General features: G+C 35.9%; 3 protein-coding genes across 4 annotated transcripts in view; 1 reads left to right on the forward strand and 2 right to left on the reverse strand.

The window, feature by feature from the left end:
• The window catches only part of LOC121409676 (ankyrin-3-like), a 6,224-nt gene extending 4,318 nt beyond the window's left edge, over nt 1-1,906 (reverse strand). Inside the window, exon 1 of the mRNA XM_041601585.1 lies at nt 1-1,906. This exon is cut by the window's left edge and continues 710 nt beyond it. Within this exon, the coding sequence (XP_041457519.1) occupies nt 1-1,906 (1,906 nt within the window).
• A 22,791-nt stretch (nt 1,907-24,697) lies between these two features.
• On the reverse strand, nt 24,698-59,104 carry LOC121407492 (phosphatidylinositol-3-phosphatase SAC1-B-like). Its single transcript, XM_041598601.1, has 19 exons — nt 59,006-59,104; nt 53,145-53,242; nt 52,036-52,113; nt 48,362-48,489; nt 44,593-44,742; nt 43,721-43,780; nt 42,757-42,790; nt 41,531-41,718; nt 38,288-38,374; nt 33,118-33,186; nt 32,538-32,617; nt 31,894-31,992; nt 30,907-31,045; nt 30,536-30,611; nt 29,182-29,254; nt 28,295-28,388; nt 27,926-28,027; nt 27,252-27,312; nt 24,698-25,850 (listed from the first exon to the last, which is right to left on the reverse strand). Exons 1-19 carry the CDS (start codon nt 59,029-59,031, stop codon nt 25,714-25,716), a joined length of 1,779 nt encoding a protein of 592 aa, XP_041454535.1. The 5' UTR covers nt 59,032-59,104; the 3' UTR covers nt 24,698-25,713.
• Nucleotides 59,105-66,180: 7,076 nt separating this feature from the next.
• On the forward strand, nt 66,181-112,340 carry LOC121407494 (ras-responsive element-binding protein 1-like). Of its 2 annotated transcripts, none has more exons than XM_041598602.1 (3): nt 66,181-66,310; nt 92,031-93,031; nt 104,040-112,340. In XM_041598602.1, the coding sequence occupies exons 1-3, from the start codon at nt 66,253-66,255 to the stop codon at nt 109,158-109,160; spliced, it is 6,180 nt and encodes a 2,059-aa protein (XP_041454536.1). In that variant the 5' UTR covers nt 66,181-66,252; the 3' UTR covers nt 109,161-112,340. The 2 variants fall into 2 exon arrangements, with proteins under 2 accessions (XP_041454536.1, XP_041454537.1); XM_041598603.1 differs by lacking the exon at nt 66,181-66,310 and adding an exon at nt 70,255-70,477.
• The last annotated feature ends 526 nt before the right edge of the window (nt 112,341-112,866 follow it).

A 112,866-nucleotide genomic window follows, 5' to 3' on the forward strand; every position in this document is an offset into this window, starting at 1 on the left:
CTTTATTCACCTCACTTCCTTGACTAATCAAGTATTTGACGACATCAGGATGTCCGTTCTGAACAGCAATGCGTAATGCAGTCCGACCGTCGTTACCTCCTTTATTCACCTCACCTCCTTGACTGATCAGATATTTGACGACATCAAGATGACCATTCTGAGCAGCAATGTGTAATGCAGTCCAACCATCGTTACCTCCTTTATCCACAGCAGCTCCTTGAGTAATCAGATATTTGACGATATCAAGATGACCATTCTGAGTAGCAGTGTGTAATGCAGTCCAACCGTCGTTATCTCCTTTATTCACCTCACCTCCTTGACTAATCAGATATTTGACGACATCAAGATGACCATTCTGAGCAGCAATGTGTAATGCAGTCCGACCATCGTTACCTCCTTTATTCACCTCATCTCCTTGAGTGATCAAATATTTGACGACATCAAGATGACCATTCTGAGCAGCAATGTGTAATGCAGTCCAACCGTCATTATCTCCTGTATCCACCGCAGCTCCTTGACTAATCAGATATTTGACGACATCAAGATGACCATTCTGAGCAGCAATGTGTAATGCAGTCCAATCGTCGTTATCTCCTGTATCCACCGCAGCTCCTTGACTAATGAGATATTTGGTGACATCAAGATGACTATTTTGAGCAGCAAGGTGCAATGCAGTCGCACCAATGTTATCCCCTTTATTCACCTCGCCTCCTTGACTAATAAGATATTTGACGACATCAATTTGATCATTCTTGGCAGCACTGTGTAATGCAGTCCAACCGTCGTCATCTCCTTTATTCACCTCACCTCCTTGAGTGATCAAATATGTGACGACATCAAGATGACCATTCTGAGCAGCAATGTGTAATGCAGTCCAACCATCGTTACCTCCTTTATTCACCTCACCTCCTTGAGTGATCAAATATTTGACGACATCAAGATGACCATTCTGAGCAGCAATGTGTAATGCAGTCCAACCATCGGTAACTCCTTTATCCACAGCAGCTCCTTGACTAATCAGATATTTGACGACATCAAGATGACCATTCTGAGCAGCAATGTGTAATGCAGTCCGACCATCGTTACCTCCTTTATTCACCTCATCTCCTTGAGTGATCAAATATTTGACGACATCAAGATGACCATTCTGAGCAGCAATGTGTAATGCAGTCCAACCGTCGTTATCTCCTTTATCCACAGCAGCTCCTTGACTAATCAGATATTTGACGACATCAAGATGACCATTCTGAGCAGCAATGTGTAATGCAGTCCAATCGTCGTTATCTCCTTTATTCACCTCACCTCCTTGACTAATCAGATATTTGACGACATCAAGATGACCATTCTGAGCAGCAATGTGTAATGCAGTCCAACCATCGTTATCTCCTCTATTCACCTCACCTCCTTGACTAATCAAATATTTGACGACATCAAGATGACCATTCTTAACAGCAATGTGTAATGCAGTCTCACCATCGTTGACTTCTTTCTTCACCTCAGCCCCTTGACCGATTAGATATACCAATATCTCAACTCTACCGCTCATTGCTGCAATCACCAACGGCGTCTTGCCTTCAGCATTACCCTGATTCACATTGGCCCCTTGACTGACCAATCTTTGTACTTCTTCAATTTGACCATTTCTTACTGCTATCAATAATGGAGAGTAGTCCTCCGTATCTTCTTCAACCAAAGTCGATCTAAGATTGTCAATAGATTTGACCGATTTACAAATACCTCGTGGGGCAGCTAGAAAATATTGTTTGACCTCAAAGTCATCTGTACCTCCTTCAGTAAGATTCACTTTAAGACTTTCAGTGGATTTTCGTGGTTTGGAATTTTTTCGCGAAGCAGCTAGATAGTGTGGTTTGACCACAAGGGCCTTCCGTTTCCTCATCAACACCATGGTGTGGAAATTTCCTTATTTGTGATGTCTCGTTAAAGTTAACACCCTGCGGGGGCTTTTATTTTACTCGTTTGAGATTACTTCTTCCTGTTTGATTCTGAATGATCTGTCATATTCACAACATGCCGTAATTCAAGAATCTTTAAACATTGTGTGAGCTGTTTCTCACGTGCAGCAATATTTAAACCAGTGCCGTTCCTGGGCCTGTGTTGCAGAGATAATTCAAGTGTACGGTTTTACCCAACACACTGAATATCAACAGTCTATTCGACATTGTGGAGCACTCCGTCTTCCAATGAAAATCATGTCCACTCCGTGTACACTTTAGCTTTGTTTTAGACAAATTAGTTATATATCTACACCTTCTTCCCAAAGAAATCTCGGGGATAATCCCCAAACATCAAAATGTATTTTCGTGAAACTGAAATGACAGCGACCTAGCGACTTTATGTCTAGGTAGTCCAGTAACAATGTTCTAGTGATCATAAATGAATCTTGACGCACAGTACAAAAGGTGAACTAAGAATAGTCATGATAGCGGTTTTCAATGAATGGAATGACATTTAGAACAGCAGTCAGCAGCCCGCGCCAATCCAGGATTTTTTAAGGGGTGCATTTTCTCCCCCCCAAAAAAAAAAAAAAAATAATAATAATAAATTAATGAATATTAAATAAATAAAATGAAATTTAATAAATCAATTAATTAAAAAAAAAATCGTCAATTAAAATGGAAGGTAAATTTGACTCCAAAAAGGTGGTAAGTCAAACAAGTCACCACCACCCTCGCCCCCTGGATCAATACTTGGTAGTGAGGGCATAGCACTGGCATCAAGGCATTGTGATGAGGGGAAATTCCTATCACATGGGTAATATAGTTACCCTTATGACCAAATAACTATTTTGGTTTAAATAAACGTTCCCTTCGTTATTAGATGGTGTGTTTTACACGTAAGCCCCATTTAGTATGATGCGGTACAATCGTACATAAAAATAGGGTTCATGTTTGGGTGCATGTGTACGCAGTGGCGTAACGTGGGTCACGGCATTTGGGGGGGACACCACCAAAAATTTTGAGTCACTTAAATTAGTGGGCGCGCAAAGCAGGATCACAAAACATTGCCCAGAATGTTTAAATTTTCAGGACAAAATGCATGAAAGTTTTTTTAAATAGCTCTCGCTTCGCGCTCGCACTTTTTGTATAGGGCTTATATGAGATTATTTCATAATTTTGTTGTTTTATAAGAATAAAGATAAGAAGCGACTGTGAGGACTACCCCTTCAAACAAAGAAAAATCAACTTTGAGCGGCCGAATGGCCCCACCCCCTATTAGCGAAAGTTGGTTCCGCCACATTGACACAAAGTAAACGCAAACAGACAAAAAAATGTTGCCCGCCACATTAAAAGGCAAGGACGCCGAGTGCCCCCCTGCCCCCAGGAAAAAATCCTAGCTATATACGCCACTGCAAAGGATGTAATTTTTCCCCCAACACTATGTGATTAGAGTCCGATTTGAGCGAGTGATGGGAGGTTGGGCGGTACTAAACCCAATGTCGTGAAACCGACATTTGGACTCCAAATTGAATGTCCTATTCAAAATAATCTTTTCATACTATTGTTTGAATCATGGCGGTAGGAAGAACTACCTCAGTGTTTGAACAGTTAACAGTTGAGAGGCAATCGTACACACGCTACAGGATTTTAGTGTAAAAAATGAAATTGCCTTCTGGTTTCAGCTATAACTTTCCCTTCTGACTTGAAGGGAGAGGAGTAATACATACATCGTACTATTTTCATTCTGGAAATATTAACACTTGATATGAAACATGGACATAAGACATCATGTGATCACCTCTGTGTGATTATTGTTCTACCTGCCAATGATTTTGATCATCTTTGGTGATTTACAGTTTGTTTATGGTCTGTTTTATATTTTACCCTGATCTGATGTTTCTCTGTGTGCTTGTTAAAAGTAGAGTCATATCATTTTATCAATGTTGGTAGAAGCAGTGTAGGTCCTATCGTCAAAGTTGTTTCGTCGAACCTATAGTTACCAAGTTTGGCACAGCGCTAAAAGTGAGCTATAGACTGCAGTCAGCGTTGTTAAATTACTTTCCTGAAGGATTTGTTTGTTTGGTTCCAAACGGAAACTGGGTTTTTATTTATCAATATTTTCAATATATCAAATTACAAAGGACATTAAATCGGCTTTTGCATAATAACATTTATCCAGTGCCTCTCTATAAGTTTTGTATTTACTGATTTTGAACTTACAATGGAATTTCACTCTATTCTTAGGCAAATCCAGTGTTGTTTTTAAGAAAAAAGCTTTTCATTATTTAGCAGGACCTTAGATTTGGCTACTTGTATTTTTCTTCATCTCACAATGATCTTACTCTAATAATGTGATAATAATCATAGAATAAATACGAGTTTTATCTCGATCGCAAATTTATAATTTTTTTTTTTCCAATTTCTTTTTCACCCACAGTAGGGTGTTTTATTCAATACATAATCAGTTTACATGTAGATCTGCTTGCACAATCAATATGACTTCAGTTTACATTTGTTTTCAGTCAATGTACAAAAATAATCAGAAAGTGAGTGTTTAACAGTATAAAAAGCTGATAATACAGTCTTATTACAAAATGAATCATTTACGGTACCAAAAGCAAAAACATAGCTTTAATTTATGTAGAGAACGAAAGAAAAAGATGCAAATTTGTATCTCGCAAACCGTTGAAAATCTTTTCGACATTAGTTGACAATCTTTTCGACATTAGTCGAAAAGATTAATAAAATTTGACCAACACTTTTCAAAAGATGCTTGCTGCATATTTTCACATGAAATAGCTTTTTCGTACAAAAAATGATTCTTTAACTCGTTGAGGATTTTCTGTGGCATAAGACGAATTCCAGCTAATTTGATTTTATATATCATCCATTTTATCCAAATAATCAGTGTATTTAAGGCTCTATTATATTTAATGGGAGTAATTCCAAAAAGAACATTTTCCATGGTTAATTTTAATACTAATTTGCATCTTTCAAACAGTCTCCTTTCAAAGTATGCCCATACTTTTTTAACTAAGTGGCATTCAAAGAACAGATGTTCAATAGTTTCAACTTGGGAGGTACAGAAAGTACAAGTACTACTTGCTTTAGCTTGGATTTTGCACAAATACAAATTCGTTGGAATAATACAGTTAATTAAGCAATATTGAAACCACCTGATTGAAACATCTGTCATTACTTGAAACGGTATAGAATTAAAACAACGCCATTTCTCCAGTGAGAATTGTTTTCCGATTCTCTCTTCCCATTTTTTTTTTCTTTGAAAGTTATTACATACCTTTTTTTTCACCAATGGAACATAAATATTTTTACAACCTTTATTTTGCTTCATCAATACAGTAATGACATTTGGTCTCAATGGAGTGGTTAACTTCACAAAATCGTTATCAGGTTGCGAAAAACTCTCTAACTTTTCACTGATCTCTTGTTTTATAATGAAATATGTAAGGTAATCAATTGAAACATTGTACACTTCAATAATTCTTTGTCTACTTAAAACCCGACCATCTGTTCCTATTAAGTCGTTGACAAATCTTAAACCCTTTTGACTCCAGTGTCTAAAGTTAACTAGATTTCTGTTAATAACTATGTCTTCATTATGACATAGGAGTTCAGAAAAGAATTCTCTTCTACTGGAACATCTATTTGCTTTCCGAAAAATACACCATGAGGAAAGTACATCTTTCCAAAAAGGGTTTGTTATTGTATTAACAAACTTTTCTAAATAGCCATGACTATAAAGTAAAAAATTGGAGTCTGAAAAAGGGATGGCATGCAAAAAAGAATTGAAACATATATTATCCATGAATCCATTATGCATTCTTCGTATCCAGGTTAATTTCAACGACATAAAGAAACATTCAATATTTACCATTTTCACACCACCTTCCATATAGGAATTACAAATCTGAATTCTTTTGATACGATCAGGTTTTTTATTCCACAAAAAACTGAACAGAACCCTTTCCAGCTCTTTTATAAACACAGGTGATGGATTTGGTAAAGACAAAATTAAATAATTAAATTGTGACAGAAAAAGAGTTTTAACAAGAGTTACTTTACCTAGTGGGGTTATGTTTCTATTTGACCAGACTTGAATTAGGCGCTTCACCCTGTTTAGGGCAGGTATGTAATTAAAAGATACAATGTTATCTAAATTTAAAGAAAAGTTTATACCTAAACAAGTGAAACAGCCATCATCGACCCACGAGAGTTTCATTTTTGTTTTAATTCTGTATGGGCTATATTTTTTCGATCCAATCCAAACAATTTTAGTTTTACCTTCATTAATTTTCAATCCTGAAAGTGAATAAAAAATCGCAATAACAGAAAGGGCACTGTTCAGAGATTCATTCGAACCATCTAAAAAGAGGGTTGTATCATCTGCATACTGAGTAATTTTCCGAATATTTCCTTTAATATCAATTCCTTTAATACAATCATTTTGACGAAGCATAACTGCTAAAATTTCAGCACATAACAGAAATAAATAAGAGGAAAGGGGATCACCCTGCCTACAGCCTCTATTTATAAAGAAACGTTCTGACAAATGACCATTTATGTATACTGAAGACATATTTTCATTATAAAACGTTTGAATCCACTGATGAATGGAAGGCCCCAAATTAAATGTTTCTAAGACTTTGTATAAAAAATTATGTGAAACTGAATCAAAAGCTTTCTCGAAATCGAGTAATAACAACATCCCAGGAGTATTCAATTCTTCAGTTTCATGGAGAGTATCATAAATAATACGAATATTTTCTCCAATATATCTATTCTTCATGAACCCTTTTTGATCTTCATGGATAATTTCATGCAATATATTTTTAATTCTATTGGCTATAGCAGAAGATGCAATTTTATATGACGTGTTCAAAAGAGTTATAGGTCTCCAGTTTTGTAAATATTGTCTAGGTTTCTCTCCTTTGGGTATTAAAGAAATAATTCCCAATCTTTGTGAATTTGAGAGCTTCTTTGTCTTATAAGAATAGTTAATTGCTCTGACATAAAAATGTCCCAATTCTTTCCAAAAACACTTGAAGAATTCTACTGTAAATCCGTCCGAACCAGGGGCCTTCCCATTCTTCATTTTTTTAAGACTTTCAGTCACTTCTTCATAGGTTAAAGGACCACCTAGTCTTTTCATGTTATGGTCTTTTAATTTGTTTATCTCCAAATTCTTTAACCTGTCATAAAAACTTTCTGTGTCTAAAGTATGATCTTTGTTACAATATAATTTTGAATAAAATTTTTTACATTCATCTGTTATTTCTTGTGTGTTGTCAACAACTGATCCATTGCTCAAAGTTATAGACGACATAGTTTTCTCAACATTTCTTTTCTTCTCCAAATTTAAAAAGAATTTGGAAGGTTTTTCTCCATATGCAATGGCGTTTATACGTGCTCTTATCATTTGACCTTTCAATTTCACATTTCTTATTTCTTGAAGTAGAATACGTTTTTCTAATACTTGTCTTTCTAGATCACTGTTGGGATTAAAGCTCAGTTCACTTTCTAATCTTTGTATATTCTTTTCTAACAAATCCTCTTCTTCAATCATGTCTTTTTTCTTCTTCACAGAATAAGATATTGTTGAACCTCTTATTTCCATTAGTAAGACTTCAAATTTATAATTAAGCGAAATAATAGTGTTTATACAAACAATCAGAGTGCTTGCAGTGTATGAGTTATTATCAGTAATATTATTACGCCGCACGTAGCACTACACATTTTCTGCGATTTATTCACATAGGCCTACAATTTGAATTGAATTGAATTTAATTTATTTTCATACTTCACAAGATAACAAAATAATAACATAATACAAGAAATACATTTTGTTTCATAGAAAATACAAAGAAAATGGCAGTAAATAAAGTGAAATATGAAGGAACCTGAATGAAAAGCAGAGCTTGCAGTGTCTGCAGGTTCCTTAAAGTAATTATGAAGTTCGTAAGGAGATTGGACACCAAAGAAGAATTAGACTACAAGGAAAAGCCAAACATTAGCGCAAAATAAAGGGGTAAAGAATTAGAGGAAAAGTGGACAATGTGAAATATAGGAGGGGGGTGAGCGAAGAATGAAAAAAATAAATAAATTAAAAACTATACCACATAATACCTTTAAAGGTACAGATCAAATATATTATATATATATTCAGCCAGTGCGTCTTAACGGTGTCCATAACTGGACAAAAGAAATGATTTCAGTTTGCATTTAAACATAGTACTTAGAGATAAACAGCTAGTTATTTCGCTTGGAAGATTATTCCAAAGCCTTGGTCCTTCGAATACAATTGTTCTTTGAGCAAATAACGTACGAGTACGTGAAAGGTGAAAAGAGTCCCTTTGGCGGGTAGGGTAAGAATGGATGAGGTTGTTTCTTTGAAACAAGGAAGAAAAAAATTCCGGTAGATCATCTTTTGAGAGTTGAAACATGAATGTACACAAATGAAATTCGTAAAGATCATGAATTTTCAGGATTTTATTTTTCATAAATAATGGATTTGTGTGTGCATAAAAGTCAGATTGGTTAATTACCCTAATTGCCCGCTTTTGTAATTTGAATAACATTTCTAATAGTGTCTTGTTTGTATTAGCCCAAACCAATATACCATAATTTAATCGTGATGAAATGAGAGTCATCAAGGGCGCCGGAAGCGGGGGGCAGGGGGGCACTTGCCCCCCCAAATAAAATTTTTGGGGGGCAAAACGAGATTTTGCCCCCCCCCAAATGTGCCCCCCTGAAAGTAGAAAAAGGATAAATTATTTAAGGACAAAAGTAAACGATGAAGGCACTTTTCTGCCTAAAAATTGTCATTTCCATTGTCAAAAATGAAAAAAATTTGCCCCTGACGGGGCAATTACATTATCATAGTAAGCCTCGCGTCTTTTGACGAACAGTTCCTCTGTGAAACATACCTTTGATAAGCCCCTTTTCCATCTTATTACAGTGTGATAACGTTTAACCTTTTAATGAATACATTTCAGACTAAAACCGAATGGCAAGCTATTTTTTTAATATCTAAACCTACAAATAATGAAAAAGATGGGTATCTTCTTAGATAAATGATTTGATTTTATATATTTCGATCTAAAAAGTGAAAAAAAAATCAAGCACGTTTTGAAATAAAGAGATGGTTGTGTATTTATGCAAAAGCGCGAGCGATTTTTTTAAATTTTTATACTACGACCTGAAAGTTTTTTTTTTCCAATTATTCCCCTCCTTCCATCATTCAACTTTCTTCCCGGTCCTATCTTTCTTCTTATCTTTCTCCTCACCTTCCGCCGCTTCGCCCCCTTGATCTACCTATATGATGACCCCTCCCACGGCAGGAATTTGGTGTAAAAATGGAATATAAAAGTCTCGTTAATAGAGTGTTTAAAAACAATTTTGGGGGGATTAAACATAGTTAAAGTTCACTGTGAAGGATTAATCATAACTCATGAAAACTATTCTTTATACTGAGTACGCGAACAATGAAAATATTCTTATATTCCAAGTAAATTTGGAATAAAGGGAAAGTGAATTGGCTTAACAAAGGTATGATTTTACTGGGTATGGAACATTCTCGTCTACCATCTATGCACTAAATTTACTTATAAGTATCCAGAGGCGATTTTTTCTTCGTCATTTTTATTAGATATGAATTTGACAGTGGCCATCGATGTCATCAATGTCATCACTCTTTGGCTGGCATATAGGGCCAGATGCGAGGTCGAGAATAGTTGGGCCGGTATGTCTTTTCTGTTCCTAGCCAAGTTCTTAACAAAAACTATCTGTTAATATATTCGAAATTCTATGATACATGTGTATAATTTCGATTTTGAATTTTGTATTTTTCCATAATAAAAGAGCACAAATAGTAGGGGGACATTTGATATTATGTCCCCCCCTTTCCAAAATGGTAGGGGGACGCGTCCCCCCTGTCCCCTGGGATTTCCGCCCATTGCGATGGGGGAGCTTCTGCATTTTTTAGAATAAAATTGAAGGATTTCGTGCACACTTTTGGTGAATTTTGTGAATTCTGCCCTCTCGATCGGCGGCCCCGGCTGCATACGGTCATGTTTGTCATCTTAGAGTCTTTAAAAGGCCTATATATTACATTGGTTTGAAACAATTTCGTTTGCAATAAGGCTCGTAATTTGCTGGAACTGCGACCCTGATCATGAAGAAACACCAGTCTGGGTCAGAAGGGGAAACAGAAAGAGCAAAAAGAACTCCAAGACTGTTTAATTCTCAAGAAATTTATTTTGAATGCTCTTAGAAACGCAACTTTTATACTCCATTTTTACACAAAGTCCTTACCGTGGGGGTCCCACACCCTCTCCCGCTCGATCGCTTCGGTATCTCACGCAGGGGCGGATCCAGCTTTCGCCAATAGGGGGGGCCGAAAAATATTTTGATCAACATTTTTCTCGATTGGCCGCTACAATCTGGCTTTTTTGTGGGGGGGGGGGGGATTTCAGGGGGTAGTCCTAACTAAAGACTGAAGTTTAAAGTATTTTTATTGCTATAAACAATATAAGGTATCTCATGTGGTCTTGATATATAATGCGAGCGCGAAGCGCGAGCTAAAAATCTTTGATATTTTATGTCCTTAAAACTGAAGATTCAGAGCAGTTTTTATAATCATGCATGAACAAAGATAAGTATCCGACTAAATAATGAGAGCGCGAAGCGCGAGCCGAAAATTTGTCATATAGTAACGTGAAAAGTGACTCAATTAGGACTGTTTTTACTGATTAATGAAGAGAATACAAGTATCACCAATTAAATGATATTCCGACCTGAAAAAAAATGAACAGTCTAAGCGCGTTTTTATTTAAATAAACAAGCTGTGTGTCTCAAACAATTAAATGCGAGCTTAAGTTTTTGATATACTGACATGATAAAGGAGCATTTTGACAAATTTTGGTAAGAATTTCCAAAGAGCATAGGTTTCTCACAAATCAAACAATGTGAGCGCGCAGCGCGAGCTGAACATTTTGATACACATTAACAATTTGTGTAAATCAAACAAAATAATGAAAGCTTGATGTGCGAGCTAAAAAATTGTGTGCAAATTGATATCAGAACTGGATATATTGTATATATATTGGATATATATTATATCTTCAATGGGATTCATTACACAGGCAATGCGAGCGCGAAGCACGAGCGAAAAATTTTACATAAAGTCTATTTTCCAATTCTTCCCCTCACCTTTTTTTTATCCTTTCGGGGTCGGGCCGGTCGTTACGAGGCTGTAAATTACACATCATGGGTAAAATACCTCTTTCTTACTTTTCTTTCTGTTTTTTGTAGTTTCTATCAAGGTAAAGAGTACACTTTTTTCTGCAGGTTGTCAAAAAATAGGGGGGCCGGGGCCGGCTCGGCCCCCTCCTGGATCCGCGCCTGTCACGCTTTCAAAAATATTGTGCCCCCTTCAGGATTTTGCCCCCCCAAAACTGAAAGTGTTCCGGCGCGCCTGAGAGTCATATATCAGTTTAATAGTATATAATCAGGGAAAAATAATTTTAGCTTGCTTAAAATACCAGTACTCCTAGAAGTCAATTTACTCAAGTAATTAATGTGACACTTCCAAGACAAATCATGACCATATAGAGCCCAAGAAATTGGGTGGAATCAACCTGTAATAAATTTACATTATCCATGACTACTTGACCAGGTAAACTTTTGAGAGAATTACTGAAAATCATAAAATTAGTTTTCTTAACATTAAGTGACAACTTGTTAGCTCTAATCCAAGACTGAACTGATAGAAGTTCTGTATTCAAAGTATTAAGTAGCGTATGTGGGTCACGATGAGACAGAAAAAGATTAGAATCATCAACAAACAAAATAAATGACAAAATATTGGAAGAATTCTTAAAATCATTAATGTAAAGAATAAAAAATAAAAAGAATTTGTCAAAACAAATATCCGGGTCTTGAATGTTATAGATGACATTCCAGTCGATCTCATTCAATCTCTCCCTAAATCTATTTAAATTTTCTTCTGAAATGTCTCGATCACTAATTGATGCAGATTTATTGTTATCTCTGCCGAAAAACACCTCAACAAAAATAGGGAAATGGTCTAACAAATCAGACACCAAAATGCCAGATGACGTACTATTTACAAAAATATTGTCTATCAAAGTTGACGACGAGTCTGTAATTCTAAATTTGATTGATTGGTTGTACACTGTGAAAAAATTGGGCAATATTTTACCCAATATTTTGCCCAACGTTGGGCCGATAGTCAACCCTACCAACTACTGGGCAATATTTTACCCAACGTTGTTGGGGCATTAATGTGCCCAACTGTTGGGTAATATTTTGAACTACATTTTGGGGGACATTAATTTGCCCAACTTTTTAATAAAGTTATTAACCCAACATCTGGGCAAGGCCTACACTCACTTCGTGTACCTGGTCCGTGTCGATCCGGAGACCTTATCCGAAAGTGCTTTGCATGCACAATAACGCTGCATACAAGTGCAAGTGCATATCTCAAGTGAGTGAAGCAAAAACAAAACAGCGTCAGATATATGTCATGTATGTAGGCCTATTCTGACAAATTCCTTACAAATTATGCTTAACGTAAAGTCCAAAATAAAAAAATTAAAAAACCGTTTAAGCAACTCATCTATGAAAGATTCAGCGAGGCTCCCCAGCCCCCAGTCATCTAGAAGCTCCTCCATATCTTATCGACCGTGTGTAGCATGCTGCAAGCGCAACTCGTGATCGTAAAGTTTCGCAACATTTACCACTCAGCAGGGCAATTACTAGCCCAACAATTGGACATCTGTATTTTGGCAGCGGCAGAGTAAAAATTTGCCTAAGTATTGGGCACATAATGCCCAACAAAACAATAACCAACGTATATATTACCCAACAAAAAAATGACCAACGTAAATTTACTCTTTTTTTCACAGTGTAGTAAATGTTGACAGAATACATTTAAATTAAATTTCAAGGGACAAATGATTAAAGCGAAATTAGAACGGCATCAAGCATGTTGTGGCTTTTTAGTCTTCAAGTTTTTGGTATATTCATGTCAACTACATGCAGTCATTATATCTTTTTAATAGAGATCGGGGCGATGATGTTCGGTTTTCACAAAGGTTGTCGTTTAACAATTTGAAGCTTATCCTGTAATGTCTTATCGGGCAAAAATGTTACTCTTATATTTCTACGTTTTAACGAGGCCCTTATTTGATCCCCAATCGGGTCACATGAAAAAGACATTTGAGTCGAAGATATATATATTGATGTGTATATTTGTTATTTATTTATGATATCTACCTTATGTCCATCACTTCTTCTAGTTTTGTAAGGAAAAACTTTGTCATCTCATTGACAATTCATGGATTCGTGCCTGACTTTGTGTGGTCATGTATGACTGTCTATAGATAATTTCGATAAATCTTTTCTGAAAGTTCCGTGATTTGGATATGCTAACACTCTAGACTTGTAATAAACTGTTTTCCTAAATTATGCACTAACATGAATTTCAATTAGAATTCTCTTCTTAACAATTAACGTTTAATTAATCTACGTTTTGTTTGGATATGAATTAATCACGAAACGTGTCAGACTATTCGCATGAATAAAAAGATTTTAACCCCAATCAGATGACAAAATCATGTAAGGTAGATTTTTAATATGATGATAATTGGACATTCTTATTAATGATGATAATAATGATGGCGATTAATAGATTTAAGAAAAAAAAATACAAGTTGCTATGTGTTTGTCATAATGTTGTTTATAAGACAACATACATGTGTAGCTCTTAAAGGGGTGGTCCAGACTGGAAATATTTATATCTTAATAGAGTAAAATTCACAAAGCAAAATGCTGAAAATTTTTATTAAAATCAAATAACAAATAACGAAGTTATTGAAGTTTAAAGATTTGCATTATTCCGATTAAACAGTTCTAAGCATGTCTTTATGGATATTCATTAGATGGGCTGATGATGTCATATCCCCACAGGTTCTTTTGTATTTTATTACATGAAATTAGGTTTACTCAAAAATTTTCTACCAAGAACTAAAATAATTGGATTAACAACTGATTAACAGCATTGCCGCAACTTATTTCATCATAATGGAGACACATCATTTACACATGTATAAAGAATGAAACATTTATGATTTCATGTAATAACATAAGAAAAAGGAAACTGGGGGTGTGACATCATCAGCCCACCTAATGAATATTAATGACGATGTGCATAGAATTTTCTTCACAAAATATTGATAAATTTTAAAATTCAATAACATGTACGTAACTTTCAGTCATAAAGACCCTCCCCCACCATAAACGTTTCACGACTTCGAAAGGAGAAAAGAAGGTAAAGGAAAATAAAAAAAGGGTGAAACATGATTTTATTTTTAATATGTCAAAATCTATCACAAAATTTGACTTGTATTAAAATGGCATTTTTCCCTACCCCTGAACGAAAAACCGTAGGCTCGCATCAGTTGAAAAAAAAATAATGATCGGTATGACTTTGCTTTTTATGCGGCATACATACTGGGTACCTCAATAGCTATTCAATATCGGGATCTTTACAGTATGCGATTCAAAGTTCAAAACAGCTCTGTTTCAATAGAGACATATTTGAAGGCAGATCCAGCTTGTTTGCATTCAAAATTTTGTATGGAAATCTAATCCATATTTTTCGTTAACATTATCATACTAGACCAGCAACACGTTTCTGGATAATTTTTTTTTGCAAGAGTGTCTGCATTTATTGTTAAGTCAAAATAAATTTACAATACATAAACATAATCGTTGTATGACATTAAAGTACATTGTGATGTGACAAATTTATAGCAGTGCCATAACAAAATTTAGACATGAATACAATTCAAGGATAAGACAAAGTAGTGAAAAACAAATGCAGTGGCAAACTATAATTATAAGCAAAATAAATCTGAGTGGCAGCAGCCAAAGCGTGCTCAAGATCCGGGAATAATTTATTTCGCTTTTGAAAAGAACTCTCTCGTTTTTTGTCCCCCCCCCCTCTCTCTCTCTCTCTTCGTCTTCCTCCCCCTACTGCCCCCCTTCCTCTGTCATTCTCTCCCCCTCATTCCCCCTCTATTCATAATAACAATAATAGTAATAATAATAATGATACTAATCAATAATAATAATTCATAGCCAATCTGAAACGGGTTATCAATACCATATGAGTTCTTTGCATCAATTTTTATGTTTAAGTATTGTTACTTTATGATTATTTTATCATATCGTTTCTAAAACCTAAACCAAAGTATACCATCCCTACGTGGGAAACCTTCATGCCTACGATAAGAGTTAAATTCCGCTGGGAAACCCCAATGAATAGGGTCTCTGCTTCTGACGTCACGCGAAATAAATAAGCATTGTGTCTGTTCATATTCCATGAAGCCATGTCTTTTGTCATTGCAATATATACCCAAAAGCATTTCATATACAAGTAATAGATTGCTTTCCTTGGTTTATCAATTACCAAATTTGGTATACTAACCGTATTATGTGATTTAAAGGGGGTGAACTGTTTGTGGTCTCTCAATGACTGTGTGTTATGAATACATTGGCCCATATTCTGAACTCAGGTTTAAATTAAACCCTGGTTTAAAGTTGTGGTTTAACTATGGAAAGCCAATTGGGGCACGAATCCCTAAGAGTGCACATCAAATTTATTAACTCATATGACACCCAAATTGTCTGGGAATGGTAACTGAAGTATTTTCTTCATTATGAAAGCAAAAGGAAACTAAATAGTATACATAAGAAATATACAATATAAACATAATTTTTGAAATTTTGGCTCCTCATAATTTTAGCACAGAGTTAGACCGTGGTCTAGGTTAAACCTGACTTCAGAATACGGGCCATTGTTTTAAAATATACGTTTTCAGGTATCTAATACTATGAGAATAAATTGACCTATAAATGTATTTGTATAGAGACACAAATAGTTTTGAGAGGAAAAGTAATTGTTTTGCTACTTGGTACATAAATTATTGCGGTATAAATGTATTGGGTAGTCAATTAGTCATCATTCAAGTGGGTCTATATTACAAGACTACACTAGCATTATGGGTCAGGAACAGATCAGTGGTCAGGAAACTGGCCAGGAACGAGTAGTTGAGGACTCGAGATGGCGCTATGCGTATCTGCTTTCAAATGTGGAGGTACCGTGGTCGAATGGTCTAAGGCGCCTGGCTATAAATTTGAAAGTCCGGGGTTCGATCCCCGGCCGCAGCACCTATGCCCGTGAGCAAGGCATGTAATCTACAATGCTCTTTTATCCTGCTTTCAAATAAATGGAAATGCTACATGCATTATTCGTAACTAGGTAATTTCAATCCAAGAACAAGAGGCAGGACTTGGGACATAAAAAGAATGTCAGAGGCCCCTGTAGATAGTTAATTGCAAGTGCTTAGTTCATGACAATCAGGTGTACATTAACATAAGGACGAAATATCACGAAATATGTTTACCCATTCACAACATAATAGTTACCAGAGGAAATTCATTCAACACAATAATGAGGCCCTAAGGGTTAGGGTTGCAGCAAATTGCAATAAGGTTTTATCTTAGGTTTATGGTTAGGTTTAGGATAGGGTATAGTGTTAAATTTAGGGTTAAAGTTGGCGATTTGTGTGTTGAATTCACAGCGGAGCAATTTTCGCAGGAGCAAATGTTATGGAACCGTTTCCTCACCAAGCAGGTCACAGCGCCCTCTGTAATAAACCGGATATCCAACAATAGCGAGCGATAATGATATAGCCAGAATAGAGTAACAAAGATCAATGCGGCCATAAGTGGCAAACACAGTACCACTACATTAATGACTTATGCCAGCCTGACACTTGCACGATTTTGTGTCACGCATTGGCACGACTCAAGTCGTGCCAGTGCGCAAACTAGTCGTGAACTGTCGTGAAGTGTGCGTAAACACGTCGTGACACGTCGTCACTGCGTGCCATGTCGGGACGAGAATTTTGAAATGTTCAGATTCAGATTCAGATTTTGGTCACGACAAAATTTAGCGACCGGGTCGTGAACTATGCGCAAACTGTTCGTGAACTCGTCGTGAACTCGTCGGGAGGATGCGTGCCAGTGCGTGGCAGTGCGTGCCATGCCACGACTGTCACGAATAGTTCACGAACAGCTCACGTCGTGTTCACGAATAGTTCAGCACGACACCGTCCGAATTGCGCAAACTCGTCGTGCCAATGCGGGAAGTGCGTAAACTATGCGCAAACTATGCGTGAACTCGTCGTGCCAGTTCGTGTCAATGTGGACACTGACGGGCACGCATTCGTGAACTATTCGTGGACTCGTCGTGAACTTGTCGCGAACTATGCGTGAAGAAGTCGTAAACATTGCGGGAGCCTCCCAGTTCGTGCCCCCAAAATGGCACGACTTTCCACGACAAATCGTGGCCAAAAGTCGTGCAAGTGTCAGCCTGGCTTTAGTTACGACTTGTACTTTCGTAATTTCAAAAGAAATATATATTTATGATTTCAATCCCGGGGGCCACTTACATTGACGAGTGGATACCATGCGCGACCAAAAAACACGTAAATGTCTCTTTTTAACGATAGGGCACGTTACGTACGTAACGTGATAAGGGTGTCAAAAACACAAAAATAATGAAAAAAGGGTATCTATTTCGCTAGGAAAATTACGTGTTTAGGGTCGAATTTGCGGGGATGATAAAACAAAATTCAAATGTTTTATAAAGGATGTCCTTTTTGCCCCAACACTTCGTGTTTAGAGTCCGATTTGCGCGAGGTGTAGAAGCTAGGTGGGGTCGTACTAAACCAAATAAGGTACAGCCGACGACCGAAGGACCCGTAACAATAAACATTCCTGTACTTGTTTAGGGGTTCATTTCAGGGAATATTTGCCAAGAGTATCGTTTTGTTTCCAATACTTGTTAAGGGTAGGGTTTCACACGCCAAGGGGTGCATTTTCAGAATATGGAAATTACGTGTTTAGGGTGCTTTTCGAGACCCAATGGTCGCGCATGGTATCCACTCGTGAATGGAAGTGCCCCCCCCCCCCCGGGATTTCAATCTATTTATATCACTGATTAGTCTGGTATGATAAGGGGCGACGACAGGGAGCGGTGCAAAGACGACCAAATATTTTTCTCAATTGAGTTAAGTTACGCGACATACTGTATGTACTATATACACATGTATTCATATTATGTTATAATATATCAATCATGGTAGATACGTTATATTCTTATACTCTCATACCCCGAGATGGGGTTTATAGAATGAATATATCGTACATAATTATAGTGTGATGGGAACTGACTGAATCTGTTACGTGATACCACAAATATTCCATAATCCATATTAAGTTTCAAATGTATAATTTAGATGAATATATTGTGTTATAGGTTTCTTTATTACATTTCAATTGTTATAACTGTATTAATGATGGATTTTGTCTACTGTTTTGTTGAGAAAAAATAAAACTGAAACTGAACTGAAACTGAATACCAGTCAGGACATTCCCATTAATGAGTCCATGTGTTAACCCTCTGACCACTGGTGGATCCAGGGGAGGGGCACAGCCGTCCGTCCCCCCCCCCCCCTTGAGAAGCAAAATTTATTATGTAAAAATGCCGTTTGAAACAGAAGCGTGTCCCCCCCCCCCCTTGAAAGTGAAGTCCTTTTTCTTTTCTTTCTTTTTTTTTTCCTTTTTTGCTTGTTCGATTTTATCTGAAAGAAAATTTGCTAATTTTTTTGTAAAAACCCTTCATTTTTTATTTTATATCCATAATTTTTTATTGATTTTTATTTTTTTTTTAACTTTTTTATGCCCCGCCTGATAGAAAATCCTGGATCCGCCCCTGCCGCTGACTACCAAAGTACTTAATTCTCAAAGGCTCTCGAAGGGTGATTAAAAGAAAGGATAATGTCCAATTCTTAAACACTTATCAAATTACCATTAATGACAAGGCAAAATGCTAGGCTAGGCTAACTATGGCTAGCGTAGGCTTGGGCGTTAACTTTGTTTCATTGGTTAAACGCAAAGTTCGGATAAATAGGGCCTAACTATGGAAGCTTAAAAGTGCCACCGAGATGTTGAGATAATTATCTCGGGAAGTCGACATCTTGATAGCAAAAGATAAGATGACGAGATCCCAGATCTCATCATGTTGACATCTTGTAGAAGAGATGATGAGATGACAAGATCCCAGATCTCATCATGTCAACATCTTTTGGAAGAGATGATGAGATGACAAGATCCCGGATCTCATCATGTTGACATCTTTTAGAAGAGATGTTGAGATGACAAGATCCCGGATCTCATCATGTCAACATCTTTTAGAAGAGATGATGAGATGACAAGATCCCGGATCTCATCATGTCAACATCTTTTAGAAGAGATGATGAGATGACAAGATCCCGGATATCATCATGTTGACATCTTTTAGAAGAGATGATGAGATGACAAGATTCCGGATCTCGTCATGTCGACATCTTTTAGAAGAAATGGTCAGATGACAAGATCTTCGATCCATGATCATGTCATCTAATCATCTCTTCTACAAGATGTCAACATGATGAGATCCGGGATCTTGTCATCTCATCATCTCTTCTTAAAGATGTTGACATGATGAGATCCAGGATCTTGTCATCTCATCATCTCTTCTACAAGATGTCAACATGATGAGATCCGGGATCTTGTCATCTCATCATCTCTTCTTAAAGATGTTGACATGATGAGATCCAGGATCTTGTCATCTCATCATCTCTTCTAAAAGATGTTGACATGATGAGATTCGGGATCTTGTCATCTCATCATCTCTTCTAAAAGATGTCGACATGATGAGATCTGGGATCTCGTCATCTTATCTTTTGCTATCAAGATGTCGACTTCCCGAGATAATTATCTCAACATCTCGGTGGCGCTTTTAAGCTTCCATACCTACCAGTAATTTTTGGTAATTATCTCAAAATGAATTCGAACATAATCCAAAGGTATTACCACCAGTTTTTGTATGTAATATATGCCAAATAGAAAGAAAATTCGTAAAAGTGCTGAAAAATTAACAAAATAAGGAAATCCATCAAATGTCAAATATTTTTCGAAGCAATAACACTGTCCCTCATATGCTTTTTGTCTCGCCTGCAGCAGAGTGAGACAATAGGCGCCGCTTTTCCTACGGCGGGGGCGTCGTCAACATTGAAATCTTATGTCATCATATCTCATTTAGATAGTATATGGACCTATATATATATACACAGTTCATGAAACTTGGACATAAGGTTAATCAAGAATTACTGAACATCCTGCTTGAGTTTCAGGTCATTTAGGGTCAATGAGCTTAGACCATATTGGGGAAATCAATATCAAAATCTTAATCCCCAAAGTTTTTGAAATGTTATAATAACTTAGACAGTATTTGGACCTAGTTCGTGAAACTTGGACATAAGGGCGATTGATCACAAAATGTCCCTCTTCAGGTCTGAATTTCAAGAACTTTGAGCTCGCACTTCGCGCTCGCATTATTTGATCAATGAGATACAAATCTGTTTAATGGCACAGTCCTTAAAATGTTTGTTAGGTCAGTTTATCTGTCGATTGAACGTGCTTCGCGCGCCCACTAAGTGACCCAAAAATTTTGCTGGTGCCCCCATGCCATACCCAACGGTTCGCCACTCATTATCATCATCATCGATATCTCCATTATCATTCCCATTACCACAAAAGTTTATTTAAAAAATAAGTCCACATCTACGGTAGATAATGTTTAATCATCTCCCTAAAAAGTTGTACAAATTTGTTGATTTATATAGCTAAATTGCTACTTCTCCAGTTTGCAACTCTTTTAACTTCTCGATCTAATTATTATATTGTGAAGGTGGCATGTTAACAGGCGGGATAACGGTTACTTACTCGACACAATCTTTTTTTCACATATGGAAATGCTCCTTATTATTATTTCAATGATTCCTATTAATCATGAAAAAGATGAAACACACAATCACAAAACAGTCCACACAATTCATTTGTTGTTGATGGATCAGAACAATAAGTGCTTTTAATGAATTGATAATCATAATTAATTCAATGTTTTCAATTAAATAGCTAGACTAATTACATCACATGGCAATAAAAAATGAACAAGTGGTCAAATTGTCAAATTTTGGTTACTTGTTTGTTATACAAGACATATTTGACATGTGGAAGAGCAGTGACAAAAAGTGCATGGCATACAATTAAGATTAATCAATAGTTAACATAACATTTCTGATTATTAACACAAAGTTGTTGAAATGAATGAATGCCCATATCAGCAATAAGACAATTATCAATCAAAGATCAACAAAATATACAGACAAATGGTTAATGACCACACCATAGGAATAAATTATAAAATTCTACATCTTGACACAAACGAAAAATATAGATCTATCATTTAATCATTCATAATCAATCTAGGACAATTGTAAAGTCATACTCTACAATACTTTTTAGTTCTAGCAGAACAATACCACATTCTTATGAATGGAGGAGTAGTGATTTCTTTACAAGAAAATTTAATACAAATATACCCTAACTAAAGACCATACTAAAAGCTTTTTGCCATGCACTCACTGGTGCACTCACTGGAGTAAGATCCCATCCCAAAAAGCTTAAGCATTTCAATTTATCAGGCTATTTTATAATTTCGCAGTACCAAACACTTATTTAACTACAAATATCTGAAATATATAATATACAAACATTACTTGATGGAATAACAGGGGTACAAGAAAATTGACACAAACTTCTATAACATAATAAACTTGTTAAAATCTATTATGCAATTCAAGTTTTAGTAAAAGAATATCCATGCACAAAAAGGGATGTCACTCTATCCAAGTAGGGAGATGACAAAAATAGACCCCCCCCCCCCCCCCGTGGTAACGAGTCGATATATGGGACACTTCAAGATCAGAATAATTGTGGCATTAGCAAAAAACTTTTTCAGAGGGCTCAACATGCCATAGAGGGTAAAATTATCTTTAAAAAAAAAAAACAACAAAAAAGATACATGGTACCGTGAAACCTTTTACACTATTCTTCTTCGCCATGGAAACCTTCAGAACTTATAACCCCCCCCAAAAAAAAAAGACTTCCAATTTTTTTGGGATAGATTTTGACATACCATTCAAATATACAATATCATATTCCCTCTTTTCCCACTTTGATAATGTGCATATTAAGAAAAAATGGCATGCTTGAATAATCTCACACAAATATGTTCGAAATTGTGAAATACAGGACAAAACGGCGTCCTGGGATGGGTCATACACGATGCGGGACAAATTGCTGAAATACGGTACTGTCCCTTGAAATCCAAGATGTCTGGTCATCCCCCCCCCCCCCCCAAACAATAGCTTTACTGCTGAAATGTACACCAGTGAGTATTCATCTTATTCCTCAATAGAAAGTATGGGAATGAGAAACACACAAATTTACAACTGCGACATTATGCTAAAACTCGAAATGTATAATTATTTTTAGCAGTATATCTACAATACAATAGGCAAGAAGCTATTTTACAGATAATCAAGAGTCATTGCAAAAATAAGGCAATATGAAACAAAATCTATGTCCAAATCCAAATAAAGAAATTTAAAACAAATTGTGCATTAATGTCAAAGTATTCTAGTAACTTAGTAATCTCCTACAAACAGATCTTGTAATAAATTACAAATCAGAAATGATAAAATATGATGAGTGTGGAGGACCAAATTACTTGAAATGCTATTCTTTAATGTCTAAAGTATACTGATTTGAAATTATAATTTAACAATGTGAGAATTGTAAGTTGTAGGTAGACATTATAACATTCCAAGAATAAATTTTCATTCTCTTCAGAACAAAATCCATTCAAATATGCAAAACTCAGATGCAGGAGATGATTTTTCATCATCACAACACTAAAGCACACATATCAAATGCTTCTTAATCATAATTTTGCAACATGATTCTCAAAAGAAACTTTAAGATATGTAGTTTTTGTTACAAACAGATTCTTGTTACATTGTTTATATGTATTGTTTACTGTTTTATATTCTTGATGCCCATAAACAAGTTTACACACATCCAATAATATAATGTCCCCAAAACAGGGTAAATAATTACACTTCATGAAGAAATGGAGCAAGAAAATCATTTCTCAGCACATGGTATGTGTACTGAATAAAGTATATGGAGAATAGGGAAACATGACTTAATATATTGAACAAATGGTGATAGTTTATCAAATCCCAAATTGGAGGAAGGCAAGGAAATTATATCATGAATCTTTAATTGATAATGTAACGATGACAATAATGAAAAGTTTATAGCTCAATCAAATTTCATTTAAAATATAAGCAATTTAAAAAAAAGAAAACATACTCAAATAATAAGCAAAGTGTCAAAGTTTTAATATTCTGGGCTAAAAATATGAAGATATCATATCTAAAGATGATAGGAATGATCTATACAGCTATATATTGATAGTTCTTTCATCATGACAGGAGGAATGCTGTAATACGAAATAATGTAGGAATTCCCTGATTGTTGAATATAGTCATTCAAGTTTGAATATAACAAACTACACATGAAAATGAGATAATAAAATCTCTTTTGATGACTTTTTACTAAATAAAGTATAGGAATGAATCCATCTTTGGTAATGCAAGCACATCAGACTTAAATGAACATAAGAACATTCATCTAATAATAAACAAATATGAGATATCAATTCAATTATATTTCCTACTTAGTTTCAAAATAACCTTGTTTTTGAAAAAAAAAATCAAAATTAAACATTAATTACCCCCCATAATCTTAATGAAAAAAAAATCCTTGCAATATGTATTTATCTTCCAAGTCTGCTGTGATCATATTCAATTTTTTAATTTTTCCTTCAAGCCAAGCCTGTAGCCAGGGGGGTGGGGTGTTCAGGGTTTAATCAAACCCTCTAAAATTTTCAAAAGCAAAAAAAAAAAACGGGAGGGAAATAAGAGAACTGAAGAGAAGGGATCGAACCCCTTGACTGAAAAGCCCATGATTATTTGCAAAATGAATAAATTAAATTTATTCCATTTTATATGCCTGAATATCACCCTGAAATTACAATCGGACACATATACCAAGACTAGGAGGCTGTTCCTAAAACTAGTTTACTGGAAACTAGTTTAGTGGAAACTAGTTTAACGCTAAGTGAGAACGGTCGAAGTGCTCTTCAAAACCAGTTTGGAAAACCATCTCGCGATGTAGTTTTCAAGATCGCTTCGCATCGGAAAAGTGGTTTTAGCGTAAGTGAGGACACAACCGTTCTTCGGGAAGCGATCTTCGCACATTTTGAGCGCGCTACTCCACACGACAGGTGTAGAATGCCTATGCTGCGGTTTCGAATTTCGCGCGAAACGTGTCACCCCACTGAGAGCGTTTCCATAGCAACAAGAGCGATTTACGTGAAGTGATTTTGAAAACCACTTTCGTGTGATCAAGTGAGAATGCTAGCAAAGCGATCTTCCAAAGTGGTTTCCTAAATCGGTTTCCAGTAAACTAGTTTTAGAAAACGTAATGAGAACAGCCTCTATCACACAGTGACCCTGTACTGATTTACAGACCAGGGTCCCGTAACACAAAGCTTAGCAATGGTCGTAGATCATTTTTCTATGATTGATTCCATTGACTACAATGTACAATCAATCATAAAAATCAAGCGTACGATCAACCTTTGTGTTACAGGACCCTGAAGAACATTAACCATTCATTTTCTGCTTGCTGCAGTTCAAATCGATGCATTTTCCTAATGCATTTGCATACATTATGCAATGGTAAGCACTGGTATTGCTGCTCAAAGACAAATGACTTACTATGCGTACTAATTACTGTAGAAATGATCCTCATTTGAAGTTTCATGATTCAGGGATAAAAAAAAATTTAAATCTTCTATCCAAACATCTAATATATATCCAAATTATGTTATAACTTTTGTGTTATGACAAATTTTCAACCTCTATTTAGCCTCTAAAAGTATTCAATTGCCAAAACAGCATCCACCTAGAAATGCAATGATAAATTTTATAGTTTTTTTATGCTGCCTTGCCTGAAATAATGATTGAATAACATGTTTTCAACATTGTGCGATACATCTTCCAGGATGAAATGCAAGTAATTACAGTTTAAGTCAACATTGCACACTCTGCTATCTTGACTGAACCAAGGTTATTTCATAGATAATGGACTAATGAGAAAGCTTTTTTTTCACTTTTCATGAAAGTGAATGATTTTGATGAATTAAAGGCAGTAACTATTTGGTCATAAATGTTAAACCTGAAATTGTTGGAAGGACAAGGAATAGAAGGCAAGAAGGGAGAAATGAGAGACAGGAAAACAGAGAGGGACAAAAAAAAAGAAACAAATGAATTGGAGAATGAGAGAAAATATTAGCAAAACTCCTCTTTGCTTCTGAACAAACCTAAAAAGGGCATCAATTATTTTCAACACAACAAATTCCAGTTGTTCTAGTTTTCTGTGGCATGTTAAGAGCCAAAGAAATAGGAACAAGAGGTTGACAAGAAAAAAAAGGTTAAAAAACATGAAGATTAGTGAGAGAGAGAAAGGGCGAAAGAAAGAAAAAGGAAAGAGAGTAAAAAAGAAGGGTATGGAGAGATATTGGGAGTGGAGAGAAACAGAGAGAGCAGACACGGGAAGTGAGAGTTTAATCACTCTTGACTTTTGCTTGAGATAACTTAGGTTGATCTACAAACTCCATACCAAATACTCCCATCAAACCAACGCAGATGATAGTAGCAGCTAACCAGAAAAGGATGTAGGCAATCTGTAAATGAAGTTCAGCTGTAAGAGATGAAAGACAGAATGAATAGAGAGATGTATCACATTTACTTATTTTAATATATTTTGAAGAATTATTTTAAAGGGGAATGAAACCTTTGGAACAAATAGGCTTGTGTAGAAACAGAAAAATAAAAAAATAAGAATAAAGAAAGTTTGAGAAAAATCGGACAAATAATGAGAAAGTTATGAGCATTTGAATATTGCAATCACTAATGCTATGGTGATCCTCCCATTGGCAATGCGACAAGGATGTGTGATGTCACTGATGAACAACTTTCCCTATGGTGGACTATAAAATACCCTCAAAATGTCTCTTTTTGCTTTTTCTTATGATGATACAAACTCTTTATCCATGATGTATTCTTAAAAAGTATGTATTACATGCCCTCATGGAGAAAGAACACATGATCTATGGATAGATGTGATAAAAGAGGCAATTCAAGTGAAATATATACTAAAGTAATGGGGAGAGTTGTTCACGAGTGACATCACACATCTTTGTCGCATTGCCAATTTGCTATCTCCATAGCATTAGTGATCGCAATATTCAAATGCTCATAACTTTCTCAATATTTGTCCGATTTTTCTCAAACTTTTGTTGATCTGTTTCTTTGATTTTTCTGTTTTCACACAAGCTATCTTGTTCCAATGGTTTCATTCTCCTTTAATTATGAATACTAAATATGTTCACTTTTATTAATATTTTTATAATTCTCCTCCTCCTAATGTAATTGACAAGTTTCATGACTTGGTAACATTAAAAATAAACACTGAGAATGAGCATAAGTGTCAGAATTTCATGCATCACAAACTCGATTAAGTTTTTTTTCTTGACAAATTCTCAGATTTGTTTGATTGTATCATCATAGCCATATATTCTCAAAATCAAGTACTCCTTCTGCAGTAGTGCTTCATCAAGTATTCTTCATAACACTTCACTACAAATATACACCACAAACTTAAATTTCTTCTTATTATACATGGAGCTTTGTGTGCAGCACTCTGAATTTGCAAGGTAAACGTGTTATGTCACCATCCTCTGGATGGCATACTGGATATGGAAATTGAAACTTGTTCATCCCAACCTCAAGAATTCTACACCTCTAAAATTCAGGGGTGTGAGTGGTCACAAATAAAAAGATCTGAAAAAAACTGAAGAGTGTTGAAAAAGTCTGAAATTCCGGAGATCCCATACTTTTTGTACAGAAGAAAGCCAAAAATAAGCTGAAATCAAACTGAAAATCAAAACAAAAAAATCTGAAATCAGTTAAAAATCTGAACTCTCACACCTCTGAGAATAAAGTACAGGAAACACTCAAAGTGAAAGGAAATTAAGATATTAATGAATAAATTTCTCCTCACTTGACAATGATAAATAAAAAAAGACAGTCGTTGACTTACCAGCTGGAATGAGCATGCTTATGAGCAGCATGGAGAATGCTACCATGGCGATAGCAGGTAACTGTAAATAGAATGATATTGCATGTAGTGCTATTACATAATGCATTTTACACATTGACAGGCAATATTCTGGTATTCCTATACATGCATATTAAATCATTATTATCAAAAGTATCAATAACAATAATGTGTGTGTATTGCCTTGTGCTTATTCAAATATGAGCACGAATTTATATTCAACTTATATCAACCTTAAATTTAACTTACATCTAATTGACTAATATCTAACTTTTGGTTCAAAAAATGCAATGCAAAAATATTAAGGTTAATCAATGATCTGTGGAGCTGTGTGTGCAGCACCCTGTTTATAACACATGTGTGTTATAAACAAACATTATGGGTGCGGAATGTTTTAGATTCAGAGGATGTATTGTTCAGATTCTGATGATTATATGATATATATCAGTCTCTTTCACATTAGAAGTCCAAATATTTGTGGATTAAAAGCTTCAGTAGTAAACAATATGATCCTCAGAATCTAAAAAAAATTATTGTCATGAAACTTGGCAAAATAAGCCAGAGAGAAAATTGTGTTATAAGTGGTTTCAGTAAAAATCATTTAAACTGTCAGGTAGCATTTACTCGGGTTCAAAGAATTTGTACGAAGCACTCACCAACATGAACTTAGCATCCTTGCTCTTTCTTATTGGAGATGGACGTGACACACCCTCATTCTCCTCCACAACGTAGTTGCCTAGCAACAGGTCTGTGGAATCCTGGGAAGGAAGAAAACAATACTCTGAATAATATATTAAATTCAGATCTTTATGGAAAATCAAAACACAGAATTAAAAAAATGTGTGATATACATGTGTGATACAACTAAACTTATGAAAGTCACTGTAATAGTTTTGAGAGAAAGTCTTGGAAATGAAGAATTATCACCCCTTTTAGTTCTGACATAATATTCAGAAAAATATTGTTATCAAATAATGAAATCTTACGAAAATCAAGTACAAACAAGCATAAAAATAATCTCTTACCTGTCTGAAACCATCTACAAAGTTGTTCATGTAGTAACGAATCATTGAGTTCAGACCATCTTTCATCAATCCTAGTTTTGTCCTCTTTCCAGTTCTAAAAAAAAAAAGAAAGAAATTACATTTGAAATTCATTTTAATTCTCATATATAATGGTAAATTAATAAGAAACAACTCAGAAATAACATGCTTGATCACCAATCAGAGACATACATTTTTGCCTCTAACAACATTGGAAGTTATAATTATTTCAAAAGTCATATAACAGTACACTTATTTTTTTCTAATGAGTTCCATTAGGGTGATGGCCATTCCAACACAGATACTGTAGAGTTGATTTGACTTGAGGAAATACATCAATTAACATATCAATCATGATGAAAGTATATTGTCTCTTGTATAAAACAACTAACCAAATCTCCACATAACAAGTTTGATACATCTGAGAAGGATTTGTCTTCAAAAATGTTTTTGTTCCTAGGAGAATATGATTTCAGGAGGGTTTTATGAAAAAAAAATTCATTCATGTTCACTGACAAATGTTATAAGCTACAAGATATCCTTGCATCTGATTGGCCCGTTGCAACCATTGTCAGTCAAATCACTGATAGGATTGCTTCAAGAAACCCTCCTGTGATGTTTACCACACACCTACAAGAAAGGGATGGCCTCTGTATCAAAGCAAAGAGAATTGACTGAATCAGAGGGGGGGGGGGTGATAAAATTCACACTTAAATGGCGATGTTTATATGACATGCAACATACAATCTTACCGATTAAGATGCAGTAGTGCGTGTCCTCTTGGCACGATCTGACTAATGCGGTCATGCCCACATCCAGGCGTTTTAAGTTATAATTAAATCTTTGTGAAACACCCCCTGATAGCTTACCTTGTGAAGTCTGTTTTGAGTGCTCCTGTACCGGCATACTGTTTGGAACACGCATCTGCATTGTCTGCCCACGCTGGATGGTATAATATACATTGAAAACTTATATTGCACAATTTCTATTAATGGATAGGCCTATACTCAACTGCACATTACAACACAAGCAAGTAAACTCGAAACAATTATCATATCAAGAAATAAATGTGTAGTTAAGCCACAACTTAAGAAAAATAAGGTAAGCCTATTGTCTCTGCAAAATGCATTAAATCAAAAGTGACGTATTATGAATTGAAAACTCTTGAAAAGAGTCAGTTTTCAGTTTGGTTAGGACATACTGAAAGATGGTACATTTCTAATTAATAATGTTTTATTTACTCACGGTAGCCCCTTCATTTAGGAAACTGCTCTACCAGTGGGCCCTGCATGACATAATGTTATTATTACCCTTCTCTAATATAAATGCTGAATACCTAGCAAGAAGGCAGAAGAAGGTCCCTTTTTTATAAGTCTTTGGTATGACTCTGCCATGGATCAAACCCATGAACTCTCATTCCTGAGGTGGAAGCTCTACCACTGAGCCACCATGCCCAGTGGGTGATTCATAAAGCTGTTCGTAAGTTAAGAGTGACTTCAAGAACAACTAATGATCATTTCATGTGGTAAATGGTATATTCATTGGCGATGCTTTAGAGCGTAAGAAAGGTTCACCTGTCATTCTTAAAGTTGCTCTTAACTTAAGAAAAGCTTTATAAAACGGCCCCCACGTCATCTAATCTCCCTTCCTCTTGAGGGAGGGTATTCCAGAGTTTGGGTGCAGCTCTCACAAAGGAACGGCCACCTGGTGTGGTCTTACACTCAGGAGAAACGGTGTTTAAGTGAACTACAAAGCCTATAGGACTGAGTGGACAATTTTAATGTTTGGAGCTCACCGAGATAAGTGAAAGGAAAATAACAGATATGATTTTTGCATCTAGTCTAGGTCTGGCTAGTGGCCAGTCCAGTAAATTAATCCACCCTTTGCTACTCTCGACCCAGGTGCTAAATGGGTACCCAGTAGGATGTGAAGTCATTGTAGCTTGTCAAGTACTGTGTGCACCTCACTGGCGACTGACTGGAATACTCCCCGGGGAGTGGAGGATGTGCATAATTTGTGTGCAGGAATGACTGATTGAATCCGATGACCGGGGTAATTAAGCGCAATATATAAGTGGATTATTACTAAATTATGACATCTACTTCTTCAAAAAATGGGTAATTCCTTAAAGTAAACACATCACTTTTCCAAAAAAAAAATAGATACCCTACTTAAAATTTAATGCAATATCCTCTGGTAGTTGAATGATGTACCGGTACTTACTGTTTTTAAATGTTGACTCGAATGCAGAATTATAGTGATTCTCCAAACTTTCGCCCTGTTTCAAGATTCCCATTTGCTGAAAGAAAGAATGATAACAGTAAAATAAAACAATGAAAAGTTTGAACGTCCGAATTACACAGAAATCCCGGACTAAAATATCTTTACATTAAAAAGCATTTATCAAGGCTTGAGGTTAAATTCCCCATGTATTTTTTCTACTATTTCAAAAGACTTAGAGTTACAAATGCACATTTTCTCTAAAAAGTTTACAATCAGCCGATCTAATAGACTAAAATCAGTAGTTTTATTACACTGTTATTGCAAATTTGTTAAGATAAACAATTTTTTATTAATAAGGTTCTTGATCTTACCTGCATTTGATCTTGAAGTGCTCTCCTAGCCAGCATACTTTGTACAACATTAGTCCTATCTAAACAATCCATACAGTTTGTTCTGAATACCCCAACCTGGTGTTTCAGCAGCTCATTGTTTGCATCCATCCAGAAATACCTAAAAACACAAGCAAAAATCAAATCAACACCCATGCAGTGTTCATCAGACAACCTAAAGGACCTGTCAAATATTGGAACAACAACGTCTCTAAGTGCTCTAGAGATACAGTCGAGGCCAGAAGTTTACATACATCCAGGAAATTCAAAGACATCCTTAAGGACCCGTCACACCTCAAATAATAATATTCTGATTTTATGTATAAAGCTTAATACATTGGAACAACATCTTTAAGTGCATTAGACATAGATTATTACCCTGGTCAACAGATCATGGCTTTCCTGCACATAATCATAAGCATGCATTTTCTACACTCCCTGGGGAGCATTCCAATAAGAGTTCTAAAACTCGATCAATGACATTATCTTATGGATTCAAATTGCTTTTCTTTCCTTAGTGAAGTATTCAGTTTATTTTTTTGATGAATTTATTTCTTAGTATTTTCATATAGAATTTGAATACAATATGATAATATGTTCAAAAGAATTCAACATAATTTATACATTAAACATGAAGGTTAACATTTTAATATTGTGAGGAAGAAAAATATGGTACCAGTTAGAACTATGCTTATAGACTTCCACATCAAATAAGATCAAACATAGAGAAATGGTATGTTTAACACATGCAGAATGGGAAAGCCAAGAAAAAAAAATGGACATGAATTGTCGATTTAAAGGGAAAATGTTGAGATGCCAACAAAAAAGAAAAGAAGAGGGTGATAAATTACATGACAAAGGAGGGAGAGAGGTTTGAAAATATATGGAAACTATTTAAACGATGTGGTACACTCTTGAATGATCTCCATGAACTTCCAATTCACTTTCATTCCATTAAAAAAAACTCACCCAAATTGCTGTTGATCTTTTGCTAATTTATCCATGAGAATTGATAGTCTGTCCCATCTCATCTTCCGACACTCGTGGTGGAAATCAAATGACTCATACCTGATATCAAAGAAATGTGTTCAACTTATTATGGATTCAGTCTGTAAGAACCTGTCCTATATATACAAATGTACCAACTGGTAGTGATTCGAACAAACCTATTGTTATAATCAGAAATTATCTATTTTGTCATCCCCCCATTGAATGCAATGACTAGGGACAATGACATTTTTACTCATTATTATCTTGTTATAAGACAAAAAATTTTCACTCCTCTGGGAATAATAAAAATAATAGTGGTAAAGAAAGAAAAGGTAAAAAATTACACTTTCCTAAATATATGAAGCCATGGTAAACTTACACAAGATTCTAACCAAATTATTTTACAATAATAACTATTATTGTTATTATCATCATCATCATCACACGTTTGGCGTCACCTGTGCCAGGAAGGCGAAAAGCGAACTGAATTATTGTGACCTGCAGGTCTCTCATCCTGATATATACTGTTTGGACTAGCTTGGAGCTTTCATTTTTTTTTACCTATGGAAAAAGTCAAACCACAATCAAGAGGAATGATATCGATGATCATAATAGTTAAATACCTCATCATTTGATTGCCTGAGTCATAGACGGTCTTGGCGAACATTTTCTCTAATCTGTCTTCTACTCCTTTGTGATCAATCTAAACATGGACAGAAGAAAATAAAACAAATGATTGAATTTCATTAAAAGAAAGGATATAACAATACATACAATATATATACATATATTTGGTTTTTAAGTCATTCCAAGTGGAGTTCTATTTTGATATAATTCCATTTTCAACTGTGAATGAAACAAAGAGTCTTCAGTGGTGATTCAAAGAGTGAACAAACACAGAAACAGATGCAACCTTCAAATTTTCTGACTGCATCAATGGTCCTACCCATTTTGACTCTCATAAATACAGTTTATTGAGTGAAATACCCCCAAACACCCAAATTACATCAATCAGACGCATCAGTTCTAATCTTCGAAAAAGTATTTTTCTACCACCCTTAGCTCCTCAGTAGTATAAGACAAAATGCTGCCATATGTTGCACATGTTAAATGATAATTAACCAATTAACTACTGAATTGTGTGATTCCCATAGGCTTTATACAGGAAACATTCGGTTCCAGTAGGCAATGGGTTGAACTTACCAAATTTATGAGGACCTGATTGCCATAATTCACCACCTGATCATCAAAATGCCTCTTAAATGCATCAAGCTAAATTAAAAAAAAAAAAGAAGGGTAGGTAAATAATGGTTCCTTTATAATTTGTTTTGTAGTTATCATGGATATTATTATAATATACATGTATTTCAGTCTTAAAATATGGTGATATGCCTTCTTCCTTCTGTTTTTATCTATTTTCTTTCTTAACCTACCACATACTCCTGCCTTTTCTCTTATAGCTCTCCACATATCCTTATACCAATGTATACATTTATGGGGTACACTACTGTTCTTTCTATATACAATTTTCCGTTATTAGACATTATAAATCTAAAAATTCCAACTGTTTATGTTTATGATTATGTATTTCCCATTTGTATTGCATATCAGCTTTTATTTTGCCTTGTTTTATATTTCACAGGGCCCCCAAGTATAACAGAATATGACTACTGATGTGGCTACCCTGCCTAAAGAATACCAAATAAATGAATAAATAAATAAATAAATAAATGAATAAATAAATAAGTAAATAATTATTAATAAAAAACAAATAAATAAAAAAAAATGGTTCTATTACTTTGTTTTATTGTGTTGGGGTTTTATTGTTTCATGGTTTTATTGTCTTATTAAGATATCCATATATCACATCCAATTATGCTGAGTTTTACATGTACAAATATATTCAGTTCTGACAATACATTACTAAAGAAATACTTTTCTCTCGCTCTTTCTCTTTCTATCTATCTATCTCTCTCTCTCTCAAACACACACTTTCACACAAAAATGTGGCCAGTATCCTTAAAGTATACACACAAAGAAAATTCACGAAAGTGATGATTATAGACAAATTATATATGAATGGAAAGGTCTTGTCTTTTTATACACAAATATGTCACTAAAAAGTCTTACAGATGTCGTGGAAATGCAAGAAATGAAATTAATAGAGACCCTTCTCAGCCCCCCAGCCGCCCCCAGGCAGACATTCACGCGATCGAAAACAGTCGAGAATAATGACGTCACATGATCGACTTCACACTATCTCTCTGTGCATAATACATTGATGCACCTTCCTGGTCTCTATTTTTCTTCGAATTTACCGTTTTCTTCATGTGTTGTGATATCCGATTTCGACATCTTCAGACTATAAGAGAACCAGAGCCCAGAACTGTGTTACTTTGTCCATTTTTTATTGAATTGTGAACTGGAAAGACCGATTTTGTCCACTCGACAGTCTTCGTTGTGTTGCTCTGAATATTGAAAAACTCCAAGCTGTACGGTCCCATTCACTTGCTGCCGATGCAGGTTACGCTGTTTGATCCAGTCAAAAGTCAAGGTAAGCATGTTTGGAAACTGTAGTCTGTACTTGTTCTGACGATGCATTCAGGTCAGATGACAGATACAGATCTGATATAATTTTAGAATCATGCATTTTGGCATGACTACTATTAAAATTAAAAAGTCTTTATTTTAGAAATAATGTTTTTGCACAATTCCAGCAGATTTTTCTTCACAAAGACTTCAGTCAGATTTCTAAATAAACTGGTCAGGACTCAGGCGATTAAATTATTTAGGAGCACTGGCATGGACCATGGCTGAAAATATGCTGTTTCAGAGGAATGTTTGGCATTATCGTAGTTTTTGTCACCAGTCCATTCACTGCCGTTTATTTCGTCAACGGCGGTGATCCACTCCCATTGACTTTGTACACAACGAGCGCACAAACACCAAATTTCACGATAAGGCCGAATGTTTTCACGATAAGGCCAAATGTTTAAGTTTTTATTATACACAGGTCTAGTACCCAATGCGTTTATGCTCAGGAGGGCCCTGTATCGTATACATCCAGATACACAGAATTATATCACCATAATGCCGATGTCATGAAGCAAGACAAATTTTCAGCAGTGGTTACCCTGATCATGCTGATTCCTGGCCAAAACTAGAGTCTGGTGTTTCTTTCTGATTAGAGTGCTTCTACATAATGAATGCGTAGTGCCTTCAACATAAAACAATGAAGATAAATGCACTCTTTGTAATGACACAGAGTACCGTACCTCAAGTGATTCACTACCGCTAAGCGGTAAGTAGAGTGGGGCCTACACAAACATCACTTGAGCGTTGAGGTAGAGCACCAGTGTTCTGAGTGGAATTTTTCAGGTGTCTAAACCTACTATTATTTGTTGTTGACCGGGAATTACATGCCACCGCACGTCATCAATCATCAAGATAATGAAATTCATACTTTGATTTGATTATTTAAATTATTTCTTTATTTTTTTCTCTCTTCTACACACAGATCTGCACACTTGCTGACTTTGGTGACTTCTGGTCTCTGCTCGCTACTTCAATCTGGGAGATTCCATCATGTCCTCTTACTGATTTGGATATAGCCATTTTTTTCTTCACTCTTTCCAGGAGCTACGGTGCAAGTTTTGGACTGATAATGATGCAACAGAAAATTGATCTTTATCGATCTTGGAAACAATTTTGAGCACAGTTTTGGAGAGAACTAAAAAAATTGACTTGGACAGGAATACAGCTTGTCGAAAATAAGAACACACAACTTAAAACGAAAAAACAATTTTAATGTTATTAGGGCATTTTGCAAGAAATTTTCTAATCAATCACACGTCCCAAATCAAGGGTAAGTCCTTTGATTAAAGACAAACATGTGTAGTTGAACTGCTATTGCAACTCCCGGGGGGGGGGGCACTCAGTATATAATGCATAGTGGGTATGTGCCGCGGAGGGGACCCCCATTTTTACACTCAAATTTCCGTTCCAAGGCATAGCATTTTTGAATTGTTGAGAAAAAGAAGAATGCCGCTCCAAGGCATAGCATTTTCTTCTTATCGAGAAAAAAGAAGAGAGAAATCCGCTCCAAAGCTTCGCATATTTTTCGTTACGCGGCTCCGATCGCGTTGAATGAGCTGCAATTTTGGTGAAAAGCGGCCGCAGAGCTCCCCGGCGGAGGCCGCGCTAGCTGCATCATGCACGCATGACTGTTCCGTAGGGATGCATACGCGCTCTCACGCTGGCGATCCGTTCCAAGGACCCCCGTTTTCACAAACATTTGTCGTTCCGAAGCCCGTTCCGATGACCCTCCTTTTTACAATAAGCCCGCTCCAAGGCCCCCGTTTTTGTCTCGCCCGCGGCACACCCCCACCGCTTTTTTGGTCGAGTGCCCCCCCCCCCCGGGTTGCAACTCGACCTTATTACGCTTGAATTTGAATTTAAGACTTACGCTTGATTTGCAATGGAACATAAGTTTCTTGCAGTGCCCCATAATTGTGTTTTGTTATCAGATATCTAACGTGCTGATTTTTCTCGAAAGGTATAATATATTTGTCCTTTTAAACGGTATTTGAATATGGGTACGCCTTTTATTTGTTTTCCACAATATTTATTGCATGTACATGTATGAACAGAAGTGAAATATTTATTGTGAAGCACTGAATGTTGTGTGCTGTTGTGTGATGGTTCATCATTTTTTTGTTCTAAGACTGTAAGCCTGGTGGGTGTGAGGAAGTGGCCTGGATGAAAGAAAAGTGAACATGTGCCCAATTACAGATTTGCATATTCTAAGACAATTTTGTTTCTGGATAAATATTGCTATGCATTCCCTACATTAAGAGTAAAGGAGAAGTCCACACAATCAAAAATTCATTTGAATTTAAAGAAAAATAAGATATTGCAGGAAATTTCATAAAAACTTTGATTCAAATTTATATAATTACTATTCTAACATTGAGAAATTTTGCCTAATTTATAAAACAATGATATGCTCATCTGTGTCGATGTGCAAATTACACTAACCGATTATGTCACATGCACTAAGTTCTTTTGTATTTTGTTGTTTGATATATTTACATGACATGTACATTAGATATTTAATTTTCTAATTATTTTCTGAAAAATTTTCGGAGGGATTTTAATTCCTCCAAATAACATTTAGAGTTACAGTTCCGTAAATGTAACCTATTGTGTTCGGATGAAGAAATTCCTATACTCAAATCTGCAAAGAATTAAAAAACAAAATGCCACAAAAAAATTAGAAACGAATGTGATGTGAGTGACAACACTAATTTGCATATCATTGTTTTGTGACTGTTTTGAGTAAAAACAGCAAGGGAAATTACTCTATTCAAATAATTTTTAGTTGATGTGGACTTGACTTTTAACTCATCCTGTACCCCTCCCATCCCAAATAAGAGTAGAATCGAATCAAGAACTTGAAAATCAAAAGCAGCAATTAAGTAAGATTTGATAAATACAGGTCTGAATAGGATTTCACAAGAAAAAAAAGAGAGAAAAAGCTGGGTAGGGACGAGAAGGAATAAAAAAAAAAACCTCAATTTAATCCGAGTTTTGAACCAGGGTCCTCGCACACGACAAAACGATGGCCAACACGTTTGGCCACAGACAATTCCCTTCTTTACGGTGGGCTTTTAAGATATATGAAACAAAGTCCGCTCGCCGCTGTGGGCTAATCATGTTTCGGCAATTCAACTGCAATTTCAATCATTTCGCGATGGATATTGCCGTGTTATTTTGTGGTTCCTGACTTTATTACGTAATGAAATTTCATATTTTTTTTCAGTCGTGACGAAGAATGTCTATGCTTTATATTGATTATAATATTAATTTGTCGCAAGTGTGATTTCTAAGTGAAAATATGCTTTGTTTATTCAAATATATTTCTTGAAAAAAAATCATTTTTTCTAATCTAAATATCGGTTACCAAAATACGTTAAATGTGCACTTTATTTCACTGTTCAGTAAATTCAAACTTTTATCTATATAACAAGACCAATCTTGTGAGGAATAAACAATTCTAAGAGCAAAAAACGCTGATTGGAAAGATCTTCTTCAATGGGCTGCTGTCAGCTCAGCTGCTCATGCTCATTGTGTGACGTCACTCAGCTGGAGCTCGCAAGAGGACCGATGGAAGGCAGAAATATGGCATGAAAATAAATCATTTTTGAGAGCTGATTTCTGCAAACTCTAATCACTATTTTGAAAAGTGAAGTTATATATCTGATTAGTAATACTTCCCCTTTACAATGATGACCACAAAAAGGCATTATAAAATACTTTGGATTCTTCGGGTGTCTCCTTTAATAAATAATACATCATACTGGATGATACTTACATGACTCTGTGATTCGCTAATCTGTGGAGTAGGTTTGTATTTCAGGTTGGGTCTCTGTGACCAAAATAATGGAATAGAGCCTCGTGTCTAAAGGATATTAAAAAAACAGATATAAGTACAAGCAATGAAAATGTGTTATCTGCAAATTGTCTAGTATTGTATGTAACCACTGAAAGGGAAATTTCTACAGTTCACTCTCTTACACTTCTCATATACAATTTACATGCATGGAGCACATAGTACAATGTATTCCAATGGAGTATCCTTAGTTATTTTATTAATTGAAATACATAGAATTTGCACAAAATATCTATAGATCTTTGTAAGTGATCAAAATCACAAACTTGTAACATCAAAGAGTGAAGAAATAGGAACACTTCTGACGGAGTTGCGACTGATCCAATCAATCACAACTATGGAAAGCCAGGAATGTCAACACCTGAAATGCATGTTTGTTCAAAATATTTTTTAACTATGATGTATTCACACATCCATGCGTTTCTTGAAAATTCAGTGTGCTTCTTTTGTTTACAAGGACATGTTTTAAATTTCTTGTAGAAAATATTATGACAATTAAATACTGGATTTCCATAGAATTGCGATGGATCGGATCAATCGTAATTCTTTGTAAGACGGGGCACAGGTCATTTGCTCATGAATGCAAAAGCTATTGAAAGGGTATGTGAGCCTCCATAGAAAGGTATACTGATACTCTCTTTGTGCGTTCACCTGGAACTTGGAAGTATGATATCCTGCAGCAATTGTATCACACAATATGCTACATCATCACAAAGTTACACTGCATACCCTGAATTTTCAACACTTCTTACCTTGATTCATCTTGAATTGATTTCATTCCTTTGTAAAACAGTATGCCCAAGATGTATGTATTTTTGTATTGCGATATTATAGATCAAATCAAATCATTTCATCCACTTGTCACTTTGTATCACCTTTGTCTACAAGCAGATGGTCTAATTCTCAGGGGGGTTTTCCCCCTCTTAAGCAAGGTAATTATTCACAATAACATGTACATATATACAAACAATTAAAAACAAATAAATTCAATTCAATAATGCAATCATTTTTTGAACATCAAATTTTTTCAGAATTCCAAACTTGCTTTTTTGTTTAAATAAACTTTCTAAATAATTATTAAAGTAAGCTTGAACTAAATCCATAAAGAATTCGCATTACATTTTTTCCTTTGAATATGCTTTTTATATAATTTCCATAAATAACAAATTGAGCAATAACACAACTTTTGATGACACATAACATTGATCAAATTTTGCAGATCATAACCTATAATTAATGTTTTTTCATCTATAGAAATAGGTATACTGATACTCTCTTTGTGCGTTCACCTGGAACTTGGAAGTATGATATCCTGCAGCAATTGTATCACACAATATGCTACATCATCACAAAGTTACGCTGCATACCCTGAATTTTGAACACTACGTACCTTGATTCATCTTGAATTGATTTCATTCCTTTGTAAAACAGTATGCCCAAGATGTATGTATTTTTGGATTGCGATATTATAGATCAAATCATTTCATCCACTTGTCAGTTTGTATCACCTTTGTCTACAAGCAGATGGTCTAATTCTCATGGGGTTTTCCCCCTCTTAATCAAGGTAATTATTCACAATAACATGTACATATATACAAACAATTAAAAACAAAAAATTCAATTCAATTCAATAATGCAATAATTTTTTGAATATCACACTTTTTGCAGACTTCCAAACTTGCTTTTTTGTTTATATAAACTTTCTAAATAAATAATCATAGTAAGCTTGAACTAAATCCCTAAAGAATTCGCATCACATTTTTTCCTTTGAATATGCTTTTTTATATAATTTCCATAAATAACAAATTGAGCAATAACACAAAGTCGATTACACATAACATTGATCGAATTTTGCAGATCATAACCTATAATTAATGTTTTTTCATCTATAGAAATAGTAATCTTGAAAATATGAAATACCAACCTTTCTATAATTTTCCAATAAAATGAAACAATTCTCAGGTTATCTATCACCAAATTAGCCTAATTCCATTGGTCTGGTATCAGTTTGGTCCAATTGCAATTTGGTCCAACCATCAATTGGTCTAATACTCAATTGGGCTCACTGATATTTAGTCTAATGCCCAGATGGTCTCATTTCCACTTCGTCTAATTGATTTTGGCACTTTGTCAAATGTTAAGTTGGATCATAAAGAGTTCATCTTATTATATAGACTAGAGGCTCATAACGCAAAGCTTAGCAATGATCGTAGAACTTTTTTCAACGATTGATTGCAATGACAACAATTTACAATCAATCGTGAAATCATGCGTACGATTAAATGCTAACCTTTATGTTACAGGCCCCTGATGGTGTGTTAGACCAAATGGAAAATGGACCAAATGCATAATGCCTATCTGAAAATTAGACAAAATGGGCAATAAACTGGTTGTAAAAAGGACCAGAGTTATTGTATTTCAGGTGTTCCTATTCACTTCACATTTCTTCATCCTTTGATGTAACCATAAGACCATAAAACAATGAAACCATAAAATGTATGAGGAATTAACCCTTGACCCTCTACCAACATGCCTGTTGAGGAAACAGTCTTTAATGTAGACAAACTGGTTGTAAAATTAACTTGAGTAGGACCAAGTGGGATGAGACCAAGCATAAGTAGACATAGTGGCCCAAATTCATAAAGGTGGTTTTGAAAACCCACGGAGGAGTCCATGGTGTATGCAGATTTCCTGTATAAATTACTCCTGTATAAATTTACCGCGTACTTTACAAAATGTCCAATGCTCATGCACGCTTTTGTCACAGTGCACCAAACTGACGCCTGTTGCTGTGGCTATCCACGCTTTTTTATTCATGAGTCCACTGTTTGGAATTAATGAGTCCACTCTTCAAACAGTGGACTCATGGATACAATAGCGTAGCTAGCCATGTTAACAGGCGTCAATTTGGCGCAATGTGACAAGAGCGCGCATGAGCATTGGACATTTCTCATACACATGCCCGATACACTCTAAATAAAGCATAATTTGTACAGGAAATCTGCATAAACCATGGATTTAACCATGGGTTTTCAAAACCATCTTTGTGAATTCGGGCCAGTGGATGGATCAGACCTAGTGTTAATTGGTCTAATATAAATGCTATGGATCATCAATTTACCCTCTCTTATAACAATACGTGCGTTACTGCAGCTCTGCGCTTACCTGGACGAAGGAGGCTCTGCTACCGTTGAATTGCACAATTTGTTCCGTCTCTACAAAGTTAGCTGCCTGTCCCTGTTCATCTAATCCTCTCATATAAAACCTCGTTCCCGCTCTTAGACAGCTTCTTCTTGAGATCAGGATGTAATCAAACCTCTTTGTGTTGATGATCCCTATTCGTATTGATATGACTGCATCCATCAAGTTAAGGAATTCAGCTACTTTACATGTATGAGCTTAACACTGGTGTAAAAATGTCTACAATGAACATCAACTTATGTATGTACTGCATATACAGCATAAATGAAGTATGCAAGAATTTCAGTTCAAATATATTGATTAAGACAGGGTCCATATACACTCCGCTGCTGCATTCTTATTCATTTACTTTATGTGCTAAAATGTATGCAGTGTTCTATCTCCAATAATTTTTTCAATATTTGTACAAGTCAACTGTTGTAAACATTTATAGGATGGCAATTAATACTACTTCTGAAAATAATGGGATATAACTAAGAAAAGAATTTAGAGAATATAAGTTCAAGGAAATATTTGGCTAATTAAAGGATCCATGACTACCCAGTTATCTTGAGATTGTATGTCCATAAAAGACTGAGAACTTGGCAAACAATATTCTAGTAATATTTTGAATGTGATGTCTAATAATATTATAAAGCACAAACATTAACAATTATTTTTTACTCTTTGAAGTTGATGTGCTATCTAAAACTTTTGAGGAAGAAATGATGTCTTTACCTAGGCGACCAGACAAACTTTGGTGAAATCTATATAATTTAAGAAATTAAAGAAATATTTACAAGTACACTCTAGCTCATGGGAGGGACATACATTTCACAACAAAGGGACATATTGGCCCATATTCTGAAGTCAGGTTTAACTTAAACTCAGATTTAAAGTTGTGGTTAAAGTATGGATAGCCAATTGTCACATAAATCACTAACAGTAGATATATCATATTTCAGATCATTTGGCTCTCAAATCATTCATAATTATCTAGGAAGTATGAATCGATGATTGTCTTCACCATCAATGAATCAGGAAAGGGCACAGTAAACATAAGAAACTTACAACTTAATACAAATTTTGACACTTTTGGCTTCCCATAATTTTAGCAGAGAGTTAGACCATTGTCTACGTTAAACCTGACTTTATTGTGATTGTTTGTAGACTTTGTTTTGCTCAGCTAATGTAACAAATCAAAAGGATACATCCTACCATGACTGGAAGAATGAACTTGCCAAGCTAGAAGAAAAAAATAGGGGAAAAATTATGACACAACATATTTACATGAATATAAAGGCCACCGAACACCTTACGACCTGACTGGTCTACGACTGGCTTGCGACTGAGTGAGTAGAGATGAATCGCAAGGTAGTCATAAGCCTTGACACCGCACACCTTGCGATCCGGCTACCATGCTGTATGGGACTCGCTTGTGCGCTTACTTTTTGCCATAGCAACTGAGAAAATGGCGCTTACTACTGCGTACCATGTTGTATATCATATACATGTCGAGCAACTCTGCTGTCTGATTGGTTGGAAGTTGGATTGAGCTTGCAATCCAGTCATAAGGATTTGACATGTCAAATCCTTACGATTTTCCTTGCGGCTTGTCTCTGACCGGTCTGCGACTCTCAAGCTGACAAGAGCTGTGACGTCATATCTCTTCTCACTCAGTCGCAAGCCAGTCGTAGACCAGTCGGGTCATAAGGTGTGCGGTGGACTTAAGCAATTCAGAATAGGACAGGTAAAAGCTTTGTTTTTTCCTGAGAAGTTAAATTTTAACTCTCATGATTGATAAACATAACCTTCATACTTCACCTTAGAAACTGAAGTGGAATGTCTGAAGATTATAATTATAAGTCATATCTTGATGAAAATACACTCACCAAGTTTACATACAAATGGTCTGACATAAAATTTAAAATCAATAAAACCAATAAAACCAGATAAACATATATCTATTGATACAAATGTAGCTCTAAAAACGTATTAACAAACACAAAATACATAAGGTACTCTTGAAATGAAGAAACACAAGAGACCATCTCTTCCATTATACCTTTAAGAAAAAATATATGAATTACCATCTACATTATCTCAGGTAATTATAAATATTATTTAAGAATGAATTATGTCATAAAAAGAGGTTGGATTGGCAAGAAAACATACCTCTGGTTGTGCTGTGAACTCCCTTAGCATATGACCATTCCATACAAACCTCTGATCAGCCTAATAATAAGAAGACATACAAATAATTACATGTATATTGAATCAAACAACACAATCGAAGTCATACAAAATGTTTTGCATTGATCATATAAACATGAATTAATATACTGTTTGAATGCATCTCAATTTTTTTTATTGCCATTTTTAAATGATTTGAATGTTTCAGATGGCAAATTTTACAGTGTGTGTTTGCAGAATACATGCAGAGAAGTTATTTGTACAAAGTCTTTTATCAAGATACAATATGAAAACGCTTCTTCAGCAATAAACTCCCTATAACTTATTAAAAGAACAGTCAAAATTTCAGCCTCTTTGTTAGAAATTAAATTTAATGTTATCAAAGGACTCACTAAGCCATGTATTGTCTTTAAGTTAAGCATTTAATTTTAAGTAAGAATGTAATAATCTTGCCATAAATACTCTCTATAATAACATTATCATTAGTACTTATTCATTCACTTGTTTGATTGTTCATTCATTCATTCATCCATTCATCCGTCTATCCATTCATCCATCCATTCACTCACTCATTCGTTCGTTCGTCCATCCATCCATCCCTTCATTTATTATTTCACTCATTCTTTTTTTCATTTGTTTGTTTGTTCATTCATTCATTCAATCATTCATTCATTCAATCAATCAATCATTCATCCATTCATTCATTAATCTACTAATTTTTTTATATATCAATTACCAATTTTTATGATATTTTTTCAGGGAAGGGGGGGTCATTTCTATAACTTTTAAATACACACTGACATATATACAGTATCATTGTCACTGACTTGATGTGAAAGATGAAATGCACTCACCCTCTCAAAAAGAGGCATCTGTAAGAATTCTGGACTAGTATTATATAACCTCTGTAGCGAATGAGTGAGGTCAAAGGTCGTGGAGAAATAGTACGTGTTGTTCTCCAGAGCATACTGAACCATGCTTTCATATACTTTGTTGTCCTGTTTCTGTTGAAAAAAGGGAGACATAAAATATGAAATTTGTAATTGTATCATATTTCTTCAAAAATTTCCACATGTCAATTTCAGTACTATTACTGTATAAGCTGTTATTTTCGTAGGGGTTTTATTTTGGCAGATTTCGCGAATTGCCGATCAGCTGCGAATTTAACAACATGCCAAAATATTGTCACATTTAATAGTTAGTGCCAATATTCCCAACAGCAGAGCTTTGCTATTGAAAACATCCTGTGTAGTGAAAAATTTGAGACATGCACCTCTATATGTACAAAAATAAGGTTTAGAAATTACAGTTAGTGATTCAAAAAGTTAGCTAGAATTTTTTTTTTTATTTCTCAAACAAAATCAGAGCCTAAACTATTTTTGTAACATAATTCTATTGATATTTATTTAATTTAACAACCCACGAAAATGTCTGGACCCCCCGCAATTCGCGAAAAATTCTGTACGCAAAAATAACAGCTTGTACAGTAGTTTAAGGTTTTCTTGAAAGGTACAGGGCCTGGCATTTTTTACAGCCTTCACTTATTAAGGATAACTGCATTTACCAGCAATGTCTCTTGGCCAATTATCCTCCATACTGTACATGTATCCATAGAATATCATTAAATTTTGTTTCATTTCATTTTGATCTTGTATAAGCAAAATAACTTAATCTAAAATCAACCACAACCCAAAAGAAATAGATATTCTACAACAATAGACCCTTTTATCCTTTTAATTTCTATTATAACTATAATAATCAAGTACATTACATTCATATGCATCTATTTATTTCACTTAAAATAATGGCCACTGGTACTAAACACTGGTCCTGAGGTGGCTGGAAAAAAATCAGATTAGACTGTTACTTATCTTTCATTGTTTGTTCCAAATATATAGATTTTAAACAATTACTGTATGCTCAATCATGCAAATAATGTCATAGCAGTTCATACAGTAAAATTAATAGACCATGCAGGACATTAAAATATCATCTAAATTACACCAAATGCACATTCTAATCATTAAAGGGGAAGTTCAACCCCAAGAAAAGTGTGTTGTAAAAATACAAAAAAAATATTAAAATATACTGGCAAAGGTTTTACGAAAATCTATCAAGGATTAAGAAATTTATGTGAATTTTAAGTTTTTGATTTGTGATGACATAAATGAGCAGCTGCCCCATATATTATGTAATATAAAATGCATAAATTCCATTTTCTTAATGCTTCATGACTGATTTTTTGTCTCTTGCAGGAGAGGGTGAGAAATAATTTGACATTAAATATCCTGTACAATTTCAAAAAATTTCATTTTTTTTTTAGAAAATGACATTTCATTGACTTTTTTTCACAACGATATGAGAAAGCTGCTTTTAAAAAAAAAAAAAAGGAATAAAAAAAAATTAGTCTTTGATTATTTTTAAACCTTCACCATTATCTCCTCTTTAAAGGACAAGTCCACATCAGAAATGTTGATTTAATCACTAGAGAAAAACCAACACTGAAAATTTCATCGAAATCAAATGTAGAATAAGAAAATTATGGCATTTCGAATTGTCTCTTATTTTGCACAAAATAATTACACAACTCAGTGACATGCATATGAGTCGATGATATCCCTCACTCACTATTTCTTTTGTCTGTTATTGTATGAATAATAATTTAGATTTGACCATAAGGACCAACTTGACTGAACCATAAAATGTTAAAACAATGGTAATTCCAAAATTTCAGGGAGGGATATAACTTTGTTTCACAGGACAATGAGGAGAAATTAGAATATTTCATATTTTATATAATAAAATACAATTTAACAATAAAGGCCCGGGAGAAGGAAAAATTCTGCCCCTTTACATTTTTCATGATAATAAAATCCGCTGTGCGAATTTTTCAACCACGCCGCTCACTGACTTTTTTACTTTCAAATTTTGCACGACTTTTGAGACCAAATTTGCAATGCCCAGATATGCGGTTACGCAACATTATGTAAGTACATGTCAGACCTAAAAATTCCCCAAAACGTGAATTCATGTACAAATCCAATGCAAATTGTGTATTTAGCCAAAATTCAGAAATGTATCATTAGTTAATATATTAAAGTTGAATGACTCAAAAACAGAATTCTTCATAGCGGCCTCTCCACACAGTCTACGCAATCTGCCAGATCTGAAGTTAACAGTCGGCGATATATCCATAAGCCCTTCAGTTACTGTTAAAAATCTTGGTGTAATTTTTGATAGAGAAATGTCAATGGTTGACCGTGTTTCTCAAATATGCACTACTGTAACTTTTCATTTAAGGAATATTTCTCGAATTAGAAGATATATTACTCAATCTGCCTGTAACAATGCAATTCGTTCTCTAGTTCTGTCCCGTTTAGATTACTGCAATGGTCTTCTCTCTAACATTCCTGTTACTCAAGTAGATCGCATTCAAAGGCTTCAAAATTGGGCAGCTCGAATAATTTATCAAGTAACAAGATTTCACTTCTCTAAACCACTCCTTGAATCGTTACACTGGCTTCCCATACGACATCGTATAGTTTTTAAGTTACTTTTGTTAGTTTTTAAGTCTCTCAATAAGCAGGCACCTTTATATCTGCGTGATTGTTTGACCCTATACACCCCTCGCAGGAATGTACGAGCCTCCAGTGACCCATTCCGTCTCACATATAAAATCACTAAGAAACTGGCTGGAGATAGGACTTTTACCATAACCGCTTCAAAATAATGGAATCGCTTACCTTTTACTCTTAGACAATCACCATCTGTTCCTTCATTTAAAAAGGGACTTAAAACCTTCCTTTTTTCTAATCCAGATTTTTAGGATTGTACGTTTTCATTTGTATAGTTGTAATAATCTCCTTTTCTTCTTGTAAGCGCTTTGGGCCATTCTGGGAAAAGCGCAGTATATAAATAATAATAATAATAATAATTATTTCTACTTTTACTGATTAAACTGAAATAATTTTGTTTTGCTTGTGATCAGAATTAGGTCTGCAACAATTTCCATTGAAAAAACAAGAAGTCGAAAAACCAAGAAATAAATAAGAAATTAAAAAACAATAAAATACATAAGAAAAAATTGCGATACCAAATTTTTTTAAAGTACATTGGATCCAGATCTTACAAAGAGTCTGTGAATAAAAAATGAGCAGTATTGGGGCTGTATAAAAGTTGATTGGAGAAAATGCTTTATTTCATGCATATATTAGTATATAATTCATTAAAATAAAAAATCCAATTATTATAAAAAAATTAACCATACAGCCTTTTAAATTTCATCGCACACTACCACTTAGCAAATTTTTGCAGCGCTCGCAATCGAAGGCCGAGATTTCAGAGGGGGGGGCGGAATCCATACCCCCCTGCTGTGAGAGGGGTCCAAATAACTGTTTAGGGTTAAGAAATAGTGAGTGAATGATGTCATCAGTCTCCTCATTTGGATGTGCAGATAACTGTTGTGTGAAATTAAACAAAATTTTGAAATGTCATAACTTTCATATTTTACATCAGATTCTGATTAAACTTTTGGTCTTGTGCTTGTTGGACTTTTCTCTTTTTATTCAAATCAACTCTTTTTTTTCTGGGGTGAACTTGTCCTTTAGTAGGGTTTGACTTTACCTGTTCTTCAGTTAGATGGAGATCAGTCTTCTTGTAGGGTATACTCTCAGTCCCGGATATCTTCCAGATAGCTTGACCGTTTATCTCACCAACTTTCTCCTTTTTGGTTATTATCACCAGATATGATCCTGATGGGGAAAAGGGATTTTAAATACCACTGGTGATATTGAGATCTGTTTGATGAAATGCAATTCTTAGGCCCAAATTTACAAAGGTGGTTTTTAAAACCATCAGTTGAACCCATGGTTTATGCAGATTTCATGTATAAATTATGTAAATTTACCGCATATGGGCAATTCCATGGAAAATGTTCACTTTAGAGAAAAAATGAAGTTTCAGATTTCACTCAAGCAGTAAAATTTTCTTAAAAAGTAATCTATAAAGTCTCAATTTCCAATAGAAAAATCGCAATATTGATATAATTTGGTAGTTTTTTCCATCATCAAAAAAATAGAATAGTATATTGCAAAATGTAAAAAATGTGGCTATTTTTGAACAATTCATCTTTTCTGTCTCTACTAAAAGCAAACAAGGTCCCAGAGGTCTCTTTTAACTTTTGAATAGTTGATTAATGTTTAAATCAACAGAAAATAATTGTTAAATTTTATGCCATTCATCAATTTTACAGAAATCTGTCTTCAGATTTGTGTGATTTCTTTACCATTATCAGTGTCATGTCCGTTACGTTTTTCACTTAAAGTTTTCACAGCTTACAGGAAATTTGTCTAAAGGTACTGCAGATTCAGATTCTATGTTAGAATTAAACCCCCTACCATGTGTAGCAATCATTTTCCCTTACCATTTCTCATTTTCATAAAAATGGCGTAACGGACATGACAATTCGCGTAACGGACATGACGCCTTATATATGGCAAATGGCAGCATTTACAAAAACAAAATATTAGGCTCAGTGTCACAGACTGAGGTTAGTCTCAATTGTTTGAGGATAGCTGAATGTAATATTTCATAGAATCTGCATGTCATTCAAGCTATTTTTAGAAGTTGGTGAATGATGAAAGTTCAGCTCTTGTTCTGGTAGATTTTTCTGAGAATTAACGGTATGTTACATAGTATTAGGATAAGATGCAGCTAGATCTGGCAACATACTCAGATCACAATCTGTATCATTCGTGTTTGAACAAACATTTGATTAACTTAGGTTCTTGCACTGACAGTTTGGAGCATGATAAAACTCCAACTTGTGAATTAATGATCATTGATGATATTACTTCAAAGTATCTGACTTACACCAACCTCAACATGTACTTCTTCAGTGATGGCATGGGATCACATTTAAAAGCAAGTTTGTATTCGGATATCTGTGTTTCATGATGTACATGTAGCTCTATGAATCCATGAATCTACAGTGGCACTTCTTTGCAGTATCACAAAGCAAAGGGGCCGTGGAAAGAATGTGGCGCGATCAATAAATTATGTCATAGTATTTTGGTCAGCCATAATAACGATTTGAATGATGTATCTTCAACTGTACACAAGCAGCGTGGACAATACAACAAAATTACATGTAGATACAGCCACGTTTGTCAGCAAGCAAGATTGTAAGATTTAGAACATCCAAGATTTGATGAAAGGATGATTATACTCAGGATGATAGTTATTTTGAATGAAAAAAAAAATCTCAGAAGCTATTTACAAGCATTCCGATTACCTTTCAACTCGTACATAATCGATAATGAAAGACCGCTTTCCAGGTACTGCTATTAAATTTTAATACCATTTTTTGTAATCTTAAAACTGACATTAATACTAGTACATATTCTTTATCATACAATACATTCCATAATATGTTCTTCTTGGATTTATACAGGTCTGGTAAATTTTGTTTTCTTCTCACAAAAAAAGAGATTTGGTCTTCTCAGTGTGTCGTAGTGGTACGATAAATGTTGTATTCAATATAAAATTATCACTTAGGCTATAGCTATTAATTTAATGATACCTGCTAATAATATCTACATATTCTTCATTAGATTGTCAGTAAAGGTACTTTGCTGTTACATAATTACATTCATTATTGATATTTCTTCCATTTTCAAACTAAGAAGTGCTGATGAAGTTCACTTCGTAAGGGTGTCATGTCCGTTACGCTAGTATATTATCAAATATTAGGTCATGAATAAAAAATAATCTTTTCTATCAACTTTTTTTCCTTTAATTAGGTGTGGCGGATGGTAGTAACTGGAAAATACTTATTAACTGTTGTTAACCGGTGTAAAATAAATTTTTCTAAATATTTTTTTGTGTTATTAATATTGTACAAAAAGACCCCCTCTCAAATTGCAAAATAATAGGAGATATTACAGATTACCAGTTATAATATGTGTCTCTAACCTCTAGCCTTAACATGTAAACAATTAGACTTGTACCATATCTTGTAATAAAATAATTATATTCGCTTACAAAAAGTGGACAAAACTGTCATGTCCGTTACGCTTCGTGTGTCATGTCCGTTACGCTACATTTTGAGCTCGGAATACAGAATGCACTGCAAAACTGTTGTTAAACACTATTTTATGGATAGAGCATGGTCTTAAGGTTAAATTAACACCAATGTCAGGTGCATGCAATCTAAGAATTCACAGGAATTTTGATAAGCAATAGGAGGTAAAAATGCTTCGTCCATTTCGTGTCATGTCCGTTACGCTCACAAAGAGTGCAATTTCACCGCAACTGTTCAATGAAACGATTTGAAATTTTATGTGTATGTAACTGATACTTAAATGTGTCTGATAAGCTTAGTAACAATTATCAAAAGACTGCTAATTCTACTGTATAAACATTTGAATTACAAAAATTTGTCTGAACGTCATGTCCGTTACGCTGGAATTGACCATATATAAAAAAATGTTCAATGCTGATGCCCGCTTTTGCCACAGAGCGGCGAATTGCTAAGGTTAAGTATGCTATTTTATTCATGAGTTCACTGTTTGAAGAATGGACTCATTAATTTATAACAGTGAATGAATGAATGTAACAGCGTAGATAACCACGGCAACAGGCGTCAATTTGGTGCACTGTGACCAAAGTGTGCATCAGCATTGGAATTTTTTAATATACACGGTAAATAAGCGTAATTTATACTTGAAATCTGCAGAAACTATGAGTTCAACCGATGGTTTTAAAAACCATCTTTGTGAATTTGGGCCTTAAGTGTTCACATCCATTTAATTGGATGGATAATTTACAAAGTCTGAATAATTCAAATCAATGAGAATGTTACAAGTAATGGTACTTTGTTTAATGAACTATTTGGATGAATTGATATGAAAACGCAAGACAAGACTCATTGCTCATTCCAAAGAGCAACAGAAATGTCATCAGAATAAGATGGATGTATATTTTGGAAACACCAAATGTGAAATAATAGTAATAAAGTAGGCAGAAAAATACTGAAATGTGCATTGCTTTTAAAAGATCTTATGAAAAAATAATTTGATCATAATTTGACTATCACTAAACAATAACAAATTTATCATTTTCCACAACTGGAGCACACTTTGATACCTAGATTTGAATGAGGTATAATGACACACATTTACATGTATACATAATCCAAAACACTCTTAACAATTCCTGATGATTATAAATATATGTAGAAATGAAGAAAAATTGGGAAAGAATGATGGTTAAAGACTGAAGTTTGTCTGAACGCTTACCTCTCAGGAGTTTAATAATGCCCATAATACCACATATGGGCTTACTACTAGCACCTGGTGGGATATTGATTCCATTTTCTACAAGAATAGAAAAGACAAAAAACATAAAATGATCAGTTTAAGTTCATTGCAAAGTTACTTGTAGGCATACTTTTTTATGTCACTGAAATAAGTATGTTTGTTTTTTTTTTTTAACGTTACCACATTAAACCACCATGAACATGTTCATTTTAGAGGACAAGTCCACCCCAACAAAAAGTTGGTTTGAATAAAAAGAGAAAAACAAACTAGTATAACACTAAAAGTATAATCACAATCGGATGTACAATAAAAAAGTTATGACATTTTAAAATTTTCTTAATTTCACATAATAGCTATATTCACATCCTCATTGGTACGTAAGTGAGGGGACTAATGACATCATTCACTCACTATTTCTTTTGTATTTCATTACATGGAATATGAAATATTCTAGTTTTCTCCATGTTATCATTCAAAACAAAGTTTTATTCCTCCCTGAACATGTGTAATTATCATTGTTTTAACATTTTGTTGTTCTAACAAGAGGGTCCTTATAGTCAAATCTGTAAAAATTGAAATATTGTATAATTCAAACAATAAAAATAATTCAAACAACAAAAAACAGAAGAAATAGTAAGTGAAGGACATCAGTGACTCTCTCATTTGCATATCACTGATTATGCATATAACTGTTTTGTGAAAAATAACAAAAACTTTAAAATGTCATAACTTCCTTAATTTACATCCAATAATTTTGATGAAATGTTAAGTGTTAAGCTTTTTTCATTTTTCTTATTTTCTTCAAATCAGCTTTTTTCTAGGGTGGACTTGACCTTTAAATAACAAGGTAAAAAACAGATATGAAAAAAGCATGGACATGAAAAATCATCACATTCGTGGAAAATCATTTAAGAACAGAAAGGTAAAATTTGAATACAATAATGAAAATAAAATTCTCGAATTGAAATTAGAGGAAGAATAAAACAAACATTAATTATTCCAGGTTGATTGATTCTGATATGAAGGGTGGGGGATTACTAGATTAGATAAGTGATCTTTTGGGGGAGAGGCAAGGGAAAGTGGGTTACCTTCAAGAATGATCTCCTGGCTGAGTCTATCAATGACAAGAACCTCCTTTGTTCCAGGATCTCTTGCTTCAATGAAGAACTTATCATCTTGGGTATGGCTGTATAAAGATCAAAAGAGAGAATACAGCTGAAACAGTAATTAAAACCGAGATAAAATACACCTAGGCTCGAGGCCAGACATTTGGTACTTGGTAGATCATAATTCGAGGTTGGGATGGTCGAGTGTGGATTTAGGATTTTTCATGATTGTTCCTAGCCAGGCCTGGCCTAGCTACATCGGTTTGGGTAGCCGTAGGGTGAAGGTCGTTCTATGGTAATGGTGTGGTATGGTATTTATCAAATCATGCATTGCAGTTACAAAGACTGAATTGCAATTTAAAAGGTGTAGAGTTTTGTTACAGTGGTATAATCTACATAATTAAATTACATAGTTACATTATGTCACAGACTGAATGCAATAAATTGCATACTACTGCATATTAAACCATATTTACAATAAAAAGGTAATTAATATAGGACATATGCATGATTAAAACAAAAAAGAATAGAGGAAGGAGAAGGAAAAGGAGTAGGAGCAAAAAAGGGAGAAGATGAATAAGGAGAAGAGGAAGAAAAGAAAGAGAAATAGACAAAAGAGAAAGTTTGAGTTGAAGAAGAATAGTTCAATATTGCACATTGTTAATACAGAGTACTGGTATGTAAAAGGTAAAATTTTGAATTGTGATTTTGTGGTTAGGCAATTGTGACAACTCAAGGCTAAAATTTGTTTTAAAAGTTTAAAAACTTAATTTGCAAGTCACATTTTTTATCAGTAAAATTGGTAGTACAGAATTTCCAATATCAGCGATTAGATGAATGATTGTTTTAAAACTTTTTATCCTTTTGTCCGTTTCAGTAATTAATTATAGTATATTCCATTAAAATAGACTGAATAAAAGACTGGACATTGAACCAGATTAAAAATTATATGGGTCTAGGGTCGATTTAGCCCCCAAAATGCTCAAAACAAGCATTGAAACTAATGTTGTAACCCGCACCCGTTGCGGTACGGGTTAACCTGCCGGTATGCCTCCGATCGCGGGTTGCGGGCTGGGCCGAGTTCATTCTCAAACCCGCAGACCGTCATGCAAAAAAAAAGGGAGAATAAACGACGCATAATAAAAACATTCACAGTGAAAATTGAGTTAAGATCATGTGCTTCTTACGTGGCAGATTCTTTTAGAGACGTAGATATTTCCTTTTAAAAATGCCGGCGTATTTTTGTCTTGTGAATAGTGAACAGGACTGAGTCTGAGACAGTTCAACATGATAAATACATCGAGTTGCTCTCTTTCAAAGGCCAGCGCCAGTGCGTGCATGCAGCGCAGTCAAAAGCAACCGCATGGGCCAATGAAACTCGATGTTGAGTTTCCCGTCCCATTTTTTCCAGCTCATAATGAGGAACCGATTTCATTATTTTTCAGAAGATGAAAGTTTGACCTTTTGTAACCTTTTAACGCACTTTATTCTGTGGAACTTGAAGCCAGGGAAAAATTAATCTTTTTTTTTTGGGGGGGGGGCTCCATTTTCATTTTTTTTTGCAATATTTCAGGGGCTCTTTTCAAATGCTACGTTTTTGTATTTTGAGGAATACCTGTTCACTTATTAAATTAATTATTACTTGTTTAATATTGTATGATTTTTAAAGTTTTTTTCATGCCTAGAATCTTGGATGTGGGTGTGTTTGTGTGGGTGAGACTGTGAGTTGAACTTGATATAAATGAATTTAATATCTAATTTTTACTCCATCTAATTCCAGTACTTGGCCATGTAATAAAGGCCCACATACCCTTACTTTTCCTGAAGTTCTTTGAAAACGCAGATCTCCACGAAAATTGTATTTCTCTATGGGGGAGTCTAAATTTGGTGAGAATGAACTCATTAATAACTTAAATATACATGACAATGAAGAAATCATCAAACTTCATTGGCAGTTTTGAAAAATATACCCGAAATATAAACTCTGTCTGAAGCAGAAAATCACCATCATTGAGGCCTTTACAGAGTGAATTGTCCCCCAGAGCTCTGGCAGAGAGACAGAGCTCAGACTAGCTAGCACAAGCGCCAATGCGTACGTGGGTGAGTCTCCCGTCGGCCTTGTAACAGATTGAGCTTTGATGATTTTTTTTGTCTGATATTTAACTTATCCCCTGGAAAAATAAAACAAATGATTTTTAAGTTATAATTACTTTAGCAAATAAGTTATTTTGGATGAGTACTAGGCCGTATGATAACTCACCAACGCGAGGTTACTAGACTTTGGGATTTATTGAGGTAGCTCAACCATACCTCGAGCGATGTTCGTGCAGGCTCCACCACTTCTACGGTTGTTGAGTGGAGCCTGCACGAACATCCCTCGAGGTATGGTCGAGCATGCAGCGTCATTCCATTCACAAAAAAAGAAAGAAAAGATTTGCAGGTATTTACAAGATATACAAGTAATTGTCTTACTGAAAAGCTTATATTAATGTTTTAAATCAGTTTTGAATCTAGATATCCAAATAGTTTATTTTCAGAATTTGATTTTCAAACGCGGGCCAAATTTCATAACGCGGGCGACGGGAAACTGAACATCGAGTTTTAGCGGCCATATTATCGAATGAAATACAAAAACAGAAGGAAATAATATAGAGATAAACGAGAAGAAAAAATTGACTGTATCATTATCCAGGTATTTATTGCAATTTTGATTACTTTATAGACGAGGTCCCATAGAATTGAATATTGTAATTATGATTGTTGTGAGTCGCAGTGTCGACCGACCTGGACTGAAAAACAACATTGCCGTCTGCCGATCCTTGCTGGGCAGCCTGGGCTGAGCGCTAGCTAGCGCGCTGAGCTGCGGCTCGCTAGCTCCGATCCGAGGCGTTAATTGCGTAATGCTTTCAATTTCGAGATCAGAGCGGACCCATTTCGTGGTACAAACTACAAAGTCACCCAAAAAACATTTTCTCTCCGGAATAAAAGGCGAATTTGCAAATTGTAAGTAAATTCAATCTAGGCTAGGTAGTAGTAGACATATATTTTCCTGATTTGAGCCTGTAGAGTGTGGGGATTGCAGAAATAATTTTTCAAAGATAAATTGACTTGCGGGTTAAAACCCGACGGGTCAGCGGGTCCCGCTTGCAAATTATTGGATTATACGGGACGGTACGGTTCGGGTTTTCACTTGCGGGTTACAACATTAATTGAAACTATAAAAAGATGAACCCTTGAAATCCCATTCATTGCGATGTTAAAGCTTATCCAATATTGCAGCTTTAGGCAGAAAGTAATTGTGAAGAGTAGCCTCCAAAATGAAAAATAATTTTTTGCCTGCATTGAAGACAAAACCAAGTAATCTTTGCTTTGTAAGTTGTAAACTGATAAAATTCAGAAAAAATGTGGCCAAAGCTGTCATTATTATGTCCAGCAGTAGTTAGAATATCGACTAACTATGAAGGAGACATAGACAGTTTGTTGGTTTTTAATATCAAAACACTGTATCGTCTATTACTTCAGGTCCAATTTTTGAAAATCTGACTAGATCTACTCTGCTCTGGCAGCTTAAGTGTTAATTGAGGTCCTGGATAGCCAGGAGGCTCCTAGAGAGTAAAAATCATTTACTAACATATGCTTACCCTCCAAGGAGCCAGGGATTGCGTCCCATTCACGTGCATGTACCGCAAAAAAAAAAAGAAACTTTTGCCCCCAAGATTTCTACTTTCCTTCAAGTAAAAGATCTAGCCCTAGGCCTAAATCATGTAAGTGGGCAATTCCACAGGTTGGTGATAGTTTCAGGAACAAGAAATAAAAAGTTTATTTTCATATGTATACTTTGGAAAAAAATGGTCAAAAGTTGTGTCTTCCATTGTGTACCAAAATACAAGAAAAATAGTGAAAAATGAAATATGCCTTATTACCATTTTGTTGTTGCAACAACATACCACTTTATATATTTCTGAAGTTTAGAAGAGTCAAATTACTTAAAATACACAACCGCTTTTCAAGTAAATTTGTAGTACTCATTCAAAAATAAATATTGCAACCTGTTCAGGTGATGTAACGTGAGTAACCGAAAAAACTGACTTTGTTTTCTGAGAGAAAAATTCTTCACAGTTAATTGGTGGGATTTTAAATTCTCTTCCTTCAAACAATCTTTGACACAGTGATGACTATCAAAATCATTAAAAAGTACAATTTTTTTATAAAATTGATGAAGAAAAACTGTAACGTGAGTAACTTTGTAACGTGAGTAACCATCATGTAATGTGAGTAACCAGTAAAAATTATTCAGTTCGGTAACATTTTCTGTGGGATGTCAAGTTTTAAGTCTCATGGTTAGTTGTGAAGTTATTTTTGATTAATTAAAAGCAAAATGAGGGTACATCTCTTTGATGCGACTCTTTGTTCATCAAAATATCAGTGGTCATACAATCACACAAAAAAATTGAATATTAGTAGAAGTATTCACAATGCGAGAGTGCATTAGTCAGACTTGGTTTTGATTAACCAAACTTTAAAGAGTGTTTGAACAACACATTGAATGCCCTTACCTGTAACCCTATCTAGGCCGGGGTATTTTGGGAGTTGATATGGCCTGGAGGGTGGGGGAAGGGGGGGGGCTCCCAGGCCCCCCTTGAGATCTCGGCCATTGGCCGCACGATCACGCCGAAAATTTGCATGCAGGTTGTCTTGGACATAATCTACAATACTAGTAATTTATTTCATGCAAATTGGTATTAAGCGATTATGCTAATTTATGCATAATTAGTAAGCGAAATCATACTTTTCCCTCCTACTCCTTAATAAAGCTCCAATTGTTCCAATTTTTGGTATAAAATCTCTTTTAGATGTTCCTAGCAATGAATTTTACACACATTATTGAATTTTTAATGACATGTGTGTTGTTAACCATACATGGACAAAATGTAACGTGAGTAACCGTAACGTGAGTAACCATATTATCTGCACCCCAAGTAAAAACCATGTGTTCTATTTTTTTTTAATTATATACAAAGTTTGTCTCCCTAATATACTTCTTTGAAATGGATATAATCAACTTTCATAAAAGCCTTGTATGAGGAGACTTTTCACTTATGTTGACTTTTCATTTTATGCATGTCCAAATCATGTAACGTGAGTAACCGACACATTCCAAAGATTTGCCAGGAGCATAATAGAATTTCCCAAGTTTTGTTTTTATACGAAGGATAGTCAGACTGTGTACTTTGTTGTGATAAGGAGATGTTTAGTTCCTATCAATAATAATGGAGTTACAGCTCCAAGTACGAGTCAAGGTGTCTCCAAATGTAACGTGAGTAACCGTGGAATAGCCCAAATGGGATACGACTTAATTTCCAACATTTCTATGATATTGATATTATATTTAAACAAGAATTCATTAAAAACGTGAAATACATTATGAAAAGATGGGGAAAACTTGCCCCCATGTTTATGTCGCCATCTTGATTACTGACTGTCTTTCGCCAAGGCTAGCAATACATAGCACGCAGTCCTCCTGTGCAGTTTGAATTCATGAAAACCTGATAACACTAAATCGCATATGCCTTTAATGGAAACTGCCTCCTGCGTAATATAATCTGAAGCCAGGCTGAAGAAGCACTTCATTAATTCATGCTCTTAAGCCTAATGTACGCGTTAAGCGAGAACAGAATAGAAGTTAGATTTAACTTTACACCGTTTACATAACGCGGGACTACAATGACAAAAACTACACATATTCGTTTTCAAACATTAAAAAATTCGTTGGTTTATCACTACATCATGAACACACTATTACATTTATACCAACTTGACAGAAATACGTAAGGATTACTTACATCAACAGAGTTTCGTGAACCGACATTCTGAATAAAACACAGTTTATACTTTTATGAGCGATCCCTGTTCCGAACAAACTCAGAGGACACGGCAGCAATTTTACCTTTGAACCCGCCGGCTATAGGATTGATGATGAATCATGCATGTGACGTGATGTAATTCGCTGCATATTTCATATCATCCGAGATCGAGAGGGAGAGAGAGAGGGGGGGGGGGGGGCAATATCTCAAAATGATAAAAGAGAAAGGAACAGGGTCAGGGGTAAAAGGTCAAGAAACACGTTTCACACGTATTAAAAATACTAATGGTGATCAGATGATGAAGACACCGATGGTGGTGGTGCAGCAGGTGGTGATATGAAGCTGCATGATGATCGATGATGATGATAATGATGATGATGAGGAGGAGGAGGAGAATGAGGAGGAGGAGAAGGAGGAGGATGATGATGGTGATGATGATGATGAATGATGATGATGATGAATGATGATGATGATGATGATGATGATGATGATGATGATGATGATGATGATGATGATGATGATGATGATGATGATGATGATGATGATGATGATGATAATGATGATAATGATGATGATGAATGATGAATGATGAGAGTCTGATCGATGTTAGACGTGTTTCCGCTATTTTTTTTCAGTTTAGGATAAGGTTGCATGTGATTGAAAATACCTTTATATTTTTATTGACGATTTAGGCCTACAGAATAGTCAAATCGTTAATCTTTATTCATCCATCATTGTTTGTAGGCCTACATCAACCTCCACTTGGTATCTGACACGCTGTGTTACAATTAATATTGGTATAGGCCTACGTCAAAATGTTGATTTTCTTGAAACGCCACTCATATGTTTTTAACACACATGATAAAGGAAAAGTCCCACAAAATAAAGTTAATAAAACATGCAGTTTGTAAACTTGATAAATATACGATTCGGCAGCAGATTTGGGAATGTTCCAGCCTGAAGCAATATAATTAATGCAGATTATTGTTATCGTCTGCATGTTCAGATAACTGAAAGTTTTCCAAAAATGTCATGTAGAAAAGTAGGCCTATTGTATTGGGAAAACAGCTATAGAAAATATGAATTTTAACAGTAAGCATAATAAACGTTGCTTTTCTTTTTCAATCCGAGTTTTCTCTCTTTTATTGTGATTGAATTTGTTCCCTAGTGCGGCACATTTAGAAGTAAATTACAAAATAAAGATTGTGGTAACATCGATAAAAATAGTTCGAAACTTTGCAGATCAAAATTGTAAAAATAAAAAAAATAAATAAATAAAACGGGGTGTACCCGGTCAGCAATCGTGATGATACGATCGTAATGAAATACTATACGGGCGCCCTCTTTCTTCTCTCTGCACAAGAACTCGTCTGTGATAGGCTAAAAGTAGGCATACATGGTGTAGGGACTAGGGAGAACACACTTTCAATATAATAATGGTATTTTATTAGGCATCATAACATTCCTGGCAGCCAATGGCTGAATTGTAAATAATTGTACATAGTAAAAAGATTTACATACAAATTTAACAGAACAGTATACAAAATATACAAAATAAAGATATATATCTGAAAGGACCAGTATTCAAGAACCAGTATCTTCTCAGCTCTATCAAACAACCTTCCACCTTTTTGAGATCCTAAACCTCTCGGTTAAAAATCCACCGGTCTTGTTATTTGCAACCGCCGAGCAATATATTGTGAAACTAAAATAATTCAATTCAATGACCGAGTGCAAGGACAAACATTGTATATGTATATAATTGCCATCGTAGTAATACAATAATGATTATTAGGGTTATGATGATGATCGTGATGATGATGATGACGACGCTGATGATGATGATGATGATGATGATGATGATGATGATGATGATGATGATGATGATGATGACGATGATGATCATGATGATTTTGGCGACGAAGACGACGATGACCATGCTAAATTTGGAGACTGTCATCACCATCATTGTATTAATTAACAACACGAGGCCATCCCAGACCGGTGTATAACAGTTGATTATTAGAGCATTACGATCCATTTCGGCCAGCCATTTTTAGCCTACATAGGTAAGGATTTAATAGGCCAAGGATGGATAAGGTCGAATAAATAGAAATATTGAAGCCATTCTTAATTTGCGGTACCGTATTTTGGTTATCTTCGCCATTGATAATTTTGCAGAATTTTCACTACGAAATTAAAACCTTCACATGAAGGATAATAAAAAAAAATGAAGTTTTTGTCCAAGTTATGATTAAAACATTTCATTTTTCACCATTCTGCAAGCATGCCACGGGAGTTGTAGGCCTATGTAAGTTTGAGTTATTTTCTCAAAAGATGACCAAGACACATCGTTTCCATGTTCTTTCTCAACCCTCCCCCACCTTAATATTTTTTTTTCAGATTGTGGGCAGTCAACCCGCCCCTCAGAATAATTAGTAGACATTAGTGTTTTACCCCCTTGTAGCGCCAGTACCAAAAAAAAAATACCTCTGACGCATGATCGATATTGTGTATTTCTGCGGCAGTTTACGTGAAGTCTGCTAGGCAAACCTTTCACTCGAGTTAAGGGTCTGAATATGCAGCCTATATGCCTCAGTACTGAAGGCCCTCTCGCTCAGCAAGTTTTGTACGTACTAGTCTTTGCGCGGAGGCACACTTGTTGATCAAAGTTCCAATCAGGGTCTATGCCTGCAGACTAGTTTACATGCCTGTTTACACGTTGTTAAAAAAATATTCATCTATAATTCGAGCAATGATCATGCATAAGTACCGTGCATATTTACGTAAAAGTCGATAAAGAACGTGGTATAGAAACGGAGATGACAAAACATGATGAGGTCAATATAACGGATGTTATCACAGGGAAGAGATGCAAGAGCTAAACATTCTCACGTCGTTTGATAGTTTCATCAACCAATAAAAAATGTTGTATCCAAATATCGTAAAATAGTTTAGATAATTTGAAACATGCTGATTTTCAGGGGTATTATGAAACTGGTAAACGGTTGTAGCTTTGGTTACAGCTATATACATACCGATCGATTGTACCGATTTTTAACTGCAAGAAATTGAATGATAAAACCTTTTATTCTACAATGGAAATTATGGCAAACGTTTACAAATTTTCACGTTTATGACGTCTTTTTTTTCTCCAAAATAATTCCTCATCTCATGAGAACAGTTCTTCCGGACGCGTATAGCACCTCTATGCGTGAAGAAAAGCGGAAAATATATGGGTAGAATCGTAGTATACATAAATAGGGGCGGATCCAGGATTTTTCGAAAGGGGGCACATTTTTCCCGAGGAAAAATTTGACAAGCCCCCCCCCCATGACCACGTCTATGCCCAAAAAAAAAAAAAGTTACAAAAATTAACGAGATTTCTTTCACGAAAAAAATTGACAAGCAAAAAAAAAAGTTCTTCACTTTCAAAAGGGGGCCACATTTCTGTTTTAACGTCATTTTACATTACAAATTTTAAATTGTGTCTCTCAAAGGGGGGGGGGGCACGGGCCGGCTATGCCCTCCCCCTGGATCCGCCAGTGATTATAAACATCAAAGAATATCAAACATACTTCGAACATATAACTTACTTTATTTCTGAAGTGAAATAGGTGGGTTTTTAATTGTACTTTGAATTGCTCAAGTTGGGTAATATTTCTAAAAAGTTGGCGGGAGAGAATTCCACTGTGCTGGTGCAGCTTTCTGGAAAGCCCGATCACCAGACTTGGTCTTCCGTTTATAATAATTTCAGATTTCAACCAATAAAATGTTAGTTGTAAAGATGACTTTACTTGTTGTATGTCGTAATGTGTTACATCATGGCCATAAAAAAAGGGGGGGGGGTCTACAGCATGGAACTTTTAGTAGGATCCATGGAAGAACTCTCTTGAATGATACTGAGTCAATATACGGGAGAGTTTATTTCCTTCTATAAAATCTCGAATTCTGAACTCGTACGTACAATCATTCTGTGATGCATAGAAATGATGCAGGAAGTTTGTGATATCCATAAACAAGAGAGGTAGGTGCGTGACTTCCGGTTGCTCTTTTACCTCGGTGATCCTCCTCTTTCTCAACTTCCTTTGTTTCGGGTTATAACATGTGGAGGAGAGGTGATTGCTATCGCATCCTAACAGACCCATCTACCAATTATCTGGTCGTTTACTCGATGCCCTCTCCGATGGTTTCTAAACTCTCTCACCTTTTGTTTTCTAGCCTGTTTGAGGTCATTGCATCTCGAAGATAATCCGGCACAGTCACAACAACGAAACCGACTCCAGAACGATCAGAGCTACGAGCCTATTACGTTATTCAATGTACAGGTATCGGTTGGTCTGGTAATAGTGTTGATAATAAATGTGACTGTCACCAAATGATAATGGTATTGCGATCATGGATTGCATTATCCCGCCTAAATTATCCAATCATTTCTTTATTTATACTTGACTCAAAATAAAGAGAAAATGTGAATTGTTTTATGGAGAGTCAGCACGGTGCTGTATGATCTTGGATGAGATGTTATGATTAACAATGGTCTCGATTTTTAAATATATTTTGTTATTAATGACCTTGTGAAACATACCAAATATAACAATATCAGTTAACGGTCGAGTGAGTCCTGTCTTGAATGCGGTTCGATCCTCGAAACGATTCCCAGTGGCGGATCTACGGAAAGATGGGGGTAGGGTAGGGTAGGGTGGGGGGTATGGTTGCCAGGTTTGAAAAAAAACGTGAAGGACCTATAGCAACCCAAAATTACCTCCATTTTATAGTGAACTTTTTTTTTGCTTGTCACTGAATTTATCGGTACCAAAATGTTTTATTTAATAATCTAAAAAATTCATTTAAATTATTTTTTTAATGAAAAACATCCAAATGTACTTTCAACGATTTTTTAGAAAAAGTTATATAAAGAAAAATTTCATTTTATTTTTTCCCTTCATTTTTTAAAAATGGAATCAGAGTGAGAATGACAAGTGAATTGTGCGATTTATTTATTTATGAAAACCGGAAAAATCTGTAAATTACAATCCGCGGGAGGCGAAGATACAGAAAAGCATGAACCCTTTAAGTGTCATTCGATAAATACAAATGGCTGTATACAAGGGGCATTATGAATTTTGAAAAAGTATGTCATGTAAAACAGTGAACCTAGGAAATTATGAAACAAATCATATCGTTGTCATATTATGCTGAAGTTCAAGTCAACCACCACCATGAACACAACAAGTTGACAAAAATTTAATAAAAAGCGGCTGTAGATATACCATTTTCAAGTTTGCCTTATTTTCTCAAAGCAGTTACATTAAAGAAGACAACACGGTCGAATATGCATCAATTATTATTGAAAGAACATCACACACCGTTTTTTGTAATAGCTTTTATTTTGTTGATATGAAATAAGGATAAAATTGATAAAATATCATATTACGTCATTATGGGTAAAAACGCAATTCCGCATGTTTATAGACAACAAAATCAAACCAAATTGTTATATAACGAAGAAAAATTGAAATTTATTTATCGTGTTTATTTAACCAAAATTAGTTTTAATTTTTATGAGATCAAAATAAGCAATAAGCTTAATAAACTTGTTTAAATTGGTCAACAATTAACAACCCACACAATTACTTGATTGAATGGAGAAGAAACAAGGCGAGAGCTTCAAAAATATCTTCGAAGTTCAGGGCCCACTGCAATCTCAGTGAATTTTCCAAGCATTCCCCCAAAAACGTGTGCCACAGAAACTCTTATACCTTGTTTTATATTCAATTCTATACAACTTGACATTTGCCATTATACAGAAGAAGAATTACTCTTTGAGATAAGCTGGGTTTTTTTTTTTTTTTTTTTTGGAAGACCAAATTACTATTCTGGCTATAGTACTGAGAACCTTCCCTATAACTGGTAGCTGGTCAGATATTAAAATACAAAAAATAATGTGTGGTGCACTCATGCATAGGTTTTGAGCTATGTTACATTATGCTGGTTTCATCAGCGACAGATGATGGACTGATCAATGGTGTACATGGACCCTTTTTTATTCTGCTACAAGCCCCCCCCCAAAAAAAAAAATGAAATAATAATAATACAAATAAAAAATAACCGGGGGAGTTATCAACTTTATCAAGAAGCATTTTCCCGTATAGGCTATAATTTTCTTTTGGCAAGCTACATGAAATATATACATGCATGTGTTTCACCCCCGTCATACTCCTTTAAAAACCACAGAAAGGGCCCCCATTTGTATGCGCATTTTGGGGACTGTTTTTCAAATATGCAAACTTCCCCGCAGGGATGAGGCAAGGGTCTTTCGGATCACTGGATCTGCCACGAGGTCTTAAAAGTTTTTTTTTCCCTCGTTTGCTTTTCACGTTTACCCCCCCCCCCCCGATGATTTGGCAACTTTTTACTAACATTAATTTTGCATAGGTTTTTTAATCATTTTTGTTGGAACCCCTATAGATCAATACGAACGTGTTTTGGTATTATGGATTTATAGGCATGTATCTATATATATAACACTGTCTTATTCCTTTAAAATAACTAAAGGCAATGAAAACCACACGATAATTTCTTCAGCTAAATAGAATTTGATCGTTGACTATATTTTGGTGTCAGGAGTGGGATACAGACTATGATTTCTCAGCTCACGTGTTTTGTCCAATTTGGATAATACTGAAACTAATTTCAAATGCTGGGAGCGGGTAGTTTTGCAATTGACATAGAAGTTTAGATAACCTTTCCATTAATCTTGCTCATTTAATGTCTTTTCTCACGTTATGTCTTCAACCACAACACACATCAAAGGCTGTCGTCTTCAGCTGTGTGTTAAGAGAACTCATGCTCTATACACACCAGCGTTCTTTAATTAACTTCTCCATTACAATAGCCTCCGATCCGAAGATAACTAGCCCTTCCACCGCCCCTCCTCCTCGTCTATCCGAGGAGAATACTATTGTACATCCCTTCAGCATCTTTGAAAGACAGCACTGCTCATTTCTTTGATTGGTGGTTAGTCAGGTGTGGAGGAGACATTTTTAAATACCCGGTTTTATCGTGGAGAACACAATGGACGGGGGTGCGGCTATTGTATTCGTGGGTCATTGAGCGATCATCTCAAAACAGGCCGGTATTTTCTGTCGCTTTTGGTTAGAACGAAGTGATAGATCTGCTCCTTTTTTTAACTGCGACATACAACAAGGGCTTGGAAACGAGGAATGGAGCAAGTCATCGTTACCATGGCAATGGCAACAGCAGGAAGCGGAGTGGCAACAGGTGATGCGACGCCATGATGTGTTGAGAGTTCAGAGAACGAGAGAGACAAGAGAGACAGAGAAAGAGAAAGACTGAGGGATGGAGAGACAGAATGAGATAGAAGAGAGGGAGAGAGATAAAAAGAAAGAAAGAAAAAAGAAAAGTAGGGAGAAGGGGATTACATAAGAAAAATAATTCGTGCATATAGGCGCCGCTTTTCCGACGGCGGCGGCGTCGTCAACTTTGACATCTTAACCTAAGGTTAAGTTTTTGACATTACATCACAACTTAGAAAGTACGTAGACCTAGTTCATTAAATTTGGACATAAGGGTAATCAAATATTGCTAAACATCCTGCCTGAGTTTAAGGTCACATGATCAAGGTCAAAGGTCAATAAACTTAGACCATATGGGGGAATCAATATCGAAATCTTAACCTAAGAATATTATTTTTTTGAAATGTCATCATAACTTAAAAAGTATATGAAGCTAGTCCATAAAACTTTAACATAAGATTAATAAAGTATCACTAAACATTCCGTGCGAGTTTCAGGTCACATGATCAAGGTCAAAGGTCATTTAAAGTCAATGAATTTTGGTCATGTTGGGGATAATTGTTGAATTGCCACCATAACTTTGAAAGTTTATGGATATAGTTAATGAAATGTGGACATAGGGGTAATTAAGTATCATTGCTCATCTTGCACAAATCTTAGGTCACTTGATCAAGGTCAAATGTCATTAAAGGTCAATTAATGTAGCATCATACTATTATATGAATTGTGTTTTTTGTGAATTATTATTTTGTAGTCGTTTTCAAAGTCAGCACTGCTGCTATATTGAATCGAGGCATGCAGGCGAGACTGCCAGAGGCGATCCACTTGTATCAAGAATTCTATATTAATATATATCTTACAGCATAAAAATCAACATGAATCTTTAACAACCAAAAATATTAAGCACGAAAAGATACAAATTAAAAATGGTAAGCATTAATGAAATTTTGAAATTTATTCTCCAATATTTCAGTCTGTAATAATTAAAAAAATGAATCATGCGCACGAAACTGTTCAAATCAGTAATTACGAAATTGTGATTACCTTTATATTTATTTCATCAGTCATGTACCTATTAAATATTCCCTAACACATATTTTCCGGGCATATTTTATATATTCATTTTAATCGATCATTTCCCATTCAATTTTACATTATCCACTTTTATCATGTATCCATGTAGTATCATGATGTCTGTACATTCGATTCGAATATTAAATGTGTTTGCTGGTATATGGATGGTGCTACATGCTATTTTCCCATCGAGTTATAAAATCAGAACAAAAAACTGCCCGCATCTTGCTTTCTGATTTATTCAGGGGGTGACAACAATGATGGAGAGAGACAGATGGAGAAGAACAGAGGAAGAAAGTGGGGGGGGGGGGTGAAACAAGTTTAGGGAGGGGCTGATACGGGCATTCAGGGGAAGGGGTGCGAAAACACATTCAGACATGTCAACACTCTAAAAAATATGATTTACACAATCATTGGGTAAAATGGGAACATGCATGTTGGTTGGGTAAAAGATATCAAATATTGTGTAAATCTTACGCAAACATTTCCCTTTCTATCCAATATAGGGTGTTTACTCGGTGTTTTTAGAGTGAAGTGGACGTAGAGGGCACTGATTGTTTGGGTTTGTTGTCACTAACTTAAAATGCACTTGATAAATAAAACATAAATATAAAAATTAAAATGAAGTGATTTGTTAAAAAGAAAGAAAACCCACAAAAAAGAATGTTTGGAATGAATAAGGAAATAGTAAATTGTGACAAGGAAGTTAGTGACAACTTTCCCATTAGTGCTGAAAGTTGACTTTTGTTTTCTTAGGACAAGAATCCATCCATAAAATGTAAAAAAATAAAAAAAAAACTGAGCGAGAGAGCGAAGAGACCAAGCTCAGAACAATCAGTCGTTTTTTAAATTCAGGGTTGAACAGGGAGTAATTGGTTCAAACTTGCGTTTAAGTGAAAATTTGTAATTAAAGTAATTAAAAAGGGAAAATGTTTTCAAATTTGTTAGGGTGGGCATCGCTATTACTTCGGATGAAGTTGGTAACACAGTCATGTATACACACATGACATTTTTCTCAACCAAGACGGATAGCCACCAGTGATACCAATAGTCTCTCTCTTCTCAACATCTGTTCCAATATAACTCAGAGAGAATGCTAAAACGCATGCGTAGTATAATTATATTTTTGACACACCCACCAGCACCAATGCAAAGCCTTACTACATTGTACCAGCATTGGAGATGGTATGGAGTTTTGAGATGCAATTTTCATTGCAAAGCACTGCATCTAAATTTTCTGAAAACGAAATCATTCATCTCACCGATATGGCAGTCATAATGGGAAAATCAAATTAACTAGTTGCCACAAAATGCATGTGCTTCAAAATTATAAATTTCATTTCTGTTAACAATATACAGATGAATGAGATCGTCTTCTCCACAATTCTCTTTATGAAATCGAAATCTCACTTCTGATTCGGGATTTTGTTGGAAGCATGGTGACGAATTTGAAGTATTTATGGTGTAAACCATTTACCACAAAAAAGGATCACCATTCTTTCTTAAAGGGATGGTCCAGGCTGAAAGTATTTATAGCTTAATAAATAGAGTAGAATTCATTCAGCAAAATGAGGAAAATTTCGTCGAAATCGGATAAAAAATAGCCAAGTGATTGAATTTTAAAGTTTAGTAATATTTTGTAAAAACAGTCGTCATGAATATTCATTAGGTGGGCTGATGATGTCACATCTCCACTTGTTCTTTTGTATTTTATTATATGAAATTAGGTTTATTCATTTTTTCCTCCAAGAACTAGAAAAATTGGATTGACAACTGATTTAGTGCATTAGATATTTATTGCTGCAACTCATTTCATTATAAGGGAGACATTTTATTCACACAGGTGTGAAATAATGAAAAAAATATGATTTTATATAACATAAGAAAACGAAAAGTGGAGATGTGACATCATCAGCTCGCCTAATGAATAATCATGACGACTTTTTTCACAAAATATTGCTAAACTTTAAACTTCAATAGCTTTATTATTTGTTATCCGATTTTGATGAAATTTTCGGCGTCAAGTTTTGCTCAGTGAATTCTACTCTATGTATTAAGATATAAATATTTTCTGCCCGGACCATTCCTTTAGAGTCGCTCCATAACTTACGAACAGCTTTATGGAACACCTATAGAACCTATTCAGAATTTGGTTATGTCTGCATCACGTATTTCTGGAGGAAAGTTATGACATCTCATCGTGGAATGGGAAAGGAGAGGAGGGAGTGGAGATGGGTCAGAAGTCGTCCCTCGTTACCATGGCAACACGGCCTTTTCGTGAACTTCATCATCTCGTTATGCTCTAAGCAGGTTTTCGAGTCAGTTCGAATATGAACAAAAACATTTTGAGTTTCATGCTGTGGCGCACCAGTGATGTGTATATCAGACTGATAATAGCAATTCAGGTGTGAACAAAGATTATACTCGTCATCTAGATGATGAAATACAAGCCATGCATTGGCATGAGAGAATGAGCCCTATAAGTTACTGAGTAGACATAACCCTTGCATATTTGCACATCGATAGCTGGCTTCACTGCCCAATTTGAGTTCAACTTCCAATCCGCATGAAGAGTAAAGTTCTCTTCGTCGTGGCATCACATGATAATCCTCAACAGTCCTTATTTAGTTTTTTATTTTCCAGTCGCCAAACACTATTCAAAGTGTGTAAAGAGTGCACAAGTTTGTACAGAAAAGAAAACCCCGCGCGCCACCGGAGCGAAGTACAAGATAAAAACTCGTATCCTCTTTTCATCGTGTGTGCTGATGGCTCCGCAATGCAACCACATGTAGGAGAAGAGAAGAGCGGAGACATCAGCTGATGAATTATTCATGAGTTACGTTTACTCTGTGTGTGTGTGCGGTGGTATACGTGTAAATTGTATAGGGTTTGTTCTTGTGTGTGTGCATGGAGATCTCCTTGGTGTGTGCGATGAATGCGAGCCAGCCAGACTATCGCTGTGAGCAAAAACCGCATCCTCGATCTGCAATGCTGCTGTGAAACTATTTTCGCATCATGTCAAGGCGTAAGCAACCCGCTCCTGCCCGACTCTCCGATGGTAAGTTTTGAATTCCTCCATCAACCTTTTTTGTTCCTTTTACAAACTAACTACTTCTCTTGAAACTAAAAGATAGTGATGATTATTTTGTGTAATGTTGATATAAGGATGATGTGTTGTGACTTGCTGATGTTTCAAATGGTGTTTGTTTGAAGGTTGTATGGAAGTTTGCGTCGAGGCGCATCCCATTTTTTCTCTCTCTCCCAAAGTTCATTTTTTAGTTTTTGAAGATCATGCATTGGAACGCAAGCAACTGTGACAAATTTCGTGGGAGTAAATTCGGGGCCATATATTGTTATTTGTTAGTACAGGTATGCATGTTATCTAGCAGTGGTAGTGATGAGATCTGATGATACAGACAGATGATGATTGTTTGTGATTCGATGTCCAATTTTTAAATGCCATGGTTCAGTATCGATTTCTAACTTCGGGACACTGTTTTGGTATAGTCTTTTGACTAGTTTATGTCTTTAGAGCTGCCCATCTCCTCAGAAATTGCTTTTGGTTCTTATAAGATGACAACTTATTTGTGGCTCACACTAATCTGTACACCACAGCACCCTACTTGCCCGTATTTATTGTAAATGTTACGTAGTGCCGTAGAGCTATATGCTGGTAATGTATAGTCTGTATGGATAGAATAGAAGGCGGATAAGTCTTCTTGAAAGGAAGGAGGAAGTTTGAATTGGGGAAGTGTAAATTAAAAGCGTGTTATTGTCTATCTCGCTTGCTTTGCATTCGAACCCGTTATGAATGAATGAATGAATGAGAATTCATTTTACTCTTTGCTGATGGTTTTTTTTTATCATCAGCATTGATAGCCTCACCTTATTCTTATAATTAGTAAATTGTTCATTTTTTAGCCCTAGTAATGAGGTCTTGCGCGGTGTTTTCGAATCCCACTTTTTTAATTAAAAAATGCGAAAAAAGGGTTTGTCAATTTGAATGCTACTTTGCTTTTGATTACAAGTTAAGTTGTCCTTAATTGTAAAACCAATCATTCAAGGAAAAGTTCGTGGCACTTGTATACTCGTGTTCAGTTCTTCCACATATTTGGACCATTCGTGGACCATGTGGTTTCGAAAAGAAGATGTTCAAGAAACTCTCGAGTTGGCCTAAATTATGAAAGGAATAATTTCTTATACATGTAATAGCAGATCGTTCATCCTAGTACATTTGCAAAAAGATACCGGCCCGCTTTTGGAGTGGACATTTTACTCGCGTTTCTATATTTGTAGCCATAGGTTTTTCGCCTAATTTGAGGGACAGCCCAAGGAGATATCACTCTCCTTGAACCTATACGGATCCCACGTTTGGCCGTGTCCGTCGTGGCCGCGGAGAACAGTCCCGACGCGACGATTCGATCGAGCTCTTTCTTGCGACACTTCAGCGCTCCGACAACGCCCATTTTGCGCATCGTTTTTTCCACCCTTTCATTTTTCCCTTTACCTACTATATTTTCACATCGGCTCCTCTCACGGAGCGCGGATCTATTGAAAATGGAGTACGCGATCACGGCCCTTGTTTAATGATAGTCACACCTAGATAAAAAGGACTATTGAATTTTAGATGTGAATTCCGTTTCCCGATGTCACAACTGTGACCAAGTAGAAATGGGACTTCATAATTCCATGCTAAACTTCTGCATCATCATAATACTAAAAAAGGCATTTGAGGAATCAAAGTCCCTTATTTATTTAGAGAGAGACCCCTAATTATCACTTTATAACTAAAAACTAGATATGATTTTTAATTAGATTTAATATTAAATCTCCTTGTTACAATTTTACGGTTCATCAGAATACTCCCCAGGGAGTGGATATTGCGCGCACACTGTATGGAGGCAAGCCAGAATTACATGATCTTATGATGATACTTATGAGGTTCCAATAATGATAAGCACTATTTAAATGTTATTCCTATTAAGTAGGTCTATTATTGTAAGCACATTGAATAAAATCTAACTTGTTTGCATTATCGGCCCGCCATCATTTTCAAGCTTAACCGCTCACGATGGCGGTCTCCTGCATTCATTTAAACTGTTATTTTTTTTTTTTTTCGATTGAATATTGCTTCTAGTCTATATTTATTTTTCATTGCTTTATTATGACTATTGCTTTATTACTTTGTGAAACTGAATTGTATCACCTTATTGTTATGTTGCATATATTATCTTGAATGCAGAAATAAATAAAATCAAATCAAATTATTATTTTATATATTTTGTCAAATTGTGGATAAATTACAACATTTTATATGCCCCAAATTGTCATAAAGAGCCTAGATTTAAAAAAAAATGTAACCTTCAAGATTTGTTCTAAAAACTAAGGCCATATCATCTCTTATCAACATCTTCCATCACTTCCTTAACTGTCTTTTCCTCTGTCGCTGAGCGCTTTCCTTCATCAATACCATTGAGGTAAGCTCCTCAACGATTTAATTGTTTTTCAATAATGACTGCGATCCCTGTTATTGTCTCTCTTGTTTTCCGATGTAAAGTTTGGATAAACCTTGACCTCTTGCTAGAAAAGATATGGAGGACTTTGTTGTTTGGTTGGAGCAAGGCAATTGTTGTTAGTTCAGTGCTTTTTCAAGAGGTATGCTATTTGAAAACTTCGGACTGGAACTGGAGGAGGTCCGTGCAATTAGAACACTTGGTCTCGGGTGTAATTTTTTGTTTTTGTTGTTGAACTAAGCTTTTCATATCATCTCCCTAAATATGTTTAGTTAAATATGTGTTGTAAGTAAAGTGGGTATTTTGAAAGTTAGTACCATACAAATAACTTGCATATGTCCCAAACTTCCCAAACTATTATCTGGCTAAATCCTCAAATAGACTTTTGATAAAATTGAAAATCATGTTTTTATTAAAGCTGTAATAATGATATTAGTTCAGTCTTGCGATGATTTGATAATTTAGAACTGATTTCATGCATTCATTACTAGATCCCATGTATCAATGGGGGAGAGGGCCCAAGGGGGGGGGGGTGTAATTCACCAAGTAAGTAAAGTAACAATTTAAAAATGTATATTATATATGATAGAGAGAGAGGAGGGGGAGATACTCTAGAGAGACAGATAGCGAGAAGAAACCGTAAACAGGTAGATAATGCAAAAAAAAGCAGTAGCCTTGGTGTAGACTAGATTGACAAAGTTTTGAGGAGAGGCATGTCTGTGTATCTGTGTATCATGCAAATGCTGTTCAACCATGCCCGCATCGCACTATTGATTTGTCGTCAAGTGAGGTCTATTGTGTGGAACCGAGGCTGTTTTCTGTGTGCTCCTGCCTGAGTTCCAAACCAACAATCTCTCCCTTTTTTTTAATCCTCTCATTACCTTGTCCTGGTCCAGGCGTGAGTAATCAATGGATGCACACTTGTTAGTGGGGAGGGTGGGTTAAGCAAAGAAGAGGAAGAATAGAAACTGTGGAGTTAGTCACTAAGCATTTAGAGATCTATGGGATGGATGAGTGGAGTAAGGCCAAACTCCCAAAAGAAGATTGCTCCATTCCACTCTATGTGTGTACGCAGTCAATGGTTTAGGAGGTGTGTACTTTGACTTAGCCCTACTTCTCTTTCATTATACCTCTCTTTAATGCTTGTAGCCTGTCAGAACCCTTCCCATAGATGATGCATTACTTAAGTTGTCCTCTCTTTTTTTCCTAAAGAGATGTAAAAGCAGGTTGACCAAAGTGCCAAAGAGCGTAAATACTCTGGCTTTGGGAACACAAACAGGGTATCAAACTCATCTACCCATGAAAAGAGAGAATGGGCACTGAAGATGTGAAGATACAATGAGTTTAAGGAAAAGGAGATGAAGAATTCTACCTGCTTCACTACCGATACTTAATCTATTCATCACATAGAAAGGAATTCAAAATGGGAGAAGATAATCTTTCCATCCTTCAGAGTTTTCTTCGTAATCAGCTATAAAGCACTGAGTTGGAATTAGAGATATCCATGTACATTCAAAGATTTCAGGCTGTTTTCATTATGAGCTTTGGTCAAAATTACACTTCTTGACTTTCATTTCCCAATAAAGTTGAATGGATAAACTTTATGTCCATGTAGCTATAATAGATAAAAAAAGTTTGTATTTGATCTCAGATATATAATTTCATCCAGTAAAATAGGAGATATGATACATTCCTTTCAAAATGTATTTATGTGTCTCTCCTTTTTTTCCATGGTACGTAACAATACGTAGATATTCAAAGAATAAGTTCAATTCAATTCAATTCAATTTTATTTATTTCACTTCCATCAAACAAAAACAAATTGTATACCATATATATAAAAATAAGTATTTGTATCCATTGCAAAGAAACAAAAATAATAATACATATGTTGTGAAAAAAAACTTACACGATTTGGGCAACACATTGGAGGTTTTAAATAAGTATACTATTTTTCAATAGAAATTAAATTAAGATGGAAATGGAGGGACCCACTAAAAAGCAATGCTTGTACAATGTGGGCCCCTCAAAAATAGATAACAAAACCAATAACAGAGTACAAATACAGACATATGTAATCAAATGAGAAAAAAAATAAATGAAAAAAAAAGTTGGCAGTGAGATTCAAATTGGTATGCTGTGTTGCTTTAAAAAAACTACAATTATAGTCTAACTATTAAAGTGTAAATAGTAATTACTCATTTATTGTATTAACAGAGAGCATTTTAGTTTTGTATTGATATAATCTCACACTCAGAATTTTCTTCAAATTTTGAAGGCATGAAGAAATGATGACTGGGACCAATCATCGGTATGGGAAACCACCAGATATAAGATTGTGAATTTGTGATGCAAATTAGGAGAGAGATACCAGCCTGTTTCCTTTTTTTATTGAAAAAAAATACATAGTCTTTTAGCACATTAAAGAATGGCTTGGAGATATGGATTTTGTTTTTGCACATTTATTGACCATAGTTAGAGAATAAAACTAGGAACAGTCAATTGACCTTAAGCTTCCATCACTTCCTAGGTTACTATGGTGACAATACAGGGGTCATGAACGTTTCAGGAAGAAAAGGGTTAATGGGGTGCAGTTTAAACAAAGAATCAATTTCAAGTGTGATCATTTTGAATTCTCATTCTTTACACATGCATCATTTTCATGCTATTGTCCGAGAACTGCAAATTTGTTTTATTAAAATTATTGTGTTTGTAATTTTCTTTAGTATTCCAATACGAGCAATTTGAATACGGATATCTAGTATAGGTCATCAAGGAAAAAATTCAGTTTTTTTTTCATGTTACAAATGGATCATTAGTGCTACCATTTTGCCTTTTTTTTTTAAAAACCATAATTATGTAAGGATATGATTATACTCCCAGAGTTATTGAACAATACACAGATTTATCCTCCCTCTTGTGTGCACATCTGCAAATAACACTACAGAGAGAAAGAGGGAGAGAAAGAGAGATAAAGTTGCTGCAGACTCCATTGTCTTTTGATGACTAAATGTTATATCTGGCCTCTAATCTGCCAGGGATGGATTCCATTTCAGTATCATTCTATCCCTGTATTATTTCATTAGTTTGGACGATTTGCCATTGATGCTGGCAATTGTCAACATTAATTAAGTAATTAGTGTGATATAGTTTTCCATTGTATTTAAGTAATAAAATGTCTTTGATTAAAAAGAGAAAAGAGAAAATATGATGAAAACTGAAAAATGATGGAATGAATGCGAAATGGGAGATGAATAGAATTGCGAGTTTGTGACAGTAGTTTTTTTTTTTAAGTGAAGAATTCTTGGCCAAACAGCATTCTAATTTTCAATATTAGCATTCCATGAGACTCTTTGATCAGATAGTCCAGAAAAACCTATTCTATTGAATGAAGCATATTTTATCTTGGACACTAGCATCCTCCAGGAAATAAGACCGTGTTACATGATCACCATCTTTCAATTTCTGCTGGTTAGCTTGCCGAACTTTTTTTTCCAGACTACAGTCACACCACCCATCATAATTAGGCTATATAAGATGCTGTTTTATCAGGCAAAGTTCAGTTTGCTCTTAGGCTTATTTTATTGAGAGGTCACTAAGTGGATAATTATGTTGGTAGTCTTTGATATGTCTAAGCAAAGGAGGAGGATACTGTTCGATCAGCCGCTACCAGCACATCTTGCCCTGTCCCTGCCAATCTGCTTTTTACCCCACCCCCCCTCCCCATTCATAGTCATCATGCATATTAACTATATATCACTGCATCAATTTGTATGCCAGTGTTATGCTCTGTAATTAAATACCACGCCACACTTTCAAGAGAAAATAAAGGAAGCAAGTTTTATCAATGCAATATTTGTTATCACTCCCGAATATTTGTGTTGAATTACGGATAACATGAGCCCAGTCATCCAGCACATCACCTTTGAAATGCAATACTGTTTGCAGTTATTTAATGGTGGAAAAAAATACCAACAGTTTGCTTTACACCTTTAAAAATCACGGAATAAGGGAGCTTTATGGAATTGAAAAACACTTTTGTGCTGTTGGGGAGGCGAAGGTCTGTCTCGGAAGAATGACAAACATCTCCTACACTCGGCTGCATTATGCCCTCCTCCCAAAATACGAATAAAGTTCTGCTTGGGTTGATCTGTAAATCAAGTTCATTACATTATAACAAGCCATGATCTCACATCTCTCTGAGTTGGGGATAGAGATTGTGTTTGGAAGTGGGAGGGAGAGAAAGAGAAAATAGAGAGAGGATACAAACCTTGAATACATCACCTCATGGTTGACTGCATAAACGGTATGGTTAGGTTTCATTGAGCATGCATACAATGGGACTGCAGCAATAGGCAAATATGGATTTTGGTGAGATGGGGTGTTTTTTACCTGCTTGCGTCATGCCATTCTTGCTTCCTGTGTACTTGCGAAATAAAAAAGAAAATTCCATGCAACAATACGGAATGATGAAGGTTTCAGTGATCCCAAGCCAATACTCGATCCCTGCTCTCTTTAGACTCTTTGCATCCAGAGATATCTATTAGCCATCACTTCATATATTGATTTGACTATTATCTACACCAGCTTTCTAAAAACAACATCCAAACTCATCAAAAATTAAAAGACCCGTTTGATGGAGTGAGATAAAACTTCAAAAGCAAATGAATAAGTAAATAAATAAATTGAAAATGAAAATGTTGACATCCACTCTGAATTGCTTTGAGGTAAACACCTTGGCATTATCTCTCTTTCCGTCCATATGTTTTTTACTCACATATTCATTTCAAGTAGGATATTTTTTGTGGATTCCTGCTTGTATTCTACCACAGGAATTTGGGTACACTGAAATTATGAGTAATGAAATCAGTGCAATTGTTCTCTCTCCAAGAGATAGAGGATGTATCCGGCAAGATGGGGAGATTTCTATCCAGTCATAATAGTTGGTGTTCAAAGAAAAGCATACAGGGAAGGAAGTAACAGTGATATCAGTAATACCACAGTTTCTTACAGATGTTGAATAGCTTTATCATTTTCAATGATTGCGATGTTTGCATTTTATAAATCTTGTTTAGATTTTTCTGAAGAATATTAATAAATTGTTTAAATTAGATGTTTATGAAATGAGACAAATAGTTTCTTAACACCTTTTAAAATGATTTTTCTATCATCTTTAAGTGCTACATGTAGGCTCTACAATATTTTGCTTGCAGGATATTAATAGTATACCACCAAGGGTTCCTCTGAATTGTTATCAGAATTAACATTGATAAGTTAATGGCCTAAGAACACCCAGTAACAAACACAAGGATGATGTGAAATGGATTGAATGGTAAATTGTGAAGGGGGTTCTTTTTAAGCCTACATGACTATGAACATTATCTACCCCCACCAAAAATAAGAGATTGTAAAACCCCAAAGTATTATGACTTTTAGAAATGGTGAATGGAAGAATGGAACAAGTTTTATTTCAGTCTATTTGATCATATGAGAGAGTTTAATGCAAAGCTAATGTGATACCATGTACATTCTAATCGCAAACAAGGAAGTGAACATCATTGATAGAGAGTGTATAAATCTAGAGATGCAGTCATCGCGGGGAAAAGTGGAGGCAGATGTGTGCGGCTGATCACATTTATTATATGTTCTATCGAGTTTTCCTTCTGTTAGCGTGTAATATATCATCTCAAGTGGTTGTTACACAGCCTAGATCAGGCCCGTATTATTCCACATGTATACGCGAGAGAAGATGACTTGTTATTACGGAATATAATCTTGCTCAATCATAGAGGCACTCCTTCAAACAATTTACCTTGTTGGCTTTGGCCTGATTTCATTCCCCAAGTTTTAAACGTAGTAGACGTAGCTCGTGCAAGGCTTCCAAATTTTGTATTTTGAGTCCTGATGCTAGGTTCAGATGTTGGCAAGTTTTCGTGCCATGACTTGCCAGAAAGACAAATGAAAATAGAGGCCCATGTTATGTACAAAGTTATTGTCTCATGGTGCAGTGCTTTGCAAACAATACTCTTGTAATCATGGTTTTCTACTTCCACGGAGTTGAGGTACAAGTAGAGCAACGTGTGTCAAGTTTGTCATTTCGTACAACTTCACCCTTGACTTTTCATAGAGGGATTATGGGGGTAATCATTTTCTTTTCCAGATATATAGTACCTTGACCTTCAAAACTTATTCTAAATTAAGATGACTTTAACTATCATCAAGCTTCCAGGAATGATGGTTTAAACAGCTAGACGGTTTGAGATTAGATAGATATCATTAGAAGGAAGTTTAATATTGATCAGTTCATTATTGAGACAATTGAATGAAGAAGTTTCTCGAATTTCCTTGAAATAGAGAATTCATCACTGGAAGGATCAAATGGTGTGAGATGAAAATTAGAGAAAATTCAAGTTCTTTGTCCTCTGTTATGATGTACTTGTCTTGAGAATCAAGAGCGAAAGATGAAGTGTTTATGAATACTTTGAGATGTAAGCAAAAGTGGTGATTATAGTCAGAATTTAACACAGAAATATTTAAATCAGGACACGAGATAGGTGATTATTTTAGACACTGGAACACCAAGATGTTAGTTGATGAGTACATTTGAAGGATTGTTAAAAAAAAGAATTGAATAAAAATGTTGTTTGGCTATTGATAATTTGTGTGATGAAATTTCCCGTTGACACTCCAGTGTAAATTTGTCAGTTAAAGATAAATACCAGTTGTAACGTTCTCAAAATGAGTCTGAACAGAATCCAATGAAAGTACCCTCAAAGTGTTTGTATACAATAAAATATGTGCCAAATAGCTCTGGAAGAAATGCGTAATTGCTGAGAAATAATCGAAATATGCAGCAAATTCCATCAAATTTGGGGTAATATAAATGCACTGTCCCACATATGCTTTTCAGTATTAATGATCATCAGAATTACCAATTTTGAGCTGAGATTTAATGATCTTACAAAGAAAAGTTTACATTTATGTATGTGATCTAGATGTATGATAATATTTTGACTATTAACCTTGATTTAAAAGACTTTAAAGAAATAATTCTCTGCTGCAACTACTGTATTTTACCTTTAAGTTTTGATGATGAAAGACTATGACATCCTCCCAGCAGTTTTGCGTGGGTCTGTAGAAATATACTAATGTAGATATGCTTTGTTATTGTACTTGTATTAATCATCATTGATATTTTGTTTGTCATTTTCTGTTTGAGAGTGGATGTTGTCATGTGGACTCTAAACCACAAATTGCCAGGAAATGTAAATGTTATGCACATTTTGATTAAGTGATAATTTTTAGAGGTTTCTCCTCCATTTGCTACAATAGGATGAAACTCAATATGTCTTTTTATGTCTCTTTCTTCCTTTGTAATGATGGTTGTGAGGATGGTGAAATGGCCATCACTTGCGCTCTCATCTTAATAAATGGTTATCTTTGACTAGTTTGCCAACTTATCATCCTCATTAGGACCTTCATCACAGTATCATCATCATCATTATCGTCATCATAACCATCATCAACATCCTCCTCTTCCGACTCATTACAATCACCACCTCCACGAACATATGGCTATTCCTTCTCATCATTTTACACCACCACCATCATTAAAGCCTTTTCCTCATCATTATCCCCATCACCATCATTGCATCCTCCTCATCATCATCATCCCAATCACCATCACCATCATTACATCCTCTTCCTCATCATCCCCTTCACCACCACCACTATCATCATCAACATCCTTCTCTTCCTTCTCATCACCACCACCACCACCATCATTACATCCCTATCATCATCCCCATCATCACCACCACCATCATTACATCCTCCTCCTCCTCATGATCCCCATCACTACCACCATCATTACATCCTCCTCCTCCTCATCATCCCCATCACCACCACCATCATTAATTACATCCTTGTCATCATCATCATCACTATCACCACCACCATCACCATCATTGCATCCTCTTCATCATCATCCCCACCACCACCACCACCACCACCATCAATGATCATTTCATCTTCCTCCTCATCATCCCATCACCACCACCACAGTCATTACATCCTCCTGCTCATCATCATCCCCATCACCATTACCATATACATTCTCACCACCACCATCATAACATCCTCATCCTTTCCCTCCTTACCCTCCACCTTCTCTGCTCCCCCTCATGGTCACTACCACAATCAGTATTATCATCATTAGTGACCATCACAACCACTGTCATTGCTATAATTATCATCATAATGATATTCAATATACTAGTTTTGATGTTCTTTTACTTGATCAATTTTAGTGATCTCGGGTATTATTTATCTCAAATGATCAACATTAACTCCTTTCAACATGCCATGGATGTTATGCATATTGTGTGGAGTGATTGGTTGACTTTGGCATTTCAGGGTTCAAATGGATGGAATCCTCTCCACACACAATAATGATAAATTTCCTCCAGACCCAACTACAACTGGCTTCCTCTTGCTTGTAACTTCTTTTTGAAGGCATCTTCCATGGAGATGTTTGAGTGAATAATAGGAGAGGGGAAGAAGGTCAGACCGTGGTACTTTATCAAGGTCAGGTTTGGAAGAGAGATTGATGGCAAGTCTGCATGGAAGGGTTCATTTACATCCCTCCATCAGGAAAATAACCTGTAAATTTAAGTTTTAAAATAACCAAATTAATAAGTTCTCACATTCACACCAACTCAAAGCAGATAAAGTTCATGATATGTATCGTGTCTGAAATATGATGAAAAGTTCTCAAAATTTGCTTTCATACTCAAATATACAGGCATACTTGGAGAAATCCTAGCCAAGGTTTTCGTAATTTTTGTTGAAAAGTTCCACTTTACAAGTACTAATTTGTAGGGGTTTTTTTTCTTGGTTTTGGGGATGTTACAAATATATTCGCACAAGTTAAACATTATTTGGTGCTTTACTTGATTTGGCAGGTGAAAATGTGCTTTTTGGAAGAATGGGTCTGAATATACCAAGTATAATGACATGGAAACGGCACAAATTTTGGGTCTTTTTTGTGCCTAGTTGTATGATGTGGGTGTAAGTACAAATAGTGTAATTGATTGAGAACTCGCTATGAAAGACAATGAGCTGTATATGGGTGTTAAAGTAATGTCTCTTGTATGAAGGTATGTTTATATGAATTTTAAGTTTGCTAGGCATTGTTGACTCTAACCCCCCAATTTAATCTGCATCATTTGGAATTTTAATTATACTGCATCACTGAATGGGGTGTGTCTTCATTGTTTTCTCCATTTGTGTCATAATTATTGGAGTTATTTGATTAATTTCAATGATTTTTGATGGTGTATCCCGGAGTGTGCCTGGATTGAACAGGGAAGACCATATGGATGGAAGATTGTTATGTATTCTATCCTTCTAAACTCTAAACACTCTCAAACATTGATTCTAAAGTACATTCATCATCCATCGCTAATCACACCATGGAAATCTATTTACACAGTTCCTGCCAAGCATAATGCCCTTGCTCCGTGTATGACGATGACGATTAGGCCTCGCAAACACAATACATGAGAGTTTCCAACCTATAAGATCATTTTGTCCTCATGCACATCCTACCACTTCCTCCTATTCCCTATCATGCCTGCACAATTACTTTATCCCTGCATATTTAGATGACTGCATCTACCTAAGTATGATAAATCTATTACAACCACCTTGTTGCAGTCATCCAGATCAAAGTCTCACTTAGTCTCTTAATGCAGACCCTTCTGCTCTGAAGTCTTTGGTAGACTTTGAGGATTACTATAGTCTTTTGATCCAAACTGCAGTGTAGATGGTAGCGATGGTGACCTGTTGGGGGCATCGATTATTTTGAATTGTTCTGGACCTGGTTAGCATAGTTTTATAGCTCCATCTATTTTATTAGAGGATCCACTTCAATAGTCTATCCAGGCCAGGCCTAAACCTCAACAATTACACTAAAGAGATTTATACAGGCATATTATATATAAGAAGTTGTATGTGAGTCTTCATTTGCCAAGTATTATTCTGTATTAACTGAAATCTTGATGATGTACATGTACATGTAGGCTATCTCAAAAGGTGATGGATTCACATTTTGTAGTCAATGATTGTCAAAGGCATCCTTTGGATGCATCTTTGGATGCACGGTCTCTTGGAAGATGTCAACCGAGCCCATGTTATGTATTGTTATGTATACAGAATCTGAGTAATAAGTGGTCCCAAGTTTGACAAGCTTATATACCATTTGTTCTATAGATGCATTAATGCTATAGGATATTGATAATCTAGTAATGATGGATCGGTTTTACTCACAAATCATACCTTTGCTTACAAGCAAGGTGAGAAGTGTATACACAGTCTAGATTGTTACCAGTACCGACCTGAAGCACCATGTGATGCAAAAACATATGACTCCCAGGAACTGGATGTGGACACGGCAAAGATGACTTTTTGTTTCTCGTCATGTATCGTTCAATATATCGCTTTGTAGTTGTGTTGCCTGGAGCCTGATCATTGATGATAAATACTCCAAGTGTGATTGGTCTTCATGCAGACCTCTAATGTATTGCTCGAGCAATCAATCAAATTATCACGTTTTGATTTGTTAGTACTCAGGCAGGCAGTCTTTTCTTTCAAATGAACTGTCATGTTTCATTCCAAGAGGTGGTTTAAATCCAGTTCCATCATCCATGCAATACCTGTAGGAAGTGGAGGAGGTGGGGTGTTCAATGGGCAGTGGGTGCAGACCCCCCCCCCCATGAGTAAAAAGAGAGAAGGAAAAAGATGCTTGTTTCTTTGTGCCTCCCCAGGCACAGGACACACCAAACAAATAATGATGATGATGATAATAGTAATAACGACAACAATAGCAATAATAACATGCATTTATGCTTCATTTTCCAAGGAATACTCATACTTTTTTCTTCACAAAGTTGCACTACTTATGCTAATTTGATATGGAAGGAGAGTTCAAGTTATGCCACACCTTCTTTCCAAAAGCGCATTGTGCCACTAAACTCAAACCTGAGACAGGTGATAAAGTTAACTTGCTTATGATGCTTGGAGAATGCTGATCATAAATGCATCTCTTTGTAAGGTTGTATGATCTGTGTTAGAAATTCTAGATTACAATTGGTGTTTGAATGAAAATGAAAAAGGACACAACCGTGCTTTGAACTAAAATAAGAAAATCACCATTTTGAGCTGAAAACAGAAAGCGTAAACTCTTTCTAAGATCTCTAGTGAAGCAAAGGGTGATTCTCAAAGGAGATGGAATATAGGGAGAAGCAATAAAAATGTAGGCTCTAGATGTAGGATGCTGTAGTTTGAAGAAAGAAAATGTAACTGGCAATGGGCAAATACCCATTTTATTTCTCTCTCTGTAGGAGTCAAGAACCAGCTTACCATTGAAAAATTTACATATTCTCCTAAAACAAGGTACATGCGATGTGTACATTGAAGCGAATCTCAATAGTTATCATCTTGCACTCGATTATGAGCCCTGATCTGCATTGGGAAACAAACAAGCGGGTTGCGGTGGCTCTGCATGCGCACAGATGTACCAGGAGATATAAAACGGTTGTGTAGCCTGCCCTCGTGCTTGCAAGCTGAAACCGAAAATTGAAAATTGCAGCTCTGGCGGACATCCTCTGTAAGGGGTTACATTGAATCGAGATGTGAGCTCACACTTTCCAAATCCAGTTTCCTTGTTAATTCAGCTTGCATGATGACTATTATTGATGTGATAATTAATCATGGATGAAATAGGTATAGTGTGAGGCCGAGCAGAGATGATTGATACGCTGTAGAACAATGCTTTGATTCTGTAATTGATATTGAAATGGAATCATTGAAATGATCCAATCATGAAGTGATGGTGATGTGTTAATTTAATAGAGATGTTAATCATAAACAAGTTGGATATTGATTATGGGGGTACAGTATGTTAACATTCACTCTTATTTCTCCTCCTTCGCTTTTTTCACATGAAAAACATGAAATGGCATGATATGGTATTTCAATGATGCTCAGTGGTAGGATGATATGTGGGCCTACTCATAATTAAAGATCCTGCTTAAGAATTGAAAATAGATTGCTCTTTAATTGATAGAATGCCAAATTCAGTTCAGTATGTATGAAAATAGGAACATCCCTCCACCAGTTATGATTCTTGTACAGTAAAAGCAGACTCTTCATTCAGCTCTTTGAAAATTCCAAACAATTACTCCACTGGTTTATTTTATATGAAAACATTTAAACATCTTCGATGTTCTGATGAACCATTTAGGCCTATCTACATTCTTTTGACATTAACAGATGTTTAGTATTATGCATCATATTCCTGTAGAAATGTACAATATAAAATTGTTTTTAAAAAATGTAAGTTGTATGTGAATTACAGGATAGAAATGTTAGTCTAAGTTAGAATTTGAAGGTGATGTGACGTTTCATTCTTTAGGAAGAAGGCCTACATGTATATTATAGGTTTCATCAATAATGTTTGTCATTATTAAACTTCGCACAGAAATGAGGAAAGTTACAATTTTGAAATATTGAAAGACTCTGGTCTATCATGTTTCTTAATTTCCTGGAGCTTTCTAAAGTAATTCTGACCCCCGCTAGAAATAAAGTAAAGGGCTCTGCTCATCCTATTTTTAACTTGCTCAAGTGATGAGGTGACAGGGGTAAAGCCTATGAGATAACCAAGGTCTATATGTACCAGGCAAGCGAGCCGCAGGATGAAAAATAATTTTCCTCTCTTGGTGCCTCTCATCCCGGTGCAATGTGATACATGCTGGCAGTCTATTCACTGACCATACCCCTAACTTATCAAGTCGCTGAGCTCCTCATCAAGATCAAACTTTACTAAGGATGTGCTTCCCCATTAATTGGACTTCCTTCTTTCATTATGTGTCAAGTTTTTCACTCATTTATGAATGTTGTGTGTGTGTTCTATTAGTTTCCTGCTTGCATCCATTGTCTTCTATAGGAAAACAGCGTGAGGGATCTTGCACAAAGCCAGGCCATCCATCTTATCCCATCCTTGCAAATCCAGTTATATCTGATCTTATTTCTCATATAAGTTTTCTAATCCTACCAGTATGTTTGTAATTTGGGATCCTTCTTTGTTCAGCATTTATGGCTCTTTTTCCTCTTTCGTATTAAAGTAGAAAGTTATTTATGATGCTGATCTAGTATTATAGCACCACAAAGGATGTCCTACAAATGTCAATAATACCTCAATAAATTTCTAGAAAACATTAGCTACATATATCTTTGATATTAGAGAATTGGGTTATTTTTTTAAATTTTATTTAGCTTTGTAAACCACTTGAATGGACATTTTAAAATGAATGAAGAGATACAAGTTTTACAACTAAAATTCTGGTTTAAATTTCAAACAGTAAAAATCAAGTATATCTCTGCCTCTCTGGCTAAAAAGTAGAAATTTATCTCATTCTGTTGAATTGTAGTAACTGAATGCACCATAAGGAATCCATTCATTCCAAGTGAAATTAAAATAAAACATGAAAACTCCCATCATTGGTTATAGATGCTGTATTGAGGGATAGAACAAGTAGATTGTTTCATGTGTCCATTTAATGATAAATGCAGCGATGATACCACAAAGTTTAATGTACTTCACTAGACACAAGACTCAGTGCATGAGACCTACTACATGATGAGATCATTCATCCATTTGTTATCTTGATTTTCTTAATGGGGGGGGGGATTAGGGAGTTGGAAAGTAATGATGTCATGACTTAAAGTAATTTCTTGGATTAGTTTCTCGAATAGAAATGGTATTTAATTGGTAAGTGTTGTTAATGTGATTGTTATGTTTTTACAAGTTTTGTAATGTTACAGTATGGGATGAATAGAGGTCTACATGTCCATAAAGTAAAGGATCAGGTCATTGCTAAAACTGCACATTGTTGATGCAGGGGAATTCTCAGGATCATTTCCAAATTGATGAATAATTTTTTGCAAAATTTCAAAGTAAGCTTGTCCTTCCAGAGTGGTGAAGGTTGAGGAGCATGATAGATCTTGACTCCGTGTTCTTTTCTTTATGGATGTATGCCATCAGTATCTGACTTGTGGGTTGTGTATTGGAGACGGTTTGGCTGATGTCCTGGTATTAGTCATCCGTGGTGTAGTAGTACATACAGGGTTGAGCAGAGCTGTGTGTGAGTAAATGAGAATATTAACAGTTGGTTATCATCTGTTCATGAGTGACCCGACTGTGGTCGTGAACCAGGAAGACTGGCTTGACCCGACCTGGTCTCTGATCAAGCTCTTATAGAGGCTCTTGGATGAGAGGACTAGGTCCGGTTAGTCTGACTCTTAATGTAAGCTTTGAATACAGCTCGATTATTTAACAAACTCTTTGATTTGGCCCCAATGTCAGTGTTTAGAATTTTGTGAGTATTCTGTGGCAAGCTATCAAATTTAAAGCAATCGTGTTGTTCTGTTAAATAATAAGTAGGAGTTCGATGTTGTAAACCACTTTGGTATTTATTGATTTTAGTTGGAAGAGGGGTGTGAGTTAGCTGAGATCATCTTGGTAAGAGAGAGAGAAGGAGGGGATGTTACAGCGTCATCAAAATTTTAAAAGGGAATATAAAAGGTGAATGGAATATAAAAGGGGGAATTGACATTTAGTATAGTCCAAGGGGCTTCACCATTTTATTTTATCTTAGTGAAGAGACTTCAAGGATTTGATGTGAACTTTCAAAGTCTTTTTCAGAACTTGAAAAGAAAAGTTGTAAAGAAAGTGAGTGCACAGCGTTTGAAGAGTCAAGATGCTGAAAGAGGAATCAAGATGATTGGCAGTGCTTGATGGAGAAGGAAGAGACAAAGAAAAAAGAAATTGATGAGATTACTGGTGTCCCCGCGCTTGCTGGTGGGACGTATCATCCTGAGTCAGACTCACCTCACTTCCTCCCAAGATAATGAATAGAGGATGCTGGGATAGGGGGACAGGATGCGGGTAGCCAGGGAACCAGAGATTACACTCCCTGGATGACAGGAGGAGAACAGACTGTGAGTGGAGAAAGACTGAAAGAGATGATGTATTTGAATCAAAGTGATAGTATCATAGTTGATGGAGATCAGATAGCATGAAAAGTATTTATGTAAAAGTGTCCCAATACTAAATAGCATCTGCTTTGTAAAAGACAACAACAATGGATGAGCAAGGATGAAAGATAATCTAGTGATGTTTTCATTTCTCTAAAACATGATAAGATGATGAGAGAATGAAAAAGCATTTGTAGCAACTAACAGTGTCATTTTCTTGAAGTTATGAAAAAGAAGAGAGGATGATGATAGTTGGTTTAATAGACAAATGTATTGTTGCTGACTTGGTGCAGTTCAATGACAGAGAGTGAAAGAAGGAATATAGAGGATCCACGAATTCAAATGAATTCTCATGAGGTGAAAAAAATATAAATAATTTAGATGATGGAAAAGTTTGATTAGGATCAAGGTGTAAATAACTAATAGATATTTGCTACGAAATAAATGAAAGTGACAAGTGGATGGGGGGGGGGTGGTAAATGTTACATGGAAATTTTAAGGTTCCTAAAAGAGAGAATAATATGGAACAAAATGGTGAGAGGATACAGTAATCGAATGAAGAGTTTCTAAAGTGATTAAAAAAGTCAAGACCTTTAAATTATGGGTTTTTTCAAGATAGAGTAGATTACAAAGATATAAATTCTGTTATTGTAAAGGATAATTGCCAAAAGCATTTATGAAAGGCATTTTAGAGAGAGAATGAATCTTGGGGTCATTTTGATGTTGCCTTTAGCCAGAAAGCATCATAGCATATCATCAGAGCATTGATCACGGCTCCATTACCACTGATTTATCATGCATGGGAATTTCTATCCTATAGTCTTCGTATGATCACTTGTTGATTTAGGGTATTGTTTGCTCTTCCTCCCCTCTTAAACTCTGCATTGATCCATGAGCTGAGGGATTGCGACTGAACCCGCCAGCCAGCCCAGGCAGGAGGGAGCTTGGTTGAGTTGGCTGACTGGCTACATGTAGCTGGCTGGTTTACAGGAAGTGGAATAGGATGAACGCAAGGAGATGGTCGGGCCAAGAAAACAAGAACAAAGACCCGAGAAAGACGTTATGAGGGTTTAATGCCTTCAGCAGCCATCGCTCTAGCTCCAGTTATGACGCAAACCCTCCACATGTAGCACTCTTTCTGACTGTAACATGTGTCGATGTATCTAGACTAGAGGTCCATTGTGTTTGCCTTGTCTATTGAACAATTGTGTCAAATTTCATACATGTATTGTTCTAACCCAGGGTATGTTTCTCCTCCATCTCAACATCAATGCCAACTGTGATGGTAGTTTCCAGTAGGTGATGTAGAATGATAGTATTCCTGTAAATATTAAAGAATTTTAACTTGGTTTTAGCGACTCTGGTTTCACTTTGCCTATTGTCCTTTTGATCTCGTCCTGCACAACCTAATGCCATTTTGTCTAAGACCAAATTGTATGATAACCATTTGGGAATTAGTGATGATTCATTTTTACCCATCTATCACTTAACATTTCATCCACTTTCTTTTTCCAGTTTTATTTAGCCTATTCTGTCATTTCTTCCAACACTGCCTAGATAGGCAAAATGATATTTGGACAACTTGAGAATAGAAAGTGGGAGAAGTAGAGGTAAAAGTGATATAATTTGAATATTGATTGAAGGGACGATGAAAATGAGTTATTCACATGATACTTCCCTGATATACTCCTCAAGACACCTTGCTACTCATTTGCTCAGGATGCTATTGCAAGCATCATGTGGGATGGAGTCATCTTTAATGTTTTCTTGTTACCATGGTAACATGAACCTCCTCTTCGGTAAGAAGATACGCTGCCTTCTGCAAAGTAACCAAGGAAATTCTAGCTTTGTTTAATACTCCTGGAATGCTACTGAAGAAGTGATGAAACATGGTATCGTCATGGCAACATCTTCCCATTCCCCATCATCCCTCCTGCTCCTCTAAATAATCAATCACAGAAGCTTTTTATCGACTTCATCTTTTTTTTCAATTTTGACTTTGTCATTTCTTGCTTTTTTGGTGATATCTGGATGCACTCTCCATTTTCAACACTTTCAGCATATACTCAAAGAAATATTGCAATTTCTACAATTGTCATATATTTTCATGTTACATGTAATTGTTCTGGCTTCCATAGTAACAAGAATATACAAACAGTCTTCCACTTGTTCCTGTCTTCTATTATCATGATGTGAATTACATGTAGTTGTGATGAGGAGATATCTGCCTCATCCTTAAACAAGTTGCCCTTGTGACAATTATTACTTGTTTTAACTTTTAAATGATTATTCTCATTTATGTCATTAGTTTTGGGTTGGCTATCTTGTGGTAATCAATAGGAAGTTGTCATGAACGAACCACAAGTTCGTACAAAAACAATATCTGCTAATTAGTTACTTAACTTATTGAAATAGACATATAGTAAGAGAAGAAGGTACGTGGGTACATATAATTTATGATATAAATATTATGATTGAAATAGTTGTCTAGTTTCTTAATTTACTTTCTGAAGAAAAAGTTTGCAAATTATCCTAAGATGAAATTTGAGGAAAATACCATTTGTTTGTCTTTTCACTGTGTGAATTTAGTGACTCATGTAAATTTAAAGACAAATTCAGTAAATGAGATGATACGTGTCTACAGTCAAAATATGCATTCCACAAGTTCATCTAGTTGTTTTCAAATTCATCTTTCTGTGAATACCATAAATCATAACAGAACCATACCAAATATCTGAAAACACATCCATCCATAATGATTTTTTTTCCCTCGCTTTCTTTCATTCTCTCTGCTCTGGTTTGCCTTGAGTGGTGTGGGCTGGGATACAGTTGATTGGTTTCTGCGTATTGTGTTTGATCAGTTCAAAGTGGCATATGATAGAGGGAGAGAGGCGTAGAGAGAGATAGATTGTATGTGTGTGTGTGTGCTTTTGCTCTGCCGTGTTGTGAGAATACAAGGAAGTGAAATATTTGCAGTGTTGCATTGATTGATTGATGATGCCTAAGTTGTAAGAAATAGTCTGAGTGAGAAAGAGAGAGGGGGGGGGGGGGGTGCAGGACGGAGGGCTTTTGGATGGAAAGGAGGATCATGGATGAGTGTTTGTGTGTGGGTGAAGCTGTGTGTGCGTGTGTGTGACAGAGAGAATGTAAGAGAGCAGGATAACAAAAATTAAAATACAAGATGAAGTAGATAAGGTGAGAGGGAAGGAGAGAGGAAGGAAAAGAAAGAGAAGAAAAAAGAATGAGAAAGAGAAAGAAGTATCAAAATGAACCATTATCAATTAATAATAATATATTAATAAGATGCTGTTTGTATTTAAAAAAGAAACCCTGAATTTATGCATTCACACCTCATAAAATTCATATCAAATTTTCAACTTGGGACTATATTAAAATATTTGAAAAATGCTTGGATTAAGTGCCATGAAATTAAACCTGATTTTGGAAAACGGTTCTCTGTTAGACCATGGACCTATTAGACTTCATTATTAATTTATTTTCTAGCATTATGTATTTAATTGAGCAAATCCTTGCAAGTTTAAGATTTAACAAAGCTTGACTGAGGTGTCAGATTATTTCTGTATAACATTTGGTATTTTGATTGAAAAAAAGAGAAGATATAGACCCCTGTTTCTTCAGATATAGGCTAAGATTAACTAGAAGTGTGAATAAACAATATTTGTATATCCACTTTTTCATTTTTTTTAAATACTCATGTGCATATTATGATGGTTTTGTTCTGAAGTGAAAAGCTTTTATTCATTGTATGTTCTGACTTAAGATATTTGATACTCTGAAGTCATTTATCATTGACAGAATTAATCTGAAGATTCATTCTCTTTCCTGTATGAAATAGTTTCCCAATTAATACCGAACTTGCAAAGGAAGAACCCATTTCTCTCTCTTCTTGAAGTTGGAATTAGGCATTTGATACAGTGAGATAGAGTATCATTGAGGTAATTAATCTGAATATCCCTGTTTGTGTTTCGCCTCTCTTAACAGACCTTGAAGGAGAGGGGACAGGAAAAGGGAAGAAAGCCAAGTCAGAGCCAGCATCAGAAGTGACGAGGAGATCGTCTGTTAAGGGTCGTCAATCAGTGGACAGAAAGCAGCCCCCAGTAAGATCAGTGAACGGTCACAGCAGAGAGAGACCCACGGCAAAGAGGCGGAACTCATTAGCCAAGGATAAGAAAACTCAAGTTCAGAAGCGATCAGCGGCAAAGTCGGATCTGCAAAATGGAGATGTTGGCGAGCTGCGTGTGACAAAGAAGTCTTTCAAAAAGGGTAAATCTGATGATGTGGTGGAACCGGAAACAGGACCGGATGGGAAAGAACATGAAGTGAAAGAACCTGAAGTGAAGGAACAAGATGTTAATGGGGAGGTGGTGAATGGTGTAGAGCCAAGTGACGCAGTTAGGCATGAGCATGCGTCCCTCGCTGATGGGGATGATGCTGCCACCACCGTTGATGACTTGCAGGATAATCGTGTTGGCATTGCTGGTTGCCTTGTAGAGCCTGCTGGTGAGTCAGACATAGGAGGAGGGGGCACGACAGCCGGCGTGGATCAAGTGCCTTCATCACAGCAACCCTTGACAGGTGTTGAGGCAATGCAGAGGGGGCAAAATCAAACTGAAGAGGGGGAGGAGGAGGACACAAAGCTTGATGATGCAGAGACTTCAAACTCATCAATGTCGGTCTTGCAGGATAACTCTCTCCCCGACCAGGTAGACTTTCTGAGTGCTAAGGCAGCAGCGGCAGCGGTTGTATCGGGGGCGGTCCTCGCTGCTGCGGTATCTATGGAGGATGAACAGTCGATTGCGAGTAGCTTCGGCGGTGGCAGCATGAGGGGTCCTGAGGAAATCGGGAGGAGTGATTCACCAATGTGGACTGACAGATGTCTGAAGCAGGAGGGGGAGACTCAGAATGGGGTGGATGGAGGGTCAATGAAGCCAAGAGCTACTTCACCTACGAGTTCTGTTTCCAATGACAGTACACCATCAAAGGTAAGAAACTCATCAACAGGTGTTCTTACCCTTCTCATCACCCTCAAATGCAGTATATACACTGCTGTCCATAAACATTATAGATACATCAATCAATCCATTAATCAACATCATCTGAAGTTTGAAGATAATACACACTGTAGGCCTACTGTAAGAATAATGAGAGCCTGATGGATATGATATACTTTCTGATGGAAGTATTTGAATTATTGGCAATATTAGAAATACAAGAAATCAGATAAAAGGACATTAAGAAAACACATCTAAACTAATATTATACATGGCGCAAATCAATGTTGATTATTTAATCAGTTTGAACCATTGTTACTTGAAAAGAAGCAGAAAGTGACCTATGGCAAATAGGAGCATGTATGCATTCCACAAGAGCTAGATGATGTACATTACTACGTTTGAATGGACATTGATAATGATGATTGAAATTCAGGGTATTGTTCAGATTCATTTTGTTCTGATTTGAGGAGTATGTCACTCATTGTTAAGGTTGTGTTTACAGAGGGAGGAGGCACTCCGCTTGGCATGCGTGGCTATGTACGGTTCTGATCCCAATTTTGTTTTACCGTCTCACTGTTTTACAGTCCTCCGTGGTCCAATAATATGCTCCATGATGACACGAAAAAGAGAAGTACTTTGTACTCAAATAGATAACTGAATCAGGGCCTCGTCTGAGGGACTTTATGATGCTATCTTGGCCGTGCATTGTCTAAGTGTATTTTGTTTCTCTGAAGTTTGATGTACAAATGAACTTTGGTTTTGGTTACTAGGGTATTTATCATCCTAAATGCAGCTCTTCCTTCTGGCTTGATATGGGACACCCATGCAGTGCATGTATCCAGACTATATCCACACAGCTATGCACATTTATGGATGCCCTCCATGTCTCGTTAGGCATATTTGTTTAGAATTAATATAGTGATAGAAATTTTGGAGTTAGAGAACCTGTGTATTATAAATGAAGGTCTTCACGACTTTGAGAATACATGTAACTTAAGTGATTGAGAACCAACAAGGGGGGGGGGCGGGGCAGGGTATGGTTTTTTATAAGAAATCAAACTAAACATGTACATGTACTGCACTTTTTAGATTTTCATCATGGTTTTTTCATGTGATGTTTTGTGTCATCTGCATTTTGTATCTCAACTTTGTACTTATTTGTTGTTTATCCGTTTTTTCTTCTCTATTTTCTTCTCATATGACTCTTTCATCGTGCATGCACCTTCTACATGCAGGTACTAAACCATCTTCACATTTTCTCCATTTTTAAACAATGTTCTGTAAAACACGTGCTAGTTTATTCATTAAGTATATTTTTTCTGTCTCTATGCTGATTATTGTGTCTGTGATACCAAAACTTACCACCCCCCTCTCTTTCTTTGCTTTGGCTTTCCAATCAATATAGGGGCCTGTTAATAACTTGCCAACTCGTCCACTCAACACATGGTCTACTTTCATTTAGTCTAATGCCATTCCGTTCATTTCGTCCATTTGGTCTAATCATCACTTTGGTCTAATCACCATTTCGTCTATGATCATTTCTTCTCATAACCATTTGGTCTAATATCCATTTAAATTTTCATTCATTTTGCACAATTTAGCACTTAGTCTGTGGTAGCTCCATGCTTAATAGTCCAATAAGACCAAATGACCGTCTGGACCAAATGGCTATTGGACCAACTAGTTATTAGACAGAATGGCATTAGGTGGAATGGCATTAGATTAAATAAAAGTAGACCATGTGGTGAGTGGACGAACTGATGGTAGACCAAATGATAGTAGACGAAATGGCAATTGGACGAATTGGCATAAGACGAATTGGAAATAAACCTATAGAAAGAGTTGCTTGTAAACACAAATATAAGTACAAATCCATATACAGTATATATAGGCCTATATATATATATGTGCATCTGATTGGCTGAGAATCAAGTTGCATTTGATTGCCGGAGTTGTGTTTGATCACAACTCCTTCGGAAATGGGTCCTTTTCTTTTATGTCCATGCTTTATGCTTGTCTATATCATACCGTGTGTCCTATAAATACCTTCCCTCACCGGTCTCTCCATGTATTTCTTTATCAATACTACATGTAATGTTTCTAAATTCCTCTCATTCTATCTTGTATTTTATCCTTTCCTCTTCTCCTCTTCTTCTATCTTGGCATTCATCTTTTTTTTTCTCCTCTGTACTCACTGCCTCTTACAGGATGGGTCCAAAGGTTGATATAGGATTGTTGAAACAGGCCTATAATTGCTACTCACTGTAGGTATATGGCACAATACCATTGACTACCTCTGTAATGCATACAACCAGTGATATTTGTTTAATGGGGAGTTTGTGCTGGTAGTCAGTCGTTCCTTTCTCTCTCCCTTCTTTTTGTTTTGTTGTTTCATCAACCCTTCTGAAGTCCCATCATGCATCTCTTCTTGGGGAGAGACAAAAATATCCTTTTATTTATTTATTTCTTTCTTTCTCCTTGTCTTCCTCTCTGCATCCATGTCTTTCTTTCTTTGGACATCTATTCATTCCTTTCTTTATTTCTTTCTTTCTCTATTCTCTCTCTCCATCTTTCTCTTCCACCCTCTCCCTCTTTATCTTCCACTATAAACCAAACTGCTGTTTCTTCTCTTCACTTTATTAGCAATGAACAAGGTTAAATATAAGTAATGAATAACCTCATTTCATCTACATATCAGTTTGCTTTATTAAAGATTTATGTTGGTACGATATTTTTTTATTTCAGTTGTTTCATGAAAAATAAATTCTAAGTAGAATTTGGTAGAATACTGCTCTACAACGTGCAAGAATCAAAAGCAGACTTTTTAACTCATGCTGGAATATTGAGATTCAGATGGTTATATCATGACCCTACTATGGGCTGGTATGAGGACTTGATATATTAAGAGCGGAGAAGTGTCTCACCATCTGGTTATCCAATACAGGCTGTGTTACAACCTACTGAACAGGGAATTCAAGTTAAAGGGCAAGATTTAGGGGTTTTTTTAAATATAAAAGAGAGATGGAGAGAAAGAGAGAAGAAGATGGAGGAAGAGGAGAAGAGAAAGGAGGAGAAGCAATGAGAGAGTCAGGGGGAAGTGTGTGATTGTAAGGAAGAAGTGTAAATGATAAAGAGGAAGAAAGGGAAAATGGAAAGAAAGAAAGTCTGAAGAAAAAAAGGGAAGAGGAAAAGAAAAGGAAGAGGATAGGAGAATGAGAGGGATGAGGAATGAAGAGAAATTAAGAATTTGAAGAAAAATGATTGTAAACTGCATAGAATTGTAAGATGAGTAAAAATTGTCTTCTAATGAGTAATATTACATCAGGAGATATTAAACTGGAAACAATTTTGGATAGATCTACATGTATGTAGAAGTAGATGTAGAGGCAGGTGATGGTGACAAGGATTATTGAATAGATGGCACCATATGTGGAGATTCTCATCCTTTTTGCTAGGTTACCATGAGGATGACTCCTCTTTCTCTCTCTCTGCCTCCCCCTTAATGATAATTCAGTCTGTCTTCTGATATCTCAACTCCGTCTCTCATCTCTCCCTCCTTCTCCCGCGCTCTCTCTTTCTCTCACTTTCTTTCATCTTGCGTTGTCAGCAGCATCCTGCGAGACGGTTGCTAGCAACGCTCTGTTGCCCTGATGAAGTCTCTCTCCTTGACACGCTCTGGAGGCACCCGTAGTATTCTTTCAAGCAATATAGATCCTCCTCACCTCATCTCCCGCATCATATCCATGGCAACATCTACCAATGATGATGATGATGTTGCAGTCGATTGGGATGACTTGCTTTTGATGAAGAGCTTGTTATTAAAAAAAAATTTGCAGGCATCCTGAAATATCTTGTGACATTTGAGATGGAGTGTAGGGTATTGTGAGAGGACAGATGCTGTATCTGACGTAGGACTGATGCAGGGTTGATTAAAGCGAGACAATTGCTCCTAGACCTCTCTATTCATAATTTAACACCAGATGCTTATTTTCCCACTTACACGATACTTTGCATGTATGTATGCCCTATATGCATGGTATGTACAGTTATAGGATCCCTACTCGTAATGCAACTATTATGTGCAAGAGAATGTTGTACAGTCAGGCCTGTATTCTGAACTCAGTATTAAACTCTTGGCTGACATCAGGGGCTGTGGAACGGTTTTCAAAGTGGGGGGGAGCTTGACCATGCAAAAAATCACAATATGGTAATTTTTAGGTTATTGGCCTATTGGGCATGGTTATGGAAAAAAAGGGTGGGGGAGAGGGCTGAATCCCCTAGCCCCCCCTTCCATGGTCCCTGGACATATGGGAAGCCAAGCATGTCAAGTTTGTTCATGGTATGTTTCTTATGTGCTCTTTCTTAATTCTTTAATGGTGAAGACAATTATCTTATTCATCCTTTCCAGACAATTAAGAATGATTTATGAGTCAAATGAGCTGATAGTATGAACCTCTACTGTTAGAGATTTGCGTCTTAATTGGCTATCCATAGTTTAACCGCAACTTAAGAGTTTAAATTGAACCCGGCTCCAGAATACGGGCCTTCGTGTTTCATCACTGATGTCGATGCGTAATATGGAATTTTTATTTCCTATACAATATAATCAGTGTGCCTTTGACTTTAAATTGTAGATCTCACAAATTAATCACTTGCCCTGACTATTTTAAGTGTCAATCTTTTAGTTTGAGTTCATGAGCCATTTCAGATTATTGCCACAGTCCAAATAATTGTGTCTTCATCCGATATCACCAGAAAGGGGAATATTCAAATTCTTTTGAAAACTATTCTTGATTAGCCCTCCAATTTTCCTTATATGATATGAATAGTGAAATGTAGATGAAGTTGATGGAAGCGTGATATCTGCGTTTATGACTGATTGACACTCAAAACTTTATGATAAGAGATTAAAGCAATTTGATCTCTTTACTTGGGTTGTCAATGTGGCATTTGAACTTTGGACTTGAGTAAAAGACTGTGGGTCGATCGTTAGGCTGTGAGGTGATGTTTGCTCTGACTAGCTTGTTGGCACGGTGATGAGATGATGATAACAAGACCATCCCTATTCAGATGTCTACAGGATACAAGGGCCCACCTTTTTTTATTGTGGTTTAGCAACAACTTCAAGATTGAAAATAGAGTTAAAATTTGATAGACTGAAATTTAATTAGAACTTATGTCTTGGTGAAATTTTAAGCACAAGCACTTTTTGGAAGAGCAAATGTGAGGGAGTATTTCATAAAGATAGTAAACCAACATCTCTCTTACACAATATATGTTCAAAGAGCATTTCTATGCAATGTTGGGTTGAGAAGACTTACAATGTGAGTTGACCACCTTGTAAAGAAATCCAAAGTGATAATTGCTTGTCCACATAGTGATTTTTTCTGCTCTAGATCAGAAACGCTCCTACTTCCTTCATCGCTCAGGTCTTTCCCTTGATCATTTCCTGATTTCCTACCACAGCAAGGTTTCTCTTCTCTGAAAAACATGTAAAACCATCTTCTTTCCTATTTGTATTAGAAACTAATGTAATCCGATGCTACCATTGTGATGCAGTCCATCCATGTACTGCTACTGCTCACAATTTCCTCTAAAATTGACCTTTACCAAGAAGGATTTGTGATACTTCTATATATTTGATAATTTATCATAGGTTTTTTTTTTACCCTAAACATTTTTTTCTGGATGGTGATTTCTTTAGACCTATGTTTTTCTCAAAACTAAGTTGTTTGGGCTTGTATCATGTTTTTTTATATTCATTTATTTATTCATATTTTTTTTTTTTTGGGGGGGGGGGGTGATCCCTATGTTCTCCCTCTTCCTTTGGCCTGATGGCTATTTATGTAATTCAGGATTTATCTGAAAAATTGGCTGTAGGCCTTGTGTGTTTTACATGATTGATCTGTATTGGTTTCCTGTTATTTGTATCGAAACATACAGTTAATGGCATTTCTACATAAACTTGTAGCAATTACTTTTTAATGAAAATAAAAGTGAAGGAGGGGCAGGGGACGAAGAAGATGTATAAAGACAGCATCTGTAATTCCGAATTCATTTTCCATTGAATGAGAATTTCAAATAAAAATGAAATACATCAATTATTGGATCATTGATACGGACTGTATAGAATTATGATCTGAATTTCTTTATCTGAATAAAGTAATTGAAATGAATGAGGAAAGCACAATTATCATACCGAAGTAAGATGGAAGAATTGATCGTATTAGAAAGGGAAATAATTTTCATTTGGTCATTTCACACTTGTAGCTTAAATGAAACATGATCATTTTTTTTCAATCACTTGCTCACATGACCAACTCTTAATCTGCTTCCTGTGAAATTAAAGAATAATTCATCCTAAGTCTACCGATGGGGCTTTGTTTTTAAAATTTCTCTGTTTGCATACTTAATGGGTCTTGGTACTTTACAGTTGATTTACTCTAACTCTCATTGTGATCAATTTCCAAGAGGGAAACAAGTAATATAGTTGATGATGAGATTGTAAACTAGATAATTTTCAGTTTCCAAAGAACTGAAAACAAAGCCATGTAGCATAGAAAGTATCCTGCCTGTACAGACAGATGGAAGGAGAGAAATTTTCACTCGGCAATTTACTTCCTCATCAAGAGCTTTCCAAACCAACTGTCCCTCCTCCTCTATTACGTTGGAGTATTGCTTATCTCTGAAACCCATCTGTAAATTTATATTGAATCGAGCACGTTTGCATCGGGGAGGAATACGAGAGTCCTCTGTAACGTAGACGACAAGCGTAGTTTTTGTACACGTAGCATGGGTTGTAAAGCAAGCTGCTTTGCTGCTATGGGGTGATAACAAACTCTCAGCATCCTAATCCAAGGCATGAATCATCGTCAGAGACCCTCTCAGTTATCGCCTCAATCACACACAACGTACAACTTTGGAAAAGTTTGAAAGCCCGAGCAGGCAGTGGTGATGAATTTGCGCTTGGAAATTGACTTGGGCTAAAAGAGCAAGAGATGAATTGAGTCAAGTCGAAGTTGATTTGTAGATTGATGGAATTTAGATGCGTGCTTTGAAAAAAAATCCTTGCAAACAACTATGACTGTGTTTGCCAAATGTATGCTGCTTTGGATGCAGTTTACTTAAAATCCTCTTTTTTTATGGGGGGGGGGGGACATGTTAAGTCTTCCATCTTTCAAAAGTATTTTGGCAAATTAATGAGAATATATTTCAGAGTTACGAGCTGAAACCGGTAAATTAACTAATTAGGCTATTTTAGACAATTATGGAATTTGACAAACTGAAGCTACAGATGTAATAGTATGTTTTGAAACTATATGAGGTTTATTGGATCTAACCATATTAATGTAGGCCTACACCTTGACTAGTTGACTTGTCATGCTCGTCTGGGACTTTAATAATTTACTTTCACCTGAAGCCTTAAAACTTTGCATAACGGCAATTTGATTAAGTCCAAGACGAAAAATTATTGAGAAAATGAAACGAAAAGAAAGATTGTTTGATATAGAATGAATATTAAAACATAAAGTTAGGTCAAATTGGGTCATTTCGGTAATCACTGAAGAAGGCAGCAGTTAGCAGCCGAAAATTTTGAGGCAATTCTTCCAGTGATTTTTCTTTGTGTTGTGAGCAGAAGATTAAATTTTACTTATTTTCAACCAACACAGATGAACTTTCATGATGGACAAGCATAAAGTTGTTTGATAGAATAAAATGGACACAGTATTATCATGTACTTTGTGTTGAAAAACAATGATGTGTGGATGAGAGGGGGCCCCCTGGCTACATAAGACAGACTCCAGCCATGCAAGAAGACAGCATGGGTTGGTTCATCATGAGAGGCTTTTATAGAGCCAGGCTTGGGATGGAGTAACAGGATGTACCAATTTACCCGTGCCAATCTCTACATCCTCCCTGTTAGCGACTCTGTGCGCTGCCCTCGCTTGGTTTATGCTGGCATAACAACCTCCAGGATCGAACCCAGTCACATGATGTCGTCTCTGTCTCTCGTGGAACTCCGAGCAGGATGCAGTCATTTGAAGGAAAGGGGCGCAGTCGATAGATGGCAGCCATCTTGCCTCTCTGATGACTCTCAATTACGCTGTCTAGCATCCTTCTAAATCTCCTTGTCTTTGTGCCATCTTTGTTCTCTGTGATTCCAATTTCTTGCTTCCCCTCAGCTCATCTTTTGTTTATGTTTTGCTTGTAAAAATATCTTGAGAGAAATTTAGTCATTTTCATTGTCACTTCATCTAGTACTTACATACAAAGAAATTTTAGACAACCGGGTCAGAATTATTATTTTTCATCACCTCTTTAAAATCTGTGTATTGCTTTCATATTGCACAGATGGTACTGACAAAGTATTATATCAATTCCAATATACACTTTTTATTCTGATTTCTTTCTATTGTAGAGCTAACTGCTCATATTTTAGCCTATTTGTTTTTTAAAACTATTTAGAAAATAGAATGAGTTTTTGTCACCAGTTGATCTAATTTGAGATTATCGCTGACATATCTTTCAAATTTTCATTTAAGGTACAATTTTAAGAGAAAATGTATTGCACTCAGAACAATGGATGTGTTTTGGAAACGTAGTACACAGCCCAAAAGAAATTATTCCTTACTACTACACTGTATGTACTCTACAGTATTACATCATTCTATTTATAGACAAAAATAATTGGTGTGACATCATAACTTTTATGGTTTCTATGCCAGTGTAAACTGTAAAATCACTTTCATCATAAATTATTGCTTCATTGAAGGAAACTTTGGAGAAAACCCTATTTAGCATACAGTACAGGGTATCTCGGATCTGCATAGAAACAATTCAAGAACACTGCCAAGTTTTGCCCCTCAACCAAGGCCAATTTTGAGCTAATTTTAGGGAATCCTTTGATTTTCTTGGCTTATTACTCTGTGTAAGGAGATGGAGAAATATGAAATATTGATGGAAGAAACAAGAATCCACATTCACAAGACTAATTTCATTAAGACTATCAATATTGCCATTTGGTCTCTCACTAGGACTTTGTCTTGAATGAACTGGTTAGGAGCTCTTTGTATTCTAAATATTCATTCCCACAATCATCCTGATTGTGAGAATTGTATTTCTATTGTATTTCTTTGATTTTATTAAATCTTTTGACTTCATATATCCATTTTGTAGATCAATGAAGAAAAGTGAAAGAATTTTACTTCAAGGTATAACACTGCTTGACTGAATAACAAAATCAGTAAACATATATTTAATACTTCATAACATTTGTTTCGTGTGTTTTACAGTGTATTGCTATTTACACAATCACAACATACGAAAGTTATGTTATTTGTCATTTAATTTGTGTGGATAATAATTGACATAACATCTTTTAATATAAGATTGCAAAGAAGGACACAATATTAGAAAATGATATGAACACCAACAATGTATTTTTATCATTCCTCTGCGTGCTTGTGGGTTAAGTAGTGAGTATTGTCAGCATTTGGATAAGGCCAAGGGGGCAATATAAATTAGTTATCAGTGCAGTTGCATCGATGTAGCTATTTGTGCATAGTTAAGATGAACTTGAAACTAGCAAGAGGATAAAGTGATACCCTGAACAGTATCAGCAATAGGCCTTCATGTTCTCTGATTTCAGCCATGTTTCGTTATCTCCAGTCTAAAGTTGAACTTTTCCTCCTTTCCCCCCAAACTATCGAGTAGAACGAAATTGACCCACATCCTGCCAGTGTTACAAATCCAGGGTGTGTATACGTAATGTAATATTCATCTTCAGCTGAGGTTGCTTTACTAGTCCTCCTCGTCTTACTCCCTCTACACTCTTCATTGGGAAACACAAAATAGTGCACATAGTCTTGTGGTTGTCATGGCAACAGTGGGGTTTATGAGTTGAGGCATTGGGGAGTATAGATTTAGTTCTAATCTTGCAAAGTCCTTGAGGTTTTTCAGTACCCCTATTTCTCCCCCTCTCGGGGTGAATGTGGCAAAGTTGATGAGGAATGATGCAGGCTGAATCAGTTAAAATGAACTTGAAGTGTTTTCTGGCATTTTGGGCTATGTTTTAAGGACTGATGAGTTAATTCATGTTTCATAGTGCTAAACGATATATACAATCAACACAAATTATGAGACAAGTCTTCTAAATTTGAACCAGAGAAGTGACAACTTGGTTGTAATGGATATACAGTTTATGGGAAATTATTATACGTCACTTGCATTGAGAACTGTTATACATTTACAGTTGTACACCGCATACTGCATGTATGTGGGGTCATCTGATATTCAGTTTTGAATATCAAGCTCTTTCTCCATTGTAACACTCATTTATCAATGCTGTAAAACCCTAAAACATGATCTCTGGATTTAGTCATTTATTTTGGTCCATGATACATTTACATGTTCTATATATTAGGGGAATGATGGATGCACACAGAATGATGAATATTGGCACATTACCAAATTAATGGCTGTCATGAATTGAGATAAGCAATTTATTTATCTGTATCTGCTTTTTTAAAGTTCATGCTTTATTGTTGTGATGTGATGTCAGACATGGTTATCATTGCCTTATTTGTTTTGTCTTGATACTTCATTTGAAATAGAAAAAATGGATTCTTGTAATTTTCTTGTTTCTTTTAAGCGGTGTTGAATGAAATGTTGGCACATTAACAAAAATGGTTGTTGCCCTATCTTCCAGTGGGATTCCTGTTATTTCTTGTAATTCTCTCATTTCAGCACACCTAACACAACAGTGGATGTGGGGGTTGCTGCTGTGAAAGTTACTTTACAATATTCTGCCATTGTTACAAAGTTTTGCTAGGGTGAATTAATCTGAATGGATGCCTCTTTTATACATCTTATTTTATTTAAACAATTAAATATGACGATATTGATAATGTCAATTGTTCTTACTGTAATTCTTGAAATTCATTTTGTAAAAAAATTATGAAAATTAACAAAATGCTCCCTTTTTTTTTCTTTACAGAATTCTATGAAGAGAAGACGTCCTTTTGAATGTCCCGAGTCCTTAACATGCCAGGTCTGCAACATTGACTTCCCAACTGCTCATGAGCTTACACTCCATGTCCGCACCCACAATGCTGCCAGCTCTCACTCTTGCACCATCTGCGGAAAGAAGCTGAGCTCAACCAGTTCCTTGGACCGTCACATGTTGATCCATTCTGGAGAAAGGCCCTTCACCTGTCCATTGTGTTCCATGTCCTTCACCACCAATGGCAACATGCATCGTCATCTCCGAACCCATGAGAAAGGAGGTGAGCTGCCTCCTCCAGACTATGTGGTGAAGCACGACTATGCCAAGCCCCGCAAGCGTGTTCCTTCTCGAAGGGTCATCGAAAACCTTGACATCGAAGGTGGGAGTGCACAGCGGGAAGGACAACCTGCCAAGAAGAAGGTGCATCATAGTGAAAAGAAATCCCCAGAAAAGAAGCTACCTGTGGAAGGGAAAAAGCCTTTGAACCTTAGTATGAAAAGTTCTGATGAAGGAATCTCTAATATGCCTATGGACTTGTCCTCAGGGGAAACACAGACACGTGTGAGTGAAAGCGTCGAAGAGGAGAAGAAAGTAGAGGAAGAACTTTCATGCCCTATATGTAGTAAAACATTTCTATGTAGATATGGTCTCCAGACTCATATTGAGCAACATCCTAACAAAGTACTGGAATGCATGATTTGTAATCAAACATTCCGCAACCAGAAGGGTCTCCGTATGCATGTCCACATGGCTCATCGAAGAAGCAAAGCCCCATCCCCTGTCACAGCTAGTGAGAAAGAATTTTCAAGTATGACTGAGTTGGGATTCGCTGAATTCTCCTCTCCAAAGTTTGCCCTCATTGCTCAGGTGTGGTGTGAAAAGAATTCTCCCAGAACAACTGATTTAGAAAGTTTATATGAGTGTAAGGACTGTAATAAATCTTTTCCCTGTCAAAGTGCCTTAAATCTTCATTATGAAAAAATGCATTCCACAGGTAGTGTTGGAGAGATGGATATCGACAGTGAGAATATTGACCCTTCTAATGATGAAATATCACGTGATGAATTCCTTGCTGCGCTGAATCTCAAACCAAGAACCCCTCCGCAGTCACCTAAGAAAGTGCCTAAACCATCACCCAATAATTCCCCACTAAAGTCCAAAGACATTGATATGGTCGAGTCCATCCGCCCAGCACCTATTCTGAATAGCATGCTGAGCAGACCATCGCTCACATCTCCAGAGAAAGCCAAAAGCTCTTTGCTTCAACAACATCTTCAAGCTTCACCTCTTTTAGCAATGAAGCACTTCTCAAATCCTCTAGGTGCACAGCTCCACGTTGCTCAGGCTAAGCCAATGTCTATGAAGCACTCCCCAGTCAAGGGTGTTACAGCAGGAAGTCTCCCACACATCAAATCAGAACGAGATGTCGCTGAAGGATCGGAGTGTAGAGTGGAGAATGCTGTTGAGCCAAAGTCTGGTGACGTTGCCATGGAAATGCACACACCTCGTGAGTTTGCCAGTCAGAATAATGCAACAGCAGAAGTTCCTGAGAACTTAGCTAACGATATAGTAGCAGCTGAAGTTGGAGGAGAATTTAGTGCATCACTAGAGGAAATAGAGGAGGAACCGTGTGATCTTTCATCTGTTAACAAGAAGAAAGGAATCCATACCTGCAAGTACTGCAAGAAAGTCTTCCCATTCTCCAGCACCTTGAAGGTTCATACACGTAGCCACATGGGTCTCATGCCTTACAAATGTATGCTGTGTGATTATGCGAGCGCAGACAAGAGTACCCTTGTTAGACATATGCGCACACATAGTGGAGAACGCCCATACTCTTGCAAGGTCTGTGACTTTGCATTCACCACCAAAGCCAACTGTGAGCGCCATGTTAGGAAGCGGCATAACAAGAATACCAAAGAAGAAGCAGAAGAAGTCATTATTCACAATCCAAGCCCCAAGCATGACAATGAAAGCAAGTACAGCTCGCCATGCACAGTTTGCAAGATTTGCAACAGGGATTTCAAATTCTTCAGAGACTTACAAAACCATCTGCGTGTTCATGAGAAGACGCCCCAGAAGCCCTTCACGTGCACCAAGTGTCAAGTAGGCTTTAGTAGCCTCAGTAATTGTGCTCGGCACATCATGAGGCGCCATGAAGAAGTGAAAGCAGATGAAGTGGAGACCTATATCACTGTGTTCCAGCATGAAGATGAGAAGAATGCCCCTATCATCAAGATTCCTAAATACGTAAAGAGTGAGTCGAGAAGCATTACCCCTAACTTTGATAATCAAGGAGAGCAGCTAGAACCATTGGATTTTAGCTTAAAGAAATCCCCGGAGAACTGTAGCACTACTGCACAGGTTGGTCAACGCAGAAATTCAATATTTACTGAAGACACCCCAATCGATCTGTCCATGCCTAAATCTGCTCTACCACTGAACTTTTCGGTAAAGCCTGCAAATTCACTTGGAATCTATCGCTTCAAAGAAGTCTACCATAAGTTTTACAATGCAGTTACTGATGCTCTGATGTGCCCACATTGTCCTTTGCAATTCAACCGTGGAAGCCATCTTAAGACACATATTAGGAGTCATACAGCTGAGAGACCTTATCGATGTCACCTTTGCCAAGCTGCCTTCACAATGAAAGCAAACCTTGAAGCTCATATAGTACGTCGTCACAGCAATTCAGATCATTCTGAATCCCAGCAATCCTTCATCCCAAAGAGTGCCACACCTATGCAGTTCAAACTAATGGCCAAGTCTTCATCAGGTCTGCGTTTCACATCAAGAGCATCAAAGACTGCTGTCCCTCTCATCTCACCCAACACTCCAGTTGGTGCATCTCAACAGATCAAGCTTGGTCCATCTCCACATAACAGTGTTGGTTCAGACTCCAGTGGAGAACTTGCCAGTGTTAGTAAGATGCTGGCAGCTACTGATTCAAATCAGTTCAAACTGTTTCTATCACCACCAGAATCTAGATCACCCCTTACAATCACTGAGATTTTCCATGAAACAGATGATGACTACAAGGATGAGGAGAGCCAGGAAATCTTGAACAACATCTCCGGTGAACCCCCTGAAATGGGACTTGACCGCATTCAAAATGTTGATGTCTTCAATCAAGACTCTGCAAGCGAAACCATGGATTTAAGTATGTCAATAAAGGTAGAGGAGCAAGATTCTTTGGTAGATGATGAATCAGGTGGAGCTCTCCATATTGTGGAAGATGACAAAATAATAGATGACAGTGATAAGAATGTAAAAGATGACAGAAAGGAAAGAAGGGGAACAAAGTTTGAAAGCAAACAGTGCTGTCCGTACTGTGGCCGACGCTTCCCTTGGATAAGTTCTCTGCGAAGACACATCCTCACCCATACTGGTCTTAAGCCGTACCAATGCCCTCAGTGTGGTGCCAACTTCTCAACCAAATCCAATTGCGAGAGACACATAGTAAGGCGTCATGGTGGTGCAAGGCCTGGTAGTCTAGGAGGTTCTGTACCTGGAGGTCAAGATCAACCCTTCATGTGTCCAGAATGCAAAGGGTTCAAATGTACTACAAGAACACAGCTGCAAGGCCACTATGAGCAGAATCATCCACAAATTGACTTTGCTGGCATTTACCCAGAAGCCAAGAAGGTAGCATCAACTTCCGTAGAGATAGTAAATAAACAACTTGATGCTAAACTTACTTCAGAAGCTCCCTTGTGTTTGAGAGTAGACAACGGTAACAGTGGAAAGAGCATCGAGGGGGACACCACACAATCTGAAGACATCCCTGCTGACTTGTCAACTACTAATTCCAAGTCACAGAAGAAATCTAAAGGTGTTCCACTTCGAGTAAAAATGTTTACTGGCAAGGGTGTTGTCAAGGTTGCTGCTGTGAATGGTGAATCTACCGATGCCTTAGGGGAAGATGAAGTTGCAACCACAAATGGTGGATCACTGATAGAAGATGATGCTAAAGATTCATTTGCGGAAAGTGCCTCACAAGTGCTGGGGGAAGAGATAGAAGAAGAGTTAGAAGACGAAATGAAAGACATTCTTGAAGATGAAGGAGTAGTTAGTGTTCAGCCCTCTGGTGATGATGTAGATGAAATTGTGCCCCAAATTGCTGCAGCTGTTGGATTGAACTCTTCTGATGCAAAGTCTCGTCCGAAGGGAAAGAAAAACAGAGCTCGATTTGAATGCACCCAATGCTGCAAGCGTTTCAAGACTGCTGCAACACTAGAGAAACATGAGAAAGTACATGAAATTGAACACCCTTACCACTGCACAGATTGCAAGGCAACTTTCACCACCAAGTTCAACTGCCATCGTCATATGATAAAGCTGCACAAGAAAAACAAAGAAGACATGGCTAATTGGTCATTGAAAGAAGATGGCACCGGAAGTGTCAAGAATAGTGTAATGAATGGGGACATTGGCCAAATGACTGCAGAAACTAATCCTCAAGCCAACCAAGAACTAGATAACATGTCCCACACTTCGCTCAACCTTGGTGACAGTGTCAGTGCCTTAGGGGAGACAAACAAGGATAGCAGAAATGGTACTCCTGTCCCATTCCATCTTACTCAGAAAGGTAAGAAACGTCCAAGCTTGGCTCAACTAATGAAGATGACCAAGTCTCCCAAGCTTGATGAGGCATTGAGGTCTGGTGCAGTACAAGATCTGCAGGGAAACACTGATAAACTAATGGCTGTCGAGAACTGGTTGAATTCTGATCTTGACCTGCAGAATGGTCAAATGAATGGCTATGCCTCGGATGATGAAATGAACTATGATGGAGACATTCCTATTCTCAACCCAGAGTCGCCCACATCCACTCAAGAAAGCCAACGTAACTCTGCAAGCTCTACCAATGCTGGTAGCTCCAAGAAACCCACACAGCAGCAGGGGCTGTACGTGTCTAGTTTCTTGGAAGATGAGGACTCTCTGGTGGCTCAGGATGTTGCCAACCCCTCCGATGTCTTCACCGGAGGACAGGGTGAGGAAAAGAATGACATCATATCAAATCTCCTAGGAATCCAGGACTCGTCTGTCCTAGATCAGATGCTTGAATCTGCTGACTCGGCTGCAAGACTTCTAGGAGTATCGAATGGATAGATAATACCTGGTTACAATATACCGATGTGATTTGTACATATTTCTTTGTGTGATTTACATTCCATCACTCAACTATCTTGATTGTCTTGGAAATCTTATAAAACAAGAAAATCTTACCGTTTTTCCTGAAGAATTTATATTGCATTTGTGCCTCTAATATCGATCTTTCAATTCATTATCTCTTCCATTTTCTACAATTTTGACATTTCTGAATCTTTTTCCTCTGTAATTCCACATTCCTTTGTGTTTTCCTATTTCTTGAATTTCCACTTCAGTATTTCCATCTTGCATGTCTTTGTGCCTTTTCCAAACTAATTCTGCCTTGCCGGGATTTATATACCTCTTCAATAATATGGCTTGATTAGATGAAATATATGTATATTTATGTTTTGGTTGTATTGATAGTGTCAAAATTTGTGCCTGGATGTGTGAAGTCTATAATTACAGAGATGATAAACTGTGAAGTTTGATGGCACTTTTCACATTCCCATGTCGTAACTATTTTGTTGAAATGGGACCTGATATGCCGATCTGGGCCCTGTTACATAAACCTTATGAATTGATTTTAGAGCTGATGTCTATGATAGATGTCATTGGTTATTGTGTATGATCACTTGTGAAAATCAGCCCTATGATTAAGTGCTTAGCTTTATGTTACTCGGCCCAGGATTCTACTTTTCTATTTGTGTGTGGAAAATATGGTTCTCTTTTCTTCAAAAAACCTGTTGGTGTCATTCTGTTTCTTGTGTATATTTGAATTCCTTAAATATTTAAAGAAGAAACATTTATTCTAAATTTCATTTTATAACAGTTCTTATGATGACCAATAATTTGTTTGCTCTTTATTGTACTTTATGTATATGAAATTTATTGACAACTTGGAGTCATCTTTCATTTAACCAACTGATTGAATTTTACCAGTGCTAGTGAAATGTTCGGAATGTATGTTAATTTGACTATGACATTGTAAGCTCTATTCCATAAGCATTCGAGTGAATGCATTGATATTACTTGGTTTATTCCACACATTCTTATTCCACTCAAATCACATTTTCAATTCCTTTATGCAATATACCGGTAAATGCATTGAATATCATGAGAGATAACTCTGAAATACATTAATCACTATATGCATTCATTTTATGATTTTCTTTTTTTTTCAAAACAGACTATAATATTTATATTATGACTTCTGGAAGTTGTCAACTGATTTGTTCTTTGTTATGCTTTGGTTTATTTAATATGATCATGCTATATAACATCTTTATGTACTGTATTATTACTTTTTTTCATAATACACATTCATCAAATGCAAAATCAAGGTATTATATTAGGCTTGATTTCTTTGACCTTTGAATGGCTGCAATATTTACACAGATGTATTTCCTAGAATATATGAAAACATAATTAACGTTCTCATTCATTTCATTATGGTGCATTTATTTCAGACTCATTTTAAACTCTCCTTCATTATAGGGAGTGATTTAGTTATATTTGTATTGTAATAAATGTGACAGAACTGATAGGTTGAAATGAATTCACAGATTTTCTTAAACAGAAAGGATGTAAATAATTATGTTTTAGTCTGGGCACAAGCAATCACTATTAGAAGACATCATACTCATAAAATAGGTATGTGATAGTGTTTATATAAGTCAATATATAAAGGTTTTCATTTAATTGGGCAAGTGTAAAATATGAAAATGATAATGGCAAAAACTTGGTTTACTGTACATAATTTTCTTTCTATGTTATGGGTAATAAGACTCTGAGTGTTCTGTTTTGAAGATGTTATCAAATTTATTGAGTTTCTTTTTAGATGTTAAAATCAGTAAAGTTTATATATATGTTTGAAGAGTTTTAAGTTTGTGAGACACTGCACATTGATTGTGTAACTGATGAGTAGAAATCACATGAAGTAAAACAAAATTATCTTTGAAATGTGTCATTGATTGACAAAAAATCTTTATGAAGTAGAAAATGATCAGACTGTAATAAATTCTGGTTTTCATGTTTGTTTATTGAATTTATATAAAAACAGATCACATGATTTATGAGTAATTGATGGCAATTTAAAGTATTTTGCTTTTTTGAAACTATATATGTACATTTTTGTTATTTTCTAAAATTTTCATGGAATAGGAAATATTCAGACTGTCTGTTTTTGTCCCTCTTTTTATCTATTTGCTGCAAAATTTTAATATGTAAATTCTTTCATTTTTCTTCACTTGTTTCTTGGTTGGAACATATATGTAAGAAGATATCACATCTATAACAATTTTGATATGATTTTAAGGTTTAAAAACTAAAGGATATTCATACGTTGATTTCATAATGTACTTTGTCTGTTATCATGTCCCTATAATGGAGGTAATTTATGTTTCTACATTGTTTTTAAATTGTGGACAAAATATTAGCAATATTGATGTTTGTGCATAGAAAACACATAAATTCAACATCAGTATAGTTAGGGTGAACCGAACTTACGTTAAAAAGAAATTGTATATTTATGGCTTTCCGCTCACTTTGAGATCTTGTTATAGTGATATCTGGAAATTCTTGTGTGGTTTATTCAAGGTCTTGTCTTGGAAAAAAAATCAAATCTAGATCATAATTGTCAGTTTGAAGGAAAAAAGTAGCAACAAATATTGCTTATTAGGAAGAATATTAAATGTAATCAAAGCAATATAGAACCATACTCAACCAATCACATATCACAATCATTTCAAAATCATGCAAACTGACAAACATAGTAATGAATTTTCAAATTTGTTATTATCCAGTATCATGAAATAAAGGTGGAAAATGGCCTCAAACTCAGTCCATCCAAAATATGACAACAAAACTCTTTCCACATAAATTGTTGTAGTCAAGAAACATTTCCTTTATTCACTTGTGCCTTGATCTGTGTATTGACTTGAAATCAATAGCCATTTATATCTATCACTTTCTTGATGTGTCGTTAAACAACAATCTTCCATATGAAGTCTTCCTTCAATTCTTTTTTGATATGGTTGTCATGGAAACAAAGTAGAAGAGAGTTTATGTCTTCCCGAATCATGAGCAGTAGTCGTTGAAATAAATTATTATGGGATTATGCGGGTTGTATTTTATAGATTATATATGTTGAGATTTGTTGGTGTAATAGTGATCAGTAATAAATGTTTTATGATCATGGAATACTGGCTGTGACTGGTTCTTTTCAGGGAATGTAGTTTGAGCTTAAAGTGTTGTTTGGATACCTCAATACTTGGGAGCGAGTTGGGATTGGTCATGAATGCCAAAATAATTTTCGGGTGTGGTTCAAAACATAGGTACAGGGCATAACAAAGTGAGAGAGGGTGGATGGTATGAGGATAAGAAAGAAGGAGGTAAGATAGGTGGGAGAGAGGACTGTATAAGGGTGAGGGGGGGGGGCTTAGAGTATTCAAGATAAGTATAAAGCAAGAGGTAGAAAAGCTGGGAGTAGGAATGATGTATAGAGAGATAGGAAAAAGGGGGCGAGATGGACGAGAAAGACACAAAAAAGATATAGAGGGGAGTGGAATAGAGAGTAAGAGAGAAAGGATAAGTAGATCTGGGGCCCCGTCTTACAAAGCGTTACGATTGATCCAATCAATTATAACTATGGAAATCCATCAGTGACAAAAAAATTTTATTCAGGAAATTTGCACAATGTCCTTTGTAAACAAAGAGAAGCACAGTG

This window comes from Lytechinus variegatus, chromosome 2 (assembly GCF_018143015.1).
Source record: "Lytechinus variegatus isolate NC3 chromosome 2, Lvar_3.0, whole genome shotgun sequence".
Classification (NCBI taxonomy): Eukaryota; Metazoa; Echinodermata; class Echinoidea; order Temnopleuroida; family Toxopneustidae; genus Lytechinus; species Lytechinus variegatus.

Coding starts and splice junctions, on each gene's coding strand:
- LOC121407492 (XM_041598601.1), bottom strand. CDS start 59,031: ATGTCGGTTCACGAAACTCTGTTGAT. Junction 52,114..53,144: donor CCAGGAGATCATTCTTGAAG/GTAACCCACTTT, acceptor CTATTCTTGTAG/AAAATGGAATCAATATCCCA. Junction 44,743..48,361: donor TCCATCTAACTGAAGAACAG/GTAAAGTCAAAC, acceptor TTTTTTCAACAG/AAACAGGACAACAAAGTATA.
- LOC121407494 (XM_041598602.1), top strand. CDS start 66,253: ATGGAGCAAGTCATCGTTACCATGGCAATGGCAACAGCAGGAAGCGGA. Junction 66,311..92,030: donor AGGAAGCGGAGTGGCAACAG/GTGATGCGACGC, acceptor CTCTCTTAACAG/ACCTTGAAGGAGAGGGGACA. Junction 93,032..104,039: donor ATGACAGTACACCATCAAAG/GTAAGAAACTCA, acceptor TTTTCTTTACAG/AATTCTATGAAGAGAAGACG.